This window comes from Vigna angularis, chromosome 4 (assembly GCF_016808095.1).
Source record: "Vigna angularis cultivar LongXiaoDou No.4 chromosome 4, ASM1680809v1, whole genome shotgun sequence".
NCBI lineage: Eukaryota > Viridiplantae > Streptophyta > Magnoliopsida > Fabales > Fabaceae > Vigna > Vigna angularis.
The window spans coordinates 13,855,043-13,998,098 of record NC_068973.1 but is presented as its reverse complement, the minus strand read 5'-3'; the positions used below and the strand labels follow the sequence as shown (position 1 = coordinate 13,998,098).

Genomic DNA, 143,056 nt, shown 5'->3' with positions numbered 1-143,056 from the left:
GACGATATGGGTTTCGCGATTAAAAAAAGGGGGGTGAAGCAGAGAATATTCCTGGCTAACACTTCCACTTGTCTTCCACGTGCACCCAGATGGAACCCCTGCTGATTCCGTCTGGCATCCCAAACGCGTGCAACGCCCTGCCTCCCACTTACCTTCAGCATCATTACCTTATTCGAAAAAAGGGAGGGATAAATGAAACGGAATCTCCAGCAAGGTCACCTGGGCATATTCAAACCGAACTCCACCACCAACATCATTATCCATTTTCACGGCATAATCCTTCAATCACCACCTCTGACCCCCGCCAAATACCGTGACCACTTCACTCATCAGCCACCAGGTTGCACCTCCACGGGACCACCAGGAACCCATCTTTGAGTCACAGCCGTCATCATCCCAAGCCCCCTCAGCCACCATTGCCATCCTCAATACTACCGTCTAGCTCCTTCATCACCATTGCACCACTGTAACTCTCCACCGTGACCAGTCCAACACCGTCATCATCTTCCTCGGAAACCTTCCACCCAAACCGCCAAGTTGCTGCCACCGTGCTCAGTCTAAAACACCAAAACCGAACGCTTAGGCTGAAACATCAAAGTTTGAATGGAACCATAAAACGCGTAGTATAACCTTACGTTCATGCACAAATTAAACTTAAGCATAAAACGCAAACCCAGAAACACAAACTTGAATGGAACCAGCGACTGAAAGCAAGCATGAACAATAAAATCCTACCATGGCAGCGTGAAAGAGATGATGAACAGTAAAACTTGCAGTACAATGAACAGTTAAAGCGTAAAATGAATAAGAAACTTGAGTGGAGAAACAGATTCAACTAGAAAATTTCAAAGAGACTCAGTTCAATACATGAAAATGGGAAAGAAACCAAACCCTAAACCTCCCCAAATGGGAAAGAAACCTAAACCTAAACCCCTCTTTTTCGTCCACCGAACAGTCGACACTCCGGCGGCACTCCGGCGATGCTCCGGCGGTTAATGCAAAGGTCCGGCACAGGGAGGGAAGCAGGTGGGACGAATCGAGACTCAGAACGCGCCCCTAGTTCGCTGGGTTGGAGGGAAGACGATGCCGCCTTCGTTTCGTTGGCCAACGTCGGAGCTGCGGCGACCGTGAATCGGAACCGGCTGGAGGGGTTGAATAGCTCCAACACGGCCTTCAACGTTGTCCGGCGGCATTCTGGCAAGCACTCCGTCGGACCTCTCTCTCTCTCGAATGCCCTTTCTCCAACTCTCTCGGCCTCTCTCTAGGTCACACTCTCCCTCTCAACCTTCGCGCTTCTCTCTCTACAATTCTTCCAAAAATGAATTTCAAATTTGAATTTGAAAGGCACGTCTTGAAAACCCTGCCCACCCCCTTTCCACGTCAGATTTCATTTTCAAATTGATTTTCTACGTGGACCACTCAAATTTAGACACGTGTGGCGTGTCTAAATGTTGTCAAAACAGGTTGTTCAAGTATCATTTTCCCAAAGAAAAATATGTAAATATAGAGTGTTATCAAACACGACGACCACAACGTCGGACGTTGCTCCAGGAGAGAAGCCGCCACTCGCCGCCACCGTCGTCGGCGCGTATAGCCCACGCACCTACCTCCGGTGAAACTCACTTGCCGCCACTGCCACAGACAGAGTCGTCAAAGCCTCCTGAGTCTGTTCCTAGAGTCGGTGACAACCCGTTTGGCCTATATTTGAGTAGATCTGAGTTTTAAGTTCTGCTCCTTTTTTTTCGGTGTGACCCACAGGCTGTCGTTGTCTCAAAAAAGGTCACCGGAGCCTCCTGGGCTTTGAAGTAAAAAATGAAAAAAGCAAGGTATGCCTCCTGAAGAAAGCATTGTATGGGCTTAAGCAATCCACTGGAGCATGGTTTGGAAGATTTACAAAAGCAATGGTTTCCTTGGGATACTAACAAAGCCAAGGAGATCACACTCTATTCATAAAGCACTCTTCTACAAGTAAACTCACTCTATTGTTTGTGTATGTAGATGATATGATTATTGTAGGAGATGATGAAATAGAAAAATTGGCATTAAAAGATAAATTGGCACCTCAATTTGAAATGAAAGACCTAGAAAAACTCAAATATTTTCTTGGAATAGAGGTTGCCTACTTCAAGAACGGAATTTTCATCTCCCAAAGGTAATATGTACTTGATATCCTCAAAGAAACACGAAAAGTAGGATGTAGAACCTCAACAGTTCCTCTAAAACAGAATCACAAAATTGGAAGTGAAGAAAGTGCTCCTGTAGAGAAGTTCGATTGGTAGGAAAATTGATTTATCTATCACACACAAGACCTTGTGTGACATCCCAAAAATACAGTCATAACTATAAATTCAGAAAAATCACATTTAATAATAATCTCAAACAGTTTTTCCACTAAAAATTAAAAACGAACGAATGACCAAGGACGAACGTCCTTGAGTACAGTACAACATTAAGGGACGAGCGTGCACAACTGCACGTCCACACAAGAGTTACAAGAAATAAAACCGAACGTACAAGAAAATCTGACCGAACGGTTTACAGAAAACAATTACCGAACGGTCGAAATCAACTTAAATGAAAACTAGAGGTGGTCGGACGACCACTCACGCCAACAACTAACTAGCCGAGCGTCTCACTGCTCGGTCTTCACTTCAACATCAACCAGGTTCTCTTCATTCAGCGCCTCTTCCAAACGTTCGTCTCCCTCTGCTCACATCCACACGGATGATCATCGCAATGACAAGACGGACGTACAAGAACAATTGACAACACAAGGAAAACGAAAGGGTAAGCTTACATAATTTAACTCATGCATCAACATACAATTTCAGGTAAACAATTCAACATACATGCATATCTCAACATACACATTCATTACATAACAACCAACTTCAACGTACTCACTAAATAAAACTCAACACGACTGACTGTCCGGACTGTATGAAATCTGTGTAGCTTCGGTGTTCGTGCACCCGGGTGATGTAGTAACTGGAACTCTCATCAGCTGCCACCCGAGGTTAGTCCTATCTGTCCAAATAATCACCAGGACTAGGACCTCCTGCCGTTCCCACACATGACGTACCCTCTCTACGTGAGTACGAGTACTCACGGAACATCAGGATGAACTACCTGCTAAGCTTACCACATTCATACATTACAAATCTTAATAATCAAGTTCTGAGTCGTTCCTCCTTGGAACGCTCTTTCAAAAGTCACAACATTTCCATTCATCTCATATACACTTCATCATTTACTATTCGTCCTCATTTACTATTCATCATCATTTACTATTCATCATCATTTACTATTCATCATGTACTGTTCATTATAATCATGTACCGAACGTCCCAACCCAAGGAGACCGAGAACGAACGCAGTGAACGAAACCAAGAGAACGCTCGTTCGTATTAAAGTACGAACGGCAGAAAAACAACTAAGTTCGGAAAATGGCCAAGTATGATGCTGTTCATTTGGACGAACGCTATTTTATGGGAAAAGAGAACGAGCGCTCAAAATGATACCGAGCACTATTCGGACGAACGCTCAGTTGGAGACCGAGCACTATTAGGACGAACGCTCGAGGCCGAGCACTACTTGGACGAACGCTCGAGGCCGAGCACTATTTGGACGAACGGTCGAGGCCGAGCGATATTTGGACGAACGCTCAGTTGGAGACCGAGCACTATTAGGACGAACGCTCGAGGCAGAGCACTATTTGGACGAACGATCGAGGACGAGCACTATTTGGACGAACGCTCAGTTGGAGACCGAGCACCATTTGGACGAACGCTCGAGGCCGAGCACTATTTGGACGAACGCTCAGTTGGAGACCGACACTACTAGGGCGAACGCTCGAGGCCGAGCACTATTTGGACGAACGCTCGAGGCCGAGCACTATTTGGACGAACGCTCAGGTTGAGACCGAGCACTATTAGGACGAACGCTCGAGGCCGAGCACTATTTGGACGAACGCTCAGTTGGAGACCGAGCCTCATTTATAACGAACGCTCGGTATGAAACCGAACGACACTTTGAGCGTACGTTCAGTGTAAGACCGAACGCTCCAGTGACTCAGATTAATAAATCTTGAAAATAAACTAAGAGAATTTTTGGAGAAGTAATACGAACGGGAAAATGCACTGTTACATATACATATACAAGTACAAAAAGAGAGAATTTATCAAACGTAAAAGATTCAACAGGACTAAACCGAACGCTCAAACAGTGAGGACGTTCGTCCTCGACCAGGATTCTTCCCAGATGACAGAATCCCATTTCAATGATTTTTGCCAACAAAACCGAACGGTCAATGACCGTTCAGAACGAACGCACAACATCTCAGGGAAGGTGCAGAAGTGCCTAAAACTCATTTTTTTTTAAATGGTGACCCCTGTTCATCTGACTGAGTATCTGTGTTGGACTTTCTGTACATATTGGCTAACTCTCTCGGGTAATCGTTTACAGGGGTGCTGTAAACGATTACCAGACCCTTTTCTTTTCACCACTCTCAGTCATATATCATTCTCATTCCATAAAAACGAACGTTCAACATAAATCAAACATAACAGCTTCATATAATCAAAATAACGAACGTTCATGCAAATCACCCCAGAAACATCATACAGTAAAATAACGGACGTTCATACCATCATTTCATACATCATGCATTACTTTCATGCAGCCAAATAACGAACGTTCAAATAGCATACATCAAACCAGTTAAATTAAATAAGCTTCCCTTACCCGGAAATGGACGAACGTTCACAGACGCACACACCGACGCTTCTCCACTCAAATTCCACTAACCAGCGCTCGTTAATCCACTGTACGAGCGAACGAACCCCAACACCAAACTCAGAATCACGCTAGAGATTCACTAACCGAACGTTCTTCTCTGGAAGCTCTTGTCGCCGAGCGTCCTTCCACGTTGCCGGAATCCAGAATTGGAGGGGATGAAACAGTGGTTTCTTAGAGAGAGAGAGAATGCAGAGAGCAAGGGAAGAGAAGGAATTCTCAGAAATGAAGCAAAGAGATGCGTGAAGGGAGGAGTGGAGAATAAGTTCAAAAATCTCAGATTTGCTTTCTTCTCCGCCAGCGCACGTCCGCACTCGCCAGCGCACGTCCGCACTCCGCCAGCGCACCCCACGACGCCTCTGCCAGCCCATACCGGACGGTCGACCATTCTACAATTGCCACGCGTCTTCCACTACCGTCGACGCACGTTCTTCCTGACTGCCCATGCCGGTCGTCCCTTCTGCAGCGCACGTTCGCACCATGCCAGTCAGCTTTCCACCAACATTCCTGACTCACCTCCATGTGCAGCACCAGGCGTTCCGTTAGTGGCTGTCAGGCGCTGCTGTCGCCCATGTGCCCTGCTGGTGTGGCGCGTCCTCCTGCTGCCACGTGGACGCCACGTGGACGCACGTTTTCCGAGGCCTGACATTCCCCTCAACTACAAAAATTTTCGTCCTCGAAAATTAGGACTGAGTCTCGAACAGATGGGGATACAAATCCTTAATGGCATCTTCCACTTCCCACGTAGAGTCGCCCGTCTTCTCGTCCCAGATGACTTTCACCAGTCTGACTGCTTTCCTCTTGTAGTACTTGGTGTCGCTATCTTCAATGCGTATCGGCTGCATTTCCAACGTACGATCTTGACGAAGACGAATATTCTCCAACTCCAATACATGAGAAGGATCGGATACGTACTTACGGAGTTGAGAAACGTGAAAGACTGGGTGCAAGTTTGATAACTGAGGCGGCAAGGACAACTCGTACGCAACTGGCCCAATCTTCCTCAAGATTTGATAAGGTCCAATGAACTTGGGAGACAACTTCTTTGGTCGGATGGCTCTCCCTACACCAGTGGTCGGATGTAGTCTAAGGAAGACATGATCTCCTGCATCGAACTCCAAGGGTCTTCTCCTCTTGTCAGCATAAGATTTCTGTCGACTCCTGGACGTCTTTAACCTCTCTTGAATCAGCTTCACCTTCTCAGTGGTCTGCTGAATGAGCTCTGGTCCTGTTAACACCTTTTCCCCTTCCTGAAACCAACACAAAGGTGTTCGACATTTCCTTCCATATAGAGCTTCAAAAGGAGCCATTCCTATACTGGCTTGAAAACTGTTGTTGTATGTGAACTCCACTAAAGGCAAGACTTCATCCCAGACGCCCATGTGATCTAGGACACACGCCCTCAATAAGTCTTCAAGCGTCTGAATGGTTCTCTCGGACTGACCGTCTGTCTGAGGATGATAGGCTGAACTCATTTGAAGTTTACTACCGAGCTCACTTTGTAATGATCGCCAGAACCGAGAAGTAAACCTCGTGTCTCGGTCTGAAACAATGCTGGATGGAACTCCATGTAGGCGAACAATTTCTTGGATATAAAGCTTAGCCAGGTTCGTCATTGACATCTTCAGGTTGACTGCTAGGAAATGAGCACTCTTCGTCAGTCGATCCACAATTACCCATACAGAATCATGATTTCTGACCGTTCGAGGTAAGTGAGTCACGAAGTCCATTGCAATGCTGCCCCACTTCCATTCTGGAATCTCTAACTGCTGAAGTAGACCACCTGGCCTTTGATGTTCAGCCTTGGCTCGCTGGCACGTTAAACAAGATGCCACAAAACGTGCGACATCACTTTTCATTCCCGGCCACCAGAATGAGCTCCTGAGGTCTTGATACATCTTAGTCATACCAGGGTGTATGCTAAGGCGGCTGTGATGTCCTTCCTCAAGAATGATTCTTTTCAACTCGCCATCATTCGGAATGCACGTTCTATCCATGTAGCGTAGAAGACCATCAGTTCCAGTGTTAAACTCCTTGGCCTGATCTGTATCGAGTGCGTTCAATATCTTCACCAACTCTTCATCTTCTCGCTGCTTCTTTCTGATCCGGTCGTATACATCACTGGAGATTCTAAGAGTACAGCATTTAATCACATTCGGTTCCAAGTCAAACTGTAACTTTAGATCTCTAAAACTTTCTACCAAACTCAACTCCTGGACCATCATAGAGGAGACGTGAACCACCTTTCTGCTTAAGGCATCTGCTACCACATTTGCTTTTCCCGGATGGTAGAGTAGTTCAAAGTCGTAATCCTTCAAGAACTCTAGCCAACGTCTCTGTCTCATATTCAGCTCCTTCTGATCAAACAGATACTTGAGACTCTTGTGATCACTGAACACTTGGAATGTCGATCCATACAAGTAGTGTCTCAAGATTTTCAAGGCAAAGACGACTGCTGCTAATTCCAGGTCGTGAGTTGGGTAGTTCTTCTCATGAACCTTCAGTTGTCGAGATGCATACGCAACCACTCTCTTTTCTTGCATGAGTACACAACCTAAACCCTGATGAGACGCGTCACAATATACTACGAAGAGTTTAGCCGTGTCAGGAATGACCAATACCGGGGCGCTCGTTAACTTATTCTTCAATTCCTGGAAACTTCCTTCACACCGATCGGTCCAAGCGAACGGTTGATCTTTTCTGGTCAGCTGAGTCAACGGAGCTACTATCTTGGAAAACCCTTTAATGAACCGTCTATAGTAGCCCGCGAGTCCCACAAAGCTACGAACTTCAGTTACCGAACGTGGACTCTCCCACTCCAATACTGCTCTTACTTTTGCCGGATCCACTGATATTCCTCCAGCTGAAACCATGTGTCCCAAGAACTGCACTTCCTTCATCCAAAATTCACATTTAGAGAATTTGGCGTACAACTCCTTTTTTCTTAGTACGCCCAGAACAGTCCTCAAATGATCCTCATGTTCTTCATAGCTCTTGGAGTAGACCAAAATATCATCAATGAATACAACCACGAACTTGTCTAGATACGGCCTGAAGATACGATTCATGTAGTCCATAAATATTGCTGGGGCGTTTGTCACACCGAATGGCATCACTACATACTCGTAGTGTCCATAACGAGATCGGAAGGCCGTCTTCTGGATGTCTTCTTCCTTTACCCGAATCTGATGGTATCCCGACCGTAAATCAATCTTCGAGAATATGGTCGCGCCATGTAATTGATCCAGTAGGTCGTCTATCCGAGGCAAAGGATACTTGTTCTTGATAGTCAGCTTGTTTAACTGCCTGTAATCAATGCAGAGACGAGAACTGCCATCCTTCTTCTTCACTAAGAGTACTGGCGCTCCCCAAGGTGATGCGCTTGGTCTGATAAACTGCTTGTCCATTAACTCTTCTATCTGTTCCTTGAGTTCAGCTAACTCTGCTGGCGACATCCGATATGGTGCAATAGAGATAGGTCCAGCATTCGACACTAGGTCGATAGTAAATTCTACCTCGCGTGGAGGAGGTAATCCAGGCACTTCATCAGGAAATACATCAGGGAATTCATCCACAACTGATCGTTCTCCACTCGACTTACTGGACGATCGCTCATGATTCAAACCTTCAAGTCGTTCGTCCGAATGCGTCATGATCAGAAAACAACTAGCACCATCCACGATGTCTTCCTTTAGCTGACCGAGCGTCACTGATAGCTCTACTTCATACTCGTCCGGAAATACCAATTCCTTTGCACCACAGTCAATAAGAATGCGATTGGCAGCCAACCAAACCATTCCTAGGATCACTTCTAAATCCTTTAGGGGTAGGCAGATGAGGTTTACCTTATAGTTACGTCCTTCAACCTCTATAGGACATTTGACACATACAGTAGACGTTCTAACCTCACCCGCTGCTGGGGTTGATACTACCAAGTCGAACTGCATCTCGCGTTCGGCTAATCCCAATTTCTCAACACACGCCTTCGAAATGAAGGAGTGTGTTGCCCCCGAATCATACAGCACACAAACAGGCATTCCATGTAATAAGCAAGTACCAATGACAAGCGTACCTGAACTGGCAGCTTCGGCGCCTGTTATAGCATAAACACGACCAACCGCTTGTGCTCTTCCACCCCGATCCTGTTGCATCCTCCCGGCATTTGGCGGCCTCATTACTGCACGTCTGCCCATATTACACTCGTGCTCCATGTGACCATTTCTTCTGTAGCGAGTACAGTATTTTGCTCCCTCCAACAAAGGACACGACGATCGATAGTGTGGTCCTCCACACTTAAAACATCTGACTGATCCATGTTGTCCAGACTGTCCGGCAACAACCACAGCCTGAGAATTTGATGGTTGTGCTGGACGAGCATACGGCAACCTGTTCCGATTCATATTCGGCCTGGACATGATTGGCCCTCTAGTTGGTTGTTGCTGCTTCTTCAGTCGTTCTGCTTCAGCCACATTTTTCTCTAACACTTTTGCTCTCTCAATCATAGCAGGAAAAGACTTAATGCAGAGGCTGGATATCAATACCTTAAGATCACTCCTCAGTCCATTTTCAAACTTCCTGCACTGCCACACTTCACTGGCGGCAAGGGTATTAAAGCGAACCAGATGTTTGAACCTGTTGGTGTACTCAGAAACAGTCATGTTACCTTGCACCAACTGGAGAAATTCCACTTCTTTGCCGAAACGAACACTATCCGGAAAATACTCCTCATAAAACTTTTCCTTGAAGACTTTCCAGGAAATAGGGCTGTGAGATTCTGTTAGCAACATCTTCGCAGTCGACCACCAATGACTGGCCTCTCCAGTCAATAAATATTCAGTGAATGCCATTCTTCTATCGTTCAGACATTCCTTGGCATCATAGATCTGTTCTATGTCCCTTATCCACTGATCAGCTCCGTCAGGAGGGCACTTCCCATCGAACCTCGCAGGGCGATGCTGCAAAAAGCTCTCCAAAGTCCACTCAACTTGATGAGTAGCATTCGAAGCAGATGCTCCCGGCGTACCCCTAGTAGCTGCAAGAATCTCCATTAGTTGTCTCTGAGTCATTTCAGAATTGGCGCGAGCAGCTTCGAGATTTTGTGAATTAGTCGCGTTCTGCTGCATCAGAACAGCATTCTGCTCTTGTAGCTTCTCGATCACAGATTCCAACAGCCTCGTGTTATTGGGCACATCATGCTCATTGGTCTGTGGTGGAGGAGGAGGAGGAAGTCTAGGTGCCATTGGTTCTCTGGAAAGTAGAGGAAATGATCGTTAGATAAGTTCAAAGAGTCTATATTACTCAATAGACGAATGTCGAGCACACAGCAAAACATGCATGGTGCACTCACAACCTACCATGTCCTTAAAAGAACAAAACTGCTCTGATACCACTAATGTGACATCCCAAAAATACAGTCATAACTATAAATTCAGAAAAATCACATTTAATAATAATCTCAAACAGTTTTTCCACTAAAAATTAAAAACGAACGAATGACCAAGGACGAACGTCCTTGAGTACAGTACAACATTAAGGGACGAGCGTGCACAACTGCACGTCCACACAAGAGTTACAAGAAATAAAACCGAACGTACAAGAAAATCTGACCGAACGGTTTACAGAAAACAATTACCGAACGGTCGAAATCAACTTAAATGAAAACTAGAGGTGGTCGGACGACCACTCACGCCAACAACTAACTAGCCGAGCGTCTCACTGCTCGGTCTTCACTTCAACATCAACCAGGTTCTCTTCATTCAGCGCCTCTTCCAAACGTTCGTCTCCCTCTGCTCACATCCACACGGATGATCATCGCAATGACAAGACGGACGTACAAGAACAATTGACAACACAAGGAAAACGAAAGGGTAAGCTTACGTAATTTAACTCATGCATCAACATACAATTTCAGGTAAACAATTCAACATACATGCATATCTCAACATACACATTCATTACATAACAACCAACTTCAACGTACTCACTAAATAAAACTCAACACGACTGACTGTCCGGACTGTATGAAATCTGTGTAGCTTCGGTGTTCGTGCACCCGGGTGATGTAGTAACTGGAACTCTCATCAGCTGCCACCCGAGGTTAGTCCTATCTGTCCAAATAATCACCAGGACTAGGATCTCCTGCCGTTCCCACACATGACGTACCCTCTCTACGTGAGGACGAGTACTCACGGAACATCAGGATGAACTACCGGCTAAGCTTACCACATTCATACATTACAAATCTTAATAATCAAGTTCTGAGTCGTTCCTCCTTGGAACGCTCTTTCAAAAGTCACAACATTTCCATTCATCTCATATACACTTCATCATTTACTATTCGTCCTCATTTACTATTCATCATCATTTACTATTCATCATCATTTACTATTCATCATGTACTGTTCATTAATATCATGTACCGAACGTCCCAACCCAAGGAGACCGAGAACGAACGCAGTGAACGAAACCAAGAGAACGCTCGTTCGTATTAAAGTACGAACGGCAGAAAAACAACTAAGTTCGGAAAATGGCCAAGTATGATGCTGTTCATTTGGACGAACGCTATTTTATGGGAAAAGAGAACGAGCGCTCAAAATGATACCGAGCACTATTCGGACGAACGCTCAGTTGGAGACCGAGCACTATTAGGACGAACGCTCGAGGCCGAGCACTATTTGGACGAACGCTTGAGGCCGAGCACTATTTGGACGAACGCTCGAGGCCGAGCACTATTTGGACGAACGCTCGAGGCCGAGCACTATTTGGACGAACGCTCAGTTGGAGACCGAGCACTATTAGGACGAACGCTCGAGGCCGAGCACTATTTGGACGAACGCTCGAGGCCGAGCACTATTTGGACGAACGCTCGAGGCCGAGCACTATTAGGACGAACGCTCAGTTGGAGACCGAGCACTATTAGGACGAACGCTCGAGGCTGAGCACTATTTGGACGAACGCTCGAGGCCGAGCACTATTTGGACGAACGCTCAGTTGGAGACCGAGCCTCATTTATAACGAACGCTCGGTATGAAACCGAACGACACTTTGAGCGTACGTTCAGTGTAAGACCGAACGCTCCAGTGACTCAGATTAATAAATCTTGAAAATAAACTAAGAGAATTTTTGGAGAAGTAATACGAACGGGAAAATGCACTGTTACATATACATATACAAGTACAAAAAGAGAGAATTTATCAAACGTACAAGATTCAACAGGACTAAACCGAACGCTCAAACAGTGAGGACGTTCGTCCTCGACCAGGATTCTACCCAGATGACAGAATCCCATTTCAATGATTTTTGCCAACAAAACCGAACGGTCAATGACCGTTCAGAACGAACGCACAACATCTCAGGGAAGGTGCAGAAGTGCCTAAAACTCATTTTTTTTAAATGGTGACCCCTGTTCATCTGACTGAGTATCTGTGTTGGACTTTCTGTACATATTGGCTAACTCTCTCGGGTAATCGTTTAGAGGGGTGCTGTAAACGATTACCAGACCCTTTTCTTTTCACCACTCTCAGTCATATATCATTCTCATTCCATAAAAACGAACGTTCAACATAAATCAAACATAACAGCTTCATATAATCAAAATAACGAACGTTCATGCAAATCACCCCAGAAACATCATACAGTAAAATAACGGACGTTCATACCATCATTTCATACATCATGCATTACTTTCATGCAGCCAAATAACGAACGTTCAAATAGCATACATCAAACCAGTTAAATTAAATAAGCTTCCCTTACCCGGAAATGGACGAACGTTCACATACGCACACACCGACGCTTCTCCACTCAAATTCCACTAACCAGCGCTCGTTAATCCACTGTACGAGCGAACGAACCCCAACACCAAACTCAGAATCACGCTAGAGATTCACTAACCGAACGTTCTTCTCTGGAAGCTCTTGTCGCCGAGCGTCCTTCCACGTTGCCGGAATCCAGAATTGGAGGGGATGAAACAGTGGTTTCTTAGAGAGAGAGAGAATGCAGAGAGCAAGGGAAGAGAAGGAATTCTCAGAAATGAAGCAAAGAGATGCGTGAAGGGAGGAGTGGAGAATAAGTTCAAAAATCTCAGATTTGCTTTCTTCTCCGCCAGCGCACGTCCGCACTCCGCCAGCGCACCCCACGACGCCTCTGCCAGCCCATATCGGACGGTCGACCATTCTACAGTTGCCACGCGTCTTCCACTACCATCGACGCACGTTCTTCCTGACTGCCCATGCCGGTCGTCCCTTCTGCAGCGCACGTTCGCACCATGCCAGTCAGCTTTCCACCAACATTCCTGACTCACCTCCATGTGCAGCACCAGGCGTTCCGTTAGTGGCTGTCAGGCGCTGTTGTCGCCCATGTGCCCTGCTGGTGTGGCGCGTCCTCCTGCTGCCACGTGGACGCCACGTGGACGCACGTTTTCCGAGGCCTGACACCTTGCTTATGCAATTAGTGTAGTGAGCTAATTTATGCATGATCCAAGAGAGAGACAGATGCAAGCAATTGACAAAAATCTCCAATACTTGAAGTCAAGTCCAGGAAAAGGGTTATTATTCAAAAGGGAAGACATTGACTATGAAGATATATACTGATGTATGCAGCTTTTATTACTGACAGAAAATATACTTCTAGGTATTGTGTGCTTCTTGGAGATTGTCTGGTAACATGAAGAAGAAAAAAGCAAGATAGAGTATCCCGTTCTAGTACAGAAGCTGAATTTCAAGCTCTTGTTCAAGGAATGTGTGAAGAACTCTGGATGAAAATCATTTTGGATGATCTTGAAGTCAAAGTGGAGAACCCGGTGCAATTACATTATGACAATAAGTCTGCCATGAGCATAGCCCATAATCCAATACAATGTGACAAAACCAAAAACCAAAGACATTGAGATTGACAGACATTTCATCAAAAATAATCTTGACAGAGGCTTTCTAATTACAACTCATGTTCCTACATAACTTCAAATAGCATATATTTTTACAAAAGGGCTTCTTCGAGTAGATTTCAAGATTTTTTAGACAAGTTAGAAATGATTAATATTCATTTATCAACTACAGAGGGAGTGTCGTAATTAGAGAAAGAATCTTTCTAATTAAAGAAAATAGACGTATAATCTTCTATTTTGTTTTGTTTCCCTAGTTTCCCTATTTCCCTTTTTAAGAAAATTAGATTGTTACAAATAAAGGAAATGAGAATGTATTATTCATGATTAAGAATAATCAAATCAGTCCTATTTTCTACTTATACCAAATCAAGGTTATCAAACGCGAGTTAACTCGTTAACAAATACGAGTTTGCGTTTCCAGTACTGGCTTCCGAGTTAACTCGGAAGCAATCTCGGTTTTCGAGTAAACTCGTGATTTTTGTGTTTTGGGCTTTATTTTAGGATTTCGAGGTTTTCTTAACTTATATACCTGTATATAAATATACTAAAAGTTTATGTAAACACTTGAGTCAGATAAGATTGTCTTGGTTCTTAGATTAAAACTTTAATTTTTATCAAAGATTAATATTTGTGGCAAATCTTCACTTGACTTATCAATTTGCTAGATTGTGGCGCCCCATATCTGTCTTATTTCGCATTCTTTAATCCCCATACTTTTTCCTGGACAAGATCGTATCATCAAACGAGTTTGCATTTCCAGTCCTAGCTTCTGAGTTAACTCAGTGGAATTGTAACTAAACTTCGTGGGATCGGTTAGAATAATACATAATAAACTTCGTGGGTTCGTTCATTGTAGCTCGCTCAAAATGGTGTTCGCGCTCGCTCAAATTGGTGCTCGGTCTCACACTGAGCGTTCGTCCAAAATGGTGCTCGGATTGAACTGAGCGTTCGTCCTAGTGATGCTAGGTTTTGAACTCAGCGTTCGTCCAAAATGGTGCTCGGTTTTGAACTGAGCGTTCGTCCAAATGGTGCTCGGTTTTGATTTGAGCGTTCGTCCTAAAGGGTGTTCGGTTTTATACTGAACGCTCGTCCTAATGGTGCTCGGTTTTGAACTGATCGCTCGTCCTAAAATGGGGCTCGGTATTATACTGAGCGCTCGCTCTAAATGGTGTTCGGTTTTTATTGAAATAGCGTACGTCCAACTTCAGATTTACCACGTTCGGTTATTGATTCATTAGCGTCCGTTCATTCAACTGATTCTCAAGGTAATTAACGTTCGTCCAAATGAACAGTATATTTTTCAGCCATTCGCGAACGTAATTGTAACTCTGCCGTTCGTACTCTAATTCGAACGAGCGTCTTTTTGGGTCTCGCTCACAGCGTTCGTCCTCGGTCTTATTGTTGACAGAACGTTCGTTTTTTTTGGTTTCCCTATGAATGATTAAAATGATTATGGAATGATGAATAGTGAATGATGTACAGTTTATGAGAATGAAATAAAAGTATGAATATTGAACGAGCGTTCCGGGGAGGAATGACTCTTTGATGATTATGAGAATTTGTAAAGTATGACCGTGGCCAGACTTAGCAGGCGATTCGATCCTGATATTCCGTGACTACTCGTCCTCACATAGAGGGGGTATGTCATGCAGGGGAATGGCAGGAGGTCCCCGTCACATAACAGTAATTTGGATGGAACCATCACATAACAGTAATTTGGACGGAACGGACTAACCTCGGGTGGCAGCTGATGAGAGTGCCAGCTACTACACCACCCGGGTGCGCGAACGTCGTAGCTACATGGGAAATCATACAGTCTGGACAGTCAGTCGTGTGTTGAGTTTTATGTCAAGCGTGCGTTGAAATGAGCATGTATGTTGAATTGTTTTCCTTGAATTTGTATGTTGATGCATGAGTTAAATTACATAAGCTTACCCTTTCGTTTTTCCTTGTGTTGTCTCGTTTTGTACGTCTGTCCTGTCATTGCAATGATCATCCGTGTGGATGTGAGCAGAGAGGGATGAGCCTTTAGAAGCTATGCTGAACGAAGAGAATCTGGTTGAAGTTGAAGTGAAGACTGAGCAGTGAGACGTTCGGCAAATCCTTTAAATTCTATTATGTATGACCGATCGGTGTTTTCCTGTGTGAACCGTTCGGTCAGGATTTAATTTTACGTTCGGTTGTAATTTGTAACTCTGGTATGGATGTGCGGCTTTACGCGTTCATTCTTTATTGTTGTAAGACTATTTAAGGACGTTCGTCCTTGAGCGTTTGTTTGGTTTTATTTAGTTGGAAAACTGTACTGAATTATTATTAAATGTGATTTTCTAATTTTATGGTTTAATACTGTATTATTGGGATGTCACAATATTTAATAAAGTTCACATCAATATCTTTTAAATATTATTCAAAATAATTAATATAAATCAATTTTATTTTAGTTGTAATAAATTGAATTGAATATAATTGTTTTTTGTTTATAATAAGATTTGAGTGGCTTGAAAACTTTTCATGAATGTTCTTGACTATCGAAACATAAACAAAATATTCATCTACAAAAAATTCTCTAATTTACAAATCAATAAAAAATAACATGTATTTATAATGTTTATAAGTCCTTAAGAAATCAATTACACAAAAATCATAATATCAATAATAATAATAACTTATGATATATCCTATACTTAGTAATAATAAAAGATAATACAAACTAATAAAATATATTATGTAACATCCCAAAATACCGTAATTACCATAAATCAGGATTAATTACAATTAACAGTAAAATAACAGTTTTTAGCATTAACAGAACTCAAGGGTTCAAAGCCGAACGGCTGCAGTACAAAAATAACGAGCGTATCAAAGTACAGGGAATTAAAACAGAACGAACGGTTTTACAAAAGGATTAACCGAACGTCCAAAACGAGCTAACAATTACACCCTAACATCTACGAGCGCTCTAAGGCTCGGCCTTGACTTCCATCTCAACCAGACTTGCATCTTCCAAATTTTCTTCTTCCAGCATTTCTTCAAGAGATGCACCACCATCTGCTCACATCCACACGGATGATCATTGCAAGACAAGACGAACGTACATGGACAGTGGACAACACAATGGAAATGCAAGGGTAAGCTTATAATATTTAATTTATACAATTAGCACATACATTTTCATTTCGATTCACACATACATGTAACTTTTCAAATAATAATCATAGCAATACGTATATAAGACAGACCGTCCGGACTGTATGAACCATGTAGTTACAAGCGTCCTTGCACCCGAGTGGTGTACTAGCCGGGATATACCTAATCAGCTACCACTCGAGGTTAATCCCTCGCCCATATCTAAGCGATGAACGAAGAACCTCATGCCATTCCCACGCATGACTACCCCCTTCTACGTGAAGATGAGTATCACGGAATATCAGGATGGACTGCGAGGCTTAACTTATCCATGTTCATACTTTACCAAATTAACATTTAATACATCTGAGTCGTTCCTCCATGGAACGCTCGTTTAAATTCCATAATCATAGAATCACTTAATATAACGTTCGTACTGTAATTTATCATAATTCATAATCAATCTCATCTTTAACTTTAAGAGTACAAAAGAACGAACGTTCAGTCTTTTGAAGAAATAGGACGAACGTTCAAATATAGTACAGGATGGACGGACGTGACTCCCTGTTTGACCAGTAAAATGAACTGACTATATTGAAGGTATAATGATACTTAGAAGATTTCATAATATAGATCTTGGACCAGATTCAATGTATTAAGGATGGTCAATAACACTTAGAATTTTCTTTGAAAAATTTTGTATATACTGAACTGATGCCAGTATTTGAACGAACGTAAGAGAATGAATATTGAAATATTTGGACGAACGCTATTTACGTTAGTTAAGGAATTAAGAATAAGGACGAGCGTTCGGTTTAAGACCGAACACTTCATTAAAGCGAACGCTAAATAGATGACCGAAGGTAATTTGTGACGAACGTTCGATACAAAACCGAGCGTTCTTTAGGACGAACGCTTCGGTATGAGACCGAGCGCTTTTTAGAACGAACGCTTCGGTATAAGACCGAGCGCTATTTAGGACGAACGCTTCGGTATGAGACCGAGCGCTATTTAGAACGTACGCTTCGGTATAAGACCGAGCGCTAATTAGGACGACCGCTTCGATATGAGACCGAGCGCTATTTAGAACGAACGTTCGACATAAGGCCGAACGCTGTTTAAGGACGAACGTTCGGTTTAAGACCGAACGTTACGTATTCATAAAGTTTTAAATATTTAAAAACTGCTGAGCAAAAACCGAACGCTCAGACATCCAAATGGGACGCTCGTTCTCGGGCAGAGTCCTTTCCAAATGAAAGAATTCCATTTTAAGTTATTGTAAGGAAACCGAACGGTTTAAGACCGTAGAGTGACGAGCGTCATTGATCATAGGAATTGATTTAAGTTTCAGGTTTTTCAACCTTAACAGATTTCCAGATTTCAACATTTAAACTTATACTGTATAATTCATATGATTTTCAATTTATAAACTTTATAACATTCATTCCAGTAACTTCATATTCAACATCAACGTACAGATTTACTTCATACACCATAATATCCATTTTTCATACATATCAAACCAACATGCAGATCAAGCAAAGATCAGAAATCATTTTCCATAACAGTAGTCGTCCATACCGCTCAAACGTCATACAATTCATACATGCACATCAGATCATATAACATACAGTATAAATTAAACATATAAGCTTCCTTTACCCGGATTGGCAACCAAACTTGTCCTAGATGTAAAAGTGGCTTCGTTCAACAAGCTTTTCTTAGGTTCTTGACTCTTCCAAAACAAAATCTAACCACGGAATACAGAACACTTAGAATACATGCTTGCATGCAACTAAAAACCCTATTTTTCCAGAAACCTAAGGACGAACTACGGAAAGGGGACTCACCAGCTTAGATTCCAATTCGGTTCGGTCCAAAAGGAAGATCACAGCAAGAAGAACACTCCTACGGTGCTGCAAACGTGATCGGAGAAGAGATGTGAGTTTTACAGTAGAGAGAAGGTGACTGGTTTCAGAGAGAAGTTGGAGAAGATGAATGGGTGTGTTTCGTGAGGAAGAAGATGAGTGATGCAGGTGGGAGAGTTTTTCAGAAAAATCTGGTTTTGTAAATCTCACGCTCGTTTGAACGAACGTGTCTCAAGCCGACACCTGCACCCAAACTCTGATTTGGAAACTTCTTCCGCAACACGTGGCGTGCTTGCATGTAAAGATTGGTGCGTTTTTAATGTTTCCAGAGAAATGATTTTGCCCAGCTTTCCATGCACAGCAGAGAGGTGAAAATCAGAGTTGGGAGTGGGTTTTAATGGCTTGAGAATTGATGTGGCGTGCATTAATGGTGAGGATGTCAGAATTAATTTATGCTAATTATTAAGGGTCTCACATATTATATTATGTTGATATATAATATTAAGAATATATAAAATATAATCAAACTACTAATATTTTATCACATATTTTGTTAATATATTTTAATTAAGCTATATTTTTAGACATTATTAACCACATCATGTGAATAGTGTTAAATAGACTAGCAATGTTATTTAATATATTTTTTGTGTTCAGATAAATACCGTCTTAATTATTATTTTTAGATGTTATTTTATTTGATGGTTTTAGTTACATTGAAATCTACATTTTTAAAGGATTGAAAATGAATATATTAGTTATTGGATTTGAAGTCTCGTTTATAAATTTTGGAAGTTTAGACAAATTTGTTGAATTTCTATAAAATAATTTATATGTGTTTGATTTTTCTTGTATTAAGGTGAAATTTTGTATTTGAAGTTATGGACCTCGTTAGATTCCTTCTATAGACTTATGTTGTAACATCCCAATTATATACGTCATGCATATATAATAAAGACGTCATCATGCATAATATAGGAAAGCAGTCAAGAGTTAATCAAGGATTACAGTCATCCTTAGAATAGTGCGAAATTTCCTACTAGAGTATTAGAATTTCTCCCTGGAATTTATGGGACAATTAAAAATTTAAACACTCAAAAGTTCTTCCAAATAATATGAGTCCTCGGAATAAAAGCTAGCACATCTAAGCTGCAGCACTGCCGTCTCCATCAAGAGCTGTTTCCAAAGTATCCTCCCCGTCATCTGCTCCCATCCAAGTGGATGATCATCGCCAAAGAAACATACCCAAACAGCACACAACACAAACAATGCAAGGGTGAGCTAGATATAAAAAGCATGTTATCATACATAGATTCATATAAAAGAACAATTAAAGCATACTCATTAAACCACAATTCACACACTCACACGACATGTAAACATTCATCCAAACATGGTAAACTGACATCACAAGACTTGTTACTTTATACCCCGACTTGTTGCTTTATAGACCGACTCGTCCGGACTAGAATGATTACCGAGCTATGGCAGGTCTTGCACTCGTGGTTGGCTTTATGAAATTTGGGCACTCCCGCCCTGGCACTACCGCCTTGTGAACTTGGGCACTACCGCCCGGTGGAACTTTGGGCACTACCGCCCGACCACAGTCACGAGGTTAATCCGTTATCACTCACCTTGGATCATATGGAAGCATCCAAGACTAGGACCTCCTGCTACTCCTCACCACATGTTCAATCCTCTCTACATGAGAAGAAAGACCGTTGAAGTTTCACCCCCAAAACTGAGCTATCATGTAATCATTCTATACAACCCCAAAACACCACCATGTATCCTCTCCTTGAGGATCATGGAATTACGTTCATGAATCATACTGTTACTTTGAACCTTATCCCAAGTTATGAATAACCAGAACTACCATATTATCACAGTAAATCCAACATATCTCATTCATTCACATAAATCACATAACAGTCAGTATATATATTCCAAACATTTTGCACATAATTCAATTCAAGAGAAAATGAACTTAAAACCCAACATTTGCATAATACTATTTGGACGAACGTTATCTGCCGAACGGTAATGAACGAACGCTATTTACCAACAGGCCGAACGCTATTTCACCGAACACACTATTAGGCCGAACGCTGAGATTGATACTTAGGCCGAACGCTTGGATCGAATTCTTAGGCCGAATACCATATGGACCGAACACTTCTAGAACGAACGCTGTGAGATCAAACCATACTAGGCCGAACGCTCAAGAACGAACACAATGTTGGATTCAACACTACTGAGCCGAACGCTAATATCAAGTACCTAGGGCGAACGTTAAATCATTGAACACCATATCGAATTCCTCACTGTTTGGACGAGCGCCCAAATATAAAACCTCTTCGAGACCGCACTCTGCCTATGACGGAAACTATTAGAACGAACGTTTATTTTCTGCGTCGAATACCTAGATCACTTTATCAAACACCTAAAATACTGGCCGAACGTCTAAAACCTTGGCCGAATGATCACGACTTATTCAAACAGTATTAAATCAAAATTTGACCGAACGGTACTACATCCATTCTGACCGTTCGGTACTAACTCAAATCCAGAGAGTATTAATTTTTATCCGAACGCTACAATTTCTAATACACTAAAACCGGACGTTCATGATCTAAATTTACCGAATATCAATTCAAAACCGAACGCACACTAATACATCACAAACGAATGTTCAAGATTCAATCCTAAGAATATCAGATGAAGACCGAACACTACAATCACTAATACATCAAAACCGACCGTTTAAGATCCAAACCTAAGAATTCAAATTAACACCGAACGCTTACATTCATTAATTTATCAAGACCGAACGACTAAGATTCAAACTTAAGAATTCCAAATTAATACCGAACGCTCACAAGCCGAGAATACATCATCTAAACCGAACGCTAAATATGAGTATACCAGTTTAAGATTGAACGCTTAAGATTACTATTACACCAAGACCGAACGCTACACTTACATTGAAGGACGAACACTACACTTACTAACGTTCGCCGAACACAACCGAACGCTCAACATTCTTTGGCCGATCACTAATTTGTCGAGCCATTTGGACGAACGCGCGTTCTGCAGAATTCTGCAGAAACGCACCAGATTTCCAGAAAACCCAGAAACCCCATTTTCATCCCCTTCTTCCCATATTTTCTTCAACAACACAATTTTACAACCACTCATACAGATTCATACACAACAAAGTTACTCTAAGTACAAAATTTGTTCATCAACGACACTATATTATAGATTTCGGTACACACATACATGGTTCATACAATCCAGAGAAAAGGATCTAGCTCCCCTTACCTCTTGAAGACTTCCTTGGATCTTTCTCCAAAAGATTTGCAGTAAAGGTCTTTACTCCTCCGGATGCAGCACCCAGTACCCTTCTTGCCTGCTTGAAACTCCAGCAGCTCTCAACTTCACCTCTCTCACGGATTTTACAGCAAGGATTTCATTCCCCAAGTGCAGAACCCATACCCCCTTCTTATCTCCTACGCACAATGCTTTTTGAATGGTGCCAAAACTGAAAGCAAGGGCTTGAACGTGTGTTGTTCCCCTTTTGCCAAATAAATTTAAAATCTCACTTCCTTCTATGGACGGTTGGTGCTTCCCAGCGCTGATTGTCCCTAGTTCCTTCTTTTTTTTTTTTTTTTTTTTTTTTTTTAAAGAAAATTATTTAAGTCCTTATGTGACATCCCAAAAATACAGCCAAAACTATATATTCAGAATATCACATTTAACAATAATTCAAAACAGTTTTTCACTAGAAATTTGAAAATTTTAAAACTTTCAAACGAACGAATGCTCAAGGACGAACATCCTTGAGTACAGTATTACAACAAAACGAACGAACGCGCCAAACCGCACGTCTTACAAGAGTTACAAGTGAATAAACCGAACGTACAAGAAAGCTGACTGAACGATTTACAGAAACAATTACCGAACGGTCGAATTTAAACTTAAACGAAAGCAAGAGGTGGTCGAACGACCACTCAGTTCAACAAAATACACTACTGGCCGAGCGGTCTCACTGCTCGGTCTTCACTTCCACATCTACTAGATTCTCTTCTTCCAGCAACTCTTCCAAACGCTCATCTCCCTCTGCTCACATCCACACGGATGATCATTGCAATGACAAGACGGACGTACAAGAACAATGGACAACACAAGGAAAACGAAAGGGTAAGCTTATGTAATTTAACTCATGCATCAACATATAAATTCCAGCAAACAGTTCATTTCACACATACATATCAACGTACGCATTCATCATACATCACATAATTTAACGCACGTACAAAATAAAACTCAACACGACTGTCTGTCCGGACTGTAAGATTTCTCCGTGTAGCTACGACGATCGCGCACCCGGGTGGTGTGGTAACTGGCATTCTCATCAGCTGCCACCCGAGGTTAGTCCATTCCGTCCAAATTACAGTTATGTGACGGTTCCGTCCAAATTACAGTTATGTGACGGGGACCTCCTGCCATTCCCACGCATGACATACCCCCTCTATGTGAAGACGAGTAGTCACGGAATATCAGGATCGAATCGCCTGCTAAGTCTGGCCACGGTCGCACTTTACAAATTCTCATAATCATCCTCGGAACTCTCATTCAACATTCATACTTTCATTTCATCTCATATACTGTTCATCATTCACTATTCATCAAACATTCATACTTTCATTTCCCCTCATTTACTGTTCATCATTCATTATTCATCATTCCATAATCATTTTTGATAAGAAAATCACCAAAAGCCGAACGTTCTGTCCCCAAAGACCGAGGACGAACGCTGTAAGTGAGACCAAAAGGACGAACGCTATTTAGTTCAGAAATGTCCAAGTCTAATACTGTTCATTGGACGAACGCTATTTAGTGGGAAAAGAGAACGAGCGCTCAAAATAATACCGAGCACCATTAGGACGAACTGCTCTGATACCATTAATGTAACATCCCAGTTATATAATAATCAATATTATATAATAAGGACGTTAACATTCAAATATAGAGAACAGTCGGAGTATGACGTGTAATTAAATGTAATAAATTACAGTCATCTAAATAAAAGAAACTGAAAATTCAAACTTGAACATTTGAAAGGATTGAACACTACAAGTGTTCAATCAATAAATTCTAAGAAGACTATCCTGCGAAATCAGTAACCTCTAGCTCTTGCTCCAAGGGAAACTCCGCGACAACATCTGCTCCCATCCAAGTGGATGATCATCGCCAAAGAAACATACCCAAACAGCACATAACAAAAACAATGCAAGGGTGAGCTAGATATAAAAACATGTTATACAGATAGAACAGTTAAATTCAATGTTATCATACTTAGATTCGTATAAAAGAACAATTAGAGCATATTCATTAAACCATAATTCCATCCACTCATACAACATGCAAAAGTCATCCAAACATGGTAAATTGACATCTACAGACTTGTTACTTTATAGACCGACTAGTTAATTCATAGACAGACTCGTCCGGACTAGAATGAATTCTGTGTAGCTTCGATGTTCGTGCACCCGGGTGATGTAGTAACTGGAACTCTCATCAGCTGCCACCCGAGGTTAGTCCTATCTGTCCAGATACCCTAGGACTAGGACCTCCTGCCGTTCCCACACATGACGTACCCCCTCTACGTGAGGACGAGTACTCACGGAACATCAGGATGAACAACCGGCTAAGCTTCCCACATTCATTCGTTACAAATCTCAATAACCAAATTCTGAGTCGTTCCTCCTTGGAACGCTCATTTAATCATTCATACTTTCATTTCGTCTCATATATAGTTCATCATAAACCACTTATAACCATACACTTTCATCGCTTTGAATCACATACCCTTTCACTGTACTGCCAACAATGATAATGCATACATACACTCTTGAAGCCATGTAGAATAATCAATTAAAATAGTATACTGGCATGAATAAAACATCAAGTGAACACATAATGAGCAAATCAAAACACACGATCTTGCAAATACCGAAATATTATAAGTTATAAATGAACACTAGTACATCACGAGTACTACAGAGATCTTGATTTGGGTGTTGAGGAAACGTCTAGATTTTTGGGAGGAATAAACCTGACAAGGCATTGCCTTGCTCCTACGTATCTCTATTTTCGGTAGAGAATCAAGGCTCACGTAGTTCTGTCTTAGATTCATTAAATGATGATCACAATAATCTATCATATTTCATACATTCTCATACTTTTATCCATATCACTTTCCAGTATATTCCACACATTAGTACATATAATTCAATTCAAAATAAAAATAAACTTAGATAACATACTGAGTATAATACTATTTACACGAGCCAAACATTAATTGGACGAACACCATTTTCGTACAACTGGACGACCACGATTTTGGACGAACGTCATATTCAGAACGGACGAACGCTATTTGCAGAAATTAACCGAACGCTCACTTTTAAAGGACGAACGCTCAACAACTCGAACGAACGACCTACTATTTGGACGAACGCTTACTATTGGGACGAACGCCAACTAACAACTTGGACGAACGCTCAACGTGGATGGTTTGGACGAACGCTCACTTGCCAACTGAAGAACGGACGCTCATTAACAACTCTTGGACGAACGCGCCACTACGAAGCTTGGACGAACGCGCATAGCGAATGGGACGAACGTCCCCTTTTCACTTCACCAACTTTGAACGAGCGTCCACAAACGAACGCTCTCCAACGACTACCGAACAATTTGGACGAACGTCCAAATTCACCTTGACGAACGTTCAACCATTTTGGACGAACGTACAACGTCTGCGGGAAAGTGCAGAAGTGCCTAAAACTCATTGTTTTTCCAATGGTGACCCGTGTTCATCTAACTGAGTACCTGTGTTGGACTTTCTGTACATTTTAGCTAATTCTCTCGGGTAATCGTTTACAGGGGTGTTGTAAACGATTACCAGACACCACTCTCAGTCATCTCATTCTCATTCCATAAAAACGAACGTTCAACGTCTGGACGAACGTTCTTAGGCATTTGGACGAACGTTCAATGTGGCTCCAAACGGACGGACGCTCAAGTTTAGGACGAACGTCCACTTTTCACAGTATGGACGAACGTCCATTTTCTCATTCGCGAACGCTCGCTCAGTAACATGAACGAACGTTCAATTCGTCCAAAAATGACGAACGTTCAACTTTTAGAATTTAAGGTCGAACGCTTTGTCCAGCCATTTGGACGAACGTCCAAATTGGCTCGGACGAACGCACTCCGCTGCATTTCGCGCTCGGGCACGAGATGCTGGGCGCGGCATTTCCAGAGCCACTCGCGCCTGGGCGCGACAGTGGGGCGCCCGGGCGTAACGTGATGCAGAATTCTGCAGAATACAGAATTCTGCAGAATTGAGATCAGAACCTCTCTGACCATTTTCAACCCCTTTTTATTATTTTCTAACACCCTATATTCATGTTTCATACTAGATTGAATTTACCTAATTGATTATAACCGTTCATTATTCAATTCTTAAGGGATTCTTACTCAAATTCAACCATACATACAACCACAATCCAGAAAATCCAACTCATGCAACCACTATCAACATCCACAGTCACAAATTTCCAGCATACAGTTCATACAAAGATCAACACATGTATTGTCCGTACAACTCATAGAAAAGATCCAGCTCCCCTTACCTCTTGAAGACTTCCTTGTAAAATCTTAAATCAATCTCAGCACTGTGTTCTTCCTTCCATCCTCTCTGCTTGCTCATTCCATCATGCCCTCCCCAAGTGTTGTTGCAGACCGTGACAACATTCCAGCTGAACTATGAAGTGTTGTTCTTCATTACTGTGCAAACCTCTTCCTTCTTCACGGTGGTGGATGATGCTTAGCTAGAACCCACCTTCAAAACCGGCACTTCTTTATTCACCATGCAGCTGTTCCTTCTCCATCAAGTTCAAGCAAACAAAAGTGAAAGTGCAGCCGGATTAGACCGTGTGAGTGCTCTGCACGTTTTCTCTGGAAAAATTCTCTATGTTATACTTCTTCACTTTCTTCAATCCATTCTCTGTAGTTAGGCTTTCCCGTGAACAAACAATGGCCAAGGTGGTATGTCCCTCGTGACTTTCAAGTGTGGCCCCTTCCATTATTTCAAATAGTGTGGCAGATGCTTACCAAATTGAGTTGGCCAAGTTTTTCTTCCAGCATGTATCTCTTGGAAATTTGATAAAAGCAAAAACTAGCAATTGTAAAGAATTCATATGCTTTCCCGTAAGCCATTTTCCTTTCCTTGTTAATTGTTGAATGGCAACCACGTAGTGTGACACCAAGCACCCCCAATTATTGCATTCAATAATGCAAATGGTGGGTGACCACCATGTCCCCACTACTCTTAAAACCATGGTCCTTACATTCTCCCCAACAACAAAAATTTTCGTCCTCGAAAATTTAGTTTTCTAAAACCAGTTGAGATACAGCTCTCTCATCTTGTCCTCAAATTCTTGGGTAGAGTTGCCATCCCACAACTCATATAACAAACTTATCCGGGCAGTTCCCACCGCTCAAAGAGCTTATCAGAGCAACTCCCACCACTCAAAAGTTTATCAGGGCAACTCCCACCACTCATCTAGTGAGCTTATCAGGGCAGTTCCCACCACTACTCTAGTGAGCTTATCAGGGCAGTTCCCACTGCTCAAAGAGCTTATCAGGGCAACTCCCACCACTCAAAAGTTTATCAGGGCAACTCCCACCACTCATCTAGTGAGCTTATCAGGGCAGTTCCCACCACTACTCTAGTGAGCTTATCAGGGCAGTTCCCACTGCTCAAAGAGCTTATTAGGGCAACTCCCACCACTCAAAAGTTTATCAGGGCAACTCCCACCACTCATCTAGTGAGCTTATCAGGGCAGTTCCCACCGCTCAGCCAAGGTGACAATTCTGGGTCAACATACATATCACATATCTCACACCAAAATCATATCATATTTACACGCACTCATATAGTAAGAGATCTTCTCGAATTGAACGCTACAGGATTAAAGCATTAACTCGATGACAAAAACAGTTAAACAGTGTTTAGGCTGAAACACGAGCAAAAGACCAAAACACAGCACATCTAGGTTAAGACAGGGAGAATTAAACTCATAATGATAACAAATTTTTATAACCGTAGTCATGGTGTACAATCAGAGCAAGTGCTCAAGCCTGTCTGCATACTCAGTCACGACATATTTCCCGGTATTAACTGAAGGAATTCAATCTCCATGTCATACCTTACACTGTACGGAAGTACTCAGCATCTCATTAGAGTCAGACGGATCAACTCCCTAAGACGAAGGAGGAGAAGAAGTAGTTACCATCTTCTGTTCATACAGAAAGAAATACCATTAACCTGACACAAACCAATACAACTTCCAACCCGAGACCAAAGTACACAATCACAAACGAAACGCACCCACAACCTACAGGTTTCTAAGGAAGAACTGCTCTGATACCATTAATGTAACATCCCAGTTATATAATAATCAATATTATATAATAAGGACGTTAACATTCAAATATAGAGAACAGTCGGAGTATGACGTGTAATTAAATGTAATAAATTACAGTCATCTAAATAAAAGAAACTGAAAATTCAAACTTGAACATTTGAAAGGATTGAACACTACAAGTGTTCAATCAATAAATTCTAAGAAGACTATCCTGCGAAATCAGTAACCTCTAGCTCTTGCTCCAAGGGAAACTCCGCGACAACATCTGCTCCCATCCAAGTGGATGATCATCGCCAAAGAAACATACCCAAACAGCACATAACAAAAACAATGCAAGGGTGAGCTAGATATAAAAACATGTTATACAGATAGAACAGTTAAATTCAATGTTATCATACTTAGATTCGTATAAAAGAACAATTAGAGCATATTCATTAAACCATAATTCCATCCACTCATACAACATGCAAAAGTCATCCAAACATGGTAAATTGACATCTACAGACTTGTTACTTTATAGACCGACTAGTTAATTCATAGACAGACTCGTCCGGACTAGAATGAATTCTGTGTAGCTTCGATGTTCGTGCACCCGGGTGATGTAGTAACTGGAACTCTCATCAGCTGCCACCCGAGGTTAGTCCTATCTGTCCAGATACCCTAGGACTAGGACCTCCTGCCGTTCCCACACATGACGTACCCCCTCTACGTGAGGACGAGTACTCACGGAACATCAGGACGAACAACCGGCTAAGCTTCCCACATTCATTCGTTACAAATCTCAATAACCAAATTCTGAGTCGTTCCTCCTTGGAACGCTCATTTAATCATTCATACTTTCATTTCGTCTCATATATAGTTCATCATAAACCACTTATAACCATACACTTTCATCGCTTTGAATCACATACCCTTTCACTGTACTGCCAACAATGATAATGCATACATACACTCTTGAAGCCATGTAGAATAATCAATTAAAATAGTATACTGGCATGAATAAAACATCAAGTGAACACATAATGAGCAAATCAAAACACACGATCTTGCAAATACCGAAATATTATAAGTTATAAATGAACACTAGTACATCACGAGTACTACAGAGATCTTGATTTGGGTGTTGAGGAAACGTCTAGATTTTTGGGAGGAATAAACCTGACAAGGCATTGCCTTGCTCCTACGTATCTCTATTTTCGGTAGAGAATCAAGGCTCACGTAGTTCTGTCTTAGATTCATTAAATGATGATCACAATAATCTATCATATTTCATACATTCTCATACTTTTATCCATATCACTTTCCAGTATATTCCACACATTAGTACATATAATTCAATTCAAAATAAAAATAAACTTAGATAACATACTGAGTATAATACTATTTACACGAGCCAAACATTAATTGGACGAACACCATTTTCGTACAACTGGACGACCACGATTTTGGACGAACGTCATATTCAGAACGGACGAACGCTATTTGCAGAAATTAACCGAACGCTCACTTTTAAAGGACGAACGCTCAACAACTCGAACGAACGACCTACTATTTGGACGAACGCTTACTATTGGGACGAACGCCAACTAACAACTTGGACGAACGCTCAACGTGGATGGTTTGGACGAACGCTCACTTGCCAACTGAAGAACGGACGCTCATTAACAACTCTTGGACGAACGCGCCACTACGAAGCTTGGACGAACGCGCATAGCGAATGGGACGAACGTCCCCTTTTCACTTCACCAACTTTGAACGAGCGTCCACAAACGAACGCTCTCCAACGACTACCGAACAATTTGGACGAACGTCCAAATTCACCTTGACGAACGTTCAACCATTTTGGACGAACGTACAACGTCTGCGGGAAAGTGCAGAAGTGCCTAAAACTCATTGTTTTTCCAATGGTGACCCGTGTTCATCTAACTGAGTACCTGTGTTGGACTTTCTGTACATTTTAGCTAATTCTCTCGGGTAATCGTTTACAGGGGTGTTGTAAACGATTACCAGACACCACTCTCAGTCATCTCATTCTCATTCCATAAAAACGAACGTTCAACATCTGGACGAACGTTCTTAGGCATTTGGACGAACGTTCAATGTGGCTCCAAACGGACGGACGCTCAAGTTTAGGACGAACGTCCACTTTTCACAGTATGGACGAACGTCCATTTTCTCATTCGCGAACGCTCGCTCAGTAACATGAACGAACGTTCAATTCGTCCAAAAATGACGAACGTTCAACTTTTAGAATTTAAGGTCGAACGCTTTGTCCAGCCATTTGGACGAACGTCCAAATTGGCTCGGACGAACGCACTCCGCTGCATTTCGCGCTCGGGCACGAGATGCTGGGCGCGGCATTTCCAGAGCCACTCGCGCCTGGGCGCGACAGTGGGGCGCCCGGGCGTAACGTGATGCAGAATTCTGCAGAATACAGAATTCTGCAGAATTGAGATCAGAACCTCTCTGACCATTTTCAACCCCTTTTTATTATTTTCTAACACCCTATATTCATGTTTCATACTAGATTGAATTTACCTAATTGATTATAACCGTTCATTATTCAATTCTTAAGGGATTCTTACTCAAATTCAACCATACATACAACCACAATCCAGAAAATCCAACTCATGCAACCACTATCAACATCCACAGTCACAAATTTCCAGCATACAGTTCATACAAAGATCAACACATGTATTGTCCGTACAACTCATAGAAAAGATCCAGCTCCCCTTACCTCTTGAAGACTTCCTTGTAAAATCTTAAATCAATCTCAGCACTGTGTTCTTCCTTCCATCCTCTCTGCTTGCTCATTCCATCATGCCCTCCCCAAGTGTTGTTGCAGACCGTGACAACATTCCAGCTGAACTATGAAGTGTTGTTCTTCATTACTGTGCAAACCTCTTCCTTCTTCACGGTGGTGGATGATGCTTAGCTAGAACCCACCTTCAAAACCGGCACTTCTTTATTCACCATGCAGCTGTTCCTTCTCCATCAAGTTCAAGCAAACAAAAGTGAAAGTGCAGCCGGATTAGACCGTGTGAGTGCTCTGCACGTTTTCTCTGGAAAAATTCTCTATGTTATACTTCTTCACTTTCTTCAATCCATTCTCTGTAGTTAGGCTTTCCCGTGAACAAACAATGGCCAAGGTGGTATGTCCCTCGTGACTTTCAAGTGTGGCCCCTTCCATTATTTCAAATAGTGTGGCAGATGCTTACCAAATTGAGTTGGCCAAGTTTTTCTTCCAGCATGTATCTCTTGGAAATTTGATAAAAGCAAAAACTAGCAATTGTAAAGAATTCATATGCTTTCCCGTAAGCCATTTTCCTTTCCTTGTTAATTGTTGAATGGCAACCACGTAGTGTGACACCAAGCACCCCCAATTATTGCATTCAATAATGCAAATGGTGGGTGACCACCATGTCCCCACTACTCTTAAAACCATGGTCCTTACATTCTCCCCAACAACAAAAATTTTCGTCCTCGAAAATTTAGTTTTCTAAAACCAGTTGAGATACAGCTCTCTCATCTTGTCCTCAAATTCTTGGGTAGAGTTGCCATCCCACAACTCATATAACAAACTTATCCGGGCAGTTCCCACCGCTCAAAGAGCTTATCAGAGCAACTCCCACCACTCAAAAGTTTATCAGGGCAACTCCCACCACTCATCTAGTGAGCTTATCAGGGCAGTTCCCACCACTACTCTAGTGAGCTTATCAGGGCAGTTCCCACTGCTCAAAGAGCTTATCAGGGCAACTCCCACCACTCAAAAGTTTATCAGGGCAACTCCCACCACTCATCTAGTGAGCTTATCAGGGCAGTTCCCACCACTACTCTAGTGAGCTTATCAGGGCAGTTCCCACTGCTCAAAGAGCTTATTAGGGCAACTCCCACCACTCAAAAGTTTATCAGGGCAACTCCCACCACTCATCTAGTGAGCTTATCAGGGCAGTTCCCACCGCTCAGCCAAGGTGACAATTCTGGGTCAACATACATATCACATATCTCACACCAAAATCATATCATATTTACACGCACTCATATAGTAAGAGATCTTCTCGAATTGAACGCTACAGGATTAAAGCATTAACTCGATGACAAAAACAGTTAAACAGTGTTTAGGCTGAAACACGAGCAAAAGACCAAAACACAGCACATCTAGGTTAAGACAGGGAGAATTAAACTCATAATGATAACAAATTTTTATAACCGTAGTCATGGTGTACAATCAGAGCAAGTGCTCAAGCCTGTCTGCATACTCAGTCACGACATATTTCCCGGTATTAACTGAAGGAATTCAATCTCCATGTCATACCTTACACTGTACGGAAGTACTCAGCATCTCATTAGAGTCAGACGGATCAACTCCCTAAGACGAAGGAGGAGAAGAAGTAGTTACCATCTTCTGTTCATACAGAAAGAAATACCATTAACCTGACACAAACCAATACAACTTCCAACCCGAGACCAAAGTACACAATCACAAACGAAACGCACCCACAACCTACAGGTTTCTAAGGAAGAACTGCTCTGATACCATTAATGTAACATCCCAGTTATATAATAATCAATATTATATAATAAGGACGTTAACATTCAAATATAGAGAACAGTCGGAGTATGACGTGTAATTAAATGTAATAAATTACAGTCATCTAAATAAAAGAAACTGAAAATTCAAACTTGAACATTTGAAAGGATTGAACACTACAAGTGTTCAATCAATAAATTCTAAGAAGACTATCCTGCGAAATCAGTAACCTCTAGCTCTTGCTCCAAGGGAAACTCCGCGACAACATCTGCTCCCATCCAAGTGGATGATCATCGCCAAAGAAACATACCCAAACAGCACATAACAAAAACAATGCAAGGGTGAGCTAGATATAAAAACATGTTATACAGATAGAACAGTTAAATTCAATGTTATCATACTTAGATTCGTATAAAAGAACAATTAGAGCATATTCATTAAACCATAATTCCATCCACTCATACAACATGCAAAAGTCATCCAAACATGGTAAATTGACATCTACAGACTTGTTACTTTATAGACCGACTAGTTAATTCATAGACAGACTCGTCCGGACTAGAATGAATTCTGTGTAGCTTCGATGTTCGTGCACCCGGGTGATGTAGTAACTGGAACTCTCATCAGCTGCCACCCGAGGTTAGTCCTATCTGTCCAGATACCCTAGGACTAGGACCTCCTGCCGTTCCCACACATGACGTACCCCCTCTACGTGAGGACGAGTACTCACGGAACATCAGGATGAACAACCGGCTAAGCTTCCCACATTCATTCGTTACAAATCTCAATAACCAAATTCTGAGTCGTTCCTCCTTGGAACGCTCATTTAATCATTCATACTTTCATTTCGTCTCATATATAGTTCATCATAAACCACTTATAACCATACACTTTCATCGCTTTGAATCACATACCCTTTCACTATACTGCCAACAATGATAATGCATACATACACTCTTGAAGCCATGTAGAATAATCAATTAAAATAGTATACTGGCATGAATAAAACATCAAGTGAACACATAATGAGCAAATCAAAACACACGATCTTGCAAATACCGAAATATTATAAGTTATAAATGAACACTAGTACATCACGAGTACTACAGAGATCTTGATTTGGGTGTTGAGGAAACGTCTAGATTTTTGGGAGGAATAAACCTGACAAGGCATTGCCTTGCTCCTACGTATCTCTATTTTCGGTAGAGAATCAAGGCTCACGTAGTTCTGTCTTAGATTCATTAAATGATGATCACAATAATCTATCATATTTCATACATTCTCATACTTTTATCCATATCACTTTCCAGTATATTCCACACATTAGTACATATAATTCAATTCAAAATAAAAATAAACTTAGATAACATACTGAGTATAATACTATTTACACGAGCCAAACATTAATTGGACGAACACCATTTTCGTACAACTGGACGACCACGATTTTGGACGAACGTCATATTCAGAACGGACGAACGCTATTTGCAGAAATTAACCGAACGCTCACTTTTAAAGGACGAACGCTCAACAACTCGAACGAACGACCTACTATTTGGACGAACGCTTACTATTGGGACGAACGCCAACTAACAACTTGGACGAACGCTCAACGTGGATGGTTTGGACGAACGCTCACTTGCCAACTGAAGAACGGACGCTCATTAACAACTCTTGGACGAACGCGCCACTACGAAGCTTGGACGAACGCGCATAGCGAATGGGACGAACGTCCCCTTTTCACTTCACCAACTTTGAACGAGCGTCCACAAACGAACGCTCTCCAACGACTACCGAACAATTTGGACGAACGTCCAAATTCACCTTGACGAACGTTCAACCATTTTGGACGAACGTACAACGTCTGCGGGAAAGTGCAGAAGTGCCTAAAACTCATTGTTTTTCCAATGGTGACCCGTGTTCATCTAACTGAGTACCTGTGTTGGACTTTCTGTACATTTTAGCTAATTCTCTCGGGTAATCGTTTACAGGGGTGTTGTAAACGATTACCAGACACCACTCTCAGTCATCTCATTCTCATTCCATAAAAACGAACGTTCAACGTCTGGACGAACGTTCTTAGGCATTTGGACGAACGTTCAATGTGGCTCCAAACGGACGGACGCTCAAGTTTAGGACGAACGTCCACTTTTCACAGTATGGACGAACGTCCATTTTCTCATTCGCGAACGCTCGCTCAGTAACATGAACGAACGTTCAATTCGTCCAAAAATGACGAACGTTCAACTTTTAGAATTTAAGGTCGAACGCTTTGTCCAGCCATTTGGACGAACGTCCAAATTGGCTCGGACGAACGCACTCCGCTGCATTTCGCGCTCGGGCACGAGATGCTGGGCGCGGCATTTCCAGAGCCACTCGCGCCTGGGCGCGACAGTGGGGCGCCCGGGCGTAACGTGATGCAGAATTCTGCAGAATACAGAATTCTGCAGAATTGAGATCAGAACCTCTCTGACCATTTTCAACCCCTTTTTATTATTTTCTAACACCCTATATTCATGTTTCATACTAGATTGAATTTACCTAATTGATTATAACCGTTCATTATTCAATTCTTAAGGGATTCTTACTCAAATTCAACCATACATACAACCACAATCCAGAAAATCCAACTCATGCAACCACTATCAACATCCACAGTCACAAATTTCCAGCATACAGTTCATACAAAGATCAACACATGTATTGTCCGTACAACTCATAGAAAAGATCCAGCTCCCCTTACCTCTTGAAGACTTCCTTGTAAAATCTTAAATCAATCTCAGCACTGTGTTCTTCCTTCCATCCTCTCTGCTTGCTCATTCCATCATGCCCTCCCCAAGTGTTGTTGCAGACCGTGACAACATTCCAGCTGAACTATGAAGTGTTGTTCTTCATTACTGTGCAAACCTCTTCCTTCTTCACGGTGGTGGATGATGCTTAGCTAGAACCCACCTTCAAAACCGGCACTTCTTTATTCACCATGCAGCTGTTCCTTCTCCATCAAGTTCAAGCAAACAAAAGTGAAAGTGCAGCCGGATTAGACCGTGTGAGTGCTCTGCACGTTTTCTCTGGAAAAATTCTCTATGTTATACTTCTTCACTTTCTTCAATCCATTCTCTGTAGTTAGGCTTTCCCGTGAACAAACAATGGCCAAGGTGGTATGTCCCTCGTGACTTTCAAGTGTGGCCCCTTCCATTATTTCAAATAGTGTGGCAGATGCTTACCAAATTGAGTTGGCCAAGTTTTTCTTCCAGCATGTATCTCTTGGAAATTTGATAAAAGCAAAAACTAGCAATTGTAAAGAATTCATATGCTTTCCCGTAAGCCATTTTCCTTTCCTTGTTAATTGTTGAATGGCAACCACGTAGTGTGACACCAAGCACCCCCAATTATTGCATTCAATAATGCAAATGGTGGGTGACCACCATGTCCCCACTACTCTTAAAACCATGGTCCTTACACATACCATCATTTCATACATCATGCATTACTTTCATGCAGCCAAATAACGAACGTTCAAATAGCATACATCAAACCAGTTAAATTAAATAAGCTTCCCTTACTCGGAAATGGACGAACGTTCACTGACGCACACACAGACGCTCTCCACAGAGACTCAACTCGCCAACGCTCGTTAATTCACTATACGAATGAACGCCAAAAACTAACATCAGAACCACCCATTTTGAGGAAAAGACGAACGTACAACATGCATGCATGAAACCGAACGTCAGAGAGGAAGGGAAGGACTTACCGGTTCAGTTTTTCACGAACCGAACGTCCTTCTGGAGTACCACGTCGAGCGTCCTTCAACTGCACCGGAGATACTGATCGGAGGAGGTGCAGAGAGTGTAGAGAGAAGGAGGAGAGAATGCAGAGAGCAAGGGAAGAGAAGGAACTCTCAGAAATGAAGCAAAGAGATGCGTGAAGGGAGGAGTGGAGAATAAGTTCAAAAATCTCAGATTTGCTTTCTTCTCCGCCAGCGCACGTCCGCACTCGCCAGCGCACGTCCGCACTCCGCCAGCGCACCCCACGACGCCTCTGCCAGCCCATACCGGACGGTCGACCACTCTACAGTTGCCACGCGTCTTCCACTACCGTCGACGCACGTTCTTCCTGACTGCCCATGCCGGACGCCCCTTCTGCAGCACACGTTCTCCCCATGCCAGTCAGCTTTCCACCAACGTTCATGACTCACCTCCACGTGCGGCACCTGGCGTCCGTTAGTGGCTGTCAGGCGCTGTTGTCGTCCATGTGCCCTGCTGGTGTGGCGCGTCCTCCTGCTGCCACGTGGACTCCACTACGCACGTTATTTTCTGAGGCCTGACACCTTACATATGTCATATACAGTCTAAATGTACTCTAAACATTTAGACATAAATCATTTGTTTAATTTTATAATTTTAGAAGTTGTTTTTTTTTTCTTTTCTTTTCTCTCAAATTTAGAATTGTTGTTTCATTTTCTGTCTCTTGTTGTGATATTATTTTTTTATATATGGAAAAGTAATTACTGAAAACTAATTTATGAATTCAATATATACAAATCAGATTAAAATTTGCATCAATCAATTGATGCTATGAGATTGTTCTTCTTTTTCTAATTTAAATTTATTTTGTGATTGTAATCTAATGTGTTTATTTTTAGAAATCAATTGAATCTTTATTTGATAATTAGGTAAAAATTAGATTAAATGATATTTTAATTTGATTAATTTAATTGGTTAATTGTTTCAATTTATATCTAAATTTTTAGATAATTATGATAAGGTGAATTGTATGGAGCTTCAATTTGTAAATTGACTTTTTTATCTTCTTATTTTATATTTTTCAATCTTTGTTTTATGTTTTTAATTCATTTTCGTTATAAAAAAACCCAAATTACTTTATATGAGAAAAATTGCTACAAAATGAATACAATCAATAACTAATATGTCTTTTGATAATAGACTCAGTATTAATGTGTCTTTTTTATAATAGACTCAGTATTAATGTGTCTTTTTGATAATAATAGAAAATATTGCACAAAATATTGATATTCAATCCTTAGTTTCTCACTGATGAAAAAATTATTCAACTATCAAATGGAGTTTGTAGAAAGCAAACAACAATTACAAATTTAATACAACAATCAATGTTGAATGTTGAAACACCCAAGAAGATATCATTTTCAAAAAGATATCAGTCTCCATCAACTTTTAAAAAAGATATATGATTTATCAATTCTTAATACAACTACCATAAGACAACATTGAAACAAATAAATGATAACAAATTAAAAAGAGTTTGTCAATACAAATAGAAATAATCATAAAGATTTTATAACTCAACACAACTTTGATTATTTGAAGCTAGAAAACACTTTTCAAAATATGAAACAACTTTGTTAATTTTAATATAATTCAGTCAAAATAATTGCAAAATTACTTCAAAGATTGAGATTGAATGTCTATTTATGAAGTTTTTAAAACACTTATTTAAAATACAAAGTTACGCTTTTATTGATTGTATGAAACATATAATCAATTATTTTAATTGAATTTTGAAAATTAATCATAGAGCTTTCAGCATTTTAAACAATTAAGGAGCATAGTTGTAAGGCAACAACAATAGTTTGGAGATTGACCATAATCTCTTGTTTGATGACGTTCGAGACAAGGTCATTCGGTTTAAATTACAGGTTGTTCCAAAATTGTACGACCAACTCTGTCAGCATGTGGGTATCCCAATCAAAGTAGTTGTGGATGCCACAGTGAGAACATCATAGCTATACTCTTAAGTTCTTGAAGATTAATCTAGTGTTAAAGGTAGAGCCTTGTTGATTTGTCTTTTGTTGGACCAACAATTGAAACTCTACAAGCAACATCATAAACATCTTCAATGATGATGGAAACTTCTTAGTTCAGATTGGTGATCATGGTAGCAGGTAAGTGTTTTTGGAAGTTTGAGAGCTTTTAGGAGTGAACAAATTTAGTACATTCTAGTCGTCTGAATGAAAAGGAAAGATATATTTTGACATTGCATACGTATATTTACCTCTTGGTCTTTATCTTCAATTTTGACGAGAGGGATTTACATTTCGGCCGAGCAGGATTTATCGCTCGGTCTTTTTCTTAAGACTCTTCAAGAGACTTTTTTCGCTGGATATGCACTTCTTTAGCAACTTTTAGGAACGATTGATTGGACATCAATTACCTGGTCTTATTTATTCCATAATGAAAGCGTAGGACAATAACAAAAGTCTAAATCAAATGAAACTAAATTTAACCATGACATTAATAGAGTTTTGGAGGTTTCTCCTTTCTCCTGTATTTACCAAATTTGCCGGTGTTACCTCCTGTTTCTGATTGGATGCGTATTGTCTCCTAAAGAAGCTTTCCACGAAGCAATCCACTGTGTTGGGAGGGAGAGTGTTATACCATTCCAATGCCTCTTCCTTAAGTGACAATGCGAAGGATCTGCACATGATCGGGTCGCTGTTTGTATAGAATGCCATTGCATTACCGAACGTTTGGTTAAATGCATGATCGGGTCGCTGTTTGTAGGTGGAATACGAAGTACTTCCAAGATGGAAGTCTGATATTTCTTCCGTAAGAAACTACTCTGACCTTCCAAAAGCTGCACGGCAATACGTGGAAAGGGTAGAAGAACTTGTGGGGTCCCTATTCACTACATTGGTGTTGGACCTGGACGTGATGCCCTCATATACAAATGATTTTTCATGTTAAATTTGCATGCCTCTGTAGGTAAAGTTGAGGCTTTTTGCGGTAGGGATGCCAATTCCCGCTAACATTTGATGAGTTTTGGGATGAAAACATATTCGTGGTGACGAGTGAGGATCACCTGCATGATGTAAATATGGTGCTAGCCGTTTTTAATGGCATTTTGGGTTTCATATAGAAATTTGATTCAGGATACTCGACCGTCTAATTTTGCAATACTTGTCGTGGCAATGATGAGTCTCAGTTAGATGTACGGTGATAACATGTGTTCCCTTATTGTGTTACTCATGTGGTAGAAAATAAATGTTGTACTATTAACAATGTTGCATCATGGTTTTGTTGCTCCTTGCAATCTTTATTTATTCTCTCTTATCATTTCCCATCAATTTCACATGGATTTCTGGCTTTAGTTCTTAAGAAATAAATTTTTCTACAAAGTGTCTGTTCTAGTCTATTTTAGTATGATAATATTTTGGAAAAGATAATTGTAAATATAAAAGGAATCTATCACCTACAGAGTACAGAGAACAGAAGAATCTGTTTGAATTTTAGTTTGGAAAATTAAGCCGAGTTAAATTTAGTTGGAGTTGAAATTTTCCTATTTATAGATTTAAGTTAATTAAAGTTTGACGTTAATTTTGCTTCCAGCTAGATCTAAATGAAAGTGTAGAACATATGGACGTATTATTTAATAAAAATTAAAAGTTATTGAGTATTTAAATCGAAATCCAAATCTACCTTTGATCTTAAAAAAATGGTTTGAGTAGGAGATCGGAATATATCCCACACAATAATAATAAAAAAAAAACAGATGAAGGATATCATGTGATAAAGAAAAAGAAAGTATTGTAGACTATTTGAATTAAAGTATAATGACATTGATGTCCTTTAAGATAAATAATTTATCATAAAATATCTATATATCTGTGTTGGAATTTTTGTTTTCTTTTTTAAAAAAAAAAGGTGCTAAACGTTAGTCTACACTTTCCAAATTTCAAGTGGGCGTGGAATGTCCAAATTTTTTCCATGGACAAAAGAATTATCTAATAATTATTTATCAAATTATTGCTAATTAAAGTTTTTTTAATAAATTTTAAATAAGTTAATTTTAAATGTTGTTAAATTAAAATTTAATAAAAAATATTTATATTATTATTATTATTATTATTAATGATTTACGTAAAAAGTTACTATAAGAAAAACATTGCAATGATAATTAACGTTAAGTATTCTTTTAAATATTAAAGCTAAATTTGTTTTGTTGAAAATGTTTTTATAAATTATTAATGATAATATAATTTTGTCATTGGAAATTAATAATAATTGAAATAACATTGATAATTTATAATTAATAATTTGAAATGATTAAAACGGATATATAAATTATATAAGGAAGATTGACGTAACTTTTTCACTGTTTCACTCAGGGTGGATTATTGTGGTAAGCGGGTGTCATCATCTCCCAAATATTTAAATTTTTTTAAAATTATATACAGTATGTACTGAGAATTGACCGTGAATTAAATTATATATTTTTTATTATTTTATAGAGCATAATACTTAATATTAATAAATAATAAATTATAAAATTAAATTGATAAAATAAAAAGTATTATTATGATATTTTTTATTTTCTTTTTTATTACTTTTTGAGTTTTTTTTTTTAATAATACTTGATTCTCATTCTCATGGGTTTTTTTTTTATGTTTATGAAAAAAAAGACATAAATTTATTATTTTTGTTCTTAATTTTCATATCTTTCATTTTCGAAGATAATTAATTTTCTTGTCTTATTTGATAGTAAAATATATTTTAATAATTAACATTTATTTTCATCTCATAAGTTTTCTAATATTTATTTATTATAATAAGAAAAAAATTATATATAATTTTTTTTTATAATTCATTTTTAATTGTATCTTGATTATCATAGATTTATTTAATAATTATATTCACTCAATTTTTGATTACATTGTGATAAATTAATTTAGTCTTAAACTTTATTTTAAAAATTAAGTATATTGATGAATAATAAAATAATATATTTATTTTGTAAGAGTGAGAAAATGGAAGTTATGTGTGCAAATAACACATATTCAGTTAAAAATATAAGATTAATCTAATGATAAAAGTGAGAAGGAAGATGAGAAAAGTTATGAAAATTTTACTCACTAATGATTCAATTCATTTTTAGTTTTAAAAGAATAGTAAATGATGAGAAAATCCAATGAGTCAGTTATACATTTATGATTAAACAAATTATCAATAATATTTATAATTTAGTCAGTTATATAAATGTAAAAGTAATAAAATATTTAAAAATATAATCAATTATATTATTATAATTTATTATTATTCTTTTTCTTCACACGTAATAAAAAGATTTTCTCTTAATTTATATTTGGTTTTGCACATTTTCATTTTCTTCTTTTATCCGGGTAAACTGTATATATATATATAGACACAAACACAACAGAGAGATATTTTGGATGCGTTAATATGTCACCATCAGATAAAGAGATGTATTGTTTCATAATTGTATCATTAGTATTACAATATTTGGTTAATCGTACATGTTCAAGCAACAATTACGTGTCAAATGAATATTTTAATGAATTTCACGACAAGCTGTATCGTACTAAAGTTTCGATTTTTTCTCTCTGTTTTGTAACTGCAATTCATGTACAACAACATCAATGGAGAGTGGAGTCAGTAGTAAGAAAACATCACCTCCATCTTCGCAGCAATTCATTTCTGTTACCACCCCTCTGCTTCATTTGGAAAAGGTATCCAATTTAATCATCTTATTTTAACTGAATAGTTTTTTCTTACTTGTCGTTTATGTATTGTAGAACCCGTCCCAGACATTGAATAGTATTTCTGTTACACCTGATAAGCTGTCGTTGAAGCTATCAAATTAACACTACTTTTCAAGGCAATTTCAGTATTGCCAAGTAGTATTCCAGAAAATAGATAGGGCTAAAGTAATCTTGAGTCGTCTCCCAAAGAACATAGAATTGCTTTTGAATATCTAACTCTTACGAATGCTATGCAATGCTTATGGATAAAAGTATGTTTGGAGAATGTATACAGAACGAATAAGAAACTTAAAAACAGTTACAATGAAATAGGCTAATTCCACTGCTTTTCCAAGGTAGATTCGTCATCGGTTATTCACGGATAATTGTTCAATTGATTATTGTTTAAGTTTCAAATTAATTAAAGTATATTCTTAATTAATTTGAGGGCGATCATGCATTTAACCAAAGTAAATTCTCAATCAAATGCAAAACCTTTCTAGATTATTCACAATAAATTCAACCAAAGTACATTCTCAATCAAATTCTATTGTGTTTAATCATGTCTATTCTTAAATCTCCTAACTAAATTAAAAGCTAATCAATCAAAGTAAATTCTCAATTGATTATATTTGAAATTATTACTAATCAATCAAAGTACATTCTCAATTGATAGTAAAAACCATTTAATCATATGAAAGTTCCTAAATTAAATCAAAGTAGATTCTCAATTTAAACCTAGAAACCCTAAAACTCATAATCAATATGCATGTAGATTCAAACACATTATGATGCAAAAATCTTTGCTTTTAACAAGATAGAGAGATGAAAGACATAAATAGAACAACTTAAATCAATAACCAAAGTAAACAATTGCATTAACTCAATCTAACCTCAGAATCCATAATGGAATTACAGAAGAATAGCCCTAGATGCTTAGCTCTCCATGAATGGAGTTGAATACAAGATGAAAGAAAAGTGAGAGGAGTATGAGAGAATGAATTAAGTGAAGTCCCTTTTTCTACCTCCCTTGGGTCTCTTTATATAGGCTTGATTGGACTTGGACTCTGAATAGTTTGTTGATAAGATATTTTCTGTTGATATATTATATCTTTCAAATATTCATTAGATTAAATTAGTTTTAAAGAATATTTGATAGATATTAACTTAATTATCTTATATCCTATATCTTCCAAATAACTAAAAGATTTAGATAATGATAAAATTATTTGGAAGATATTTTCTTCCCAAATTAAATTCAACAACTGAATTTTATCTTTTAGATTTTCTGACTTTCAAAAATTGCACAAATACCCTGAAATTTCCTCTATCTGCACTTTAGTCCCTTCTGAATTTTCCAAATAAAATCTGATTTTGGGCCTTGAATTGCCATTTGGACCAATAAAACTTATATTTTGAGCTGCACAAATAAACATTAGAACATCCAAGAATAATTTATGCACTAAAACTCACTTTTGGGTGTTGCTCCCTCCACCACCACACCTTTCTCCCTCCACCTCCCTTTTACTATTTTGTCCTTAAGTAAAATTTTATTTTTAGAGTTATTTTTTAATTTTACCCATTCACAACCTATTCCACTAATAACCTATTCTAGTTCCCCGTACATGAGTAAAATACTTTTATTTTAACATTATATTTCTTCTTCTCTTTCTTTTGTCGCGGTGAGATACTACAAATTGTAAAGGTTGGTGATGGTGGAAAGAATTATCAAGCAGTCTCCCTCTCGTGGTGTAGTGTGTGGAGTGGTGCAGTGCGTGTGTTGCTTCCTCAAGGTGCGTATTCGAATAAACCTTCAAATAAAACCCTAAAATAGAAAACGTAACCTTTAAACGGAGGTGACATCCTTCAACGGATGTCAAAATCCTTCAACGGATGTCAACATCCGTTTAAGGTAAAATGATGTCGACATCCGTTTTTTCCTTAAACGGATGTTGACATCCGTTTTTTCCATAAACGGATGTTGACATCCGTTTTTTCCTTAAACGGATGTTGACATCCGTTCTTTCCATAAACGGATGTTGACATCCGTTCTTTCCATAAACGGATGTTGACATCCGTTCTTTACATAAACGGATGTTGACATCCGTTCTTTCCATAAACGGATGTTGACATCCGTTCTTTCCTTAAACGGACTCCAAGTTACGTTTTTAATTTTAGGGTTTGTTTTATTAGTTTATTTTTATTTTGGAAATATTTTAATAATTTAATTTAAATGTTTGATTTATTATTTTTTAATATATTTTTAATGTATTTTAATTATGTAAGAAAAATGAAGAAGAAAGAAACGGATGAGAAAAAGTGAAACGGAGAAGATAAATGGAGTTGTAAAGTAAAACATAAGGTAAATTGTTAAACGGAATTGAGAGATGGAAAGATTGGGTACAGGGAGTAAAGTAGGAGAACTAGGTTTGGAATAAATTAAAATAATAAAAATAAAAAATTTTAATTTGAGGATATAATTGGAATTAAAAAAAATTGGGGAGGTGAAGGAAGAAAGGTGTGGTGGTGGAGGGAGCAACACCCCTCACTTTTTAAGTCTCTTAATTTCCCAAAACCCAACAATTCCAATCATCACAAATTCACTTAAAATCAACCATTTAAGCACAATTATCCCATCAAAAATTTGAATTTTAAAGCATAAATGTGGGCATAAATATGCAGTCATCACACCCCCACACTTATCCTTTTGCACTCCTGGGCAAAATTGATTAATTCCAAGACTTTGTTCTGAGTCATTTTATTCCATATTTGCATTTGGATCAAAAGAATGAGTAGCACTAGACATAGATCAATCATTTAGGCATTACTTTGTCATGGACATGCAAATGGAATCACTTTATTCTTCACACATGAGTTAACTTTTTTTTTAATTCCCAAGAAAATAAAATATGAAAGATAACACTCAAGTCAATATGTATCTATTCCTCTCCAACTCTCTCAAGTGTTTTTGGCTTGTGTTTATACTCAAAATACCCATATAAGTAGACACCCTTGATATTAACAAGACTCTATCATTCACATACTTCAGAAAACATGCAATTATTGATCATGAGGGCTTTTTAAAGGTTGTATTGAGGCCAAGGCAAAGGTAGGAAATTTTCTTGGAATTTCTGAGCTTTTGAAATTGATATAGAAAGAGTAATGACACTTGATTTCAAAAACAACTTTATTTCTTGCTCTTTTAAGGAAGTTTTTTTTTTTTTGAAAATTCCAACTTTTCATCTTCCTTTTTGCTTTTTTAATTGTTATTTTGTGGGTGAGGTACTCACTCACACACTTATTCCTTACTTTACTTCTAACAGAATCCATTACTCCTTCTTCTTTCCTATGGTAAGGAACATATGATTTTTCTTCTTTTTCTTTTATTTGACAATGACTGAAAACAAGAAAAATAGGCTTAAGGCTCAAAGAGGGTTCCAATGGATTAATGTTAGGACAAGTTTATTTGGCCAAGTAGCTAAAACAAGAAATGCCTCAATCATATCAAATCATGCATATTCTCCTTAGTTGCACAACACAGAATCAAGCTAACTATTAGAGTATCAACAAAACATGGGCAAATCACACAAAGAAAAATAGGTATGACACATGGTGGTCCATCCTTAACATTAAGCCCAAAACTCACATGGTTTCAAATTTCTTTCACAAAAGATTTAATCAGGAAATTCTCAAGTCAACTCAATCAGCAAATCATAAAAGCAATCCACTCATATCAACATGACTCATTTTTTTCTTCTTCTTGAATTCATGATCATTCCAGTTACTGATTCAAACTCTCATATCCAATGCAAATATTTATTAAAAACAAACAAAATAGACAAACAAAATAGGGAACAAAATTAATTATTTCCCCACACCCCCACACTTAAACTATGCATTGTCCTCAATTATGCCTTATATATAAAATGCAAAGAAAAAGTATGAGGGAACTTACCTCCTTCATGGTGGAAGGAATGCTAGTAGGACTTCATTAGAAAAGTCATCCTGGATAGGAATGTTATCTTTTCCCTTTTCAATCCTACTAAGATGGTCAACTACTAAATTATGTGACCCACTTCTGTCTTGAATAAGAGTCAACTTGTCCTTCTCGTTCTTGACCATTGTGATTCCATATTTCTCGGGAACCACATGTATAGGGCCCACCCAAGTGCTGTCAGAATTTGAATATATAAGACCTGTTTGTAGCAACTTGGTGTCCTTTTTCTTTACAACCCCCATCAGTTGAGGATTCAGTCTTCCTTGAGGTTGTCTCACTGGTTTAGCATCCTCCTCCAAAAGTATTCTATGCATGCAAAATTATGTAAATTTGTTATATCATTAATTGACATAGAATCTCCAATAGAGTATCTTGCAATTTTATTATGTAAATTCATTTTAACTGATATAGATTTAATAATACTAATATAATATTAATCACTTAAAAGGGTTGAATTTTTACAATTTTACTGGTGAAGTTTTAATCGGGCTTAAGACTTCAAAAGGTAAAGTTAAATACAAGGTTTGCTTTATATATAACTTAAGATGAATTTATCTTTTGAAGTCTTTAACTTTAACTTGTAAGACTTACTTCACCTTGATAAAATAAAAAATAACTCTTTACAAAAGTAAATTAACCCTGTTTAATAAATTATCCCTAGAGATTAATAATTAATATATAATTTTATACCGTTACTTGGGCAAATAGTTAATTTATAGTTTCGTATGTGTAATAGGGAAAAAATATAATAATATGTTTGTAACTTTTTCTTAAGATTTAAGAATGAATAAAGATAGAGAAGAAAATGTTCACACTAGGTAGAAATGTATTGTATTTGAGTTATATATAAAAACATAATATAGATGTTTATATGTATAAGGAAGAAGAAAATAAAGTGCAGATTAGTTGCTGCAGATGCTAAGTTAACATTCTTAATGACTCATTTTTTCTGTCCTTTTTGCCTATGTAAACACGCATGTATATTTGTATTATTTGCATCATCATTTATTTTATAATTTAACACTTTATTTAAGAAAATCATTTCTAGAGCTTAAAGATTTAAATATTTTATACAGCATTGTAGATTTTTTTCTCGATTGTTACAATTTAAATTAAAGAGAAAATCTATTTTAAAAAATAATGTTCATACAATAAGTCTAATACTTGTCCATATCTCAACTTCTTAACTTCCACTTTATTTAAATATCTTTACTATCAAATAATTTAAAGATGTAAAATATGCAAGAGTGATGAGATTTATAAATACAAAATTTAGACTTTTCACTAATTTGGTTATACTGTTCTTTGATGAGATTCAAAATATTCTAATGTTTGATATATTAATTTTTTAATATATTTTAAAACATCAAAATTAGTATTGATCTATCCTTATCCTAATATCTCGCCACGCAAGTGGTTGCGCCAATATAGGGTGTGGCGTGAAAAACCACACGATGGTGGAGCTTAAATCCTATACATTTTAACCCATTCATGATATATGGGCCCTTACCCTGCAAAACTAGAGTCAGGCATAATCAATTGTCAACTGCTGCAAGTACAACATTTTCCAGAAAAAATTACAACGTCACTCTCATTATCTGTGATCATTACACCCCAAGTAAGGTTCTCAGCATCATGGAAGCAGCAGAGTTCTCAACATCATGGAAGCAGCAGAGTTCTCAGCATCCTTTAACTTAGATTTTTCGCAGCCATTCCTTAGCAGAAAACCACCCTCCTCTTCTTCAATAGTTATCTTAACAGAACAAACGAATCTCTTCCCATGAGCGGGACCGGACTCCTCTGCAATACTGTAACCCATTGCCAAGAAATAATTAGTTACTCAAAATATCAAAAGTTTTAAACCTGAAAATTAATGTTACTCATTTAATAACCCATCTTAAAAGAAGTACCTGTATTCTGGCTTAGGCCATTTCTTATTCTGACAGAGTTCGTTTAGTTTTTGTTTAGCTCTTAGCTGCATGTCAGTAATGGAAGGCCTCATACTGGTGGGAGGAAGCAGAGGTGCAAGTGTATCCAACGCAATCTTGGCAGCTTCAAGTTTAGCCAGATCCTTTTTGGCAGCGGAAGCAGAGGCTATAAACTTTCCATCAACAAAGACATAAGCTATACTATCTGTTTCCTTCCGCACAGATTTAATATTAAGGAGCTTCCCCATTTTCTGGCATATTTTAAATAATTCCTTCACCGGATGAGGCTGTTGCTCCAAATCACCAGTGTCACTATCGGTTCCAAAATTACTCTAAATTTCTGTCAAAATCATAATCACAGTCACAATCCACAAATAAGGTTTTATATCTCTTCGTACTGATTTTAATGCAACTTGAAATTTTGAAGCCATCACCCCCTGCATTATAATCTTGAGCCAATCGAAAATGTAACATCCCAATTATATAATAACCAACATCATATAATAAGGACGTCAACATCCAAATAAAGAGAACAGTCAAATAAAAGACCAAATTTTAAACTTTAAACAGTTTAAAGTATTTGAACACTACTAGCATTCAAATAGGAAAATTCCTAAGTAGACTACACCGCAACATCAGCATCCTTTAGCTCTTGCTCCAAGGGAATCTCCTCATCAACGTCTGCTCCCATCCAAGTAGATGATCATCGCCAAAGAAACATACCCAAACAGTTAATTCATGTCATCATACATAGTTACATATAAAAGAACAATTAAAGCATACTCATTAAACCACAACTCACACACTCACACGACTCATCCGGATTTATATAACTATCGAACTATCAGTCGTCTTTGCATTTGCATAGTTCAACTGGCACTCCCCAACACTAGCAAGGTAAATCCCCCACCTGTCTATGTCTACCATCAAAGACTATAGACGAGGACCTCCTCTACTCTCACCACTTACACGATTCTTCTCTATGTGAGCATGAACAATGCTTTGAGTGTAGAGATAGACAGACCGAATCCAAAGTTCACTACAGTTATACAGAACAACCACAACACCCCACATATCACTTTCATCCATCTCACCGTGAGATGTCCAATTCATACTCAAATTCATCATTTAAATTTGCAGTCATATCATCACAGTAATTTAACATATCACATGCATTTACATACTTTCACACAAATCACATCACAGTATACATTCCAAACATTTTGCACACTTAATCCAACCCAGTACAAGAGCAAATGAAACTTAGAACCGAACACTATTTGCCGAGCACTATTTTGCCGAACACTATTTGCCGAACGCTATTAGCACAATTTGGCCGAAGACTATTTACAGCACTATTAGGTCGAATGCTATTTTGGACGAACGCAAAGAGACCCAACGCTATCAACCGAACACTGTGAGGTCGAACACTATTTGAACGAACACTGTGAGATCAAACAATTCTAGGCCGAACGCTCAAAACCGAACACCATATTAGATTGAACACAATTTGCCGAACGCTAAAACCGAAAATCATAATGGATCGCATCTTGTTTGGACGAACGCTCAAAGGTCAAGCCTCATCAAGACCGAACGCTACCTATGACAAGTTCTACCTGAGGACAAACATCATCGAGAACGATCACTAACTGAGAATAAACCTCATCAAGACCGAACGTTCACTATGGACGATCACTAACTGAGAATAAACATCATCAAGACCGAACGTTAACCATCACTAATACACCAAGACCGAACGCTTACAAGCCAAACCTCAGAATACCTGATCCAGGTCGAACGCTAACGATCATTAGCACATAATAAGACCGAACACTATCGACCGAACACTATCAGGTCGAATACTGTTTGTACGAATGCTTATATATCAAATACTTTTGGACGAACGCTTACAGACCGAACACTCTCAGGTCGAATACTGTTTAGACCGTACACTATTTGGAACGAACACTATTAGGTCGAATACTGTTTATACGAACACTATCACATCGAATACTGTTTGAACGGACGTTTACAGAGTGAACCCTATCAGGTGGAAAACTGTTTGGGATCTCAAACACAGTTTAATATTTCTACAATCTATAGAAACAGATCTAGCTCCCCTTACCTCTTTGAAGACTTCCTTTGCAAACCTTGAATCAATCTCTGCACTGTGTTTCTCCTCTGCCGTTCCAGCCCTCTGTTACAGTGTCTAACTTATTCTTTCTCTCTCCTCTTCACCTCTCTCAGATTTTGCTGCAAGGCTTCCACTCCCACAAATACAGAACCCAATTTCTCCTTTCAACCCATGGGCTCTTCCCTTAAAGGGAAAGAAGAACCGTGCACTGGTGCCAGCTGGACGAACCTCAGCCGTCCCCTTCCATTCCTCAGTGCAGTGTCCATTAAGAAGATGATGATGATATTTCCTGGTGGTTGGAGCACTTCAAAGTGGAATGACCCACCACCCACCAGCTGCTGTTGCCACTTCTTTGTTGGACATGAAGCCCCTTCCCCCACCACTTTCAAACGTGCCCCCTCCCCCACCACTTTCTTTTAAAAAAAAACGAACGGTACTTACAGAAAACCTCATCCAAAAAAATTACGAACGTTATAATTCTTTCTCAATTCATGTTCAAAACATGGAAAATAACGTAAAACTTTATGATATAATCACTTACGAAATCCTGGATTGCAATTTCGAAACTCAAAAAAATTGCCATCATTCATTATCAGCTTAGAAAAAAATCAATGCAAAAACACCAGAGCAAAAAGTAAAAGTAAAACCTTTACAAATAAACTTTAATACGCACCTCCCAGAATTTCTCCAGATCGAATCCCAGATCAAAGTATACAGCTGCTGCGACGGACTCTACGATATCCGAAAGGACCTTGGGGGCCCCACGGATCCACCGTGTATCCCAACGGGGTATTTCTCTAGGGTGACATTCGATCTCATCCCTGAGCACAGATGAGAAGCTTTGGCGGATGAAACGGTGGAGGCCGCGATGGATGGCAACTCGTGCCAGCTTCTCTTTGCTGACGTTGGCATCAAGTAGGTCAGATAGTTGGCCAGGATCGAGCTGGGGGTAGGCGAGAAAGAGGTGTTTGCTGATGGCTAGCCTATAATGTGATCTCCCACGAACTCAAGTCGCTCATAAGAAACACCTGTGGAAGATGAATGGGTGAGAGCTTCTTCTAGAAGCTTCCCATCTATGAATCCGTAGCTCAAGATTCTCTCTACCTCAATCACAGATGCTTCCATCTCTCTCTGATCTCTTTCAACCCTTTTTCTCTGCTAAGGCTAACTCAGAATCTTATTCTTTCTAACTCCATCTGGGAATTTGCTTACTACACTCCTCCAATTCCTCCTTGCAGGTCCACAATATTTGGAATTCCTGTTTTACCCTTGTTATTTTATTTGGAAGTTTCAAAAAAATTTGTTGTGCTGGTGACTGAATCTGGAAGAGAGTTATGGTGGCAAGGTGTGGTGGAACTCGTGTTGGTGTTTCATGGTGGTTTACGTTTCAAAATGGTGAAGTTCAGGTTATTGGAATTCGGAGTCCGAAATATGTGTTTCCGGATTGATGTTTCACGAAGTGTTAGAGGAATATTCCAGATAAAAAAGAAAATCTAGAATAGTGATGTTATCTTGTACATTCTGAAAACAACATCCTGAAGTATTTGTTCAATGTTCAATTTCTTCTTCCAAGAACCAATCCAGAATACGGAATACCCATCCCGAAAATTAATAAAAAAAAATTGGAGCCACGTGGGCCATCAAGAAGATTGTCTCTGATGGTGTCAATGCAGAGATGGAGGAGAAGGAGCAGATGAAGAAAAACGAACAAACGAAAGGAGAAGTGGAGAACCGGAACGGCTGTGCAAGGAAGAGAGAAAAGAAAAAAGTAAAATTATTATATTAAAGTAATTAGATACATTATTCAGATTATTCAAGGGGTGCTGGGCACTGCAAGTTTTGAAGGAAGAGACATATCCAGATATATTGGGTTGACACTCATTTGATAACATGGCCTGATTTCTAGAGTATTTATGAACATCGAGTAAGCACGCTTAGTAAACGCATTGGAGTGATAACAACAAAGACTGTGGAAGTGTATTGTGATTTATAAACTTCTAACATAGTATCTTTGGTTTATACAGTATCCTATACCAATTATACTGTGAGTTAAGTTTCTCAATCTAGAACTGGTTAATATAGTTTGTTACACTAGCTCTGATGCATTATATCTTATAAAACCCAATAAATTTTCTTCTTTTCTCTTTTTCAATCTTTGTTTCTTGCAATATGCGGGATAAAAATTGAATATAATATTGTAAAAATATCTTGTTTATGAACATTGACATTATTTTTTCTTCCCGAAAGTGTCGTTTCAGTTTTCTTCCGCAAGTGGAGGTTGCTTCTCTTCCTGCGAGGCTCAGGATTGAGTTGGCTGTTGCGCTCTTCCTTAAGTCACGAGATTTCTCCTTAATCAATGGGAATCGTGGCTCCCTTTAGCTACATAAGTAGTGCATTTTATTCACTCCAAGGAATACACAAAGAAAAGAACTCTCTCATCTCTCATTCTCTCATTTATCTTTCTTTCTAGTAAAATCTCGAATTTTTCTTATACCCCTTTAGAGTTTCTATGAGATTCTAAAATATTTTTAAGAAGTTTTTGTTGTATCGTACAAACTTGTACAACACACTCCATATAAGTTGTTAAGAATGGTAATTTACACATCTCAAAAAATTATATTCGTGATTTTGTTAGCTTTTCTAACATATATTTCTAATATATATATATAATATGTAACATTATCCATAACACATATAAAGACAAATAAAAATAAAAATTTATCCATTTTTAAGACAAACCAAAATAATTTTGATGACAACAAAATATTAAATTTAATTAAATCTCAATGTTAGTTATAAACTATGAATAATTTATAATTTGTTGGCTTAATATACTACATTTAAATTTATGAAAAAAATTATTTAATTATTTATTGTGAAAACAACAGCCTGATGAAGTTATGCAGCAAATGAAGATGCGTGTGAGTTGAAGTATGAAGCAGGAGACGAAGCATGAAGGTGTGGACGTTAGACGCAGCATTGCAGCGGTGCCAATGGCCGAGGCACTTCAGAGAGATTCTCTCACAAACGATCCTCACCGGCCTCATCTCAGACCCCTACGCCGCAAGCAGACTCATAAACTTCTCTACTCGCTCTGCTCTCGTTCCCTTCGACTATTCCCTCCGAATCTTCAACCATCTTCACAACCCCAACCCCTTCACATGGAACACCATCATGCGCGCCCACTTCGAACTCCAAAACAACCCTCACCAAGCCCTCACACTCTACAAGCTCTTCCTTGCGAAACACGCAAAACCCGATAACTATACCTACCCAATTCCTCTTCAATGTTGCGCTGCCCGGGTGTCCGACTTCGAGGGAAGGGAGCTGCACGCACATGTCGTGAGGTTTGGTTTTCATCAAGATGTGTACGTCCGGAACACGCTGATCAACTTGTATGCTATATGTGGGAGGATGTCCAGTGCGCGCCAGGTGTTTGAGGAAAGTCCTGTCTGGGATTTGGTATCTTGGAATACTGTTTTGGCGGGGTATGTTCAGGCGGGAAATGTGAAAGAGGCGGAACGTGTGTATAGGGGAATGCCGGAGAGGAACACCATTGCTTCGAATTCCATGATTGTGCTCTTTGGAAGGAAGGGGTGTGTGGAGAAGGCGCGGCGGATTTTTGATGAGGTTCGATGGAGGGATATGGACATGGTGTCGTGGAGTGCGATGGTTTCTTGTTATGAGCAGAATGAGATGTGTGAGGAGGCGTTGGTTTTGTTTGTGGAGATGAAGGCCAGTGGGGTGACAGTGGATGAGATCGTTGTGGTTAGTGTTGTATCCGCGTGTTCGCGAATTTTGAATGCTGAGATGGGGAGGTTGGTGCATGGTTTGGCGGCGAAAGTTGGGGTTGAGGATTATGTTAGTCTTAAGAATGCTTTGATTCATTTGTACTCTAGTTGTGGGGAGATAGTGGATGCGCAAAGAATTTTTGATGATGGTGGTGTTCTCTTGGATCAAATATCTTTGAACTCGATGATTTCTGGGTACTTGAGGTGTGGTTCGATTGAAGATGCTGAGAAGTTGTTTTATTCCATGCCGGAGAAGGACGTTGTGTCTTGGAGTGCCATGATATCTGGTTATGCTCAACATGAATGTTTTTCAGAGGCTTTGGCATTGTTCCAAGAAATGCAGCTTCATGGAGTCAAGCCCGACGAAACTGCTTTAGTTAGTGCCATCTCGGCTTGCACCCATCTGGCTGCTTTGGACATAGGGAAATGGATTCATGCTTATATAAATATAAATAAATTACAGGTTAATACTATTCTGAGCACGACTCTTATAGACATGTATGTGAAATGCGGGTGTGTGGAAAATGCATTGGAGGTTTTCTACGCGATGGAGGAAAAGGGGGTTTCTACCTGGAATGCAATCATTCTTGGGTTGGCAATGAATGGTTTGGTAGAACAGTCACTCCGCATGTTTGCAGATATGAAAAAAACGAAGACACTTCCTAATGAGATAACCTTTATGGGAGTTCTTGGGGCCTGTCGGCACATGGGCCTAGTCAATGAGGGGCGTCACTACTTTAGTTCCATGATCCACGAACACAAAATAGAGCCTAATATTAAGCACTACGGATGCATGGTTGATCTTTTTGGACGGGCAGGTTTGCTTAAAGAAGCGGCGGAGCTGATTGAGAGTATGCCAATGGCACCTGATGTTGCCACTTGGGGTGCCTTGCTCGGGGCTTGTAGAAAACACCATGACAATGAAATGGGAGAGAGGGTGGGAAGAAAACTTATTCAGCTTCAGCCTAACCATGATGGTTTCCATGTATTATTGTCAAATATATATGCTTTAAAAGGAAACTGGAGCAATGTTCTTGAAATTCGGGGAATTATGGCACAACATGGGGTGGTAAAGACACCTGGTTGTAGCATGATTGAAGCAAATGGGATAGTTCATGAATTTTTGGCTGGAGATAAGACCCACCCACAAATAAGTGATATTGAGCACATGTTAGATGAAGTGTCAGCAAAGTTAAAGATTGAGGGTTATGTACCAACCACAAGTGAGATTTCACTAGACATAGACGATGAAGAGAAGGAAACTGCACTTTTCAGGCACAGTGAGAAACTTGCAGTCGCCTTTGGACTTATCACTATTGCTCCACCAACTCCAATTAGAGTTATGAAGAACTTGCGAATTTGTAATGATTGCCACGCTGTTGTAAAGTTAATCTCCAAAGCATTTGATCGCGAAATTGTGGTAAGGGATCGTCATCGCTTTCACCACTTTAAGCGTGGATCTTGTTCCTGCATGGATTTTTGGTAACAAAACCGTAGTGGCTATTAAGTGAATGAGTATTTTACGTGTAAGGAACATGTACTCAATTTTTTCATTGTTGACTCAAATATCAAAGCATGTGGAATTTAAGATTTTCACGATTTGGTTTGCCTTGCTATGAAATCAAATTTTGTTCATTTTTGTGATCTTGTTGGCAAAGAATGACAGGTAGAGAATACCTTACAATCCAGGATAATATCACTCCAAGATTCTGAAGAGAAATGATACTTCTGCCAATGTTAATTGAGTTTGCATTCAGCGGTTGGCCTCTGGGAAAGTTTGCAAAAATCCAAAAAATCTCGATCAATCTCCATTGTCTTTGGTTCAGTGACTATTCCTGAGCAATTGAGTTTATAGTGGAACTCATCTATTGTACTTGTTTTTTGAAGCAAGCTCTTTCCTTAGGCTTGTAATAGGTTTCTTGGACTAATGGAATAGGTTTTCCGGGTGAGTGATGGAGACCTTCTTGGACCAATGAGGGTGGGTCTGACCCTTTGAACAGGTTCCTTGGTTGATAAACTAGCACACGGATTAGGCATGACTAGGAAAGGAGCAAGGATGGCTTCTCGGATTAGTTCTTGGTTTTCTTTTGGTTCAAGAGGGCCTCGACAAAAGGGTGGTATTCTTGGAGTCTGATGAAGGTTTGGAGGTATTTGAACAAGGTAACTGAGGTTTTCAGGTGGTGGGGTGGTTTCTATAAAGGTTGGTGGTGGTTCTTAGCAGCCAAGGTGGGAAGTTTACCCAATCCTAGATCAAGATGGAAGGAGGAAACCGAAAGGTGCAAGCTTATGGGGGCAGAACTGTTATTTGTGTTGAACTCATTTATTTACGCCACAAGAAAATATACATGGTTGTACATGTTTGTCTAAAATCTAAAAGAATATGTAGTACGAGAGTATTATTGCGCAAATAAATACTACTTTCTTTTGGTGACATCTAATGATCAATGAAAAATGCAAAATAAATGTTTCACTAGATGAAAATAAACAAAGATTAAACAACAATTTTGTGGACAGGCTGATGAGTCTCGGTTTGATGCATCTCTTTATGTTACCTTTTGTCTTTAATTTCTTAGTTTTAGATCAGATTTAGTTTCGTTCCCTTAATTCTTAGTTTTTCTTAAAATGAGTTAAATAAGTGTTTGTAGATAGGAGTTTTAGTTTAGTTTCTAAATTGGTAGACTTCTAGTCTTTGTAAGTAATATAGTGTAGCTTTCAGTTTAGCTTAGCTTCAATTTTAATTGCAATTGTAGAATTCAGTTCTGTGGTTAGTAGAATTTAGTTTTGATAGCCTTTCATCATTTTTCAGCTTGGTGATTTTAGTGTTTGAACTCACTGGTTTTAGATAGTTAGTTTCTGAATTAATAGATTTCTGTAGTCTTATAAATAGTAAAAGTTAGATTTGATTCTTAATCTTTAATGTAGATTTTAGTTTGTGTTTTTTTTAGTCAATATGAGTATTTCAAGCCAGCTTTTACTTCTATTTTTTACGTAGAATTCAATTGTTTAAATTGAGATTTTAGGTGCTGATAATTGAAGGTGCAGTACATTTGAGACGATATGTCCAGCTGGTGGTTTTGATTCTGTGAAAGTATGTACAGTGAGCAGTCTTCCGGTGATGTAAGTTGTTGAAGAAAGTGTGCTGAACCTGACCAGCTGTATTTGAATGTGCTCACATGAGAAGCTTGCCATGGGAGCTTTAACCTGCTGGAGTTTGGACTTGTTAGAGAAACGTGTTGGCAGAGGTAATTTTGAAGCAGAGAAGCTAACCAAGACTTGCAACCTGCTGATCCTGAAGTGATGACCTGCTACCAGCTGTCAAGAACTCCAATAGACAGATTATGCACTTTGAAGAAACCTGTGCCAGCCAGTAGCTTTTGAGGAGAGCTGCTCTAGTTACTTGCTACTTAGGTGATTTGTACTGTTCTAGTTACTTGTATAGTTAGACTAGGCTAGGCTAGGCTAGGTAGTTTGTACATAATTTTTACTTGCTATTGGCAGTTCCTATGACCAGTTCTAGGCTGTTTTCCAGTTTTATAGGCTTGGACTTCTAGAAGCATATACAAGGCTTGGATCTTAAACTTGAAAGAGGGACGAATCATATTTTTAGATTTCTCAGTTTTTAGAATAGTTTTCTCTGGAGATTTCTGGTTGTCTAAGACTCCAAAATGAGCTAGACACCAAAGGGCTTCGGTGATTGTACTGTTCGCATCAAGTTTCATTCAATTCAAGTTAATTTTGCTTTTAATTCAGTTTTGCATTGTTTTCTGATATGCAATTCAATCATATTAATCTCTTAATGCTTTTTACTCAGTTGCAATTGTAATTCAATGTCTCGGATGTGTTTCCTTACTTTTGAGTCAGAATATAAATTTTCTACTCTTGAACATTTGATTTTCATTCTTGCACCTTACTAGCCTCGGTTATTGTTAGGACCCTTTGTAAGAATCCTATCTATCTCTCTTACTCTCACACCTCATTACTCTAACAGAAAGCAATTGTAAAAGAAATGATTTGTATTCACATCAAAGAATCAAGAATACAATTGGGAAACCAGGAGCTTAACCTCCCTCACCAAGTCTAAACTGGTCTGTAACTCAAGAGTAAAATCACTGTTCCTTGTAACTACAAAAGATGTCCTTTTTATAGACCTTTTCCCGCCCCCTTAACTGCTCAACAGTTAAGTACTCATCTTTATTTCTCTACTATCTTTCTCCTTTCATAAACCCTCAAGGTCCTAACAGTTATGGATCCATGCTGAGATACTGGTGAATCCAAAGTGATTTCTATACTCCAAGGATTTCAGAAATTAACATTAGCAAGTAAGATTGAGAGTTAAATGAACTTGAATAGGATTTTCACTTTCTGGTTTAGAGCAAACACTTAGCTACGCTGAAGTTCAACCTGTTTTGTGATTTTTGGTTCTTTAATATGTTTTTCATCAAATTTTCATTCCTCTACTTCCTTTCGTAATAATAAATTTGTTCCAATCATTAGATTTCAGTTTTAGTTCAGATTAATCAATTTTTACAGTTAACTCTCGCGCCACTCGGCTCTAGCTTTGGTTTAAATGTTCAATTTTAGTTTTTGCTGCTTATTTATAGTTTCAATCTATGTTTTGTGGTTATTTCTACATTAGATTCTAGGATTAGTACTCAATTTTCCAGTTTTTTGGGTTAGATGATTTTCTGAATTTAGGAAGTCTGCACTTGGTTTTTTCGTTAAATTTTGTTTTAAAGTACCATTAGCATTGTTATAAACCTATTTGCATGTTCATATCATGATTCAATCCATAGCATAGCATATAAAGCCATTCTGCATATCAGACCACACGAACACCCTTACTGTCAAAGCTGTCACGCTAGAGTTGGACTGGTGCTGTCCAGTTCTGGGTTTTGAGTGCAGATTTGATCATTCTACCGTGGTTTGACAGTTCTTAATTCATCTATGCATATTTTTAGTGATTCAAATATTTCTCATTCATTTGGATTGTAATATCTCAATACCATTACATTTCTTGGGCACTAATCAAAGCCTGTGATATTATTGTAACGATCCAACAAAGAATGATTGGCACTTGTAGCATCTTTGCTAATTATGCAGAAAAATTGATTGAATAGTCAACAATACGGATTCCATTAACACCTTCCATTCAGCTGTATCTACTCCTACAATACCACAATTTTGTGAAAACTCAAGTTAATGATGAATTTCTTACAGGATTGAAAATGGCATCTATATTAGTAAGAAGTGACCTATCTGCTCAAATTCCCGTTTAACAGCCAATCATAAAATTGACAGATCTCACTATGAAGAATAGCATAGACACATTACTCTGCTTCTCTGAACTGCCAACCCATTCTCAGCAAAAAAGAAAAAGAAAATCCGTTGCCTAAACAAGGTTGCCTTATTCAATTGCTACGTGTCAATGTTAAACCCCTTTGTCCAGACAGGGATGCAGTATATTAGTATTCCCAAAGAGAATGAAACACAAACTGTGATAACGGCATAGGCATAGGCATAATCATCCATGACTTCAAATGTCAAAGGCAATGACTGTGTTGGTATTCAATTGCAGTCCCAAATACAAGATAATTTAGAATAACTAAGATTGCAGAACATACACGATCATTTAAATGAGGGACACAGATGATGAGAAACAAGAGCAAAGAACTCTAACAGGAAGAAAGAGAGAAACATATAATTGTGTGTCTAACATGAATTAGGAGCAATGTAAATCTTCACAGACTCTCTAATAAAGTATAACCTATAGAGGTATTCATTATAATAAGAGAATAAGAGTCTAACCTGGTCTGTTGATCCTCCTCCATCAATCCTTCCTTGGACAAATCACAGCAAATAATTGTTTATGGGGCTAACTTACAGAATAAACTGTTTAATCTATCCAAAGAGTTGAGTTTGAAAGACATATAGATGTCATTCAACGCTTGTAACATGATGCAAGCAGAGAAGAACGTGTACAAAAGTTCCCCATTAAAAGTAGATGAGGATGTAGATGTCCAGACATCAAGGCTAAAAGTTCATAACAAATACGACCTATAGCACAAACAGTCTTCATGTGATGAGATTTGGTTGAATAAACTCCCCAACACGTTATGATTTGGGAAGAATCAAATCCTTAAAACAGCCTTCAAGTGATGAGATTCAAATAATCTTGACGTCCAATCACATAGAATAACTACATGTAACTAACCCAGGAAATCATGGAATGTATTGTCTTTAATTAGTGCCGTCAGGTGCTTTAATGCTAGTGAAATTTCATCACAACTAGGATGTGACTTATCACCCGCAACAAATAGGTTTGTAATTTGTCCTACAACGATCCAGCTACAGCCAGGCATTTTTTGGATATCTTTCTGCATCATTGTTCTCCTCAAAGATCTAGCTTCATCCCAAAGTCCAGATGCAGCATACAAATTTGAAAGCAGCACATATGAAGAAGAGTTTCTGGGTTCTAACTCAATAAGTTTCTTAGCCGCTCTCTGTCCCCTCTTTTCATCCCCATGTATTCTGCAAGCACCCAATAAATTGGCCCAAATCATAGCATTCGGTTCAACTTCTATTTTGTCAATGAACTCTTCAGCTTCCTTTAGAAAACCCCACCTACCAAGTAGATCGACCATGCAAGCGTAGTGATCCCCTCTAGGCTCAATTCCATAACAGTTTACCATGATGTGAAAAACTTGAAGACCCTCATAAACCCACCCTGCATGGCTACAAGCAGTGAGCACTCCAAGAAATGTTACCTTATCAGGGGTAATGCATGATTGAGCCATCTCATTAAAGACCTTCAGGGCACTTTCTGCATAACCATTTTTGGCAAATCCAACTATCATTGAGTTCCAAGAAATCACATCCTTTTTAATAGTCAATTCATGAAAAACTTGAACAGCACTTTTTACATCGCCACATTTTGCATACATGTCTACAAGGGAACTACCTGTTAACTCATCTAAGTCAAAACCAGTATGGAAGATTAGAGAATGTATCTCTCTACCATCATGCAGTGAGGATAAGAGAGCAGAAGCTCGAAGAACAGTAACAAAAGTTGCTTGGTCGGGTAAGATACTGTTGCCACGCATTTCCTGATACAAGTTTAAGGCCACATCACTGCACTCATTTTGGGTATATCCTGAAATTAAAGCAGTCCACATTACCGTGCTTTTAAGGTTAGAAAACTCCGAGAAAAGAACGCTTGCATCTGCAAGCCTTTGTGAATCCATATACATGCCCAACAAAGAGGTTCCTAAGAATTCGCTACCACATAAGAGACCCCTCTTTACTACAACACAATGGATCTGCATGCCTAAAATTACCTTTGCAGAACCCTTACAAACATCTATGATGCTCACAAATGTAATCTCAGATGGCTTCAGTCCCAGTATCAGCATCTCATGAATAAGACTAATAGCTTCTTTTATGTTTTTTGGAGCATATCCTGCAATCAGAGCATTAAAGGAGACCACACTCCGTTCAGGCATCCTAGAATAAATTTTTTGTGCATCTTCAATGTCTCCGCATTTTGAATACATGTCAATAAGAGAACTTCCAGCAAAAAGGTTAGTTTCTAAACCCAACTTAACTGACAGGCAATGGAGTTGCTGTCCTACATCTAGGACCTTAATATTTCCACATGCACTAAGTATGCTGGCCAAAGATACCTCGTCAGGTACAACGCCGTCCAAATTCATTCTTTGAAACAAACTGAAAGCAACAGCCTCCTCTTCTTCCTGCACATAACCAACAATAATGGCATTCCAGGAAACATGATCTCGGCATGACATGAGCTCAAACTGCTTAGCAGCTTCCGTCAAAGCCCCAGCTTTGGCATACATATCTATCAATGAATTGTTGACAAATAAATTAGAGGTAAAACCCTTCTTGATAATAGTTGAATGCAACTGGTGACCAATTCGTACGTATTCAAAGGATGCACACGAGCTCAAAATGCTTGTGTAGGTAAATTCATCTGGGTGAACGCCACATATTGTCATATCCGAGAACAACTCCATGACATTACTTAAATAGACATTCTGTGAATAAATTCCTAGCATGGTGTTCCAGACAATCAAATTTTTGTGAGATATAGCATCAAATACTTGGCGTGCAGCATCCAGCATCGCACACTTGCCATACATATTGATCAAAGAACTTGCAACGTATATACTGGAATCGAAACCTTGCTTGATAGCCAGGGCATGAACTAGGAAGCCGTGATGGAGGGCGGCTAAACTGGCAATTGCACTTAAAACACTTGCGAGTGTGGATCTTGAGGATTTGACACCATGCTTACTCATTTGACGAAAGAAGGCAAGAGCCTCCTGATAATGGCCTCTCTTGGCATGACCAGAAATCATGACATTCCAGGCCACAACATTGCGGGTGGAGATGGGCATCTGTGCAAACAATTGGCAAGCATTGTCCAGCTTTCCTAAAGAGGTGTAAGTGTTTAAGACGGTGACAAGTGCCACAGGGTCTAGAAGTGGAAAAGAAGCGGGAGAAACAGTGGTGCGTATTTTGTCAAATACGTGAAGTGCTTGCTGAGGCAAGCCGGCTTGAACATAACCAGAGATTAAAGAGGTCCAAGAAACAGGGTTGAGATGAGGGGAGGGTGCGGCATCAAATAGGGTGCGAGCAGAAGTGAGAGAGTGGGAATTGACGTAAAGATGGATGAGTGCGCCATGACAGAAGGAGGCAGATTGAATACCCCTCTTAATTATGCAGCAGTGAACTGCCCTCCCCAACTCAACATTGTGTAGCTTTGCACAGGCGGACAGAGTGATGGCGAAAGTAAACTGATCAGGGGAATGGCCAGAGTTGAGAAAAGAAGCAAAACATCGAAGGACACTTTGGGGCAATCCATGGGTGGAGTGCATGCGAAGAAGGGAATTCCAGACACTGGCATTCCCCTTCGCCTTCCCCTTCGCCTTCCCCTTCGCCTTCCCCTGACACTCACTGTCAACACTCCAACGCCCATGGTAGCCTCTCCCTCTCACCACACCTCTCACTGTAACACTCACGCGCATCAATCAATTCGATTTGATTCCCTTTTCTCCCCTTCCAACTATCCGCACATTCTTTCTCTTTTGTTCTTCTGTTATAAGTAAAATCCAATTTGTGTATGGAACCTTCTATTCTCGTTTTTAATTAAGACCAAATGACAGACGACATTTCATCCTTCCCTATGAAGCTCCGAGACGGCTGGGAGGCCGCGCTTCCCCGCTTCCGACACTTTGCTGACACGGACACCGTTTTTAGGACTAGACACGGCCCTGTTCTCGGACGCGGCGAAGAAGATACGTCTTGGTTGTTGCAACCGGAAATCGAAAAAAGCGGAGTTGCATAGGAAAACTCTCTTTTTATGGAAACATTTTTTTTCGGAAGCTTTTGATAAGGTGTAGGAAGCTTTATATTCCATGAAGGAGGAAAATAAAGAACATGAAGATCATGAACAGAATAATTTAAGAAATTAAGTAAATTTTAATTTTATTCTAATTTTACAAAATGTTAAATTTGTTGGACGACCCAATCAGTGTTTGCTAGGCGAGTGGTGTAAGGACCTAAATAATTCTTTATTTAAAAGAAGATAAGGCGGGGGGGACAATCAGTGCTGGGAAGCACCAGCCGTCCCATTGAAAGAAGTGGGATTTTATTTTATTTGGCAAATCAGAGACAACACACGTTCGGGGCCTTGCTCTCACTTTTGGCACCTTTCAAAAAGCAATTCACGTAGGAGATAAAAGGGGGTATGGGTTCTGCACTTGGAGAATGAAATCCTTGCTGCAAAATCCGTGAGAGAGGTGAAGTTGAGAGCTGCTGGAGTTTCAAGCAGGCAAGAAGGGTATTGGGTGCTGCATCCGGAGGAGTAAAGACCTTTACTGCAAATCTTTTGGAGAAAGATCCAAGGAAGTCTTCAAGAGGTAAGGGGAGCTAGATCTTTTCTGTAGATTGTAGAAATAATTTATGTATTTGAGGTTTGTGTTATTAAGTGATTTGATGAACGATTTGTGCTTAGAGTGATCTTGTTTAGTATGAATCCGTATGAGTGGTGGTAGAATAATGTTGTTGAAGCAAATCTGGGAAGAAAGGGGATGAAAAATGGGGTCTCTGGGTTTCTGGAAAATCTGGTGTGATTCTGCAGAATTCTGCAGAAACGCACGTTCGTCCGCACAGTGCTCGACCAATTAGTGGTCGGCCAAAATATCCTGAACGTTCGGTCAATCTCGAATGTTCGGTCCTAAAAATTGGTAGTTCAAATGAGCGTTCGGTTTTGTGTTCGGCGAGCGTTAGCGTTCGTCCTTCATTATGGGTGTAGCGTTCGGTCGTTAGTTGTTACCGTTTGGTTAAGCCTTGATTTTAGTATCGTTCGGTTCGGTGTTGATTTTATCGTTCGTCAGGCTTTAATTAATACCGTTCGGTCGAGACTCTGATTTAATAGTGTCCGGTTAAGTATCGATCTGTTATAGTTGTCTTGAATGTTTAGTACCGTTCGGTTAAGAATTGGATTTAGTACCGTTCGGTCAGGCTTTATTTAATACTGTTCGTTTTAATGGTGTTTGATCTTAAGTGTTCGGTCTTAAATTGATACTTAGGTTTCATTCTTGAGCGTTCGGTCTTGGTGAAATAGTAATCTTAAGCGTTCAATCTTAAACTGGTATTCTCAGAAAGTCATATTTAGCGTTCGGTTTAAATGAGGTATTTTCGGCTTGTGAGCGTTCGTTCTCAATTAGGATTTTCAGGTTTGGATCACAGGCGTCCGGTCTAGGTTATTAGTGATTGTAGACGTTCGTCCTTAAATTGGTATTATCAGGAAGTGCTTGATCATAGCGTTCAGCCTAAGTACTCGATCCAGCGTTCGGCCTAAGTATCAATCTCAGTGTTCGGCCTAATAGTGTGTTCGGTGAAATAGCGTTCGGCCTGTTGGTAAATAGCGTTCGTTTAATACTGTTCGGCACATAACGTTCGTCCAAATAGTATTTTGCAAATGTTGGGTTTTAAGTTCATTTTCTCTTGAATTGAATTATGTGCAAAATGTTTGGAAAATATATACTGTGATGCGATTTATGTGAATGTATGAGATATGTTGGATTTAATGTGATATTATGGAGGTATCTGGTTATTCATGATTTGGGATAAGGTTCAAAGTAACAATATGATTTATGGACGTAATTCTATGATTCTCAAGGAGAGGATACATGGTGGTGTTTTGGGGTTGTCTAGAATGATTGATTACATGGTAGCTCAGTTTTGGGGTCATCCTGAAACTCCAATGGTCTTTCTTCTCATGTAGAGAGGATTGAACCATGTGGTGAGGAGTAGCAGGAGGTCCTAGTCTTGGGTGCTTCCATATGATCCAAGGTGAGTGATAACGGATTAACCTCGTGACTGTGGCTGGGGTAGTGCCCAACACGGATTAACCTCGTGACTGTGGCTGGGGTAGTGCCCAACACGGATTAACCTCGTGACTGTGGCTGGGGTAGTGCCCAAAGTTCCACCGAGCGGTAGTGCCCAATATTCACAAGGCGATACCTGTCAAAGGCACTCCGACGCTCAAGTCAGTAATATGACAGAGCGTTCTATAATGCATGCATGTGTTGTGTTCTGTCCAGAAATCATACCTGAAACCTTTATTTATACTGATTGTAATGAGCTTTTACCTTTTGGGGGCCTGGAAACGGCCCAATAATACCTTAATCTTTATTAAGGACTTTAATGTGTCATTAACGTTTTATCGGGTAGTCGACAAAGTGCGGGTCGGTTGGGATTGATGGTCGGCCACGGATGTCAACCTGGGTGAGCGTCCATCTGGTTCTACTGTCCGTCACACTGGACGGACGCTCGGTCCTGATTGCCATCTTGGGCGGACGTTCGTTTCATGAACCGCTGGACGCTCGCTATCTTGGACGGACGTGCCATCTTGGGAGGTCGTTCGTTTCTTGAATGGCTGGACGCTCGGTCCTGGTTGCCATATTGGGCGGACGTTCCTTTATGGAATGGCTGGACGCTCGCCATCTTAGACGGACGTGCCATCTTGGGAGGACGTTCGTTCCTTGATCGGCTGGACGCTCGGTCATGATTTCCAACTTGGGCGGACGTTCATTTATTGAATGGCTGGACGCTCGCCATCTTTGACGGACGTGCCATCTTGGGAGGACGTTCGTTCCTTGAATGGCTGGACGCTCGGTCCTGATTTCCATCTTGGGCGGACGTTCCTTTATGGAATGGCTGAATGCTCGCCATCTTGGACGGACGTGCCATCTTGGGAGGACGTTCGTTCCTTGAATGGCTGGACGCTCGGTCCTTGAGTGACATACAGTGACGCGGGCGGCGGGTCTGTTAGGTGATCCGATTACGTGGATGTCCTTCCGTACGGCGCCCGGTCCCGCTCGACCTGGGTGGACGTTCGACCTCGGTGCTCGACCATGGCGAACACTCGTCCTTGGTGCTCGACACGGGTGGACGCTTGGTCCTGATGGTACAAGTTTGTTGACAGAGTTGCTAGATTAATATATTTCTAAGTTTTTTATTTGTTGACACGTGTCTAAATGAAGAATCTGATTTTGTGTGGACTAATATAAATTAGATTTGATATTCCACAGCAGATCTTACACGTAACACAATCTATAAATTTACAATTTGAAAATTGAAGTAGATGGTTTTCTTTTTGGATTATTCGGTTTTCAGATAAAATAAACCTTTTTTTGGTCACCTCGCGAGAAGATTCCTTATTTGAGGCGTGGACTGCTTTGGCTTCGAATTTCCAATGCATCCAAAACCAGTTGCAACTATCCCTTGGTTCACGATACACAGTACAGAAAAAAAGAAGAAGATAAGACGCTATTATTAAGTTTTAAATCAAATCTTAACAGATAGAACAATCTTACTGTGAGGACTCAAAAAAAAAAAAAAAAAAAAAAAAAAAAAAAAAAAACGTACGACCACGTGGCGGCAGGAGAGCGCGCCACCTCAACAGTCTGCATGGCCGACAACAGTGCCCGACAGCCACTGACGGACGCCAGCCGCCACACGTCCGGGTGAGTCAGCAGCGTCAGTGGAGCGCTGACTGAGCGAGCGTTCGGCGTGGTGGATTACACGTGGCGAGCGCAGAGTGGACGTCCGGTAGTGGGGAACAGTGGGTCGGCCAACAGAACGAGCGTCGGCGATAGTGGAAGACGCGTGGCAACAGTACAGTGGTCGACCGTCCAGAGTGGGTTGGTGTAGTGCGTCCGGCCGAGCGCGCACTGGTATAGTGGAGACGTGCGTTCGGCTGGGTGGAGCACGCACCTCTTAATTTAATTCTGATAGATCTCTCTCTTCACCCTCTTTCCTTCAGTTTCTCAGACTCTATTCTCTCCTCCTTCTCTCTTCACTCTCTGCACCCTTCTCTCTCTAAGAAACCACCACTGCACCTCCTCCGTTCTACACTCCGGCAAAATTGAAGGACGCTCGGCGTAGGAGTTCCAGAGAGAACGTTCGGCTGGTGAAGCTGGTAGGTTCTTTCCTTCCTCTCTGACGTTCGTCCTTCATGCATGAAATCTATGTTTGAATTGTACGTTCGTTATTCTCTTAGAGTAGCGTGGTTCTGACTTTTGGTGTTGGGGTCGTTTGCTCGCACAGTGGATTAACGAGCGTTGGCAAGTAGGATTTGTGTGGAGAAACGTTTGCGTGCGTTAGTGAACGTTCGTCATTTCCGGGTAAGGGAAGCTTAATTAATTTAACTTGATTTGATGTTGTATGTCTGAACGTCCGTAAATTCCCTGTATGATGTTGATGTATCATGAGTTACGTGAATGATTTCATGAACGTTCGTTAATTACTGTATGAATATAATGCATGATGTTACTGTGATTTTATTGTATGAACGTTCGTTATTTGGTTGGGTATAATGCATGATTTTTGATATGACTGAAGTACATGAACGTTCGTTATTTTGGATGAAGTGAGATATATGAACTTACATGAGATTGGTCTGTACGGAATATGGAAGTTGATATTAATATGAACGTATGAAATTATGAAAATATTTCCCCTTTGATAGTATGCGTTCGTTACCGGAATGGTCTTTGACCGTTCGGTTTCCTTACTTAAAATGGTCGTAATGGGATTCGTTCACTTGAATGGAACCTTGTTGAGGACGAGCGTCCTCATGTTGTTAAGCTCGTTTGAGCGTTCGGTCAACTATTGCGGTGTTCGGTTTTCCTTAGTTTAGGACGAGCGTCCTCATATCTAAAATTATGCTCGAGCGTTCGTCCAAATAGTACTCGGCCTCGAGCGTTCGCCCAAATAGTGCTCGGTCTCCAACTGAGCGTTCGTCCCGGTTTTGAATTGAACGTTCGTCCAAATAGTGCTCGGTTTTGAAAGAGCGTTCGTCCAAATAGTGCTCGGCTTTGAGAAGAGCGTTCGTCCAAATAGTACTCGGTTTTGAACTGAGCGTTCGTCCTAAATGGGGCTCGGTCTTATACTGAGCGCTCGCTCAAATTGAGCCTCAGCCTTATGCTGAGCGTTCGTCCTAAAATGACACTAGTTATTGTTTTGAGCGCTCGTTCTCATTTTCCACAAAATAGCGTTCGTTATTTGATACGAACGAGTGTCTTTTGGTCTCGCTCTTAACGTTCGTTCTTTGATCCGAACGAGCGTCTTCTTGTCTCGCAAAACAGCGTTCGTTCTCTTTTCCCAGCGTTCGTCCTCGGTCTTTGGGGACAAAAACGTTCGGCTTTTGGTGATTTTGTTATGAATGATGAAAATGATTATGGATTGATGAATAATGAATGATGAACAGTATTTGCGATGATATGAAAGTTATGAATATTGAACGAGCGTTCCAGGCAGGAACGACTCATGGTTGAATGTTGAAAGTTGTAAAGTATGACTGTGGATAGTTAATGCTGGCTGTTCATCCTGATGTTCCGTGAGTGCTCGTTCTCAAGTAGAGGACGCACGTCATGCGTGGGAACGGCAGGAGGTCCTTAGTCCATAAGTTAACATGGGCGACGTAAGAACGGACTAACCTCGGGTGGCAGCTGATGAGGATGCCAGTTACCACACCACCCGGGTGCGTGAATGCCTGTAACTACGCAGATTTCATACAGTCCGGACAGTCAGTCGTGTCGAGTTTTAATTTGTACATGCGTTAAATTATGTGATGTATGATGAATGCGTATGTTGATATGTATGTGTGAAATGAACTGTTTGCTAGAAATTATATGTTGATGCATGAGTTAAATTACGTAAGCTTACCCTTTCGTTTTCCTTGTGTTGTCTGTCCTTGTACGTTCGTCTTGTCATTGCAATGATCATCCGTGTGGATGTGAGCAGAGGGAGATGAGCGTTTGGAAGAAGCTTTGAATGAAGAAAACCTGGTTGATGTTGAAGTGAAGATCGAGCAGTGAGACCGCTCGGCCAATGTTGTAATTAGTGGAACTGAGTGGTCATTCGACCATCTCTTGTTTTCTTTTAAGTCAATTCGACCATTCGGTGATTATCCTATGTAAACCGTTCGGTCAGGTTTCTTGTAAGTTTGGCTTTAATTTGTAAAACTCTTATGGGTGGCGTACGACCTTTGCACATTCGTCCGTTATGTTGGATTTGTACTCAAGGACGTTCGTCCTTGAGCGTTCGTTCGGGTTTTATTTTGTTTTTAGTTGGAAAACTGTATTGAAATATTATTAAATGTGATTTTCTGATTTTATGGTGTTATGCTGTATTTTTGGGATGTCACATTAGTGGTATCAGAGCAGTTTTGTCCTCTTAAGGACACTGTAGGTTATGAGTACACTGTGTTTTTGCTGTGTGCTTAAATTGCGTTCAATGAGTTATTTTCGACTCTTTCAACAGGACTAACGTTCGTTTCTTTTCTCTGTTTCTCAGAGAACCAATGGCACCTAGACTTCCTCCTCCTCCTCCACCGCAGACTAATGAGCATGATGTGCCCAACAACACCAGATTGTTGGAATCAGTAATTGAAAGGTTACAAGAGCAGAACGTTGTTTTGACGCAGCAAAATGCGGCTGCCTTACAGAGTTTGGAGGCTGCTCGCGCAAGTTCTGAAGTGACTCAGAGACAGCTTATGGAGATTCTTGCAGCTACCAGGGGTACACCGGGAGCATCTGCTTCAAACACTACTCATCAGACTGAGTGGAGTTTGGAGAACTTTTTACAGCATCGTCCTGCAAAATTTGATGGGAAATGCCTTCCCGACGGAGCTGATCAGTGGATAAGGGACATGGAACAGATTTACGATGCCAAGGAATGTCCTAATGATCGGAGACTGGCATTCACCGAGTATCTGTTGACTGGAGAGGCCAGTCATTGGTGGTCGACTGCGAAGATGATACTAGCAGAATCTCACAGCCCTATTTCCTGGAAAGTCTTCAAGGAAAAGTTTTATGAGGAGTATTTCCCGGATAGTGTTCGATTCGGCAAAGAGGTGGAATTTCTCCAGTTGGTACAAGGTAATATGTCTGTTTCAGAGTACACCAACAAGTTCAAACATCTGGTTCGCTTTAATACCCTTGCCACCAGTGAGGTGTGGCAGTGCAGGAAGTTTGAAAATGGACTGAGAAGTGATCTTAAGGTATTGATATCCAGCCTCTGCATTAAGTCCTTTCCTGTTATGATTGAGCGAGCAAAAGTGCTGGAGAAAAATATGGCTGAAGCAGAACGTCAGAAGAAGCAGCAACAACCAACTAGAGGGCCGATCATGTCCAGGCCGAATATGAATCGGGACAGGTTGCCGTATACTCGTCCAGCACAACCATCTAATTCTCAGGCTATGGTTGTTGCCGGACAATCTGGACAGCACGGATCAGTCAAGTGTTTCCAATGTGGAGGACCACATTACCGGTCTTCATGCCCTCAGTTATTGGGAGCAAAGTCCTGCACTCGTTGTGGAAGGAATGGTCACACAGAGCGCGACTGTAATATGGGCGGACGAGCGCCAATGAGGCCGCCAAATGCTGGAAGAATGCAACAGGGAAGGGGTGGACGAGCACAGGCTGTTGGTAGAGTTTATGCGATCACGGCCACGGAAGCTGCCAGTTCAGGTACGCTCGTCACTGGTACTTGCTCATTACATGGAATGCCTGTTTGTGTGTTGTATGATTCGGGGGCAACACACTCCTTCATTTCGAAGGCGTGTGTTGAGAAATTGGGATTAGCCGAACGCGAGATGCAGTTCGACTTGGTAGTATCAACCCCAGCAGCGGGTGAGGTTAGGACGTCTACTGTATGTGTTAAATGTCCTATAGAGGTTGAAGGACGTAACTATAAGGTAAACCTCATCTGCCTACCCCTAAAGGATTTAGAAGTGATCCTAGGAATGGATTGGTTGGCTGCCAATCGCATTCTTATTGACTGTGGTGCAAAGGAATTGGTATTTCCGGACGAGTATGAAGTAGAGCTATCGGTGACGCTCGGTCAGCTAAAGGAAGACATCGTGGATGGTGCTAGTTGTTTTCTGATCATGACGCATTCAGACGAACGACTTGAAGGTTTGAATCATGAGCGATCGCCCAGTAAGTCAAGTGGAGAACAATCAGTTGTGGATGAATTCCCCGATGTGTTTCCTGATGAAGTGCCTGGATTACCTCCTCCACGCGAGGTAGAATTTACTATCGACCTAGTGTCGAATGCCGGACCTATCTCTATTGCACCATATCGGATGTCGCCAGCAGAGTTAGCTGAACTCAAGGAACAGATAGAAGAGTTAATGGATAAGCAGTTTATCAGACCAAGCGCATCACCTTGGGGAGCGCCAGTACTCTTAGTGAAGAAGAAGGATGGCAGTTCTCGTCTCTGTATTGATTACAGGCAGTTAAACAAGCTGACTGTCAAGAACAAGTATCCTTTGCCTCGGATTGACGACCTGCTGGATCAATTACATGGCGCGACCATATTTTCAAAGATTGATTTACGGTCGGGATACCATCAGATTCGGGTGAAGGAAGAAGACATCCAGAAGACAGCCTTCCGATCTCGTTATGGACACTACGAGTATGTAGTGATGCCATTCGGTGTGACAAACGCCCCAGCAATATTCATGGACTACATGAACCGTATCTTCAGGCCGTATCTTGACAAGTTTGTGGTTGTATTCATTGATGATATTCTTGTCTACTCCAAGAGCTATGAAGAGCATGAAGATCACTTGAGGGTTGTTCTGGGCGTACTAAGAGAAAAGGAGTTGTACGCCAAGTTCTCTAAATGTGAATTTTGGATGAAGGAAGTGCCATTCTTGGGACACGTGGTTTCAGCTGGAGGAATCTCAGTGGATCCGGCTAAAGTACGAGCAGTGTTGGAATGGGAGAGTCCACGTTCGGTAACTGAAGTTCGCAGTTTTGTGGGACTCGCGGGCTACTATAGACGGTTCATTGAAGGGTTTTCCAAGATAGTGGCTCCGCTTACTCAGCTGACCAGAAAGGATCAACCGTTCGCTTGGACCGATCGGTGTGAGGGAAGTTTCCAGGAATTGAAGAATAAGTTAACAAGCGCCCCAGTATTAGTCATACCTGACACGGCTAAACCCTTCGTGGTATATTGTGACGCGTCTCATCAGGGTTTGGGCTGTGTACTTATGCAAGAAAAAAGGGTGGTCGCGTATGCATCTCGACAACTGAAGGTCCATGAGAAGAACTACCCAACTCACGACCTGGAATTAGCAGCAGTCGTCTTTGCTTTGAAAATCTGGAGACACTACTTGTATGGATCGACATTCCAAGTGTTCAGTGATCACAAGAGTCTCAAGTATCTGTTTGATCAGAAGGAACTGAATATGAGACAGAGACGTTGGCTAGAGTTCTTGAAGGATTACGACTTTGAACTACTCTACCATCCGGGAAAAGCAAATGTGGTAGCAGATGCCTTAAGCAGAAAGGTGGTTCACGTCTCCTCTATGATGGTCCGGGAGTTGAGTTTGGTAGAAAGTTTTAGAGATCTAAGGTTACAGTTTGACTTGGAACCGAATGTTATCAAATGTTGTACTCTTAGAATCTCCAGTGATGTATACGACCGGATCAGAAAGAAGCAGCGAGAAGATGAAGAGTTGGTGAAGATATTGAACTCACTCGGTGCAGATCAGGCCAAGGAGTTTAACACTGGAACTGATGGTCTTCTACGCTACATGGATAGAACGTGCGTTCCGAATGATGGCGAGTTGAAAAGAATCATTCTTGAGGAAGGACATCACAGTCGTCTTAGCATACACCCTGGTATGACTAAGATGTATCAAGACCTCAGGAACTCATTCTGGTGGCCAGGAATGAAGAGTGATGTTGCACGTTTTGTGGCATCTTGCTTAACGTGCCAACGAGCCAAAGCTGAACATCAGAGACCTGGCGGTCTACTTCAGCAGTTAGAGATTCCAGAATGGAAGTGGGACAGCATTGCGATGGACTTCGTGACTCACTTACCTCGAACGGTCAGAAATCATGATTCAGTATGGGTAATTGTGGATCGACTGACGAAGAGTGCTCATTTCCTAGCAGTCAATCTAAAGATGTCAATGACGAACCTGGCTAAGCTTTATATCCAAGAAATTGTTCGCCTGCATGGAGTTCCATCCAGCATTGTTTCAGACCGAGACACGAGGTTTACTTCTCGGTTCTGGCGATCATTACAAAGTGAGCTCGGTAGTAAACTTCAAATGAGTTCGGCCTATCATCCTCAGACAGACGGTCAGTCCGAGAGAACCATTCAGACGCTTGAAGACTTATTGAGGGCGTGTGTCCTAGATCACATGGGCGTCTGGGATGAAGTCTTGCCTTTAGTGGAGTTCACATACAACAACAGTTTTCAAGCCAGTATAGGAATGGCTCCTTTTGAAGCTCTATATGGAAGGAAATGCCGAACGCCTTTGTGTTGGTTTCAGGAAGGGGAAAAGGTGTTAACAGGACCAGAACTCATTCAGCAGACGACTGAGAAGGTGAAGCTGATTCAAGAGAGGTTAAAAACGTCCAGGAGTCGACAGAAATCTTATGCCGACAAGAGGAGAAGACCCTTGGAGTTCGATGCAGGAGATCATGTCTTCCTTAGACTACACCCGACCACTGGTGTAGGGAGAGCTATCCGACCAAAGAAGTTGTCTCCCAAATTCATCGGACCTTATCAAATCTTAAGGAAGATTGGACCAGTTGCATACGAGTTGTCTTTGCCGCCTCAGTTATCAAACTTGCACCCAGTCTTTCACGTTTCTCAACTTCGTAAGTACGTATCCGATCCTTCTCATGTATTGGAGTTGGAGAATATTCGTCTTCGTCAAGATCGTACGTTGGAAATGCAGCCGGTACGCATTGAAGATAGCAACACCAAGTACTACAAGAGGAAAGCAGTCAGATTGGTAAAAGTCGTCTGGGACGAGAAGACGGGCGACTCTACTTGGGAAGTGGAAGATGCTATGAAAGATTTATATCCCCATCTGTTCGAGACTCCGTCCTAATTTTCGAGGACGAAAATTTTTGTAGTTGGGGGGAATGTGAGGACTAAAAAAAAAAAAAAAAAAAAAAAAAAAAAAAAAAAAAAAAGTACGACCACGTGGCGGCAGGAGAGCGCGCCACCTCAACAGTCTGCATGGCCGACAACAGTGCCCGACAGCCACTGACGGACGCCAGCCGCCACACGTCCGGGTGAGTCAGCAGCGTCAGTGGAGCGCTGACTGAGCGAGCGTTCGGCGTGGTGGATTACACGTGGCGAGCGCAGAGTGGACGTCCGGTAGTGGGGAACAGTGGGTCGGCCAACAGAACGAGCGTCGGCGATAGTGGAAGACGCGTGGCAACAGTACAGTGGTCGACCGTCCAGAGTGGGTTGGTGTAGTGCGTCCGGCCGAGCGCGCACTGGTATAGTGGAGACGTGCGTTCGGCTGGGTGGAGCACGCACCTCTTAATTTAATTCTGATAGATCTCTCTCTTCACCCTCTTTCCTTCAGTTTCTCAGACTCTATTCTCTCCTCCTTCTCTCTTCACTCTCTGCACCCTTCTCTCTCTAAGAAACCACCACTGCACCTCCTCCGTTCTACACTCCGGCAAAATTGAAGGACGCTCGGCGTAGGAGTTCCAGAGAGAACGTTCGGCTGGTGAAGCTGGTAGGTTCTTTCCTTCCTCTCTGACGTTCGTCCTTCATGCATGAAATCTATGTTTGAATTGTACGTTCGTTATTCTCTTAGAGTAGTGTGGTTCTGACTTTTGGTGTTGGGGTCGTTTGCTCGCACAGTGGATTAACGAGCGTTGGCAAGTAGGATTTGTGTGGAGAAACGTTTGCGTGCGTTAGTGAACGTTCGTCATTTCCGGGTAAGGGAAGCTTAATTAATTTAACTTGATTTGATGTTGTATGTCTGAACGTCCGTAAATTCCCTGTATGATGTTGATGTATCATGAGTTACGTGAATGATTTCATGAACGTTCGTTAATTACTGTATGAATATAATGCATGATGTTACTGTGATTTTATTGTATGAACGTTCGTTATTTGGTTGGGTATAATGCATGATTTTTGATATGACTGAAGTACATGAACGTTCGTTATTTTGGATGAAGTGAGATATATGAACTTACATGAGATTGGTCTGTACGGAATATGGAAGTTGATATTAATATGAACGTATGAAATTATGAAAATATTTCCCCTTTGATAGTATGCGTTCGTTACCGGAATGGTCTTTGACCGTTCGGTTTCCTTACTTAAAATGGTCGTAATGGGATTCGTTCACTTGAATGGAACCTTGTTGAGGACGAGCGTCCTCATGTTGTTAAGCTCGTTTGAGCGTTCGGTCAACTATTGCGGTGTTCGGTTTTCCTTAGTTTAGGACGAGCGTCCTCATATCTAAAATTATGCTCGAGCGTTCGTCCAAATAGTACTCGGCCTCGAGCGTTCGCCCAAATAGTGCTCGGTTTTGAAAGAGCGTTCGTCCAAATAGTGCTCGGCTTTGAGAAGAGCGTTCGTCCAAATAGTACTCGGTTTTGAACTGAGCGTTCGTCCTAAATGGGGCTCGGTCTTATACTGAGCGCTCGCTCAAATTGAGCCTCAGCCTTATGCTGAGCGTTCGTCCTAAAATGACACTAGTTATTGTTTTGAGCGCTCGTTCTCATTTTCCACAAAATAGCGTTCGTTATTTGATACGAACGAGTGTCTTTTGGTCTCGCTCTTAACGTTCGTTCTTTGATCCGAACGAGCGTCTTCTTGTCTCGCAAAACAGCGTTCGTTCTCTTTTCCCAGCGTTCGTCCTCGGTCTTTGGGGACAAAAACGTTCGGCTTTTGGTGATTTTGTTATGAATGATGAAAATGATTATGGATTGATGAATAATGAATGATGAACAGTATTTGCGATGATATGAAAGTTATGAATATTGAACGAGCGTTCCAGGCAGGAACGACTCATGGTTGAATGTTGAAAGTTGTAAAGTATGACTGTGGATAGTTAATGCTGGCTGTTCATCCTGATGTTCCGTGAGTGCTCGTTCTCAAGTAGAGGACGCACGTCATGCGTGGGAACGGCAGGAGGTCCTTAGTCCATAAGTTAACATGGGCGACGTAAGAACGGACTAACCTCGGGTGGCAGCTGATGAGGATGCCAGTTACCACACCACCCGGGTGCGTGAACGCCTGTAACTACGCAGATTTCATACAGTCCGGACAGTCAGTCGTGTCGAGTTTTAATTTGTACATGCGTTAAATTATGTGATGTATGATGAATGCGTATGTTGATATGTATGTGTGAAATGAACTGTTTGCTAGAAATTATATGTTGATGCATGAGTTAAATTACGTAAGCTTACCCTTTCGTTTTCCTTGTGTTGTCTGTCCTTGTACGTTCGTCTTGTCATTGCAATGATCATCCGTGTGGATGTGAGCAGAGGGAGATGAGCGTTTGGAAGAAGCTTTGAATGAAGAAAACCTGGTTGATGTTGAAGTGAAGATCGAGCAGTGAGACCGCTCGGCCAATGTTGTAATTAGTGGAACTGAGTGGTCATTCGACCATCTCTTGTTTTCTTTTAAGTCAATTCGACCATTCGGTGATTATCCTATGTAAACCGTTCGGTCAGGTTTCTTGTAAGTTTGGCTTTAATTTGTAAAACTCTTATGGGTGGCGTACGACCTTTGCACATTCGTCCGTTATGTTGGATTTGTACTCAAGGACGTTCGTCCTTGAGCGTTCGTTCGGGTTTTATTTTGTTTTTAGTTGGAAAACTGTATTGAAATATTATTACACAGGATAATTACCGAATGGTCGAATTGACTTAAAAGAAAACAAGAGATGGTCGAATGACCACTCAGTTCCCCTAATTACAACAATGGCCGAGCGGTCTCACTGCTCGATCTTCACTTCAACATCAACCAGGTTTCCTTCATTCAAAGCTTCTTCCAAACGCTCATCTCCCTCTGCTCACATCCACACGGATGATCATTGCAATGACAAGACGAACGTACAAGGACAGACAACACAAGGAAAACGAAAGGGTAAGCTTACGTAATTTAACTCATGCATCAACATATAATTTCTAGCAAACAGTTCATTTCACACATACATATCAACATACGCATTCATCATACATCACATAATTTAACGCATGTACAAATTAAAACTCGACACGACTGACTGTCCGGACTGTATGAAATCTGCGTAGTTACAGGCGTTCACGCACCCGGGTGGTGTGGTAACTGGCATCCTCATCAGCTGCCACCCGAGGTTAGTCCGTTCTTACGTCGCCCATGTTAACTTATGGACTAAGGACCTCCTGCCGTTCCCACGCATGACGTGCGTCCTCTACTTGAGAACGAGCACTCACGGAACATCAGGATGAACAGCCAGCATTAACTATCCACAGTCATACTTTACAACTTTCAACATTCAACCATGAGTCGTTCCTGCCTGGAACGCTCGTTCAATATTCATAACTTTCATATCATCGCAAATACTGTTCATCATTCATTATTCATCAATCCATAATCATTTTCATCATTCATAACAAAATCACCAAAAGCCGAACGTTTTTTTCCCCAAAGACCGAGGACGAACGCTGGGAAAAGAGAACGAACGCTGTTTTGCGAGACAAGAAGACGCTCGTTCGGATCAAAGAACGAACGTTAAGAGCGAGACCAAAAGACACTCGTTCGTATCAAATAACGAACGCTATTTTGTGGAAAATGAGAACGAGCGCTCAAAACAATAACTAGTGTCATTTTAGGACGAACGCTCAGCATAAGGCTGAGGCTCAATTTGAGCGAGCGCTCAGTATAAGACCGAGCCCCATTTAGGACGAACGCTCAGTTCAAAACCGAGTACTATTTGGACGAACGCTCTTCTCAAAGCCGAGCACTATTTGGACGAACGCTCTTTCAAAACCGAGCACTATTTGGACGAACGTTCAATTCAAAACCGGGACGAACGCTCAGTTGGAGACCGAGCACTATTTGGGCGAACGCTCGAGGCCGAGTACTATTTGGACGAACGCTCGAGCATAATTTTAGATATGAGGACGCTCGTCCTAAACTAAGGAAAACCGAACACCGCAATAGTTGACCGAACGCTCAAACGAGCTTAACAACATGAGGACGCTCGTCCTCAACAAGGTTCCATTCAAGTGAACGAATCCCATTACGACCATTTTAAGTAAGGAAACCGAACGGTCAAAGACCATTCCGGTAACGAACGCATACTATCAAAGGGGAAATATTTTCATAATTTCATACGTTCATATTAATATCAACTTCCATATTCCGTACAGACCAATCTCATGTAAGTTCATATATCTCACTTCATCCAAAATAACGAACGTTCATGTACTTCAGTCATATCAAAAATCATGCATTATACCCAACCAAATAACGAACGTTCATACAATAAAATCACAGTAACATCATGCATTATATTCATACAGTAATTAACGAACGTTCATGAAATCATTCACGTAACTCATGATACATCAACATCATACAGGGAATTTACGGACGTTCAGACATACAACATCAAATCAAGTTAAATTAATTAAGCTTCCCTTACCCGGAAATGACGAACGTTCACTAACGCACGCAAACGTTTCTCCACACAAATCCTACTTGCCAACGCTCGTTAATCCACTGTGCGAGCAAACGACCCCAACACCAAAAGTCAGAACCACGCTACTCTAAGAGAATAACGAACGTACAATTCAAACATAGATTTCATGCATGAAGGACGAACGTCAGAGAGGAAGGAAAGAACCTACCAGCTTCACCAGCCGAACATTCTCTCTGGAACTCCTACGCCGAGCGTCCTTCAATTTTGCCGGAGTGTAGAACGGAGGAGGTGCAGTGGTGGTTTCTTAGAGAGAGAAGGGTGCAGAGAGTGAAGAGAGAAGGAGGAGAGAATAGAGTCTGAGAAACTGAAGGAAAGAGGGTGAAGAGAGAGATCTATCAGAATTAAATTAAGAGGTGCGTGCTCCACCCAGCCGAACGCACGTCTCCACTATACCAGTGCGCGCTCGGCCGGACGCACTACACCAACCCACTCTGGACGGTCGACCACTGTACTGTTGCCACGCGTCTTCCACTATCGCCGACGCTCGTTCTGTTGGCCGACCCACTGTTCCCCACTACCGGACGTCCACTCTGCGCTCGCCACGTGTAATCCACCACGCCGAACGCTCGCTCAGTCAGCGCTCCACTGACGCTGCTGACTCACCCGGACGTGTGGCGGCTGGCGTCCGTCAGTGGCTGTCGGGCACTGTTGTCGGCCATGCAGACTGTTGAGGTGGCGCGCTCTCCTGCCGCCACGTGGTCGTACGTTTTTTTTTTTTTTTTTTTTTTTTTTTTTTTTTTTTGAGTCCTCACATTCCCCCCAACTACAAAAATTTTCGTCCTCGAAAATTAGGACGGAGTCTCGAACAGATGGGGATATAAATCTTTCATAGCATCTTCCACTTCCCAAGTAGAGTCGCCCGTCTTCTCGTCCCAGACGACTTTTACCAATCTGACTGCTTTCCTCTTGTAGTACTTGGTGTTGCTATCTTCAATGCGTACCGGCTGCATTTCCAACGTATGATCTTGACGAAGACGAATATTCTCCAACTCCAATACATGAGAAGGATCGGATACGTACTTACGAAGTTGAGAAACGTGAAAGACTGGGTGCAAGTTTGATAACTGAGGCGGCAAAGACAACTCGTATGCAACTGGTCCAATCTTCCTTAAGATTTGATAAGGTCCGATGAATTTGGGAGACAACTTCTTTGGTCGGATAGCTCTCCCTACACCAGTGGTCGGGTGTAGTCTAAGGAAGACATGATCTCCTGCATCGAACTCCAAGGGTCTTCTCCTCTTGTCGGCATAAGATTTTTGTCGACTCCTGGACGTTTTTAACCTCTCTTGAATCAGCTTCACCTTCTCAGTCGTCTGCTGAATGAGTTCTGGTCCTGTTAACACCTTTTCCCCTTCCTGAAACCAACACAAAGGCGTTCGGCATTTCCTTCCATATAGAGCTTCAAAAGGAGCCATTCCTATACTGGCTTGAAAACTGTTGTTGTATGTGAACTCCACTAAAGGCAAGACTTCATCCCAGACGCCCATGTGATCTAGGACACACGCCCTCAATAAGTCTTCAAGCGTCTGAATGGTTCTCTCGGACTGACCGTCTGTCTGAGGATGATAGGCCGAACTCATTTGAAGTTTACTACCGAGCTCACTTTGTAATGATCGCCAGAACCGAGAAGTAAACCTCGTGTCTCGGTCTGAAACAATGCTGGATGGAACTCCATGCAGGCGAACAATTTCTTGGATATAAAGCTTAGCCAGGTTCGTCATTGACATCTTTAGATTGACTGCTAGGAAATGAGCACTCTTCGTCAGTCGATCCACAATTACCCATACTGAATCATGATTTCTGACCGTTCGAGGTAAGTGAGTCACGAAGTCCATCGCAATGCTGTCCCACTTCCATTCTGGAATCTCTAACTGCTGAAGTAGACCGCCAGGTCTCTGATGTTCAGCTTTGGCTCGTTGGCACGTTAAGCAAGATGCCACAAAACGTGCAACATCACTCTTCATTCCTGGCCACCAGAATGAGTTCCTGAGGTCTTGATACATCTTAGTCATACCAGGGTGTATGCTAAGACAAAAAGAGGAGCCATATCTTTAAGGAACAATGATAATCTAAGAAGGACACCTTATGATCGTTCAGTACTACCTTCTGTTCTGGTAGGTGTCAACCAAAATTTTTGGTGACTGTCGGTCGGTCTGGACAGAAAGAGACCGTAAAATGTTTTGAGTGTGGGGGACAACGCTTTCGATCAACGTGTTCCCAGTTGTTAGGAGTAAAGTCAGGTATTCATTGTGGGAGGAACGGAGACTTAAAACGTAAGTATAATATGGGAGAATGAACGGCCAGACGGATAGGACAACTCGAAAGCATGAAGGCATGGATGTCATGCTGGGAATGGATTGGTTGACTATCAACCGTATTCTTTTTGACTATGGTCAAAAGTAGTTGGTGTTTCCCGACCTGCAGGGTTTAGAGCTAATCGCGAACAAGGAAGTCTTGACGGATGTTAGTAATGGAGCCGTGTGTTTTGTAGTATTAATTCAATAGAAATTGTGATATACGAGTTCGGGTATCTCAAATTCAATTATGCTGCTTTATTGGTTATATTCTCTAACGCGGTTAGTGGTATAATGTGTGTAGACACTTGAAGGATATAATTTTACGCACTCTTGTTTCATATTTGGAACATTATAAGAATGTGTTAGCTTAAGAGTATAAAGAGGAGAGTTATATTCGAAGAAAGTAAATCTTATTTTCGGAAATAAGACAAAAACCATATAATTCATTAATTTAGGCCTTTAAGGCCATGGAGACTACACATATTTTTCAAACCTCATAAGTTATAACCAGATACCATAATGTTCGTGTGAAAATGGTACCACACACGTTAAACGGGCAAACATAAAAAGTAAAGCAGATAAATATTACAGTCCATAAAAGACGCAAATAAGCAAATAAACAAAAGCAAATAAAAGATGTTCGGGGTTCGATCGATGCTGATCGTTAATATTACAGACCATTAAATAATAATATTTAGTGAAAAAATTCTCGAGCTGGTTGTGGTGGCCTAAGGGAGAGCTCCGTCGAAGGAGCTCTGGTTCGGAATGTGAGAAGCATGGGTGGAGGGATTTGTCGTACGTCTCTGTCATCGTCAATGATGATCGGAACTGGGAACAAATTCAGCAACCTCGGCGCCCTCATAATTACCCAGTCATATTCTTCCAACAAAGAAATTGTGTCAATAATGGAGAAGGAAGAGTAAAATTCAAACCAAAAATAGTGATAATTAGGGTTCTTACCATACATGTACAGCGGCAGCTGAGAAAATAGGGTGCCAGTGGGGTCTAAGTCGGCTTGCCAGCGCCTGACTCGGTTACCATGATTGTTGAACCAGCAGTGTACATTATATTCACTGACTTCTCCAAAGGCCCTTAGTCGAGACGCAATCTCGACAACTTGGGCTCTGCTGGGATGTGTGACCCCGTAGCTGAAGATATTGGTCATCATTTTGACCTGATCATCAGTAGGTCTCCACCGCTGACTGGTGTACCTCTCCATCTCCATCTCATTCATCTTCCTCTCAAAATATTTCTAAAGCATAATGAAATAATAAAATAAAATAAAAAGGGCAAAAAAAAAAAAAAAAAATATTCAGTGTTTTCTTTATTTGTTTTGTTCCCTTTTAGGTTCTTTTGTCCAGCCAATCATTGTTGTTTTAGTGTCCAGTCTCAGATCTGTTTCACGGTCCTCGCAAAGGTTCCTAAACGGATCTATGTCAATTGTCCATGTCTGGTTCATACAAATAAATTTCTCGTTTTAAAGTTTTCTGTTTTTATGGGGTACGTGGCGTTGTTCTACCCGATTGTCTCTGCCATACCTTCAAACGAAGGGAGATTAACGTCTGGTTTCCAGCCGATATACCCCTTATCTTTGTTAAGACAGGGTGTTCTTAGTTTTAGTTAATAAAAGGAAAATAGAAGAAGAAGAAAGTAAATGCAGGAGCATAAGTAAAAATAACAAGTGGAAAGTAAAGAAGATGGCAGAAAATAATTGCGGGAAATAAAAGCTCAGAAAAAGAAAAAGAAAAGTACATGAAAGGAAGCAGAAATAAGAAAGGAAAGAAAAGAAGCGAGAAGTAAAGAAGAAGGAGAAGCTGAGTAAAGGAAAAGAAGAGATAAGAGAAAAGAAGTACTTACTCGAGTCGGAGCAAAGCTCTGGAACTTCAAGATCGAAGCTTACCGGAAGACTCTCCGATCTACCACACTCAGTTGTTCAGATCTCGCAAAGTTTTCACACTCAGAACCCTCGATGCTCAGATCTCACTTTCTCACTATCTCTCTCTCTCACGTGCTCTGAAAATCTCAACGTTTCGAAGTGTCGCCTAACGCGGCTAACGCCTTACTTATAGCCAAAGAACCTCACTGTGCTCACAGTTCCGGTCATGTATACCGGAACCTTCAATAGTAGCGGTTAAAAAAAAAATAAAATAAAATAAATAAAATAAATAAATAAATAAATAAATAAATAAATAAATAAAAAATAATAATAAAAAATAATAATAATAATAATAATAAAAATATTTAGTATGCGATTTTACCACATTTTGGGAGTATGAAATATTTAAATTATAGAGGATCTCTTGCTATGAGGATGAGTGTAAATACGCCCTGGTTTTGGTGTGAGTTATGTGATGTGCATGATGATCCAAAATTATCTCCTCGTATGAGTGGTTGAAGTTGCCCTGATAAGCTCTTTGAGTGGTGGGAACTACCAGGATGGGTTTATTATGTGAGTAGTGGGAGGCAACACTACACATCAGGATGTGCTTAGACTTCGACAATCTCTTTTATAAAGTGATGAGAATAACGCTGGAAATACAACCCGTTAGAATTAAAGATAGCATCACTAAAATACTACAAAGCAGTCAGATTGGTAAAAATCATATGGGACTAGAAGAAGGTCGACTCTACTTGGGAAGTGGAAGATACTATGAAGGACTTATATCCTCATCTGTTCGATTCCCCGTCCTAATTTTCGAGGACGAAAATTTTTGTAGTTGGAGGGAATGTCACGCTTCAGATAAAATAAACCTTTTTTTGGTCACCTCGCGAGAAGATTCCTTATTTGAGGCGTGGACTGCTTTGGCTTCGAATTTCCAATGCATCCAAAACCAGTTGCAACTATCCCTTGGTTCACGATACACAGTACAGAAAAAAAGAAGAAGATAAGACGCTATTATTAAGTTTTAAATCAAATCTTAACAGATAGAACAATCTTACAAATACACTATTTTAATAAATAAATTTTAAGTTTAGTTCATTCTGCATAGCTATTTAATAAATGTGAAAATTTATCTTATTATTTAAGAATATAAGATTTCTAGCATTTTTATACTTTTACATATACTTCTCAAATATAAAATTAAATTTTGTTGATAATTTAGTAATAGTCTAATAACGAATAATCCAATAATTTCAACAAATAAAATAAGATTAACTTTTTAAAATAGTGTAAGACCCTGGAAAATAACGTACGCTGGAGTACGCGTGGCAGCTGGAGAACGAGACACCTCAACAACGTACGTGGCAGCCGTAGGAAGAAGCATTTCAACAGCGGACACCATGTGTCGTGCTGCATGGAGCCTGGAGTGCACAGCGCTGTGCAGTCCGCGTGTCACTCGCAGAACGTAGCATTTCATTGATGAACGCCAGGTGTCGTACCGGGGGAAGTCGGGAATCGGTAGTGGAAAGCACGTGTCCGCCAAAGAGAGGACGTTCGTTCGGCGCTGGAAACAAAACATGCGTTCTCAGAAAAACTCTTCTCTCTCTCTACACGCACACTCCTCTCCGAATTCTGGAGAATTCTTTTCTCTCCTCCTTCTCTCTACGATTTCCCCACCTTCTCTCTAAGATCACCACCGTTTCATCTCCTCCGATCACGATTCCGACACCATAGAAGGACTACTGGTGACAAGGGCTTCAAGAAGAACCGTTCGGTTTGTGAAACTGGACTGTTTGGTTTAACGAGCGAAGGAACTGTGGTAGAGAGGTTGTGTTTCTGCATTGAGAACGTCCGTTCACATTTTAGAGGTAAGGGAAGCTTATTAATTTAATTGATACTGTATGATGTATGAAAGTATGATATGAACTGTATGCATGAAACGTATGCTGATTGGTTTGTTATGAACGACCGTTGTTATAATAAATATGATAAATGTTGGTTGAACGTTATGTTGATTATTGATAATTATGAATGATTTATATGAATCGTATAAAGTTTATGAATTGATATTGATATGAAGTATAAAGTATGAATTGATATCTTGAAAATAGGACTGATTTTGTTATTCTTAATCATGAAAAATACATTTTCATATCTTCTTTTATAACAATCAAATTCTCCTAAAAAGAGAAATAGGAAAATTAAGAAAACAAAATAAAATAGAAGATTATACATCTATTTTCTCTAATTAGGAAGATTCTAAAGATGTTTTTTCTAATTACAATACTAACTAAGAGAAACAATTCAAACCAGAACTTTGCTCTAATACTCAATGATACGATCTTGTTTAGGAAAAAGTATGGAGAATAAAGAATGCGGAATAAGAGAGATGGAGATGCCACAATCTAATCTAGCACAATGATAAGTCAAGTGAAGATTCGCCACAAATATCTTAGTCTTTGATAAGAATTAAAGTTCTAATACAAGAACGAATAAAATCTTTTCTCAAAAAGTACAAATACATATAATATGACTCAAGTGTTTACATCAACTTTTAGTATCTCTATATATAGGTATATAAGTTTAAAAATACCTCGAAATCCTAAAATAACGTCCACAACACAAAAATCACAGAAAATGAAAGATGCAAACTTTCACTTTCACTTAGGAAAGCCCACTCGCCTAACAAACACTGATTGGGTCGCCCAACAAATTTAACATTTTGTAAAATTAAAATAAAATTAAAATTTATTTAATTTCTTAAATTATTCTATAATTGTGTTCATGATCTTCATGTTTTTTATTTTCCTCCTTCGTGTTATCTTTGACCTTGTCATAGATCCTTTGAATGACAAATGTTCTTCCTCAAATTCTTCTCATATATGTTTATATGTTTAGGAGATAATACTTTATCATACCCTCTTTCTCGAAGAGAATTTATTCTCAAATTTGTACCACTTGAAGATTCCTTATCACGTGAAGTGTGGCCTAGGACCAAACAACAAACGGAACCGTAAAACTAACAGCTCAAACCTATTACTAAGAATATCAATCTTTGACTGGGTTTGTCTGTGTACTGGGCTGACAGCCTAACAGAATGCTACTGCAGTTTTATTTTATCATAATTGTAAAAGTGCAACATGTTGCTTTAGAGAATGGAAGTTCTATTTATGTTTTCAACTAATTCTTTATTTTGTTAGGGATGCTTCACTGAGAGATCTGAGAGCTAGTTCTGGTGATATTGTGAGGATTGGGAACAGTAATGAAATGATAAACTCTGTGGTTAACCGAGACAAAGAGACTGACACTAACCATCAGAATAAAAAAGATAATTTTAGTAGTGATGCACCACATTTTCAGAGTGGAGTTCTTCGTACCAACTGCATTGACTGCTTGGACCGTACAAATGTTGCCCAGTATGCATATGGTCTTCAAGCTTTAGGACGCCAGCTCCATGCAATGGGTTTGACTGATGTGCCCAAAGTGGATCCTGATAGTAGTATCGCTGCAGCTCTAATGGATATGTATCAAAGCATGGGGATGCTCTTGCTCAGCAGTATGGTGGTTCAGCAGCTCACAATACTGTATGACATATTTTATGAGATTCTCCTTCACAAATATCTAGTCTCCGTCTTCTTCTGCTGTTTGCTATAATACATGTGTGTATATTTTGGTGAATGACAGGTGTTTCCGGAGAGGCAGGGAAAGTGGAAAGCAACAACACAATCAAGAGAGTTTTTGAAGTCCATAAAAGGATATTATAGCAATTGTTACACAGATGGTGAAAAGCAAGATGCAATAAACTTGTATTATTCCTCTGTCCCTTGGTTAATCTAGTGTTGAATAAATAATTAATATTTTAAATATTTAATATATTGTTCTTTTTCCAGATTTTTAGGTTACTTCCAACCACATGAAGGGAAACCTGCTCTGTGGGAGCTGGATTCAGATTATTATCTCCATGTATCTGGGGTTGGGGATGATCTAATTCCTGAGAAGTGGTGAGTCATCCTAGTTAAATTGGCTGATATTAAAATCCATTAGTGACATGCACATGCTTCTATGATATTTAGAATTGATTTTCTCATTTCTTTTGTATGTAAATACAGTTTCTATTGTTTATTTTCCTTATCAGTTCATATTTTCTTCCTGAATTTTTCAGTTCTGAACCGAATCCTAAGCCTTCTGAAAGTGGTGGAATAGTATTCACCCCAATACCCGCTTGCAGAGAAGACTTTTTACGGATAAAGTTGACATCGTTTGACAAGTTAATTTTGAAGACCTGTAGTACAATTAAAAATGTAAGACTATGCTCTGAACCTGATCAAAGACCAGGTGGGAGTTCTGGAAACAGAGGAGTGGCACCTGATGCAGCGTAATTTCTCTTATTCTGAGTTGCTGTTTAATGATTTTATTTCTCGTTTATTGTACTTTTTATAGACTGCTTCCCTTTTCTCGTGATTTTCTGACATGCATATGTAAATATTAGAAATTTTATTGCCATTCCACTTAAAGACCAGTTCCTGTAGCTTTGGTTCTTATTATAAGACAAAAGTAGCTGATTTTGTCTCTCCCTGCTTCTTAGTACTTACTTGACCGGTTTTATCATTTCAAAAATAATTTGTTAGGACTGGAAATGTGGGCTTACATTTTGAAACTAGGCCCGGGATTTGGAGAGTGCAGGAGAGGAGAAACAAGGGTGTGAATAAAAATGCTGATGTGGCAAAGGGTGTAACAAAATTAGTTAAGGTGTGAGAAGTAGTGGGAATATAAATGGGAGGAGAATGAGAAGAGAGGATACGAAAATATATTGTGGAATTCTGTTATGGCTTGAAGGTGCTAACTTGTCTAGAGGATGCGGCAGTAGAAATCACCATCCTAGTGTATTTTCTGTTTCATTTTTGAAATAATCCATATATTCTCTCATTTTCCCTGTTTCTTCTTCTACTTTTTGGGTCTCTGACATAATTGGTCCGCATGCCATATTGTCCTGTGCTTTTTAGCTTCTGTCCCTTCAACTAATTTTCTATCAATGCTCAGGAATCTAATTGAGATAGTTTTGTTTGATTGGTTTATGAAGGCCTATTAAATTTTGTGATTATGATTGAATAATTCACCGCATGTTCAGTTCAGATTCTAACTAACACAAGCAGCAAAAAGTTGGATTCCTTTCAATCAACTCCCTCTGATGTCAAACAACATCAAATAGAAGCAATCCATTAATCCGGTTGATAATTTTGGTAGATTATTTAGAAGACAATCTCTCTTGAAAGTAAGATTAGAATCACCATTTCTAGATGAATGTAATTTCTGTTTAAACTTAGTTGCCATTTAAGCCATTCCTTCCACCCTAACCATGTACATCATTTTGTATGGAAATAGTGGGTAGAATTTCTGACTAGTGTGAGATGCAAAAGCTATTCAGTGATCTAAGTAACTTGAGGTAACACATGTCGAGACAATGATTGTTTGTTAATCCCCAGTGAGATACAGCTAAAAAGTCCGAATTGGCTTTTTGGCCAGAGAAAGTACGAAGAGGGTTCCTCTGCTGCAAAAGTAGCTTCTCATGAAACTGACGTTGAAGGATCTCATGCTAATGGATTTTGTGACTTGAATTGGCTTTCTTCTGGCAGTGATATGAATGAAGAGGATGTTTTCCAAAGGTATGTATCTTAAAAGTTCATTATCCTTGTGTGACTTCATTGCACCTTCCATTTTTCCTTTGATGATCAGTATCCCATTTGATTATTTTTCTGTTGGCTAACGTTTGCACTGTAGGTCGCTATAAAACTCATTTGTATGTTTACATTTTGCGTTGTGATTTTTTTAGCTCTAGACATAGCTGCCATGCTGATAATGGGGAACAGGCTTGGTGCATTTGAATTTGATCCGTTAAGTTGAGCTGGTGCTCTTAATATTTTAAGTGACCACGAATAATTCTAAACTTGTTTATTTTCTACAATTAAGAAGTAAGTTCATGCTACAGTTGGTTTAAATTATAATGAATGAAGGATTTCTTTTAAAAATTTATAAAGTGCTTGTTTAGGATCTACTGTATTTATAACTACCTGAAATCCCATTCTTCATTGGTTGGGAATCCAGTGTTGTCTCTTCCGGCATATTAACACTGTAGACAGTCCCACAATCTTTGTTCTCACTTGATGCCTTTAGCTTGTTCAGTTTACAGATGATGCTCTTTTTATACTTTTAATCTGGTAGGTACCTTGCAATGACCACAGCAAATGAGGCGAATGGGTTGTATGGAGGTAGTCTCCTCGGCGATCAAGATGAAAGCAGTGAGATATATAAACATTATGCCGAGCTATGTCAGGTATGTGCTTTAACCGTGAGAAATATAAACATGCCCACATAACTAGTACTTTGTATCTGGACTTATGTATGAAACACTTACCATTGCTTGCTTCAAAGAAAGCGCTGTCAGAGGTACAAATCTCTCCTTTAGTTTAAGTACATGCTGGGTTGATTGGCATGTTATATTTTTAATAAGAAATGACAAAGAAATAAATATGAAATGAAGCAGATAAAATAGCATCTTTATTAGGATGTGATATGCATGTTTGCTGCCAAAATGTAGTTTTTACCGCCTTTATCCTTGGCATGCATGCAGGGACCTGCCATGTAACTTTTCCAAAATGACTCTGAGAGGGAGCAACACTACGCAGATGCTTTAAGCACGAGTTCATATGAAATTGTTAATGATACTAGCGTTGCGACAGAAATGGAAGCAGCTCTAAAGGAGTATGACCAAGTTGGTGCGGACCTTGGGATCATTCCCAGATCTTGTAAATTCTTTGCCGATGATCCGAGTTGGCTTACAAGATGGTTAACTGGGGAAGAAAAACTACAAAGGATATGATGGGTTATTATTTTGACATGTATAATTTGAACATTTTATACAAAAGACTTTGTCAGTTTTCTTATCATTTGGTCAGGCCTTATATATATATATAGTTAATTTTTCTTTTTTAAATTTGAGCACATTTTTTCTCCATAGGATTGCCTTGGTTATTCCATACTCAAACTGAAGTTTAGTTCCGGTACTTTTACTATACTTAGGTTTTAGTTCTTATAATTTTATTCTAATTGTTTTAATCCTTATAATATATAGAGATGGGTTCTAATGAATTTGCTTTGAAGTGCTATTGTTTTGCTTTTTCAGACATTTTGGATATTTAGGGATGAATGAAACTATTAAGGATGAAATGTTCTATGTTGTTTTCCCTTATTTTAAAGTGGGAAACAATGATGCATGCACAGACTGAATTTTTCTTGTAACTGGATAGACAGGAAATAATCTAACTAAATAGGACAAAACAGCATAACAGAAAGGAAAAAACAAAATAAATAGGAAGCATGACAAATAGTTCTTGAACCATCTAGAATTGACAAAATTAGTATGACAAACTTGATGTGCTTCTCCTGAAGTGGGACAACTAATGGTATTTTGATATCTCACATAAATCGGAGGCGAGAATATTGATTCCAGAGAGGTTTGGAGAGAAACTTTTATAGAAAAGCGTAACAATTTCATATGACTTTGTTGAAGTTCCTCTTGGATTGAGAGAAAATATCTTTAAATGTTTGGTCCTCTGGTAAACCATCGGAATAACAGTAACATGAGTCGCATTCTAACTATTATAATATGTGACCGAAAGACGAGAGCCCTTGTTACGCAAATCATGTAAGAGAGACTGAATTATTGTAGCTCACAAAGGGTGAATGCAAGGACATAAGACAATAAAATGGTTAAAGCTTCCTACACCTTATCAAAAGCTTCCGAAAAATGTTTCCATAAAAAGAGAGTTTTCCTATGCAACTCCGCTTTTTTCGATTTCCGATTGCAACAACCAAGACGTATCTTCTTCGCCGCGTCCAAGAACAGGGCCGTGTCTAGCCCTAAAAACGGTGTCCGACACCATGTCGTGCACGTCCCAGAAACGTGTCCGTGTCAGCAAAGTGTCGGAAGCGGGGAAGCGCGACCTCCCAGCCGTCTCGGAGCTTCATAGGGAAGGATGAAATGTTGTCTGTCATTTGGCCTTAATTAAAAACGAGAATAGAAGGTTCCATACATAAAATTGGATTTTACTTATAACAGAAGAACAAAAGAGAAAGAATGTGCGAATAGTTGGAAGGGGGAGAAAAGGGAATCAAATCGAATTGATTGATGCGCGTGAGTGTTACAGTGAGAGGTGTGGTGAGAGGGAGAGGCTACCATGGGCGTTGGAGTGTTGAGAGTGAGTGCCAGGGGAAGGCGAAGGGGAATGCCAGTGCCTGGAATTCCCTTCTTCGCATGCACTCCACCCATATTGCCCCAAAGTGTTCTTCGATGTTTTGCTTCTTTTCTCAACTCTGGCCATTCCCCTGATCAGTTTACTTTCGCCATCACTCTGTCCGCCTGTGCAAAGCTACACAATGTTGAGTTGGGGAGGGCAGTTCACTGCTGCATAATTAAGAGGGGTCTTCAATCTGCCTCCTTCTGTCATGGCGCACTCATCCATCTTTACGCCAATTCCCACTCTCTCACTTCTGCTCACCTTATTTGACGCTGCACCCTCCCCTCATCTCCACCCTGTTTCTTGGACCTCTTTAATCTCTGGTTATGTTCGAGCCGGCTTGCCTCAGCAAGCACTTCACATATTTGACAAAATACGCACCACTGTTTCTCCTGCTTCTTTTCCACTTCTAGACCCTGTGGCACTTGTCACCGTCTTAAACACTTACACCTCTTTAGGAAAGCTGGACAATGCTTGCCAATTGTTTGCACAGATGCCCATCTCCACCCGCAATGTTGTGGCTTGGAATGTCATGATTTCTGGTCATGCCAAGAGAGGCCATTATAAGGAGGCTCTTGCCTTCTTTCGTCAAATGAGTAAGCATGGTGTCAAATCCTCAAGATCCACACTCGCAAGTGTTTGCAATTGCCAGTTTAGCCGCCCTCCATCACGACTTCCTAGTTCATGCCCTGGCTATCAAGCAAGGTTTCGATTCGAGTATATACGTTGCAAGTTCTTTGATCAATATGTATGGCAAGTGTGCGATGCTGGATGCTGCACGCCAAGTATTTGATGCTATATCTCACAAAAATTTGATTGTCTGGAACACCATGCTAGGAATTTATTCACAGAATGTCTATTTAAGTAATGTCATGGAGTTGTTCTCGGATATGACAATATGTGGCGTTCACCCAGATGAATTTACCTACACAAGCATTTTGAGCTCGTGTGCATCCTTTGAATACGTACGAATTGGTCACCAGTTGCATTCAACTATTATCAAGAAGGGTTTTACCTCTAATTTATTTGTCAACAATTCATTGATAGATATGTATGCCAAAGCTGGGGCTTTGACGGAAGCTGCTAAGCAGTTTGAGCTCATGTCATGCCGAGATCATGTTTCCTGGAATGCCATTATTGTTGGTTATGTGCAGGAAGAAGAGGAGGCTGTTGCTTTCAGTTTGTTTCAAAGAATGAATTTGGACGGCGTTGTACCTGACGAGGTATCTTTGGCCAGCATACTTAGTGCATGTGGAAATATTAAGGTCCTAGATGTAGGACAGCAACTCCATTGCCTGTCAGTTAAGTTGGGTTTAGAAACTAACCTTTTTGCTGGAAGTTCTCTTATTGACATGTATTCAAAATGCGGAGACATTGAAGATGCACAAAAAATTTATTCTAGGATGCCTGAACGGAGTGTGGTCTCCTTTAATGCTCTGATTGCAGGATATGCTCCAAAAAACATAAAAGAAGCTATTAGTCTTATTCATGAGATGCTGATACTGGGACTGAAGCCATCTGAGATTACATTTGTGAGCATCATAGATGTTTGTAAGGGTTCTGCAAAGGTAATTTTAGGCATGCAGATCCATTGTGTTGTAGTAAAGAGGGGTCTCTTATGTGGTAGCGAATTCTTAGGAACCTCTTTGTTGGGCATGTATATGGATTCACAAAGGCTTGCAGATGCAAGCGTTCTTTTCTCGGAGTTTTCTAACCTTAAAAGCACGGTAATGTGGACTGCTTTAATTTCAGGATATACCCAAAATGAGTGCAGTGATGTGGCCTTAAACTTGTATCAGGAAATGCGTGGCAACAGTATCTTACCCGACCAAGCAACTTTTGTTACTGTTCTTCGAGCTTCTGCTCTCTTATCCTCACTGCATGATGGTAGAGAGATACATTCTCTAATCTTCCATACTGGTTTTGACTTAGATGAGTTAACAGGTAGTTCCCTTGTAGACATGTATGCAAAATGTGGCGATGTAAAAAGTGCTGTTCAAGTTTTTCATGAATTGACTATTAAAAAGGATGTGATTTCTTGGAACTCAATGATAGTTGGATTTGCCAAAAATGGTTATGCAGAAAGTGCCCTGAAGGTCTTTAATGAGATGGCTCAATCATGCATTACCCCTGATAAGGTAACATTTCTTGGAGTGCTCACTGCTTGTAGCCATGCAGGGTGGGTTTATGAGGGTCTTCAAGTTTTTCACATCATGGTAAACTGTTATGGAATTGAGCCTAGAGGGGATCACTACGCTTGCATGGTCGATCTACTTGGTAGGTGGGGTTTTCTAAAGGAAGCTGAAGAGTTCATTGACAAAATAGAAGTTGAACCGAATGCTATGATTTGGGCCAATTTATTGGGTGCTTGCAGAATACATGGGGATGAAAAGAGGGGACAGAGAGCGGCTAAGAAACTTATTGAGTTAGAACCCAGAAACTCTTCTTCATATGTGCTGCTTTCAAATTTGTATGCTGCATCTGGACTTTGGGATGAAGCTAGATCTTTGAGGAGAACAATGATGCAGAAAGATATCCAAAAAATGCCTGGCTGTAGCTGGATCGTTGTAGGACAAATTACAAACCTATTTGTTGCGGGTGATAAGTCACATCCTAGTTGTGATGAAATTTCACTAGCATTAAAGCACCTGACGGCACTAATTAAAGACAATACATTCCATGATTTCCTGGGTTAGTTACATGTAGTTATTCTATGTGATTGGACGTCAAGATTATTTGAATCTCATCACTTGAAGGCTGTTTTAAGGATTTGATTCTTCCCAAATCATAACGTGTTGGGGAGTTTATTCAACCAAATCTCATCACATGAAGACTGTTTGTGCTATAGGTCGTATTTGTTATGAACTTTTAGCCTTGATGTCTGGACATCTACATCCTCATCTACTTTTAATGGGGAACTTTTGTACACGTTCTTCTCTGCTTGCATCATGTTACAAGCGTTGAATGACATCTATGTGTCTTTCAAACTCAACTCTTTGGATAGATTAAACAGTTTATTCTGTAAGTTAGCCCCATAAACAATTATTTGCTGTGATTTGTCCAAGGAAGGATTGATGGAGGAGGATCAACAGACCAGGTTAGACTCTTATTCTCTTATTATAATGAATACCTCTATAGGTTATACTTTATTAGAGAGTCTGTGAAGATTTACATTGCTCCTAATTCATGTTAGACACACAATTATATGTTTCTCTCTTTCTTCCTGTTAGAGTTCTTTGCTCTTGTTTCTCATCATCTGTGTCCCTCATTTAAATGATCGTGTATGTTCTGCAATCTTAGTTATTCTAAATTATCTTGTATTTGGGACTGCAATTGAATACCAACACAGTCATTGCCTTTGACATTTGAAGTCATGGATGATTATGCCTATGCCTATGCCGTTATCACAGTTTGTGTTTCATTCTCTTTGGGAATACTAATATACTGCATCCCTGTCTGGACAAAGGGGTTTAACATTGACACGTAGCAATTGAATAAGGCAACCTTGTTTAGGCAACGGATTTTCTTTTTCTTTTTTGCTGAGAATGGGTTGGCAGTTCAGAGAAGCAGAGTAATGTGTCTATGCTATTCTTCATAGTGAGATCTGTCAATTTTATGATTGGCTGTTAAACGGGAATTTGAGCAGATAGGTCACTTCTTACTAATATAGATGCCATTTTCAATCCTGTAAGAAATTCATCATTAACTTGAGTTTTCACAAAATTGTGGTATTGTAGGAGTAGATACAGCTGAATGGAAGGTGTTCATGGAATCCGTATTGTTGACTATTCAATCAATTTTTCTGCATAATTAGCAAAGATGCTACAAGTGCCAATCATTCTTTGTTGGATCGTTACAATAATATCACAGGCTTTGATTAGTGCCCAAGAAATGTAATGGTATTGAGATATTACAATCCAAATGAATGAGAAATATTTGAATCACTAAAAATATGCATAGATGAATTAAGAACTGTCAAACCACGGTAGAATGATCAAATCTGCACTCAAAACCCAGAACTGGACAGCACCAGTCCAACTCTAGCGTGACAGCTTTGACAGTAAGGGTGTTCGTGTGGTCTGATATGCAGAATGGCTTTATATGCTATGCTATGGATTGAATCATGATATGAACATGCAAATAGGTTTATAACAATGCTAATGGTACTTTAAAACAAAATTTAACGAAAAAACCAAGTGCAGACTTCCTAAATTCAGAAAATCATCTAACCCAAAAAACTGGAAAATTGAGTACTAATCCTAGAATCTAATGTAGAAATAACCACAAAACATAGATTGAAACTATAAATAAGCAGCAAAAACTAAAATTGAACATTTAAACCAAAGCTAGAGCCGAGTGGCGCGAGAGTTAACTGTAAAAATTGATTAATCTGAACTAAAACTGAAATCTAATGATTGGAACAAATTTATTATTACGAAAGGAAGTAGAGGAATGAAAATTTGATGAAAAACATATTAAAGAACCAAAAATCACAAAACAGGTTGAACTTCAGCGTAGCTAAGTGTTTGCTCTAAACCAGAAAGTGAAAATCCTATTCAAGTTCATTTAACTCTCAATCTTACTTGCTAATGTTAATTTCTGAAATCCTTGGAGTATAGAAATCACTTTGGATTCACCAGTATCTCAGCATGGATCCATAACTGTTAGGACCTTGAGGGTTTATGAAAGGAGAAAGATAGTAGAGAAATAAAGATGAGTACTTAACTGTTGAGCAGTTAAGGGGGCGGGAAAAGGTCTATAAAAAGGACATCTTTTGTAGTTACAAGGAACAGTGATTTTACTCTTGAGTTACAGACCAGTTTAGACTTGGTGAGGGAGGTTAAGCTCCTGGTTTCCCAATTGTATTCTTGATTCTTTGATGTGAATACAAATCATTTCTTTTACAATTGCTTTCTGTTAGAGTAATGAGGTGTGAGAGTAAGAGAGATAGATAGGATTCTTACAAAGGGTCCTAACAATAACCGAGGCTAGTAAGGTGCAAGAATGAAAATCAAATGTTCAAGAGTAGAAAATTTATATTCTGACTCAAAAGTAAGGAAACACATCCGAGACATTGAATTACAATTGCAACTGAGTAAAAAGCATTAAGAGATTAATATGATTGAATTGCATATCAGAAAACAATGCAAAACTGAATTAAAAGCAAAATTAACTTGAATTGAATGAAACTTGATGCGAACAGTACAATCACCGAAGCCCTTTGGTGTCTAGCTCATTTTGGAGTCTTAGACAACCAGAAATCTCCAGAGAAAACTATTCTAAAAACTGAGAAATCTAAAAATATGATTCGTCCCTCTTTCAAGTTTAAGATCCAAGCCTTGTATATGCTTCTAGAAGTCCAAGCCTATAAAACTGGAAAACAGCCTAGAACTGGTCATAGGAACTGCCAATAGCAAGTAAAAATTATGTACAAACTACCTAGCCTAGCCTAGCCTAGTCTAACTATACAAGTAACTAGAACAGTACAAATCACCTAAGTAGCAAGTAACTAGAGCAGCTCTCCTCAAAAGCTACTGGCTGGCACAGGTTTCTTCAAAGTGCATAATCTGTCTATTGGAGTTCTTGACAGCTGGTAGCAGGTCATCACTTCAGGATCAGCAGGTTGCAAGTCTTGGTTAGCTTCTCTGCTTCAAAATTACCTCTGCCAACACGTTTCTCTAACAAGTCCAAACTCCAGCAGGTTAAAGCTCCCATGGCAAGCTTCTCATGTGAGCACATTCAAATACAGCTGGTCAGGTTCAGCACACTTTCTTCAACAACTTACATCACCGGAAGACTGCTCACTGTACATACTTTCACAGAATCAAAACCACCAGCTGGACATATCGTCTCAAATGTACTGCACCTTCAATTATCAGCACCTAAAATCTCAATTTAAACAATTGAATTCTACGTAAAAAATAGAAGTAAAAGCTGGCTTGAAATACTCATATTGACTAAAAAAAACACAAACTAAAATCTACATTAAAGATTAAGAATCAAATCTAACTTTTACTATTTATAAGACTACAGAAATCTATTAATTCAGAAACTAACTATCTAAAACCAGTGAGTTCAAACACTAAAATCACCAAGCTGAAAAATGATGAAAGGCTATCAAAACTAAATTCTACTAACCACAGAACTGAATTCTACAATTGCAATTAAAATTGAAGCTAAGCTAAACTGAAAGCTACACTATATTACTTACAAAGACTAGAAGTCTACCAATTTAGAAACTAAACTAAAACTCCTATCTACAAACACTTATTTAACTCATTTTAAGAAAAACTAAGAATTAAGGGAACGAAACTAAATCTGATCTAAAACTAAGAAATTAAAGACAAAAGGTAACATAAAGAGATGCATCAAACCGAGACTCATCAGCCTGTCCACAAAATTGTTGTTTAATCTTTGTTTATTTTCATCTAGTGAAACATTTATTTTGCATTTTTCATTGATCATTAGATGTCACCAAAAGAAAGTAGTATTTATTTGCGCAATAATACTCTCGTACTACATATTCTTTTAGATTTTAGACAAACATGTACAACCATGTATATTTTCTTGTGGCGTAAATAAATGAGTTCAACACAAATAACAGTTCTGCCCCCATAAGCTTGCACCTTTCGGTTTCCTCCTTCCATCTTGATCTAGGATTGGGTAAACTTCCCACCTTGGCTGCTAAGAACCACCACCAACCTTTATAGAAACCACCCCACCACCTGAAAACCTCAGTTACCTTGTTCAAATACCTCCAAACCTTCATCAGACTCCAAGAATACCACCCTTTTGTCGAGGCCCTCTTGAACCAAAAGAAAACCAAGAACTAATCCGAGAAGCCATCCTTGCTCCTTTCCTAGTCATGCCTAATCCGTGTGCTAGTTTATCAACCAAGGAACCTGTTCAAAGGGTCAGACCCACCCTCATTGGTCCAAGAAGGTCTCCATCACTCACCCGGAAAACCTATTCCATTAGTCCAAGAAACCTATTACAAGCCTAAGGAAAGAGCTTGCTTCAAAAAACAAGTACAATAGATGAGTTCCACTATAAACTCAATTGCTCAGGAATAGTCACTGAACCAAAGACAATGGAGATTGATCGAGATTTTTTGGATTTTTGCAAACTTTCCCAGAGGCCAACCGCTGAATGCAAACTCAATTAACATTGGCAGAAGTATCATTTCTCTTCAGAATCTTGGAGTGATATTATCCTGGATTGTAAGGTATTCTCTACCTGTCATTCTTTGCCAACAAGATCACAAAAATGAACAAAATTTGATTTCATAGCAAGGCAAACCAAATCGTGAAAATCTTAAATTCCACATGCTTTGATATTTGAGTCAACAATGAAAAAATTGAGTACATGTTCCTTACACGTAAAATACTCATTCACTTAATAGCCACTACGGTTTTGTTACCAAAAATCCATGCAGGAACAAGATCCACGCTTAAAGTGGTGAAAGCGATGACGATCCCTTACCACAATTTCGCGATCAAATGCTTTGGAGATTAACTTTACAACAGCGTGGCAATCATTACAAATTCGCAAGTTCTTCATAACTCTAATTGGAGTTGGTGGAGCAATAGTGATAAGTCCAAAGGCGACTGCAAGTTTCTCACTGTGCCTGAAAAGTGCAGTTTCCTTCTCTTCATCGTCTATGTCTAGTGAAATCTCACTTGTGGTTGGTACATAACCCTCAATCTTTAACTTTGCTGACACTTCATCTAACATGTGCTCAATATCACTTATTTGTGGGTGGGTCTTATCTCCAGCCAAAAATTCATGAACTATCCCATTTGCTTCAATCATGCTACAACCAGGTGTCTTTACCACCCCATGTTGTGCCATAATTCCCCGAATTTCAAGAACATTGCTCCAGTTTCCTTTTAAAGCATATATATTTGACAATAATACATGGAAACCATCATGGTTAGGCTGAAGCTGAATAAGTTTTCTTCCCACCCTCTCTCCCATTTCATTGTCATGGTGTTTTCTACAAGCCCCGAGCAAGGCACCCCAAGTGGCAACATCAGGTGCCATTGGCATACTCTCAATCAGCTCCGCCGCTTCTTTAAGCAAACCTGCCCGTCCAAAAAGATCAACCATGCATCCGTAGTGCTTAATATTAGGCTCTATTTTGTGTTCGTGGATCATGGAACTAAAGTAGTGACGCCCCTCATTGACTAGGCCCATGTGCCGACAGGCCCCAAGAACTCCCATAAAGGTTATCTCATTAGGAAGTGTCTTCGTTTTTTTCATATCTGCAAACATGCGGAGTGACTGTTCTACCAAACCATTCATTGCCAACCCAAGAATGATTGCATTCCAGGTAGAAACCCCCTTTTCCTCCATCGCGTAGAAAACCTCCAATGCATTTTCCACACACCCGCATTTCACATACATGTCTATAAGAGTCGTGCTCAGAATAGTATTAACCTGTAATTTATTTATATTTATATAAGCATGAATCCATTTCCCTATGTCCAAAGCAGCCAGATGGGTGCAAGCCGAGATGGCACTAACTAAAGCAGTTTCGTCGGGCTTGACTCCATGAAGCTGCATTTCTTGGAACAATGCCAAAGCCTCTGAAAAACATTCATGTTGAGCATAACCAGATATCATGGCACTCCAAGACACAACGTCCTTCTCCGGCATGGAATAAAACAACTTCTCAGCATCTTCAATCGAACCACACCTCAAGTACCCAGAAATCATCGAGTTCAAAGATATTTGATCCAAGAGAACACCACCATCATCAAAAATTCTTTGCGCATCCACTATCTCCCCACAACTAGAGTACAAATGAATCAAAGCATTCTTAAGACTAACATAATCCTCAACCCCAACTTTCGCCGCCAAACCATGCACCAACCTCCCCATCTCAGCATTCAAAATTCGCGAACACGCGGATACAACACTAACCACAACGATCTCATCCACTGTCACCCCACTGGCCTTCATCTCCACAAACAAAACCAACGCCTCCTCACACATCTCATTCTGCTCATAACAAGAAACCATCGCACTCCACGACACCATGTCCATATCCCTCCATCGAACCTCATCAAAAATCCGCCGCGCCTTCTCCACACACCCCTTCCTTCCAAAGAGCACAATCATGGAATTCGAAGCAATGGTGTTCCTCTCCGGCATTCCCCTATACACACGTTCCGCCTCTTTCACATTTCCCGCCTGAACATACCCCGCCAAAACAGTATTCCAAGATACCAAATCCCAGACAGGACTTTCCTCAAACACCTGGCGCGCACTGGACATCCTCCCACATATAGCATACAAGTTGATCAGCGTGTTCCGGACGTACACATCTTGATGAAAACCAAACCTCACGACATGTGCGTGCAGCTCCCTTCCCTCGAAGTCGGACACCCGGGCAGCGCAACATTGAAGAGGAATTGGGTAGGTATAGTTATCGGGTTTTGCGTGTTTCGCAAGGAAGAGCTTGTAGAGTGTGAGGGCTTGGTGAGGGTTGTTTTGGAGTTCGAAGTGGGCGCGCATGATGGTGTTCCATGTGAAGGGGTTGGGGTTGTGAAGATGGTTGAAGATTCGGAGGGAATAGTCGAAGGGAACGAGAGCAGAGCGAGTAGAGAAGTTTATGAGTCTGCTTGCGGCGTAGGGGTCTGAGATGAGGCCGGTGAGGATCGTTTGTGAGAGAATCTCTCTGAAGTGCCTCGGCCATTGGCACCGCTGCAATGCTGCGTCTAACGTCCACACCTTCATGCTTCGTCTCCTGCTTCATACTTCAACTCACACGCATCTTCATTTGCTGCATAACTTCATCAGGCTGTTGTTTTCACAATAAATAATTAAATAATTTTTTTCATAAATTTAAATGTAGTATATTAAGCCAACAAATTATAAATTATTCATAATTTATAACTAACATTGAGATTTAATTAAATTTAATATTTTGTTGTCATCAAAATTATTTTGGTTTGTCTTAAAAATGGATAAATTTTTATTTTTATTTGTCTTTATATGTGTTATGGATAATGTTACATATTATATATATATATTAGAAATATATGTTAGAAAAGCTAACAAAATCACGAATATAATTTTTTGAGATGTGTAAATTACCATTCTTAACAACTTATATGGAGTGTGTTGTACAAGTTTGTACGATACAACAAAAACTTCTTAAAAATATTTTAGAATCTCATAGAAACTCTAAAGGGGTATAAGAAAAATTCGAGATTTTACTAGAAAGAAAGATAAATGAGAGAATGAGAGATGAGAGAGTTCTTTTCTTTGTGTATTCCTTGGAGTGAATAAAATGCACTACTTATGTAGCTAAAGGGAGCCACGATTCCCATTGATTAAGGAGAAATCTCGTGACTTAAGGAAGAGCGCAACAGCCAACTCAATCCTGAGCCTCGCAGGAAGAGAAGCAACCTCCACTTGCGGAAGAAAACTGAAACGACACTTTCGGGAAGAAAAAATAATGTCAATGTTCATAAACAAGATATTTTTACAATATTATATTCAATTTTTATCCCGCATATTGCAAGAAACAAAGATTGAAAAAGAGAAAAGAAGAAAATTTATTGGGTTTTATAAGATATAATGCATCAGAGCTAGTGTAACAAACTATATTAACCAGTTCTAGATTGAGAAACTTAACTCACAGTATAATTGGTATAGGATACTGTATAAACCAAAGATACTATGTTAGAAGTTTATAAATCACAATACACTTCCACAGTCTTTGTTGTTATCACTCCAATGCGTTTACTAAGCGTGCTTACTCGATGTTCATAAATACTCTAGAAATCAGGCCATGTTATCAAATGAGTGTCAACCCAATATATCTGGATATGTCTCTTCCTTCAAAACTTGCAGTGCCCAGCACCCCTTGAATAATCTGAATAATGTATCTAATTACTTTAATATAATAATTTTACTTTTTTCTTTTCTCTCTTCCTTGCACAGCCGTTCCGGTTCTCCACTTCTCCTTTCGTTTGTTCGTTTTTCTTCATCTGCTCCTTCTCCTCCATCTCTGCATTGACACCATCAGAGACAATCTTCTTGATGGCCCACGTGGCTCCAATTTTTTTTTATTAATTTTCGGGATGGGTATTCCGTATTCTGGATTGGTTCTTGAAAGAAGAAATTGAACATTGAACAAATACTTCAGGATGTTGTTTTCAGAATGTACAAGATAACATCACTATTCTAGATTTTCTTTTTTATCTGGAATATTCCTCTAACACTTCGTGAAACATCAATCCGGAAACACATATTTCGGACTCCGAATTCCAATAACCTGAACTTCACCATTTTGAAACGTAAACCACCATGAAACACCAACACGAGTTCCACCACACCTTGCCACCATAACTCTCTTCCAGATTCAGTCACCAGCACAACAAATTTTTTTGAAACTTCCAAATAAAATAACAAGGGTAAAACAGGAATTCCAAATATTGTGGACCTGCAAGGAGGAATTGGAGGAGTGTAGTAAGCAAATTCCCAGATGGAGTTAGAAAGAATAAGATTCTGAGTTAGCCTTAGCAGAGAAAAAGGGTTGAAAGAGATCAGAGAGAGATGGAAGCATCTGTGATTGAGGTAGAGAGAATCTTGAGCTACGGATTCATAGATGGGAAGCTTCTAGAAGAAGCTCTCACCCATTCATCTTCCACAGGTGTTTCTTATGAGCGACTTGAGTTCGTGGGAGATCACATTATAGGCTAGCCATCAGCAAACACCTCTTTCTCGCCTACCCCCAGCTCGATCCTGGCCAACTATCTGACCTACTTGATGCCAACGTCAGCAAAGAGAAGCTGGCACGAGTTGCCATCCATCGCGGCCTCCACCGTTTCATCCGCCAAAGCTTCTCATCTGTGCTCAGGGATGAGATCGAATGTCACCCTAGAGAAATACCCCGTTGGGATACACGGTGGATCCGTGGGGCCCCCAAGGTCCTTTCGGATATCGTAGAGTCCGTCGCAGCAGCTGTATACTTTGATCTGGGATTCGATCTGGAGAAATTCTGGGAGGTGCGTATTAAAGTTTATTTGTAAAGGTTTTACTTTTACTTTTTGCTCTGGTGTTTTTGCATTGATTTTTTTCTAAGCTGATAATGAATGATGGCAATTTTTTTGAGTTTCGAAATTGCAATCCAGGATTTCGTAAGTGATTATATCATAAAGTTTTACGTTATTTTCCATGTTTTGAACATGAATTGAGAAAGAATTATAACGTTCGTAATTTTTTTGGATGAGGTTTTCTGTAAGTACCGTTCGTTTTTTTTTAAAAGAAAGTGGTGGGGGAGGGGGCACGTTTGAAAGTGGTGGGGGAAGGGGCTTCATGTCCAACAAAGAAGTGGCAACAGCAGCTGGTGGGTGGTGGGTCATTCCACTTTGAAGTGCTCCAACCACCAGGAAATATCATCATCATCTTCTTAATGGACACTGCACTGAGGAATGGAAGGGGACGGCTGAGGTTCGTCCAGCTGGCACCAGTGCACGGTTCTTCTTTCCCTTTAAGGGAAGAGCCCATGGGTTGAAAGGAGAAATTGGGTTCTGTATTTGTGGGAGTGGAAGCCTTGCAGCAAAATCTGAGAGAGGTGAAGAGGAGAGAGAAAGAATAAGTTAGACACTGTAACAGAGGGCTGGAACGGCAGAGGAGAAACACAGTGCAGAGATTGATTCAAGGTTTGCAAAGGAAGTCTTCAAGAGGTAAGGGGAGCTAGATCTGTTTCTATAGATTGTAGAAATATTAAACTGTGTTTGAGATCCCAAACAGTTTTCCACCTGATAGGGTTCACTCTGTAAACGTCCGTTCAAACAGTATTCGATGTGATAGTGTTCGTATAAACAGTATTCGACCTAATAGTGTTCGTTCTGTAAGCGTTCGTTCCAAATAGTGTACGGTCTAAACAGTATTCGACCTGAGAGTGTTCGGTCTGTAAGCGTTCGTCCAAAAGTATTTGATATATAAGCATTCGTACAAACAGTATTCGACCTGATAGTGTTCGGTCGATAGTGTTCGGTCTTATTATGTGCTAATGATCGTTAGCGTTCGACCTGGATCAGGTATTCTGAGGTTTGGCTTGTAAGCGTTCGGTCTTGGTGTATTAGTGATGGTTAACGTTCGGTCTTGATGATGTTTATTCTCAGTTAGTGATCGTCCATAGTGAACGTTCGGTCTTGATGAGGTTTATTCTCAGTTAGTGATCGTTCTCGATGATGTTTGTCCTCAGGTAGAACTTGTCATAGGTAGCGTTCGGTCTTGATGAGGCTTGACCTTTGAGCGTTCGTCCAAACAAGATGCGATCCATTATGATTTTCGGTTTTAGCGTTCGGCAAATTGTGTTCAATCTAATATGGTGTTCGGTTTTGAGCGTTCGGCCTAGAATTGTTTGATCTCACAGTGTTCGTTCAAATAGTGTTCGACCTCACAGTGTTCGGTTGATAGCGTTGGGTCTCTTTGCGTTCGTCCAAAATAGCGTTCGACCTAATAGTGCTGTAAATAGTCTTCGGCCAAATTGTGCTAATAGCGTTCGGCAAATAGTGTTCGGCAAAATAGTGCTCGGCAAATAGTGTTCGGTTCTAAGTTTCATTTGCTCTTGTACTGGGTTGGATTAAGTGTGCAAAATGTTTGGAATGTATACTGTGATGTGATTTGTGTGAAAGTATGTAAATGCATGTGATATGTTAAATTACTGTGATGATATGACTGCAAATTTAAATGATGAATTTGAGTATGAATTGGACATCTCACGGTGAGATGGATGAAAGTGATATGTGGGGTGTTGTGGTTGTTCTGTATAACTGTAGTGAACTTTGGATTCGGTCTGTCTATCCCTACACTCAAAGCATTGTTCATGCTCACATAGAGAAGAATCGTGTAAGTGGTGAGAGTAGAGGAGGTCCTCGTCTATAGTCTTTGATGGTAGACATAGACAGGTGGGGGATTTACCTTGCTAGTGTTGGGGAGTGCCAGTTGAACTATGCAAATGCAAAGACGACTGATAGTTCGATAGTTATATAAATCCGGATGAGTCGTGTGAGTGTGTGAGTTGTGGTTTAATGAGTATGCTTTAATTGTTCTTTTATATGTAACTATGTATGATGACATGAATTAACTGTTTGGGTATGTTTCTTTGGCGATGATCATCTACTTGGATGGGAGCAGACGTTGATGAGGAGATTCCCTTGGAGCAAGAGCTAAAGGATGCTGATGTTGCGGTGTAGTCTACTTAGGAATTTTCCTATTTGAATGCTAGTAGTGTTCAAATACTTTAAACTGTTTAAAGTTTAAAATTTGGTCTTTTATTTGACTGTTCTCTTTATTTGGATGTTGACGTCCTTATTATATGATGTTGGTTATTATATAATTGGGATGTTACATTTTCGATTGGCTCAAGATTATAATGCAGGGGGTGATGGCTTCAAAATTTCAAGTTGCATTAAAATCAGTACGAAGAGATATAAAACCTTATTTGTGGATTGTGACTGTGATTATGATTTTGACAGAAATTTAGAGTAATTTTGGAACCGATAGTGACACTGGTGATTTGGAGCAACAGCCTCATCCGGTGAAGGAATTATTTAAAATATGCCAGAAAATGGGGAAGCTCCTTAATATTAAATCTGTGCGGAAGGAAACAGATAGTATAGCTTATGTCTTTGTTGATGGAAAGTTTATAGCCTCTGCTTCCGCTGCCAAAAAGGATCTGGCTAAACTTGAAGCTGCCAAGATTGCGTTGGATACACTTGCACCTCTGCTTCCTCCCACCAGTATGAGGCCTTCCATTACTGACATGCAGCTAAGAGCTAAACAAAAACTAAACGAACTCTGTCAGAATAAGAAATGGCCTAAGCCAGAATACAGGTACTTCTTTTAAGATGGGTTATTAAATGAGTAACATTAATTTTCAGGTTTAAAACTTTTGATATTTTGAGTAACTAATTATTTCTTGGCAATGGGTTACAGTATTGCAGAGGAGTCCGGTCCCGCTCATGGGAAGAGATTCGTTTGTTCTGTTAAGATAACTATTGAAGAAGAGGAGGGTGGTTTTCTGCTAAGGAATGGCTGCGAAAAATCTAAGTTAAAGGATGCTGAGAACTCTGCTGCTTCCATGATGTTGAGAACTCTGCTGCTTCCATGATGCTGAGAACCTTACTTGGGGTGTAATGATCACAGATAATGAGAGTGACGTTGTAATTTTTTCTGGAAAATGTTGTACTTGCAGCAGTTGACAATTGATTATGCCTGACTCTAGTTTTGCAGGGTAAGGGCCCATATATCATGAATGGGTTAAAATGTATAGGATTTAAGCTCCACCATCGTGTGGTTTTTCACGCCACACCCTATATTGGCGCAACCACTTGCGTGGCGAGATATTAGGATAAGGATAGATCAATACTAATTTTGATGTTTTAAAATATATTAAAAAATTAATATATCAAACATTAGAATATTTTGAATCTCATCAAAGAACAGTATAACCAAATTAGTGAAAAGTCTAAATTTTGTATTTATAAATCTCATCACTCTTGCATATTTTACATCTTTAAATTATTTGATAGTAAAGATATTTAAATAAAGTGGAAGTTAAGAAGTTGAGATATGGACAAGTATTAGACTTATTGTATGAACATTATTTTTTAAAATAGATTTTCTCTTTAATTTAAATTGTAACAATCGAGAAAAAAATCTACAATGCTGTATAAAATATTTAAATCTTTAAGCTCTAGAAATGATTTTCTTAAATAAAGTGTTAAATTATAAAATAAATGATGATGCAAATAATACAAATATACATGCGTGTTTACATAGGCAAAAAGGACAGAAAAAATGAGTCATTAAGAATGTTAACTTAGCATCTGCAGCAACTAATCTGCACTTTATTTTCTTCTTCCTTATACATATAAACATCTATATTATGTTTTTATATATAACTCAAATACAATACATTTCTACCTAGTGTGAACATTTTCTTCTCTATCTTTATTCATTCTTAAATCTTAAGAAAAAGTTACAAACATATTATTATATTTTTTCCCTATTACACATACGAAACTATAAATTAACTATTTGCCCAAGTAACGGTATAAAATTATATATTAATTATTAATCTCTAGGGATAATTTATTAAACAGGGTTAATTTACTTTTGTAAAGAGTTATTTTTTATTTTATCAAGGTGAAGTAAGTCTTACAAGTTAAAGTTAAAGACTTCAAAAGATAAATTCATCTTAAGTTATATATAAAGCAAACCTTGTATTTAACTTTACCTTTTGAAGTCTTAAGCCCGATTAAAACTTCACCAGTAAAATTGTAAAAATTCAACCCTTTTAAGTGATTAATATTATATTAGTATTATTAAATCTATATCAGTTAAAATGAATTTACATAATAAAATTGCAAGATACTCTATTGGAGATTCTATGTCAATTAATGATATAACAAATTTACATAATTTTGCATGCATAGAATACTTTTGGAGGAGGATGCTAAACCAGTGAGACAACCTCAAGGAAGACTGAATCCTCAACTGATGGGGGTTGTAAAGAAAAAGGACACCAAGTTGCTACAAACAGGTCTTATATATTCAAATTCTGACAGCACTTGGGTGTGCCCTATACATGTGGTTCCCGAGAAATATGGAATCACAATGGTCAAGAACGAGAAGGACAAGTTGACTCTTATTCAAGACAGAAGTGGGTCACATAATTTAGTAGTTGACCATCTTAGTAGGATTGAAAAGGGAAAAGATAACATTCCTATCCAGGATGACTTTTCTAATGAAGTCCTACTAGCATTCCTTCCACCATGAAGGAGGTAAGTTCCCTCATACTTTTTCTTTGCATTTTATATATAAGGCATAATTGAGGACAATGCATAGTTTAAGTGTGGGGGTGTGGGGAAACAATTAATTTTGTTCCCTATTTTGTTTGTCTATTTTGTTTGTTTTTAATAAATATTTGCATTGGATATGAGAGTTTGAATCAGTAACTGGAATGATCATGAATTCAAGAAGAAGAAAAAAATGAGTCATGTTGATATGAGTGGATTGCTTTTATGATTTGCTGATTGAGTTGACTTGAGAATTTCCTGATTAAATCTTTTGTGAAAGAAATTTGAAACCATGTGAGTTTTGGGCTTAATGTTAAGGATGGACCACCATGTGTCATACCTATTTTTCTTTGTGTGATTTGCCCATGTTTTGTTGATACTCTAATAGTTAGCTTGATTCTGTGTTGTGCAACTAAGGAGAATATGCATGATTTGATATGATTGAGGCATTTCTTGTTTTAGCTACTTGGCCAAATAAACTTGTCCTAACATTAATCCATTGGAACCCTCTTTGAGCCTTAAGCCTATTTTTCTTGTTTTCAGTCATTGTCAAATAAAAGAAAAAGAAGAAAAATCATATGTTCCTTACCATAGGAAAGAAGAAGGAGTAATGGATTCTGTTAGAAGTAAAGTAAGGAATAAGTGTGTGAGTGAGTACCTCACCCACAAAATAACAATTAAAAAAGCAAAAAGGAAGATGAAAAGTTGGAATTTTCAAAAAAAAAAAAACTTCCTTAAAAGAGCAAGAAATAAAGTTGTTTTTGAAATCAAGTGTCATTACTCTTTCTATATCAATTTCAAAAGCTCAGAAATTCCAAGAAAATTTCCTACCTTTGCCTTGGCCTCAATACAACCTTTAAAAAGCCCTCATGATCAATAATTGCATGTTTTCTGAAGTATGTGAATGATAGAGTCTTGTTAATATCAAGGGTGTCTACTTATATGGGTATTTTGAGTATAAACACAAGCCAAAAACACTTGAGAGAGTTGGAGAGGAATAGATACATATTGACTTGAGTGTTATCTTTCATATTTTATTTTCTTGGGAATTAAAAAAAAAGTTAACTCATGTGTGAAGAATAAAGTGATTCCATTTGCATGTCCATGACAAAGTAATGCCTAAATGATTGATCTATGTCTAGTGCTACTCATTCTTTTGATCCAAATGCAAATATGGAATAAAATGACTCAGAACAAAGTCTTGGAATTAATCAATTTTGCCCAGGAGTGCAAAAGGATAAGTGTGGGGGTGTGATGACTGCATATTTATGCCCACATTTATGCTTTAAAATTCAAATTTTTGATGGGATAATTGTGCTTAAATGGTTGATTTTAAGTGAATTTGTGATGATTGGAATTGTTGGGTTTTGGGAAATTAAGAGACTTAAAAAGTGAGGGGTGTTGCTCCCTCCACCACCACACCTTTCTTCCTTCACCTCCCCAATTTTTTTTAATTCCAATTATATCCTCAAATTAAAATTTTTTATTTTTATTATTTTAATTTATTCCAAACCTAGTTCTCCTACTTTACTCCCTGTACCCAATCTTTCCATCTCTCAATTCCGTTTAACAATTTACCTTATGTTTTACTTTACAACTCCATTTATCTTCTCCGTTTCACTTTTTCTCATCCGTTTCTTTCTTCTTCATTTTTCTTACATAATTAAAATACATTAAAAATATATTAAAAAATAATAAATCAAACATTTAAATTAAATTATTAAAATATTTCCAAAATAAAAATAAACTAATAAAACAAACCCTAAAATTAAAAACGTAACTTGGAGTCCGTTTAAGGAAAGAACGGATGTCAACATCCGTTTATGGAAAGAACGGATGTCAACATCCGTTTATGGAAAGAACGGATGTCAACATCCGTTTATGGAAAGAACGGATGTCAACATCCGTTTATGGAAAGAACGGATGTCAACATCCGTTTAAGGAAAAAACGGATGTCAACATCCGTTTATGGAAAAAACGGATGTCAACATCCGTTTAAGGAAAAAACGGATGTCGACATCATTTTACCTTAAACGGATGTTGACATCCGTTGAAGGATTTTGACATCTGTTGAAGGATGTCACCTCCGTTTAAAGGTTACATTTTCTATTTTAGGGTTTTATTTGAAGGTTTATTCGAATACGCACCTTGAGGAAGCAACACACGCACTGCACCACTCCACACACTACACCACGAGAGGGAGACTGCTTGATAATTCTTTCCACCATCACCAACCTTTACAATTTGTAGTATCTCACCGCGACAAAAGAAAGAGAAGAAGAAATATAATGTTAAAATAAAAGTATTTTACTCATGTACGGGGAACTAGAATAGGTTATTAGTGGAATAGGTTGTGAATGGGTAAAATTAAAAAATAACTCTAAAAATAAAATTTTACTTAAGGACAAAATAGTAAAAGGGAGGTGGAGGGAGAAAGGTGTGGTGGTGGAGGGAGCAACACCCAAAAGTGAGTTTTAGTGCATAAATTATTCTTGGATGTTCTAATGTTTATTTGTGCAGCTCAAAATATAAGTTTTATTGGTCCAAATGGCAATTCAAGGCCCAAAATCAGATTTTATTTGGAAAATTCAGAAGGGACTAAAGTGCAGATAGAGGAAATTTCAGGGTATTTGTGCAATTTTTGAAAGTCAGAAAATCTAAAAGATAAAATTCAGTTGTTGAATTTAATTTGGGAAGAAAATATCTTCCAAATAATTTTATCATTATCTAAATCTTTTAGTTATTTGGAAGATATAGGATATAAGATAATTAAGTTAATATCTATCAAATATTCTTTAAAACTAATTTAATCTAATGAATATTTGAAAGATATAATATATCAACAGAAAATATCTTATCAACAAACTATTCAGAGTCCAAGTCCAATCAAGCCTATATAAAGAGACCCAAGGGAGGTAGAAAAAGGGACTTCACTTAATTCATTCTCTCATACTCCTCTCACTTTTCTTTCATCTTGTATTCAACTCCATTCATGGAGAGCTAAGCATCTAGGGCTATTCTTCTGTAATTCCATTATGGATTCTGAGGTTAGATTGAGTTAATGCAATTGTTTACTTTGGTTATTGATTTAAGTTGTTCTATTTATGTCTTTCATCTCTCTATCTTGTTAAAAGCAAAGATTTTTGCATCATAATGTGTTTGAATCTACATGCATATTGATTATGAGTTTTAGGGTTTCTAGGTTTAAATTGAGAATCTACTTTGATTTAATTTAGGAACTTTCATATGATTAAATGGTTTTTACTATCAATTGAGAATGTACTTTGATTGATTAGTAATAATTTCAAATATAATCAATTGAGAATTTACTTTGATTGATTAGCTTTTAATTTAGTTAGGAGATTTAAGAATAGACATGATTAAACACAATAGAATTTGATTGAGAATGTACTTTGGTTGAATTTATTGTGAATAATCTAGAAAGGTTTTGCATTTGATTGAGAATTTACTTTGGTTAAATGCATGATCGCCCTCAAATTAATTAAGAATATACTTTAATTAATTTGAAACTTAAACAATAATCAATTGAACAATTATCCGTGAATAACCGATGACGAATCTACCTTGGAAAAGCAGTGGAATTAGCCTATTTCATTGTAACTGTTTTTAAGTTTCTTATTCGTTCTGTATACATTCTCCAAACATACTTTTATCCATAAGCATTGCATAGCATTCGTAAGAGTTAGATATTCAAAAGCAATTCTATGTTCTTTGGGAGACGACTCAAGATTACTTTAGCCCTATCTATTTTCTGGAATACTACTTGGCAATACTGAAATTGCCTTGAAAAGTAGTGTTAATTTGATAGCTTCAACGACAGCTTATCAGGTGTAACAGAAATACTATTCAATGTCTGGGACGGGTTCTACAATACATAAACGACAAGTAAGAAAAAACTATTCAGTTAAAATAAGATGATTAAATTGGATACCTTTTCCAAATGAAGCAGAGGGGTGGTAACAGAAATGAATTGCTGCGAAGATGGAGGTGATGTTTTCTTACTACTGACTCCACTCTCCATTGATGTTGTTGTACATGAATTGCAGTTACAAAACAGAGAGAAAAAATCGAAACTTTAGTACGATACAGCTTGTCGTGAAATTCATTAAAATATTCATTTGACACGTAATTGTTGCTTGAACATGTACGATTAACCAAATATTGTAATACTAATGATACAATTATGAAACAATACATCTCTTTATCTGATGGTGACATATTAACGCATCCAAAATATCTCTCTGTTGTGTTTGTGTCTATATATATATATACAGTTTACCCGGATAAAAGAAGAAAATGAAAATGTGCAAAACCAAATATAAATTAAGAGAAAATCTTTTTATTACGTGTGAAGAAAAAGAATAATAATAAATTATAATAATATAATTGATTATATTTTTAAATATTTTATTACTTTTACATTTATATAACTGACTAAATTATAAATATTATTGATAATTTGTTTAATCATAAATGTATAACTGACTCATTGGATTTTCTCATCATTTACTATTCTTTTAAAACTAAAAATGAATTGAATCATTAGTGAGTAAAATTTTCATAACTTTTCTCATCTTCCTTCTCACTTTTATCATTAGATTAATCTTATATTTTTAACTGAATATGTGTTATTTGCACACATAACTTCCATTTTCTCACTCTTACAAAATAAATATATTATTTTATTATTCATCAATATACTTAATTTTTAAAATAAAGTTTAAGACTAAATTAATTTATCACAATGTAATCAAAAATTGAGTGAATATAATTATTAAATAAATCTATGATAATCAAGATACAATTAAAAATGAATTATAAAAAAAAATTATATATAATTTTTTTCTTATTATAATAAATAAATATTAGAAAACTTATGAGATGAAAATAAATGTTAATTATTAAAATATATTTTACTATCAAATAAGACAAGAAAATTAATTATCTTCGAAAATGAAAGATATGAAAATTAAGAACAAAAATAATAAATTTATGTCTTTTTTTTCATAAACATAAAAAAAAAACCCATGAGAATGAGAATCAAGTATTATTAAAAAAAAAAACTCAAAAAGTAATAAAAAAGAAAATAAAAAATATCATAATAATACTTTTTATTTTATCAATTTAATTTTATAATTTATTATTTATTAATATTAAGTATTATGCTCTATAAAATAATAAAAAATATATAATTTAATTCACGGTCAATTCTCAGTACATACTGTATATAATTTTAAAAAAATTTAAATATTTGGGAGATGATGACACCCGCTTACCACAATAATCCACCCTGAGTGAAACAGTGAAAAAGTTACGTCAATCTTCCTTATATAATTTATATATCCGTTTTAATCATTTCAAATTATTAATTATAAATTATCAATGTTATTTCAATTATTATTAATTTCCAATGACAAAATTATATTATCATTAATAATTTATAAAAACATTTTCAACAAAACAAATTTAGCTTTAATATTTAAAAGAATACTTAACGTTAATTATCATTGCAATGTTTTTCTTATAGTAACTTTTTACGTAAATCATTAATAATAATAATAATAATAATATAAATAATTTTTATTAAATTTTAATTTAACAACATTTAAAATTAACTTATTTAAAATTTATTAAAAAAACTTTAATTAGCAATAATTTGATAAATAATTATTAGATAATTCTTTTGTCCATGGAAAAAATTTGGACATTCCACGCCCACTTGAAATTTGGAAAGTGTAGACTAACGTTTAGCACCTTTTTTTTTTAAAAAAGAAAACAAAAATTCCAACACAGATATATAGATATTTTATGATAAATTATTTATCTTAAAGGACATCAATGTCATTATACTTTAATTCAAATAGTCTACAATACTTTCTTTTTCTTTATCACATGATATCCTTCATCTGTTTTTTTTTTATTATTATTGTGTGGGATATATTCCGATCTCCTACTCAAACCATTTTTTTAAGATCAAAGGTAGATTTGGATTTCGATTTAAATACTCAATAACTTTTAATTTTTATTAAATAATACGTCCATATGTTCTACACTTTCATTTAGATCTAGCTGGAAGCAAAATTAACGTCAAACTTTAATTAACTTAAATCTATAAATAGGAAAATTTCAACTCCAACTAAATTTAACTCGGCTTAATTTTCCAAACTAAAATTCAAACAGATTCTTCTGTTCTCTGTACTCTGTAGGTGATAGATTCCTTTTATATTTACAATTATCTTTTCCAAAATATTATCATACTAAAATAGACTAGAACAGACACTTTGTAGAAAAATTTATTTCTTAAGAACTAAAGCCAGAAATCCATGTGAAATTGATGGGAAATGATAAGAGAGAATAAATAAAGATTGCAAGGAGCAACAAAACCATGATGCAACATTGTTAATAGTACAACATTTATTTTCTACCACATGAGTAACACAATAAGGGAACACATGTTATCACCGTACATCTAACTGAGACTCATCATTGCCACGACAAGTATTGCAAAATTAGACGGTCGAGTATCCTGAATCAAATTTCTATATGAAACCCAAAATGCCATTAAAAACGGCTAGCACCATATTTACATCATGCAGGTGATCCTCACTCGTCACCACGAATATGTTTTCATCCCAAAACTCATCAAATGTTAGCGGGAATTGGCATCCCTACCGCAAAAAGCCTCAACTTTACCTACAGAGGCATGCAAATTCAACATGAAAAATCATTTGTATATGAGGGCATCACGTCCAGGTCCAACACCAATGTAGTGAATAGGGACCCCACAAGTTCTTCTACCCTTTCCACGTATTGCCGTGCAGCTTTTGGAAGGTCAGAGTAGTTTCTTACGGAAGAAATATCAGACTTCCATCTTGGAAGTACTTCGTATTCCACCTACAAACAGCGACCCGATCATGCATTTAACCAAACGTTCGGTAATGCAATGGCATTCTATACAAACAGCGACCCGATCATGTGCAGATCCTTCGCATTGTCACTTAAGGAAGAGGCATTGGAATGGTATAACACTCTCCCTCCCAACACAGTGGATTGCTTCGTGGAAAGCTTCTTTAGGAGACAATACGCATCCAATCAGAAACAGGAGGTAACACCGGCAAATTTGGTAAATACAGGAGAAAGGAGAAACCTCCAAAACTCTATTAATGTCATGGTTAAATTTAGTTTCATTTGATTTAGACTTTTGTTATTGTCCTACGCTTTCATTATGGAATAAATAAGACCAGGTAATTGATGTCCAATCAATCGTTCCTAAAAGTTGCTAAAGAAGTGCATATCCAGCGAAAAAAGTCTCTTGAAGAGTCTTAAGAAAAAGACCGAGCGATAAATCCTGCTCGGCCGAAATGTAAATCCCTCTCGTCAAAATTGAAGATAAAGACCAAGAGGTAAATATACGTATGCAATGTCAAAATATATCTTTCCTTTTCATTCAGACGACTAGAATGTACTAAATTTGTTCACTCCTAAAAGCTCTCAAACTTCCAAAAACACTTACCTGCTACCATGATCACCAATCTGAACTAAGAAGTTTCCATCATCATTGAAGATGTTTATGATGTTGCTTGCAGAGTTTCAATTGTTGGTCCAACAAAAGACAAATCAACAAGGCTCTACCTTTAACACTAGATTAATCTTCAAGAACTTAAGAGTATAGCTATGATGTTCTCACTGTGGCATCCACAACTACTTTGATTGGGATACCCACATGCTGACAGAGTTGGTCGTACAATTTTGGAACAACCTGTAATTTAAACCGAATGACCTTGTCTCGAACGTCATCAAACAAGAGATTATGGTCAATCTCCAAACTATTGTTGTTGCCTTACAACTATGCTCCTTAATTGTTTAAAATGCTGAAAGCTCTATGATTAATTTTCAAAATTCAATTAAAATAATTGATTATATGTTTCATACAATCAATAAAAGCGTAACTTTGTATTTTAAATAAGTGTTTTAAAAACTTCATAAATAGACATTCAATCTCAATCTTTGAAGTAATTTTGCAATTATTTTGACTGAATTATATTAAAATTAACAAAGTTGTTTCATATTTTGAAAAGTGTTTTCTAGCTTCAAATAATCAAAGTTGTGTTGAGTTATAAAATCTTTATGATTATTTCTATTTGTATTGACAAACTCTTTTTAATTTGTTATCATTTATTTGTTTCAATGTTGTCTTATGGTAGTTGTATTAAGAATTGATAAATCATATATCTTTTTTAAAAGTTGATGGAGACTGATATCTTTTTGAAAATGATATCTTCTTGGGTGTTTCAACATTCAACATTGATTGTTGTATTAAATTTGTAATTGTTGTTTGCTTTCTACAAACTCCATTTGATAGTTGAATAATTTTTTCATCAGTGAGAAACTAAGGATTGAATATCAATATTTTGTGCAATATTTTCTATTATTATCAAAAAGACACATTAATACTGAGTCTATTATAAAAAAGACACATTAATACTGAGTCTATTATCAAAAGACATATTAGTTATTGATTGTATTCATTTTGTAGCAATTTTTCTCATATAAAGTAATTTGGGTTTTTTTATAACGAAAATGAATTAAAAACATAAAACAAAGATTGAAAAATATAAAATAAGAAGATAAAAAAGTCAATTTACAAATTGAAGCTCCATACAATTCACCTTATCATAATTATCTAAAAATTTAGATATAAATTGAAACAATTAACCAATTAAATTAATCAAATTAAAATATCATTTAATCTAATTTTTACCTAATTATCAAATAAAGATTCAATTGATTTCTAAAAATAAACACATTAGATTACAATCACAAAATAAATTTAAATTAGAAAAAGAAGAACAATCTCATAGCATCAATTGATTGATGCAAATTTTAATCTGATTTGTATATATTGAATTCATAAATTAGTTTTCAGTAATTACTTTTCCATATATAAAAAAATAATATCACAACAAGAGACAGAAAATGAAACAACAATTCTAAATTTGAGAGAAAAGGAAAGAAAAAAAAAACAACTTCTAAAATTATAAAATTAAACAAATGATTTATGTCTAAATGTTTAGAGTACATTTAGACTGTATATGACATATGTAAGGTGTCAGGCCTCAGAAAATAACGTGCGTAGTGGAGTCCACGTGGCAGCAGGAGGACGCGCCACACCAGCAGGGCACATGGACGACAACAGCGCCTGACAGCCACTAACGGATGCCAGGTGCCGCACGTGGAGGTGAGTCATGAACGTTGGTGGAAAGCTGACTGGCATGGGGAGAACGTGTGCTGCAGAAGGGGCGTCCGGCATGGGCAGTCAGGAAGAACGTGCGTCGACGGTAGTGGAAGACGCGTGGCAACTGTAGAGTGGTCGACCGTCCGGTATGGGCTGGCAGAGGCGTCGTGGGGTGCGCTGGCGGAGTGCGGACGTGCGCTGGCGAGTGCGGACGTGCGCTGGCGGAGAAGAAAGCAAATCTGAGATTTTTGAACTTATTCTCCACTCCTCCCTTCACGCATCTCTTTGCTTCATTTCTGAGAGTTCCTTCTCTTCCCTTGCTCTCTGCATTCTCTCCTCCTTCTCTCTACACTCTCTGCACCTCCTCCGATCAGTATCTCCGGTGCAGCTGAAGGACGCTCGACGTGGTACTCCAGAAGGACGTTCGGTTCGTGAAAAACTGAACCGGTAAGTCCTTCCCTTCCTCTCTGACGTTCGGTTTCATGCATGCATGTTGTACGTTCGTCTTTTCCTCAAAATGGGTGGTTCTGATGTTAGTTTTTGGCGTTCATTCGTATAGTGAATTAACGAGCGTTGGCGAGTTGAGTCTCTGTGGAGAGCGTCTGTGTGTGCGTCAGTGAACGTTCGTCCATTTCCGGGTAAGGGAAGCTTATTTAATTTAACTGGTTTGATGTATGCTATTTGAACGTTCGTTATTTGGCTGCATGAAAGTAATGCATGATGTATGAAATGATGGTATGAACGTTCGTTATTTTACTGTATGATGTTTCTGGGGTGATTTGCATGAACGTTCGTTATTTTGATTATATGAAGCTGTTATGTTTGATTTATGTTGAACGTTCGTTTTTATGGAATGAGAATGATATATGACTGAGAGTGGTGAAAAGAAAAGGGTCTGGTAATCGTTTACAGCACCCCTGTAAACGATTACCCGAGAGAGTTAGCCAATATGTACAGAAAGTCCAACACAGGTACTCAGTCAGATGAACAGGGGTCACCATTTAAAAAAAATGAGTTTTAGGCACTTCTGCACCTTCCCTGAGATGTTGTGCGTTCGTTCTGAACGGTCATTGACCGTTCGGTTTTGTTGGCAAAAATCATTGAAATGGGATTCTGTCATCTGGGTAGAATCCTGGTCGAGGACGAACGTCCTCACTGTTTGAGCGTTCGGTTTAGTCCTGTTGAATCTTGTACGTTTGATAAATTCTCTCTTTTTGGACTTGTATATGTATATGTAACAGTGCATTTTCCCGTTCGTATTACTTCTCCAAAAGTTCTCTTAGTTTATTTTCAAGATTTATTAATCTGAGTCACTGGAGCGTTCGGTCTTACACCAGACGTTCGCCCAGAATAGCGTTCGGTCTTACACCGGACGATCGTACTGGAAGACGTTCGGTCTTACACTGAACGTACGCTCAAAGTGTCGTTCGGTTTCATACCGAGCGTTCGTTTTAAATGAGGCTCGGCCTTATAATGGGCGTCCGCCCGAAACAGTGCTCGGTCTCCAACTGAGCGTCCGCCGAAACAGTGCTCGGTCTCCAACTGAGAATTCGTTCAAATAGTGCTCGGCCTCGAGCGTTCGTCCAAATAGTGCTCGGTATTGAAATGAGCGTTCGTCCTAATAGTGCTCGGTTTTGAATGAGCGTTCGTCCAAATAGTGCTCGGTATTGAAATGAGCGTTCGTCCTAATAGTGCTCGGTTTTGAATGAGCGTTCGTCCAAATAGTGCTCGGTATTGAAATGAGCGTTCGTCCTAATAGTGCTCGGTTTTGAATGAGCGTTCGTCCTAATAGTGCTCGGTTTTGAAATGAACGTTCGTCCTAATGGTGCTCGGTATTATTTTGAGCGCTCGTTCTCTTTTCCCACTAAATAGCGTTCGTCCAATGAACAGTATTAGACTTGGACATTTCTGAACTAAATAGCGTTCGTCCTTTTGGTCTCACTTACAGCGTTCGTCCTCGGTCTTTGGGGACAGAACATTCGGCTTTTGGTGATTTTCTTATCAAAAATGATTACGGAATGATGAATAGTGAATGATGAACAGTAAATGAGGGGAAATGAAAGTATGAATGTTTGATGAATAGTGAATGATGAACAGTATATGAGATGAAATGAAAGTATGAATGTTGAATGAGAGTTCCGAGGATGATTATGAGAATTTGTAAAGTGCGACCGTGGCCAGACTTAGCAGGCGATTCGATCCTGATATTCCGTGACTACTCGTCTTCACATAGAGGGGGTATGTCATGCGTGGGAATGGCAGGAGGTCCCCGTCACATAACTGTAATTTGGACGGAACCGTCACATAACTGTAATTTGGACGGAATGGACTAACCTCGGGTGGCAGCTGATGAGAATGCTAGTTACCACACCACCCGGGTGCGCGATCGTCGTAGCTACACGGAGAAATCTTACAGTCCGGACAGACAGTCGTGTTGAGTTTTATTTTGTACGTGCGTTAAATTATGTGATGTATGATGAATGCGTACGTTGATATGTATGTGTGAAATGAACTGTTTGCTGGAATTTATATGTTGATGCATGAGTTAAATTACATAAGCTTACCCTTTCGTTTTCCTTGTGTTGTCCATTGTTCTTGTACGTCCGTCTTGTCATTGCAATGATCATCCGTGTGGATGTAAGCAGAGGGAGATGAGCGTTTGGAAGAGTTGCTGGAAGAAGAGAATCTAGTAGATGTGGAAGTGAAGACCGAGCAGTGAGACCGCTCGGCCAGTAGTGTATTTTGTTGAACTGAGTGGTCGTTCGACCACCTCTTGCTTTCGTTTAAGTTTAAATTCGACCGTTCGGTAATTGTTTCTGTAAACCGTTCAGTCAGCTTTCTTGTACGTTCGGTTTATTCACTTGTAACTCTTGTAAGACGTGCGGTTTGGCGCGTTCGTTCGTTTTGTTGTAATACTGTACTCAAGGATGTTCGTCCTTGAGCATTCGTTCGTTTGAAAGTTTTAAAATTTTCAAATTTCTAGTGAAAAACTGTTTTGAATTATTGTTAAATGTGATATTCTGAATATATAGTTTTGGCTGTATTTTTGGGATGTCACATAAGGACTTAAATAATTTTCTTTAAAAAAAAAAAAAAAAAAAAAAAAGAAGGAACTGGGGACAATCAGCGCTGGGAAGCACCAACCGTCCATAGAAGGAAGTGAGATTTTAAATTTATTTGGCAAAAGGGGAACAACACACGTTCAAGCCCTTGCTTTCAGTTTTGGCACCATTCAAAAAGCATTGTGCGTAGGAGATAAGAAGGGGGTATGGGTTCTGCACTTGGGGAATGAAATCCTTGCTGTAAAATCCGTGAGAGAGGTGAAGTTGAGAGCTGCTGGAGTTTCAAGCAGGCAAGAAGGGTACTGGGTGCTGCATCCGGAGGAGTAAAGACCTTTACTGCAAATCTTTTGGAGAAAGATCCAAGGAAGTCTTCAAGAGGTAAGGGGAGCTAGATCCTTTTCTCTGGATTGTATGAACCATGTATGTGTGTACCGAAATCTATAATATAGTGTCGTTGATGAACAAATTTTGTACTTAGAGTAACTTTGTTGTGTATGAATCTGTATGAGTGGTTGTAAAATTGTGTTGTTGAAGAAAATATGGGAAGAAGGGGATGAAAATGGGGTTTCTGGGTTTTCTGGAAATCTGGTGCGTTTCTGCAGAATTCTGCAGAACGCGCGTTCGTCCAAATGGCTCGACAAATTAGTGATCGGCCAAAGAATGTTGAGCGTTCGGTTTTGTGTTCGGCGAACGTTAGTAAGTGTAGTGTTCGTCCTTCAATGTAAGTGTAGCGTTCGGTCTTGGTGTAATAGTAATCTTAAGCGTTCAATCTTAAACTGGTATACTCATATTTAGCGTTCGGTTTAGATGATGTATTCTCGGCTTGTGAGCGTTCGGTATTAATTTGGAATTCTTAAGTTTGAATCTTAGTCGTTCGGTCTTGATAAATTAATGAATGTAAGCGTTCGGTGTTAATTTGAATTCTTAGGTTTGGATCTTAAACGGTCGGTTTTGATGTATTAGTGATTGTAGTGTTCGGTCTTCATCTGATATTCTTAGGATTGAATCTTGAACATTCGTTTGTGATGTATTAGTGTGCGTTCGGTTTTGAATTGATATTCGGTAAATTTAGATCATGAACGTCCGGTTTTAGTGTATTAGAAATTGTAGCGTTCGGATAAAAATTAATACTCTCTGGATTTGAGTTAGTACCGAACGGTCAGAATGGATGTAGTACCGTTCGGTCAAATTTTGATTTAATACTGTTTGGATAAGTCGTGATCATTCGGCCAAGGTTTTAGACGTTCGGCCAGTATTTTAGGTGTTTGATAAAGTGATCTAGGTATTCGACGCAGAAAATAAACGTTCGTTCTAATAGTTTCCGTCATAGGCAGAGTGCGGTCTCGAAGAGGTTTTATATTTGGGCGCTCGTCCAAACAGTGAGGAATTCGATATGGTGTTCAATGATTTAACGTTCGCCCTAGGTACTTGATATTAGCGTTCGGCTCAGTAGTGTTGAATCCAACATTGTGTTCGTTCTTGAGCGTTCGGCCTAGTATGGTTTGATCTCACAGCGTTCGTTCTAGAAGTGTTCGGTCCATATGGTATTCGGCCTAAGAATTCGATCCAAGCGTTCGGCCTAAGTATCAATCTCAGCGTTCGGCCTAATAGTGTGTTCGGTGAAATAGCGTTCGGCCTGTTGGTAAATAGCGTTCATTCATTACCGTTCGGCAGATAACGTTCGTCCAAATAGTATTATGCAAATGTTGGGTTTTAAGTTCATTTTCTCTTGAATTGAATTATGTGCAAAATGTTTGGAATATATATACTGACTGTTATGTGATTTATGTGAATGAATGAGATATGTTGGATTTACTGTGATAATATGGTAGTTCTGGTTATTCATAACTTGGGATAAGGTTCAAAGTAACAGTATGATTCATGAACGTAATTCCATGATCCTCAAGGAGAGGATACATGGTGGTGTTTTGGGGTTGTATAGAATGATTACATGATAGCTCAGTTTTGGGGGTGAAACTTCAACGGTCTTTCTTCTCATGTAGAGAGGATTGAACATGTGGTGAGGAGTAGCAGGAGGTCCTAGTCTTGGATGCTTCCATATGATCCAAGGTGAGTGATAACGGATTAACCTCGTGACTGTGGTCGGGCGGTAGTGCCCAAAGTTCCACCGGGCGGTAGTGCCCAAGTTCACAAGGCGGTAGTGCCAGGGCGGGAGTGCCCAAATTTCATAAAGCCACCACGAGTGCAAGACCTGCCATAGCTCGGTAATCATTCTAGTCCGGACGAGTCGGTCTATAAAGCAACAAGTCGGGGTATAAAGTAACAAGTCTTGTGATGTCAGTTTACCATGTTTGGATGAATGTTTACATGTCGTGTGAGTGTGTGAATTGTGGTTTAATGAGTATGCTTTAATTGTTCTTTTATATGAATCTATGTATGATAACATGCTTTTTATATCTAGCTCACCCTTGCATTGTTTGTGTTGTGTGCTGTTTGGGTATGTTTCTTTGGCGATGATCATCCACTTGGATGGGAGCAGATGACGGGGAGGATACTTTGGAAACAGCTCTTGATGGAGACGGCAGTGCTGCAGCTTAGATGTGCTAGCTTTTATTCCGAGGACTCATATTATTTGGAAGAACTTTTGAGTGTTTAAATTTTTAATTGTCCCATAAATTCCAGGGAGAAATTCTAATACTCTAGTAGGAAATTTCGCACTATTCTAAGGATGACTGTAATCCTTGATTAACTCTTGACTGCTTTCCTATATTATGCATGATGACGTCTTTATTATATATGCATGACGTATATAATTGGGATGTTACAACATAAGTCTATAGAAGGAATCTAACGAGGTCCATAACTTCAAATACAAAATTTCACCTTAATACAAGAAAAATCAAACACATATAAATTATTTTATAGAAATTCAACAAATTTGTCTAAACTTCCAAAATTTATAAACGAGACTTCAAATCCAATAACTAATATATTCATTTTCAATCCTTTAAAAATGTAGATTTCAATGTAACTAAAACCATCAAATAAAATAACATCTAAAAATAATAATTAAGACGGTATTTATCTGAACACAAAAGATATATTAAATAACATTGCTAGTCTATTTAACACTATTCACATGATGTGGTTAATAATGTCTAAAAATATAGCTTAATTAAAATATATTAACAAAATATGTGATAAAATATTAGTAGTTTGATATATATTCTTAATATTATATATCAACATAATATAATATGTGAGACCCTTAATAATTAGCATAAATTAATTCTGACATCCTCACCATTAATGCACGCCACATCAATTCTCAAGCCATTAAAACCCACTCCCAACTCTGATTTTCACCTCTCTGCTGTGCATGGAAAGCTGGGCAAAATCATTTCTCTGGAAACATTAAAAACGCACCAATCTTTACATGCAAGCACGCCACGTGTTGCGGAAGAAGTTTCCAAATCAGAGTTTGGGTGCAGGTGTCGGCTTGAGACACGTTCGTTCAAACGAGCGTGAGATTTACAAAACCAGATTTTTCTGAAAAACTCTCCCACCTGCATCACTCATCTTCTTCCTCACGAAACACACCCATTCATCTTCTCCAACTTCTCTCTGAAACCAGTCACCTTCTCTCTACTGTAAAACTCACATCTCTTCTCCGATCACGTTTGCAGCACCGTAGGAGTGTTCTTCTTGCTGTGATCTTCCTTTTGGACCGAACCGAATTGGAATCTAAGCTGGTGAGTCCCCTTTCCGTAGTTCGTCCTTAGGTTTCTGGAAAAATAGGGTTTTTAGTTGCATGCAAGCATGTATTCTAAGTGTTCTGTATTCCGTGGTTAGATTTTGTTTTGGAAGAGTCAAGAACCTAAGAAAAGCTTGTTGAACGAAGCCACTTTTACATCTAGGACAAGTTTGGTTGCCAATCCGGGTAAGGGAAGCTTATATGTTTAATTTATACTGTATGTTATATGATCTGATGTGCATGTATGAATTGTATGACGTTTGAGCGGTATGGACGACTACTGTTATGGAAAATGATTTCTGATCTTTGCTTGATCTGCATGTTGGTTTGATACGTATGAAAAATGGATATATTATGGTGTATGAAGTAAATCTGTACGTTGATGTTGAATATGAAGTTACTGGAATGAATGTTATAAAGTTTATAAATTGAAAATCATATGAATTATACAGTATAAGTTTAAATGTTGAAATCTGGAAATCTGTTAAGGTTGAAAAACCTGAAACTTAAATCAATTCCTATGATCAATGACGCTCGTCACTCTACGGTCTTAAACCGTTCGGTTTCCTTACAATAACTTAGAATGGAATTCTTTCATTTGGAAAGGACTCTGCCCGAGAACGAGCGTCCCATTTGGATGTCTGAGCGTTCGGTTTTTGCTCAGCAGTTTTTAAATATCTAAAACTTTATGAATACGTAACGTTCGGTCTTAAACCGAACGTTCGTCCTTAAACAGCGTTCGGCCTTATGTCGAACGTTCGTTCTAAATAGCGCTCGGTCTCATACCGAAGCGGTCGTCCTAATTAGCGCTCGGTCTTATACCGAAGCGTACGTTCTAAATAGCGCTCGGTCTCATACCGAAGCGTTCGTCCTAAATAGCGCTCGGTCTTATACCGAAGCGTTCGTTCTAAAAAGCGCTCGGTCTCATACCGAAGCGTTCGTCCTAAAGAACGCTCGGTTTTGTATCGAACGTTCGTCACAAATTACCTTCGGTCATCTATTTAGCGTTCGCTTTAATGAAGTGTTCGGTCTTAAACCGAACGCTCGTCCTTATTCTTAATTCCTTAACTAACGTAAATAGCGTTCGTCCAAATATTTCAATATTCATTCTCTTACGTTCGTTCAAATACTGGCGTCAGTTCAGTATATACAAAATTTTTCAAAGAAAATTCTAAGTGTTATTGACCATCCTTAATACATTGAATCTGGTCCAAGATCTATATTATGAAATCTTCTAAGTATCATTATACCTTCAATATAGTCAGTTCATTTTACTGGTCAAACAGGGAGTCACGTCCGTCCATCCTGTACTATATTTGAACGTTCGTCCTATTTCTTCAAAGGACTGAACGTTCGTTCTTTTGTACTCTTAAAGTTAAAGATGAGATTGATTATGAATTATGATAAATTACAGTACGAACGTTATATTAAGTGATTCTATGATTATGGAATTTAAACGAGCGTTCCATGGAGGAACGACTCAGATGTATTAAATGTTAATTTGGTAAAGTATGAACATGGATAAGTTAAGCCTCGCGGTCCATCCTGATATTCCGTGATACTCATCTTCACGTAGAAGGGGGTAGTCATGCGTGGGAATGGCAGGAGGTTCTTCGTTCATCGCTTAGATATGGGCGAGGGATTAACCTCGAGTGGTAGCTGATTAGGTATATCCCGGCTAGTACACCACTCGGGTGCAAGGACGCTTGTAACTACATGGTTCATACAGTCCGGATGGTCTGTCTTATATACGTATTGCTATGATTATTATTTGAAAAGTTACATGTATGTGTGAATCGAAATGAAAATGTATGTGCTAATTGTATAAATTAAATATTATAAGCTTACCCTTGCATTTCCATTGTGTTGTCCACTGTCCATGTACGTTCGTCTTGTCTTGCAATGATCATCCGTGTGGATGTGAGCAGATGGTGGTGCATCTCTTGAAGAAATGCTGGAAGAAGAAAATTTGGAAGATGCAAGTCTGGTTGAGATGGAAGTCAAGGCCGAGCCTTAGAGCGCTCGTAGATGTTAGGGTGTAATTGTTAGCTCGTTTTGGACGTTCGGTTAATCCTTTTGTAAAACCGTTCGTTCTGTTTTAATTCCCTGTACTTTGATACGCTCGTTATTTTTGTACTGCAGCCGTTCGGCTTTGAACCCTTGAGTTCTGTTAATGCTAAAGACTGTTATTTTACTGTTAATTGTAATTAATCCTGATTTATGGTAATTACGGTATTTTGGGATGTTACATAATATATTTTATTAGTTTGTATTATCTTTTATTATTACTAAGTATAGGATATATCATAAGTTATTATTATTATTATTGATATTATGATTTTTGTGTAATTGATTTCTTAAGGACTTATAAACATTATAAATACATGTTATTTTTTATTGATTTGTAAATTAGAGAATTTTTTGTAGATGAATATTTTGTTTATGTTTCGATAGTCAAGAACATTCATGAAAAGTTTTCAAGCCACTCAAATCTTATTATAAACAAAAAACAATTATATTCAATTCAATTTATTACAACTAAAATAAAATTGATTTATATTAATTATTTTGAATAATATTTAAAAGATATTGATGTGAACTTTATTAAATATTGTGACATCCCAATAATACAGTATTAAACCATAAAATTAGAAAATCACATTTAATAATAATTCAGTACAGTTTTCCAACTAAATAAAACCAAACAAACGCTCAAGGACGAACGTCCTTGAATAGTCTTACAACAATAAAGAATGAACGCGTAAAGCCGCACATCCATACCAGAGTTACAAATTACAATCGAACGTAAAATTAAATCCTGACCGAACGGTTCACACAGGAAAACACCGATCGGTCATACATAATAGAATTTAAAGGATTTGCCGAACGTCTCACTGCTCAGTCTTCACTTCAACTTCAACCAGATTCTCTTCGTTCAGCATAGCTTCTAAAGGCTCATCCCTCTCTGCTCACATCCACACGGATGATCATTGCAATGACAGGACAGACGTACAAAACGAGACAACACAAGGAAAAACGAAAGGGTAAGCTTATGTAATTTAACTCATGCATCAACATACAAATTCAAGGAAAACAATTCAACATACATGCTCATTTCAACGCACGCTTAACATAAAACTCAACACACGACTGACTGTCCAGACTGTATGATTTCCCATGTAGCTACGACGTTCGCGCACCCGGGTGGTGTAGTAGCTGGCACTCTCATCAGCTGCCACCCGAGGTTAGTCCGTTCCGTCCAAATTACTGTTATGTGATGGTTCCATCCAAATTACTGTTATGTGACGGGGACCTCCTGCCATTCCCACGCATGACATACCCCCTCTATGTGAGGACGAGTAGTCACGGAATATCAGGATCGAATCGCCTACTAAGTCTGGCCACGGTCATACTTTACAAATTCTCATAATCATCAAAGAGTCATTCCTCCCCGGAACGCTCGTTCAATATTCATACTTTTATTTCATTCTCATAAACTGTACATCATTCACTATTCATCATTCCATAATCATTTTAATCATTCATAGGGAAACCAAAAAAAACGAACGTTCTGTCAACAATAAGACCGAGGACGAACGCTGTGAGCGAGACCCAAAAAGACGCTCGTTCGAATTAGAGTACGAACGGCAGAGTTACAATTACGTTCGCGAATGGCTGAAAAATATACTGTTCATTTGGACGAACGTTAATTACCTTGAGAATCAGTTGAATGAACGGACGCTCGTGAATCAATAACCGAACGTGGTAAATCTGAAGTTGGACGTACGCTATTTCAATAAAAACCGAACACCATTTAGAGCGAGCGCTCAGTATAATACCGAGCCCCATTTTAGGACGAGCGATCAGTTCAAAACCGAGCACCATTAGGACGAGCGTTCAGTATAAAACCGAACACCCTTTAGGACGAACGCTCAAATCAAAACCGAGCACCATTTGGAGGAACGCTCAGTTCAAAACCGAGCACCATTTTGGACGAACGCTGAGTTCAAAACCTAGCATCACTAGGACGAACGCTCAGTTCAATCCGAGCACCATTTTGGACGAACGCTCAGTGTGAGACCGAGCACCAATTTGAGCGAGCGCGAACACCATTTTGAGCGAGCTACAATGAACGAACCCACGAAGTTTATTATGTATTATTCTAACCGATCCCACGAAGTTTAGTTACAATTCCACTGAGTTAACTCAGAAGCTAGGACTGGAAATGCAAACTCGTTTGATGATACGATCTTGTCCAGGAAAAAGTATGGGGATTAAAGAATGCAAAATAAGACAGATATGGGGCGTCACAATCTAGCAAATTGATAAGTCAAGTGAAGATTTGCCACAAATATTAATCTTTGATAAAAATTAAAGTTTTAATCTAAGAACCAAGACAATCTTATCTGACTCAAGTGTTTACATAAACTTTTAGTATATTTATATACAGGTATATAAGTTAAGAAAACCTCGAAATCCTAAAATAAAGCCCAAAACACAAAAATCACGAGTTTACTCGAAAATCGAGATTGCTTCCGAGTTAACTCGGAAGCCAGTACTGGAAACGCAAACTCGTATGAGTTAACGAGTTAACTAGCGTTTGATAACCTTGATTTGGTATAAGTAGAAAATAGGACTGATTTGATTATTCTTAATCATGAATAATACATTCTCATTTCCTTTATTTGTAACAATCTAATTTTCTTAAAAAGGGAAATAGGGAAACTAGGGAAACAAAACAAAATAGAAGATTATACGTCTATTTTCTTTAATTAGAAAGATTCTTTCTCTAATTACGACACTCCCTCTGTAGTTGATAAATGAATATTAATCATTTCTAACTTGTCTAAAAAATCTTGAAATCTACTCGAAGAAGCCCTTTTGTAAAAATATATGCTATTTGAAGTTATGTAGGAACATGAGTTGTAATTAGAAAGCCTCTGTCAAGATTATTTTTGATGAAATGTCTGTCAATCTCAATGTCTTTGGTTTATGGTTTTGTCACGTTGTATTGGATTATGGGCTATGCTCATGGCAGACTTATTGTCATAATGTAATTGCACCGGGTTCTCCACTTTGACTTCAAGATCATCCAAAATGATTTTCATCCAGAGTTCTTCACACATTCCTTGAACAAGAGCTTGAAATTCAGCTTCTGTACTAGAACGGGATACTCTATCTTGCTTTTTTCTTCTTCATGTTACCAGACAATCTCCAAGAAGCACACAATACCCAGAAGTATATTTTCTGTCAGTAATAAAAGCTGCATACATCAGTATATATCTTCATAGTCAATGTCTTCCCTTTTGAATAATAACCCTTTTCCTGGACTTGACTTCAAGTATTGGAGATTTTTGTCAATTGCTTGCATCTGTCTCTCTCTTGGATCATGCATAAATTAGCTCACTACACTAATTGCATAAGCAAGGTGTCAGGCCTCGGAAAACGTGCGTCCACGTGGCGTCCACGTGGCAGCAGGAGGACGCGCCACACCAGCAGGGCACATGGGCGACAACAGCGCCTGACAGCCACTAACGGAACGCCTGGTGCTGCACATGGAGGTGAGTCAGGAATGTTGGTGGAAAGCTGACTGGCATGGTGCGAACGTGCGCTGCAGAAGGGACGACCGGCATGGGCAGTCAGGAAGAACGTGCGTCGACGGTAGTGGAAGACGCGTGGCAACTGTAGAATGGTCGACCGTCCGGTATGGGCTGGCAGAGGCGTCGTGGGGTGCGCTGGCGGAGTGCGGACGTGCGCTGGCGGAGAAGAAAGCAAATCTGAGATTTTTGAACTTATTCTCCACTCCTCCCTTCACGCATCTCTTTGCTTCATTTCTGAGAATTCCTTCTCTTCCCTTGCTCTCTGCATTCTCTCTCTCTCTAAGAAACCACTGTTTCATCCCCTCCAATTCTGGATTCCGGCAACGTGGAAGGACGCTCGGCGACAAGAGCTTCCAGAGAAGAACGTTCGGTTAGTGAATCTCTAGCGTGATTCTGAGTTTGGTGTTGGGGTTCGTTCGCTCGTACAGTGGATTAACGAGCGCTGGTTAGTGGAATTTGAGTGGAGAAGCGTCGGTGTGTGCGTCTGTGAACGTTCGTCCATTTCCGGGTAAGGGAAGCTTATTTAATTTAACTGGTTTGATGTATGCTATTTGAACGTTCGTTATTTGGCTGCATGAAAGTAATGCATGATGTATGAAATGATGGTATGAACGTTCGTTATTTTACTGTATGATGTTTCTGGGGTGATTTGCATGAACGTTCGTTATTTTGATTATATGAAGCTGTTATGTTTGATTTATGTTGAACGTTCGTTTTTATGGAATGAGAATGATATATGACTGAGAGTGGTGAAAAGAAAAGGGTCTGGTAATCGTTTACAGCACCCCTGTAAACGATTACCCGAGAGAGTTAGCCAATATGTACAGAAAGTCCAACACAGGTACTCAGTCAGATGAACAGGGGTCACCATTTAAAAAAAATGAGTTTTAGGCACTTCTGCACCTTCCCTGAGATGTTGTGCGTTCGTTCTGAACGGTCATTGACCGTTCGGTTTTGTTGGCAAAAATCATTGAAATGGGATTCTGTCATCTGGGTAGAATCCTGGTCGAGGACGAACGTCCTCACTGTTTGAGCGTTCGGTTTAGTCCTGTTGAATCTTGTACGTTTGATAAATTCTCTCTTTTTGTACTTGTATATGTATATGTAACAGTGCATTTTCCCGTTCGTATTACTTCTCCAAAAATTCTCTTAGTTTATTTTCAAGATTTATTAATCTGAGTCACTGGAGCGTTCGGTCTTACACTGAACGTACGCTCAAAGTGTCGTTCGGTTTCATACCGAGCGTTCGTTATAAATGAGGCTCGGTCTCCAACTGAGCGTTCGTCCAAATAGTGCTCGGCCTCGAGCGTTCGTCCAAATAGTGCTCGGCCTCGAGCGTTCGTCCTAATAGTGCTCGGTCTCCAACTGAGCGTTCATCCAAATAGTGCTCGGCCTCGAGCGTTCGTCCAAATAGTGCTCGGCCTCGAGCGTTCGTCCTAATAGTGCTCGGCCTCGAGCGTTCGTCCAAATGATGCTCGGCCTCGAGCGTTCGTCCAAATAGTGCTCGGCCTCGAGCGTTCGTCCAAATAGTGCTCGGCCTCAAGCGTTCGTCCAAATAGTGCTCGGCCTCGAGCGTTCGTCCTAATAGTGCTCGGTCTCCAACTGAGCGTTCGTCCGAATAGTGCTCGGTATCATTTTGAGCGCTCGTTCTCTTTTCCCATAAAATAGCGTTCGTCCAAATGAACAGCATCATACTTGGCCATTTTCCGAACTTAGTTGTTTTTCTTCCGTTCGTACTTTAATACGAACGAGCGTTCTCTTGGTTTCGTTCACTGCGTTCGTTCTCGGTCTCCTTGGGTTGGGACGTTCGGTACATGATATTAATGAACAGTACATGATGAATAGTAAATGATGATGAATAGTAAATGATGATGAATAGTAAATGAGGACGAATAGTAAATGATGAAGTGTATATGAGATGAATGGAAATGTTGTGACTTTTGAAAGAGCGTTCCAAGGAGGAACGACTCAGAACTTGATTATTAAGATTTGTAATGTATGAATGTGGTAAGCTTAGCCGGTAGTTCATCCTGATGTTCCGTGAGTACTCGTCCTCACGTAGAGAGGGTACGTCATGTGTGGGAACGGCAGGAGATCCTAGTCCTGGTGATTATTTGGACAGATAGGACTAACCTCGGGTGGCAACTGATGAGAGTTCCAGTTACTACATCACCCGGGTGCACGAACACCGAAGCTACACAGATTTCATACAGTCCGGACAGTCAGTCGTGTTGAGTTTTATTTAGTGAGTACGTTGAAGTTGGTTGTTATGTAATGAATGTGTATGTTGAGATATGCATGTATGTTGAATTGTTTACCTGAAATTGTATGTTGATGCATGAGTTAAATTACGTAAGCTTACCTTTTCGTTTTCCTTGTGTTGTCAATTGTTCTTGTACGTCCGTCTTGTCATTGCGATGATCATCCGTGTGGATGTGAGCAGAGGGAGACGAACGTTTGGAAGAGGCGCTGAATGAAGAGAACCTGGTTGATGTTGAAGTGAAGACCGAGCAGTGAGACGCTCGGCTAGTTAGTTGTTGGCGTGAGTGGTCGTCCGACCACCTCTAGTTTTCATTTAAGTTGATTTCGACCGTTCGGTAATTGTTTTCTATAAATCGTTCGGTCAGATTTTCTTGTACGTTCGGTTTTATTTCTTGTAACTCTTGTGTGGACGTGCAGTTGTGCACGCTCGTCCCTTAATGTTGTACTGTACTCAAGGACGTTCGTCCTTGGTCATTCGTTCGTTTTTAATTTTTAGTGGAAAAACTGTTTGAGATTATTATTAAATGTGATTTTTCTGAATTTATAGTTATGACTGTATTTTTGGGATGTCACATTAGTGGTATCAGAGCAGTTTTGTTCTTTTAAGGACATGGTAGGTTGTGAGTGCACCATGCATGTTTTGCTGTGTGCTCGACATTCGTCTATTGAGTAATATAGACTCTTTGAACTTATCTAACGATCATTTCCTCTACTTTCCAGAGAACCAATGGCACCTAGACTTCCTCCTCCTCCTCCACCACAGACCAATGAGCATGATGTGCCCAATAACACGAGGCTGTTGGAATCTGTGATCGAGAAGCTACAAGAGCAGAATGCTGTTCTGATGCAGCAGAACGCGACTAATTCACAAAATCTCGAAGCTGCTCGCGCCAATTCTGAAATGACTCAGAGACAACTAATGGAGATTCTTGCAGCTACTAGGGGTACGCCGGGAGCATCTGCTTCGAATGCTACTCATCAGGTTGAGTGGACTTTGGAGAGCTCTTTGCAGCATCGCCCTGCGAGGTTCGATGGGAAGTGCCCTCCTGACGGAGCTGATCAGTGGATAAGGGACATAGAACAGATCTATGATGCCAAGGAATGTCTGAACGATAGAAGAATGGCATTCACTGAATATTTATTGACTGGAGAGGCCAGTCATTGGTGGTCGACTGCGAAGATGTTGCTAACAGAATCTCACAGCCCTATTTCCTGGAAAGTCTTCAAGGAAAAGTTTTATGAGGAGTATTTTCCGGATAGTGTTCGTTTCGGCAAAGAAGTGGAATTTCTCCAGTTGGTGCAAGGTAACATGACTGTTTCTGAGTACACCAACAGGTTCAAACATCTGGTTCGCTTTAATACCCTTGCCGCCAGTGAAGTGTGGCAGTGCAGGAAGTTTGAAAATGGACTGAGGAGTGATCTTAAGGTATTGATATCCAGCCTCTGCATTAAGTCTTTTCCTGCCATGATTGAGAGAGCAAAAGTGTTAGAGAAAAATGTGGCTGAAGCAGAACGACTGAAGAAGCAGCAACAACCAACTAGAGGGCCAATCATGTCCAGGCCGAATATGAATCGGAACAGGTTGCCGTATGCTCGTCCAGCACAACCATCAAATTCTCAGGCTATGGTTGTTGCCGGACAGTCTGGACAACATGGATCAGTCAGATGTTTTAAGTGTGGAGGACCACACTATCGATCGTCGTGTCCTTTGTTGGAGGGAGCAAAATACTGTACTCGCTGCAGAAGAAATGGTCACATGGAGCACGAGTGTAATATGGGCAGACGTGCAGTAATGAGGCCGCCAAATGCCGGGAGGATGCAACAGGATCGGGGTGGAAGAGCACAAGCGGTTGGTCGTGTTTATGCTATAACAGGCGCCGAAGCTGCCAGTTCAGGTACGCTTGTCACTGGTACTTGCTTATTACATGGAATGCCTGTTTGTGTGCTGTATGATTCGGGGGCAACACACTCCTTCATTTCGAAGGCGTGTGTTGAGAAATTGGGATTAGCCGAACGCGAGATGCAGTTCGACTTGGTAGTATCAACCCCAGCAGCGGGTGAGGTTAGAACGTCTACTGTATGTGTCAAATGTCCTATAGAGGTTGAAGGACGTAACTATAAGGTAAACCTCATCTGCCTACCCCTAAAGGATTTAGAAGTGATCCTAGGAATGGATTGGTTGGCTGCCAATCGCATTCTTATTGACTGTGGTGCAAAGGAATTGGTATTTCCGGACGAGTATGAAGTAGAGCTATCAGTGACGCTCGGTCAGCTAAAGGAAGACATCGTGGATGGTGCTAGTTGTTTTCTGATCATGACGCATTCGGACGAACGACTTGAAGGTTTGAATCATGAGCGATCGTCCAGTAAGTCGAGTGGAGAACGATCAGTTGTGGATGAATTCCCTGATGTATTTCCTGATGAAGTGCCTGGATTACCTCCTCCACGCGAGGTAGAATTTACTATCGACCTAGTGTCGAATGCTGGACCTATCTCTATTGCACCATATCGGATGTCGCCAGCAGAGTTAGCTGAACTCAAGGAACAGATAGAAGAGTTAATGGACAAGCAGTTTATCAGACCAAGCGCGTCACCTTGGGGAGCGCCAGTACTCTTAGTGAAGAAGAAGGATGGCAGTTCTCGTCTCTGCATTGATTACAGGCAGTTAAACAAGCTGACTATCAAGAACAAGTATCCTTTGCCTCGGATAGACGACCTACTGGATCAATTACATGGCGCGACCATATTCTCGAAGATTGATTTACGGTCGGGATACCATCAGATTCGGGTAAAGGAAGAAGACATCCAGAAGACGGCCTTCTGATCTCGTTATGGACACTACGAGTATGTAGTGATGCCATTCGGTGTGACAAACGCCCCAGCAATATTTATGGACTACATGAATCGTATCTTCAGGCCGTATCTAGACAAGTTCGTGGTTGTATTCATTGATGATATTTTGGTCTACTCCAAGAGCTATGAAGAACATGAGGATCATTTGAGGACTGTTCTGGGCGTACTAAGAAAAAAGGAGTTGTACGCCAAATTCTCTAAATGTGAATTTTGGATGAAGGAAGTGCAGTTCTTGGGACACATGGTTTCAGCTGGAGGAATATCAGTGGATCCGGCAAAAGTAAGAGCAGTATTGGAGTGGGAGAGTCCACGTTCGGTAACTGAAGTTCGTAGCTTTGTGGGACTCGCGGGCTACTATAGACGGTTCATTGAAGGGTTTTCCAAGATAGTAGCTCCGTTGACTCAGCTGACCAGAAAAGATCAACCGTTCGCTTGGACCGATCGGTGTGAAGGAAGTTTCCAGGAATTGAAGAATAAGTTAACGAGCGCCCCGGTATTGGTCATTCCTGACACGGCTAAACTCTTCGTAGTATATTGTGACGCGTCTCATCAGGGTTTAGGTTGTGTACTCATGCAAGAAAAGAGAGTGGTTGCGTATGCATCTCGACAACTGAAGGTTCATGAGAAGAACTACCCAACTCACGACCTGGAATTAGCAGCAGTCGTCTTTGCCTTGAAAATCTGGAGACACTACTTGTATGGATCGACATTCCAAGTGTTCAGTGATCACAAGAGTCTCAAGTATCTGTTTGATCAGAAGGAGCTGAATATGAGACAGAGACGTTGGCTAGAGTTCTTGAAGGATTACGACTTTGAACTACTCTACCATCCGGGAAAAGCAAATGTGGTAGCAGATGCCTTAAGCAGAAAGGTGGTTCACGTCTCCTCTATGATGGTCCGGGAGTTGAGTTTGGTAGAAAGTTTTAGAGATCTAAAGTTACAGTTTGACTTGGAACCGAATGTGATTAAATGCTGTACTCTTAGAATCTCCAGTGATGTATACGACCGGATCAGAGAGAAGCAGCGAGAAGATGAAGAGTTGGTGAAGATATTGAACGCACTCGGTACAGATCAGGCCAAGGAGTTTAACACTGGAACTGATGGTCTTCTACGCTACATGGATAGAACGTGCATTCCGAATGATGGCGAGTTGAAAAGAATCATTCTTGAGGAAGGACATTGTAACATCCCAGTTATATAATAATCAATATTATATAATAAGGACGTTAACATTCAAATATAGAGAACAGTCGGAGTATGACGTGTAATTAAATGTAATAAATTACAGTCATCTAAATAAAAGAAACTGAAAATTCAAACTTGAACATTTGAAAGGATTGAACACTACAAGTGTTCAATCAATAAATTCTAAGAAGACTATCCTGCGAAATCAGTAACCTCTAGCTCTTGCTCCAAGGGAAACTCCGCGACAACATCTGCTCCCATCCAAGTGGATGATCATCGCCAAAGAAACATACCCAAACAGCACATAACAAAAACAATGCAATGGTGAGCTAGATATAAAAACATGTTATACAGATAGAACAGTTAAATTCAATGTTATCATACTTAGATTCGTATAAAAGAACAATTAGAGCATATTCATTAAACCATAATTCCATCCACTCATACAACATGCAAAAGTCATCCAAACATGGTAAATTGACATCTACAGACTTGTTACTTTATAGACCGACTTAGTCAATTCATAGACAGACTCGTCCGGACTAGAATGAATTCTGTGTAGCTTCGATGTTCGTGCACCCGGGTGATGTAGTAACTGGAACTCTCATCAGTTGCCACCCGAGGTTAGTCCTATCTGTCCAGATACCCTAGGACTAGGACCTCCTGCCGTTCCCACACATGACGTACCCCCTCTACGTGAGGACGAGTACTCACGGAACATCAGGATGAACAACCGGCTAAGCTTCCCACATTCATTCGTTACAAATCTCAATAACCAAATTCTGAGTCGTTCCTCCTTGGAACGCTCATTTAATCATTCATACTTTCATTTCGTCTCATATATAGTTCATCATAAACCACTTATAACCATACACTTTCATCGCTTAGAATCACATACCCTTTCACTGTACTGCCAACAATGATAATGCATACATACACTCTTGAAGCCATGTAGAATAATCAATTAAAATAGTATACTGGCATGAATAAAACATCAAGTGAACACATAATGAGCAAATCAAAACACACGATCTTGCAAATACCGAAATATTATAAGTTATAAATGAACACTAGTACATCACGAGTACTACAGAGATCTTGATTTGGGTGTTGAGGAAACGTCTAGATTTTTGGGAGGAATAAACCTGACAAGGCATTGCCTTGCTCCTACGTATCTCTATTTTCGGTAGAGAATCAAGGCTCACGTAGTTCTGTCTTAGATTCATTAAATGATGATCACAATAATCTATCATATTTCATACATTCTCATACTTTTATCCATATCACTTTCCAGTATATTCCACACATTAGTACATATAATTCAACTCAAAATAAAAATAAACTTAGATAACATACTGAGTATAATACTATTTACACGAGCCAAACATTAATTGGACGAACACCATTTTCGTACAACTGGACGACCACGATTTTGGACGAACGTCATATTCAGAACGGACGAACGCTATTTGCAGAAATTAACCGAACGCTCACTTTTAAAGGACGAACGCTCAACAACTCGAACGAACGACCTACTATTTGGACGAACGCTTACTATTGGGACGAACGCCAACTAACAACTTGGACGAACGCTCAACGTGGATGGTTTGGACGAACGCTCACTTGCCAACTGAAGAACGGACGCTCATTAACAACTCTTGGACGAACGCGCCACTACGAAGCTTGGACGAACGCGCATAGCGAATGGGACGAACGTCCCCTTTTCACTTCACCAACTTTGAACGAGCGTCCACAAACGAACGCTCTCCAACGACTACCGAACAATTTGGACGAACGTCCAAATTCACCTTGACGAACGTTCAACCTTTTTGGACGAACGTACAACGTCTGCGGGAAAGTGCAGAAGTGCCTAAAACTCATTGTTTTTCCAATGGTGACCCGTGTTCATCTAACTGAGTACCTGTGTTGGACTTTCTGTACATTTTAGCTAACTCTCTCGGGTAATCGTTTACAGGGGTGTTGTAAACGATTACCAGACACCACTCTCAGTCATCTCATTCTCATTCCATAAAAACGAACGTTCAACGTCTGGACGAACGTTCTTAGGCATTTGGACGAACGTTCAATGTGGCTCCAAACGGACGGACGCTCAAGTTTAGGACGAACGTCCACTTTTCACAGTAAGGACGAACGTCCATTTTCTCATTCGCGAACGCTCGCTCAGTAACATGAACGAACGTTCAATTCGTCCAAAAATGACGAACGTTCAACTTTTAGAATTTAAGGTCGAACGCTTTGTCCAGCCATTTGGACGAACGTCCAAATTGGCTCGGACGAACGCACTCCGCTGCATCTCGCGCTCGGGCACGAGATGCTGGGCGCGGCATTTCCAGAGCCACTCGCGCCTGGGCGCGACAGTGGGGCGCCCGGGCGTAACGTGATGCAGAATTCTGCAGAATACAGAATTCTGCAGAATTGAGATCAGAACCTCTCTGACCATTTTCAACCCCTTTTTATTATTTTCTAACACCCTATATTCATGTTTCATACTAGATTGAATTTACCTAATTGATTATAACCGTTCATTATTTCAATTCTTAAGGGATTCTTACTCAAATTCAACCATACATACAACCACAATCCAGAAAATCCAACTCATGCAACCACTATCAACATCCACAGTCACAAATTTCCAGCATACAGTTCATACAAAGATCAACACATGTATTGTCCGTACAACTCATAGAAAAGATCCAGCTCCCCTTACCTCTTGAAGACTTCCTTGTAAAATCTTAAATCAATCTCAGCACTGTGTTCCTCCTCCCATCCTCTCTGCTTGCTCATTCCATCATGCCCTCCACAAGTGTTGTTGCAGACCGTGACAACATTCCAGCTGAACTATGAAGTGTTGTTCTTCATTACTGTGCAAACCTCTTCCTTCTTCACGGTGGTGGATGATGCTTAGCTAGAACCCACCTTCAAAACCGGCACTTCTTTATTCACCATGCAGCTGTTCCTTCTCCATCAAGTTCAAGCAAACAAAAGTGAAAGTGCAGCCGGATTAGACCGTGTGAGTGCTCTGCACGTTTTCTCTGGAAAAATTCTCTATGTTATACTTCTTCACTTTCTTCAATCCATTCTCTGTAGTTAGGCTTTCACGTGAACAAACAATGGCCAAGGTGGTATGTCCCTCGTGACTTTCAAGTGTGGCCCCTTCCATTATTTCAAATAGTGTGGCAGATGCTTACCAAATTGAGTTGGCCAAGTTTTTCTTCCAGCATGTATCTCTTGGAAATTTGATAAAAGCAAAAACTAGCAATTGTAAAGAATTCATATGCTTTCCCGTAAGCCATTTTCCTTTCCTTGTTAATTGTTGAATGGCAACCACGTAGTGTGACACCAAGCACCCCCAATTATTGCATTCAATAATGCAAATGGTGGGTGACCACCATGTCCCCACTACTCTTAAAACCATGGTCCTTACAGTCATCACAGCCGCCTTAGCATACACCCTGGTATGACTAAGATGTATCAAGACCTCAGGAGCTCATTCTGGTGGCCGGGAATGAAAAGTGATGTCGCACGTTTTGTGGCATCTTGTTTAACGTGCCAGCGAGCCAAGGCTGAACATCAAAGGCCAGGTGGTCTACTTCAGCAGTTAGAGATTCCAAAATGGAAGTGGGGCAGCATTGCAATGGACTTCGTGACTCACTTACCTCGAACGGTCAGAAATCATGATTCTGTATGGGTAATTGTGGATCGACTGACGAAGAGTGCTCATTTCCTAGCAGTCAACCTGAAGATGTCAATGACGAACCTGGCTAAGCTTTATATCCAAGAAATTGTTCGCCTCCATGGAGTTCCATCCAGCATTGTTTCAGACCGAGACACGAGGTTTACTTCTCGGTTCTGGCGATCATTACAAAGTGAGCTCGGTAGTAAACTTCAAATGAGTTCGGCCTATCATCCTCAGACAGACGGTCAGTCCGAGAGAACCATTCAGACGCTTGAAGACTTATTGAGGGCGTGTGTCCTAGATCACATGGGCGTCTGGGATGAAGTCTTGCCTTTAGTGGAGTTCACATACAACAACAGTTTTCAAGCCAGTATAGGAATGGCTCCTTTTGAAGCTCTATATGGAAGGAAATGTCGAACACCTTTGTGTTGGTTTCAGGAAGGGGAAAAGGTGTTAACAGGACCAGAGCTCATTCAGCAGACCACTGAGAAGGTGAAGCTGATTCAAGAGAGGTTAAAGACGTCCAGGAGTCGACAGAAATCTTATGCTGACAAGAGGAGAAGACCCTTGGAGTTCGATGCAGGAGATCATGTCTTCCTTAGACTACATCCGACCACTGGTGTAGGGACAGCCATCCGACCAAAGAAGTTGTCTCCCAAGTTCATTGGACCTTATCAAATCTTGAGGAAGATTGGGCCAGTTGCGTACGAGTTGTCCTTGCCGCCTCAGTTATCAAACTTGCACCCAGTCTTTCACGTTTCTCAACTTCGTAAGTACGTATCCGATCCTTCTCATGTATTGGAGTTGGAGAATATTCGTCTTCGTCAAGATCGTACGTTGGAAATGCAGCCGGTACGCATTGAAGATAGCGACACCAAGTACTACAAGAGGAAAGCAGTCAGACTGGTGAAAGTCGTCTGGGACGAGAAGACGGGCGACTCTACGTGGGAAGTGGAAGATGCCATTAAGGATTTGTATCCCCATCTGTTCGAGACTCAGTCCTAATTTTCGAGGACGAAAATTTTTGTAGTTGAGGGGAATGTCAGGCCTCGGAAAACGTGCGTCCACGTGGCAGCAGGAGGACGCGCCACACCAGCAGGGCACATGGGCGACAGCAGCGCCTGACAGCCACTAACGGAACGCCTGGTGCTGCACATGGAGGTGAGTCAGGAATGTTGGTGGAAAGCTGACTGGCATGGTGCGAACGTGCGCTGCAGAAGGGACGACCGGCATGGGCAGTCAGGAAGAACGTGCGTCGACGGTAGTGGAAGACGCGTGGCAACTGTAGAATGGTCGACCGTCCGGTATGGGCTGGCAGAGGCGTCGTGGGGTGCGCTGGCGGAGTGCGGACGTGCGCTGGCGAGTGCGGACGTGCGCTGGCGGAGAAGAAAGCAAATCTGAGATTTTTGAACTTATTCTCCACTCCTCCCTTCACGCATCTCTTTGCTTCATTTCTGAGAATTCCTTCTCTTCCCTTGCTCTCTGCATTCTCTCTCTCTCTAAGAAACCACTGTTTCATCCCCTCCAATTCTGGATTCCGGCAACGTGGAAGGACGCTCGGCGACAAGAGCTTCCAGAGAAGAACGTTCGGTTAGTGAATCTCTAGCGTGATTCTGAGTTTGGTGTTGGGGTTCGTTCGCTCGTACAGTGGATTAACGAGCGCTGGTTAGTGGAATTTGAGTGGAGAAGCGTCGGTGTGTGCGTCTGTGAACGTTCATCCATTTCCGGGTAAGGGAAGCTTATTTAATTTAACTGGTTTGATGTATGCTATTTGAACGTTCGTTATTTGGCTGCATGAAAGTAATGCATGATGTATGAAATGATGGTATGAACGTCCGTTATTTTACTGTATGATGTTTCTGGGTGATTTGCATGAACGTTCGTTATTTTGATTATATGAAGCTGTTATGTTTGATTTATGTTGAACGTTCGTTTTTATGGAATGAGAATGATATATGACTGAGAGTGGTGAAAAGAAAAGGGTCTGGTAATCGTTTACAGCACCCCTGTAAACGATTACCCGAGAGAGTTAGCCAATATGTACAGAAAGTCCAACACAGATACTCAGTCAGAGGAACAGGGGTCACCATTTAAAAAAAAATGAGTTTTAGGCACTTCTGCACCTTCCCTGGGATGTTGTGCGTTCGTTCTGAACGGTCATTGACCGTTCGGTTTTGTTGGCAAAAATCATTGAAATGGGATTCTGTCATCTGGGTAGAATCCTGGTCGAGGACGAACGTCCTCACTGTTTGAGCGTTCGGTTTAGTCATGTTGAATCTTGTACGTTTGATAAATTCTCTCTTTTTGTACTTGTATATGTATATGTAACAGTGCATTTTCCCGTTCGTATTACTTCTCCAAAAATTCTCTTAGTTTATTTTCAAGATTTATTAATCTGAGTCACTGGAGCGTTCGGTCTTACACTGAACGTACGCTCAAAGTGTCGTTCGGTTTCATACCGAGCGTTCGTTATAAATGAGGCTCGGTCTCCAACTGAGCGTTCGTCCAAATAATGCTCGGCCTCGAGCGTTCGTCCTAATAGTGCTCGGTCTCCAACTGAGCGTTCGTCCAAATAGTGCTCGGCCTCGAGCGTTCGTCCAAATAGTGCTCGGCCTCGAGCGTTCGTCCTAATAGTGCTCGGTCTCCATCTGAGCGTTCGTCCAAATAGTGCTCGGCCTCGAGCGTTCGTCCAAATAGTGCTCGGCCTCGAGCGTTCGTCCTAATAGTGCTCGGTCTCCAACTGAGCGTTCGTCCAAATAGTGCTCGGCCTCGAGCGTTCGTCCAAATAAGTTGATTTCGACCGTTCGGTAATTGTTTTCTGTAAACCGTTCGGTCAGATTTTCTTGTACGTTCGGTTTTATTTCTTGTAACTCTTGTGTGGACGTGCAGTTGTGCACGCTCGTCCCTTAATGTTGTACTGTACTCAAGGACGTTCGTCCTTGGTCATTCGTTCGTTTTTAATTTTTAGTGGAAAAACTGTTTGAGATTATT

The 143,056-nt window shown here is 39.5% G+C and overlaps 5 protein-coding genes, 1 long non-coding RNA gene and 2 pseudogenes across 15 annotated transcripts; 4 read left to right on the top strand and 4 right to left on the bottom strand.

The window, feature by feature from the left end:
• Positions 1–47,541: 47,541 nt before the first annotated feature.
• Positions 47,542–63,266, bottom strand: LOC108343011 (pentatricopeptide repeat-containing protein At3g09040, mitochondrial-like). Of its 2 annotated transcripts, XM_052876919.1 has the most exons (3): positions 59,879–63,266; positions 48,131–48,488; positions 47,542–48,028 (listed from the first exon to the last, which is right to left on the bottom strand). In XM_052876919.1, the coding sequence occupies exon 1, from the start codon at positions 63,115–63,117 to the stop codon at positions 60,280–60,282; it is 2,838 nt and encodes a 945-aa protein (XP_052732879.1). In that variant the 5' UTR covers positions 63,118–63,266; the 3' UTR covers positions 47,542–48,028; positions 48,131–48,488; positions 59,879–60,279. The 2 variants fall into 2 exon arrangements, with proteins under 2 accessions (XP_052732879.1, XP_052732880.1); XM_052876920.1 differs by lacking the exons at positions 47,542–48,028; positions 48,131–48,488 and adding an exon at positions 57,910–59,238.
• LOC128196205 (ribonuclease 3-like protein 2) lies at positions 47,854–49,237 on the bottom strand. The gene is made up of 3 exons (XM_052876439.1): positions 49,118–49,237; positions 48,131–48,480; positions 47,854–48,028 (listed from the first exon to the last, which is right to left on the bottom strand). Exons 1-3 carry the CDS (start codon positions 49,235–49,237, stop codon positions 47,854–47,856), a joined length of 645 nt encoding a protein of 214 aa, XP_052732399.1.
• LOC128196344 (pentatricopeptide repeat-containing protein At3g62890-like) lies at positions 53,128–57,818 on the top strand. 5 transcript variants are annotated; one of them, XM_052876921.1, is made up of 2 exons: positions 53,128–55,493; positions 57,094–57,818. In XM_052876921.1, the coding sequence occupies exons 1-2, from the start codon at positions 53,235–53,237 to the stop codon at positions 57,157–57,159; spliced, it is 2,325 nt and encodes a 774-aa protein (XP_052732881.1). In that variant the 5' UTR covers positions 53,128–53,234; the 3' UTR covers positions 57,160–57,818. The 5 variants fall into 5 exon arrangements, 3 of the variants coding, with proteins under 3 accessions (XP_052732881.1, XP_052732883.1, XP_052732882.1); XR_008248549.1 differs by having other exon boundaries at positions 53,129–56,349; positions 57,172–57,818; XR_008248548.1 differs by having other exon boundaries at positions 53,129–56,349; positions 57,110–57,818.
• Positions 63,267–65,406: 2,140 nt separating the features above from the next.
• On the bottom strand, positions 65,407–66,338 carry LOC128196345 (uncharacterized). The gene is made up of 3 exons (XR_008248550.1): positions 65,710–66,338; positions 65,550–65,620; positions 65,407–65,469 (listed from the first exon to the last, which is right to left on the bottom strand). It is a non-coding gene; the product is annotated as an uncharacterized LOC128196345 (long non-coding RNA).
• A 20,172-nt stretch (positions 66,339–86,510) lies between these two features.
• On the top strand, positions 86,511–90,259 carry LOC128196204 (phosphatidylinositol-3-phosphatase SAC1-like; annotated as a pseudogene).
• An 860-nt stretch (positions 90,260–91,119) lies between these two features.
• LOC128196342 (pentatricopeptide repeat-containing protein At3g09040, mitochondrial-like) lies at positions 91,120–107,057 on the top strand (annotated as a pseudogene).
• On the bottom strand, positions 96,767–101,571 carry LOC128196343 (pentatricopeptide repeat-containing protein At3g62890-like). 5 transcript variants are annotated; one of them, XR_008248546.1, is made up of 2 exons: positions 98,236–101,570; positions 96,767–97,475 (listed from the first exon to the last, which is right to left on the bottom strand). XR_008248546.1 is itself a non-coding variant. In XM_052876916.1 (2 exons), exons 1-2 carry the CDS (start codon positions 101,348–101,350, stop codon positions 97,426–97,428), a joined length of 2,325 nt encoding a protein of 774 aa, XP_052732876.1. In that variant the 5' UTR covers positions 101,351–101,571; the 3' UTR covers positions 96,767–97,425. The 5 variants fall into 5 exon arrangements, 3 of the variants coding, with proteins under 3 accessions (XP_052732876.1, XP_052732877.1, XP_052732878.1); XR_008248547.1 differs by having other exon boundaries at positions 96,767–97,413; XM_052876916.1 differs by having other exon boundaries at positions 96,767–97,491; positions 99,092–101,571.
• Positions 107,058–133,057: 26,000 nt separating the features above from the next.
• LOC128196203 (uncharacterized) lies at positions 133,058–134,786 on the top strand. The gene is made up of 3 exons (XM_052876437.1): positions 133,058–134,225; positions 134,430–134,554; positions 134,757–134,786. The coding sequence occupies exons 1-3, from the start codon at positions 133,058–133,060 to the stop codon at positions 134,784–134,786; spliced, it is 1,323 nt and encodes a 440-aa protein (XP_052732397.1).
• The last annotated feature ends 8,270 nt before the right edge of the window (positions 134,787–143,056 follow it).

Coding starts and splice junctions, on each gene's coding strand:
- LOC128196205 (XM_052876439.1), bottom strand. CDS start 49,237: ATGGATGAAAGTGATATGTGGGGTGTTGTGGTTGTTCTGTATAACTGT. Junction 48,481..49,117: donor CTCACATAGAGAAGAATCGT/GTAAGTGGTGAG, acceptor ACAGAAATTTAG/AGTAATTTTGGAACCGATAG. Junction 48,029..48,130: donor TGGCCTAAGCCAGAATACAG/GTACTTCTTTTA, acceptor AATGGGTTACAG/TATTGCAGAGGAGTCCGGTC.
- LOC128196344 (XM_052876921.1), top strand. CDS start 53,235: ATGAAGGTGTGGACGTTAGACGCAGCATTGCAGCGGTGCCAATGGCCG. Junction 55,494..57,093: donor CATTTGATCGCGAAATTGTG/GTAAGGGATCGT, acceptor TTGAGATTTTAG/GTGCTGATAATTGAAGGTGC.
- LOC108343011 (XM_052876919.1), bottom strand. CDS start 63,117: ATGCGCGTGAGTGTTACAGTGAGAGGTGTGGTGAGAGGGAGAGGCTAC.
- LOC128196343 (XM_052876916.1), bottom strand. CDS start 101,350: ATGAAGGTGTGGACGTTAGACGCAGCATTGCAGCGGTGCCAATGGCCG. Junction 97,492..99,091: donor CATTTGATCGCGAAATTGTG/GTAAGGGATCGT, acceptor TTGAGATTTTAG/GTGCTGATAATTGAAGGTGC.
- LOC128196203 (XM_052876437.1), top strand. CDS start 133,058: ATGGCACCTAGACTTCCTCCTCCTCCTCCACCACAGACCAATGAGCAT. Junction 134,226..134,429: donor CGCCGAAGCTGCCAGTTCAG/GTACGCTTGTCA, acceptor AATGTCCTATAG/AGGTTGAAGGACGTAACTAT. Junction 134,555..134,756: donor ACTGTGGTGCAAAGGAATTG/GTATTTCCGGAC, acceptor TTCCTGATGAAG/TGCCTGGATTACCTCCTCCA.